General features: G+C 42.1%; 2 protein-coding genes across 4 annotated transcripts; both read right to left on the bottom strand.

The window, feature by feature from the left end:
• Window positions 1-49,952: 49,952 nt before the first annotated feature.
• On the bottom strand, window positions 49,953-52,893 carry NKX3-2 (NK3 homeobox 2; the record flags this gene model as incomplete). The annotated part of the gene is made up of 2 exons (XM_082653152.1): window positions 49,953-50,476; window positions 52,434-52,893. 2 exons carry the CDS (start codon window positions 52,891-52,893, stop codon window positions 49,953-49,955), a joined length of 984 nt encoding a protein of 327 aa, XP_082509278.1.
• Window positions 52,894-70,603: 17,710 nt separating this feature from the next.
• Window positions 70,604-126,188, bottom strand: BOD1L1 (biorientation of chromosomes in cell division 1 like 1; the record flags this gene model as incomplete). Of its 3 annotated transcripts, none has more annotated exons than XM_082652888.1 (26): window positions 70,604-71,932; window positions 77,196-77,349; window positions 77,732-77,816; window positions 77,914-77,963; window positions 79,894-79,939; window positions 81,263-81,297; window positions 81,376-81,451; window positions 83,314-83,387; window positions 83,756-83,840; window positions 85,467-85,546; window positions 86,286-86,358; window positions 86,971-87,041; window positions 88,278-88,335; window positions 89,764-89,807; window positions 91,938-92,022; window positions 92,912-92,976; window positions 94,860-100,830; window positions 102,904-102,976; window positions 104,334-104,472; window positions 105,131-105,242; window positions 106,390-106,556; window positions 114,299-114,448; window positions 115,030-115,644; window positions 116,133-116,323; window positions 120,741-120,865; window positions 125,952-126,188. In XM_082652888.1, the coding sequence occupies 26 exons, from the start codon at window positions 126,186-126,188 to the stop codon at window positions 71,815-71,817; spliced, it is 8,979 nt and encodes a 2,992-aa protein (XP_082509014.1). In that variant the 3' UTR covers window positions 70,604-71,814. The 3 variants fall into 3 exon arrangements, with proteins under 3 accessions (XP_082509014.1, XP_082509015.1, XP_082509016.1); XM_082652889.1 differs by having other exon boundaries at window positions 86,322-86,358; XM_082652890.1 differs by lacking the exons at window positions 70,604-71,932; window positions 77,196-77,349; window positions 77,732-77,816; ... (8 more) ...; window positions 86,971-87,041; window positions 88,278-88,335 and adding an exon at window positions 88,814-89,085.
• Between the last annotated feature and the right edge of the window lie 17,991 nt (window positions 126,189-144,179).

Below are 144,179 nucleotides of genomic sequence, written 5' to 3'. Positions count from 1 at the left end.
AGTTTGTACTTTTTCATTGCTGTACATTATTCCATCATATGAATTAACCACAACTTAGTTATCTACTCTGCTGCTGATGGACATTGAGATTGTTTCAGGTTTGGGGATGTTATGAATAATGCTCTTTAGCCCCCTCCTCCAAAGGAAATCCCAGTTCACAAATAGCACTCTCCTCACACACACAAATTCTTCTATCTACATTTTATAGTCTTGAGATGATTGGAGCATTTAATAATCATGAAGCTGACTTTTGGATATACCTTTTTAACATCTACATTTGTTGATTTGCTCATGGAGTGTTTCACCTATTGTAACTAGTGGTCTCTACTGAAACTTCAGTTTACACGTAGTGTTCTGTTCAGCATTATAAAGATGTCAGTTCCACACAAACAGATTAAACTCACTTTCAATCAAAACCTCCCTAACTTTTTTTCATTGACAGACAATGCTAAATTTTATCTGAAAGAATAAACACGTGAGGAAAATTAAGGGAAGGGGCAAGAAATGAAAAGATCATCAACAGACAATATAATTTTTCTAAAAGATACTAATTACAATTGCAGTACTTAGGAATTCATCTTAAAATATTGTATGGAAAGAAATTACAAAACATTGAAAGAAATTAAATAAATACTAAATAAATGAAGAGCTATCCCATGTCTATGCATAGAAATACAATATTGTAAATATATCAGTTCTACCAAGTGATGTACAGAGACAATGCAATTCCAATAAAATTTTTCATGGAATTTGAAATGATGCATCTGGAAGGCAAAGATCCAAGATTTCAAAGATATTCTAGAAAAAGAACAAAAATACTTGCTTTACCAGATATTAAGATATCACATAAAGTTATAATAATTAAGATGTAGTGTATTTATTGTTTCAGGAATAGACAAACTGACCATTATAACAAAATGGAGAGCCATGAAATAGGCTCTCACATGCTTGGAACTTTGATATATGACAGATTACATATGACAGTAGATAAAAAGGGGAGATAGTTGGAAAGCATATATGAAAAGAATTGAAATTGGAACTCCTACATTTCATCACACACACACACACACACACACACACACACACACACAATTCCAGTGGAATTAAGAATCTAAATGTGAAAAACAGAAGTTAAATAATTTGAGGTGATTATCTTTCTTATCTTGGGATAGAGGATTTCTTGAACAAGACCAAAATAATTAACAATCAAGAATAATATAAAGAAATTCACATTAAAATAAAAAACTCCCTGATCAAAAGATACCATAAAGAAAGTGAAAGTGTAAGTCACAAATTAGGAGAAGATTTTTTCAATACATAAAATGTACAACCAATTGATATTCTGAACATACAGAGAAGTACAAATCAATAAGAAAAAAATCCAATAGAAAAATGAACAAACAACATGAAAGGCATTTCACAGAAAAGGAAACATGTATGTTCAATAAACTTATCCAAAAAAAGTTCAGCCTTCTTAATGTAACCGAGAAACACACACAAAACAGAGCTTAATGAGATACCATTTTATATCCAGTACATTAGCAAAAATTAAGAAGTCCAATAATATCTTTATCAGCCAAGAAAATAGAAACCACATAGTTATGTCATCAGAGAGAATTTAATATAGGGAATTGGTTCTATGGTATTAAAAGACTGAAAAAAAAATAAAAATAAAAAACAGAAAGGGAACACTGCAGTAACACAAAGTTAGTTACTATAGGAAGCAGTTACTACCCTTAACACTGAAGAACCAAGGGAAGAGGTCAGGGGCTACCCTAACATTAAAGCTTGAAGGAGAAGGCCTGAGGAGGTGGGATTCAGACTTTTGCCTCACTGCTGCTGTTCTTCAGGAATGTAGAGGAAGGACTCAAGGAACTAAGAGTCAAAATTCTGAGGAAGGACCTCCACTAGCTGCTACTGGCTGTGCTTCTGAAGATCAGTAGAGGGACTACACAGAGCTGGAACTCACTTCTGAGGAGAGAAAACTGTTCCACTGCTTTTGGTGCCTCTAAGTGAGTACAATGAGGCTGATTCTAGGAGTGTAGAAAAAGCTGGAAACTGGAAATAACCACCCTTATAACCAGCTTCTGCTACTGAGGTGAAATGCCATTGTTGGAAGAACATCGATTGGAAAATATCACACAAACAGAAAAGAAAGCCCCTTCTGTCTCTTCCTACTTTCCAAACTCCCTCTAGTGCCCCTTGCCATTGGCAAAAACTAAAAGGAAGCAAGCTAGAAAAAGAGCAATGTCGTTTTCAGAGTACTAGGTAAGTCAGTACAGAAGGTGGGTTTGGAGCTTAAAGACAAAACCTTTACAACCAACACAACACCAATTGTTGAGGAGGATGTGGACCAACAGGAACTCATACATTTCTTGTGGAGAGTGCATGGAACCATTTTAGAAAACAATTTTTCATTATTTTGTAAAGTTAAAGATCTCCCTAACCTGGGGTCTAACAATTCTACTCCTAGATATATTCCCTGAAAAATCCCATACATAAATGCACCAGAAGAAATGTACAAGAATTTTCATAAGCTCATTTCATTTGAGAAATCATCCAAAGGTCCTTCAACAGCAAAATGAATAGATTTTGGCATATTCACATATGGAGATATTATGCAGCAGGGAAAAATGAATTACAGCTACCTGGATTAAATTTAGAAATATAACATGGAGTAAAAAAATGCTAATCATAAAAGATTACATAGAGCATGATACCATATTTATAAAGCTCTAAAACAAGAGCTCAAAACTAAATGTATATACATCCATGTATGAACATATATGGCAAAAATTATCCAAAAGTATAATAGTAAACTAAAATTCTAGTTAATGGTAACCTCAAGATGGGAATAAGAATGTGGATGGAATAGGAGAAGAACGTCACATTGCGAATTAAGTCTTCAACATACGAATTGTATATCCCGCCCCCAAATTCATATGTTGAAGACTTTACCCCCAATGTGACTGTATCTGGAGACAGGGCTTTCAGGAGATAATTAAGGTTAAATGAGATCATAAGGGTGAGTCCTAATCCCACAGAACTGGTGGCCTTACAAGAAGAGAGAGAGAGAAAGCGATCTCTCTTTACACCCACACATACTGTGGAAAGGCCATGTGAGAACATAGCAAGAAGGCAGTCATCTGCAAGGCAGGAAGAGAGCCCTCACTGGAAACTGACCCTGCTAAATCTTGATCTAGGACTTCTAGACTCCAAAAATAAATTTCTGTTATTTAAGCCGTGCAGTCCACAGTATTTTATTATGGCAGTACAAGCTGACTAAAACAGATTTTGGACACAATTCAGTCCAAAGCTAAATCTAGAAGAAAAATAAGTGGTAACTGCCTAATTTTTAAGTATTGGAAAGAGGTTAGAACTTCCAGATTTTTTAAATATTATTAAACTATCATAATTAAAATTATGTAGAGTAAGTACTGGAATAAATAGCTGTATTCCTTCAACAGAAAAGTTTAGAAATATTCCAATATATCAAGAAATTAAGCGGATAGTAAGGGGGGAAGTTTATTTCTAATCAGTGGGGAAAACATGGTGTTGCTCATGGTGTTATTTTTTAAAACTAAAGTCTACCTCATCCCTTACTCCAAAGTGAATTCCTCATGAAATTAAAACATTTTTGAAGCCATAACAAACTAGGAAAAAAATAGGTAAATATTTATAGCCTGGAGTAGAAGTAACTCATGTAAGCATGGCATGAAGCTCAGTCAAAATATTAAATACTTATAATATGTGTACATAAAATTTTAAACATTCATGTGCCAAAGGTACCATTAGGATCATATAAGCTTCCACAAAAAGATTAGATGAGGAAAACTAGAAAAGCTACACATAGTATTTTTTAATCTATGTGAAATTATCAGAGAATTACCAAATTATGACATGAGTAAGTATAGGGCTAAGAGGAAGGAAGCCCAAAGATCAGAAGACAGCATTGAGGACCACTCTCCCCAGGAGGTATCTGCTGGTTCAAAAACAGAGATGAGAGACAGGATAAGTAGCACTTTTCACAGTCTCATAGAGCTGGGAGAAGAAAGGGTAAACAATGAAGGTCAAGGCACATCACAAAGCAGGAACCTTTATAAACCAACCCCCATTCTTTGGGTTAAGAAGTTCCTGAAAATCTACATCTTAGGAGTTAGGGCGGGTGAACTGGAAATACATCACCTCCACAGAAATTGAAGCCAATTTTTGTGCTACCTCAATTCCTCATTGAACTAAGATGATCTGGGTTGCTAGTGCTCCTGGGTGAACTACTGGAAACAAATCTCTTTTCTCTCTGCAGGAGTATCAAATTATCTCTACAGTTTTTCATCATCAATATCTAAAAATCAGAAACTTGGTATATGAGCAGTGAGACTTGGTGACTGAAAATCAAGAGAAATTGTGAACAATAGAAGTAACCCACAGAGATCCAGATAATGGAGATATAAAACATGGTCATTAAATAGCTGGTATGTGTAAGGGTTTATACGACAAGACTGAGAATTTGGTCAAGAAGTTGAAAATGTAAAAGAGAACCAAGTGGAAATTAGCAACATAATAACAGAAATTATCCCAATCAGTAAGTTTAGTAGCAGGTCAGACAGAGTTGAAGAGAGAAATAATAAGGCAGAAAATGAATCAGAAGATAATATCTGGAAGGAAGGGCACAAAGACAGTGGGAAAGAAATAATAATCAGGTAAATGCCAAGGAAAACTACAATGAGCTACCACTACACCCTCACCAGAATGGCTATAAAATTACAGACTGATGTTGCCCAGGTTTTGAAGATGTGGAGCCATTAACATTCCATGCACTGCTGGTCGGAGTATAAATTTCTGTAACCCCTTCAGCAACCTGTTTGGCATCATCTAATAAAGATGGATATATATATATATATATATATATATATATATATATATATGTCCTATAGTCCAATAATTTCATTTCTTAGTATCTATCCAAGCAAGAGGCATACAAAGACATGCACAAGAATGTTCATAGCATCATTATTTATAATACTCTAAAACTGGAAAATATCCAAATATTCATCAACAATTGAATTGTAGTATATTCACACAATGGGTTATCATGCAGCAATGAAAATTGCTACATGTTACAATATGGAAGAAGTCTAATCGATACAACATAGAATGAAAGAATCCAGACATGAATGAGTACATCCTCCATGATTCCATTTATATAAAGTTGAAAAAAAAAAAAAAACCCTATGGTATTAGAAGTCAAAACAATGCTTACCTCTGGGGAGGAAGAAGTGGGTAATGATGAAGACCAGGGCACAAGGGAAGCTTTCAGAGTACTGGAATCACTCTATTTTGTTTTTTACTTGGCTGGTGGAAATATGACTTTGTCCACTTTCTTATCTGGTGGAGATATGAGTTTGTCCACTTTCTTATACTTCACTAAGGTATAATCTTAAAATTAGTGCAATTTTCTATATGTTATTCTTAAATTAAAATTATAAATGTACACATATGTGGTTGATGGTAAATGCATAGTAAAATTAAATCTAGAAGAATATAAGACAAGTTATTTATAGCCGTTAATAGTAGCAAGATTATAGAGAACTATCACTTTTCATGTTATGTATTTCTGTATTTTATGAATTTTTAAAATAAATTTATTTATTCATTCATTTATTTATTTTTGGCTGCGTTGGGTCTTCATTGCTGTGTGCGGTCTTTCTCTAGTTGCGGTGAGCGGCGGCTACTCTTTGCTGCGGTGCACGGGCTCTAGGCGTGTGGGCTTCAGTAGTTGTAACAGGCAGGTTCAGTAGTTGTGGCTTGCAGACTCTAAAGCGCAGGCTCAGTAGTTGTGGCACACGGGCTTTAGGTGCTCTGTGGCATGTGGGATCTTCTCGGACCAGGGCTTGAACCCGTCCCCTGCATTGGCAGGCAGATTTTTAACTACTGCTCCACCAGCGTAATCCCTGTATTTTAAGAATTTTTTACAGTGTACATGAATGTGTGTTGTAATCAGAAAAAGGAAACATGAAAAAATACATGAATAACAACAAAAGACTAAATAGTTACCTACAGTCCTTTTCACAGTGAGCAGATGAGAACTTTGTGTGATAAGAAGATCCCACTAATTTAGAAAACCTGTTAGTTTCATAATCATCTAAGACCCTTTGTTTGAAAAGAAAAAAAAAAATCTTGTTTGAAAAAGAACCCCAGGCTGGTGTGTGAGCTTCAATTTCCCAGCTGTCCACAGTTCTGCCTCATTGCTTGGGGATGTGCTTCATTGATTCCTAAAGCATAGCTCCAGACAAAACCCAAAATTTGTAAAGCAGGAGAGTTCTCAAATCACCTCCACAGCTGTGAAAACCAGACCTGTCACAACTTACCAGTGAGTCTGGCATGGTTAAATAAGGTAATACGTGTGGAAATGTTTTGAAAAATTAGAAGTTATGGTATAAATGCAAAATGTTATTTGAAACTTGATTGTGGAAGCTTTGGGGATGTGAATTTCCCTGACCATCAAGAACTAGCATAGAGAACTCAGTAAGTTTTAAGGAAACTCTGCATTTCCAGATTCCATGGACTGGCAGTGGTACAAATGTTCTCCAAGACATATTATCCTTTACTGTGACCCCTTCAGAAACCTTGTTTTACACAGCTTTCCTCTATAGCATAACTGCTTTACCTGTGATGGCCCCTTAGCTGGATCATCTGGGTTTCCAGTTTATCTATGTTTTGAAAATTAGATTTCAGACATTCAGACAAGTAAGATGATATTATAAAATATTATCGTAACTTTGGGATAGCATTCCCCAAAAGCAAGTTCTTTGGGACACTAGTCCCATGAATTGCTGTTCAAATAAAGTTTGGAAACAGCTATAGCTACCCCACTTTTGGAAAGTGACAATGCACTTGAGCATAACATACTCTGAGAAATATTGCAATAATCACTCTCTTTGGACTTTTTTAACTCAAAATTTCCCAAACTTATTTGACCAAAGTAATATTTTACTGATATCATATAGAACTAATGTTGTATAAAACATTATTTCAGAAATTCTACTTTAAAAAATTCCAGGAGAGAACGAAATCTCAAAAGCAGTTAAGAAGCTGATTTTCAACACTTAAATCTTCATTATACAAAGTTCATATGAAAAAGACTTAAATTTCTACTTACGTATATGGAGAGTCCAATCTATTGGTACACAAGTGTTTTGATTCAGAATGTATTTAAAGTTTTCTCAGTGCTTCTGTCATTATAACTAAAATAAATTAGTATAATAAGAACGTTAAGAGCTATGCAAGCAGAGTGGTTAAAGCACTGGCCTAGATTCAGAGATCTGATTTTTATTTGAAGTCATGTTTATGACCTTGAAAAAGTAATTTAAATTCTATGAGTTTCAGTTTCCTCATCTATAAAATAGAGATTATAGTAATATACTTTCTTCATAGGGTTGTTATAAAGCTTATCAATAATATATGTATGCATACAATGCTTAGTACAACAACAAATCTATGTTAGAGCCTATTATTAAAGTGTCTCATTTTGATATCAAATAAGCACATTAGAATATAAACATGTAAATGAGTTTTGCCTATAAAACAAAGTCACCATGGCAAGCTATACGGTTAAACCAGTGATGCTAACATTTTTAAAATATCTTTTTTGGAAGGTGAGTAAACAGAGAGTAAGCTTTCTGACTAAATATGGATAAATTAAACTTTGGTGTGATATGTGAGAAACATTTTTCTAAAAATATAACTGAATTCAATAAAAACATTTGATATAGTCCCTGAATGTGAAGAGCCATGGATTAATACTACACGCTGTATGATGGTTAATTTTGAAACACTGAGGTTTCCTGGTGCAGAGACTCTACCTCAAGACTGCAACATAGAAATCCTGCCTGAGTTTCCAGCCTGCTGGCCAACCTTAAAAATTTCAGATGTGCCAGTCTTCCACAATCACGTGGACCAATTCTATAAAGTCAATCTCTCTGTGTCTCTCTATGCACACACATGTGCACATGCGCACGTGCACACACACACACACACGCTAATGGTTCTTTTTCTCTGCAGAACCCTGACTGATACACGTTGTGAGGGATACAAAGTGGAATTATGATTTCATGGGATTAGTATTTATGCTATCTTTGCATTTAAAAGAATTCCTCTTTTTTTGAGTGCCCATTAGGAACCAGACACTTTATGAGGAACGTGAATATACATGATCTAATTTCATCCTCATAGTGATCCAACAAACTAAAAAGTAGTAGATCTTAAATTATTATAAACTACAATTTATTAATTGCTTTACAGAACATAAGACCCTAAAAACAGGGGTAGAAATATAGAAAGAAATAGTAAGGAAACATGGAAATGAAGAAAATAAGGCAGGTCTGAAAAGCCGTTGTCTTCTACTCAGGAAACATTTTGAGTTATCTTGGGCTGAACCTAAGTAGCTTTTTTCAAAGAAAAGTTAATTATGATATACTGGAACAAAGTACACCTTTCCCTAATTACCCAACACTCTATTACCCCATGGCATAAACATAAAAATTATTTAATATATACTGAAAAAGTATGGAATAAAATGAGTCATAAAACATGAGTTTAATTTCAGCTCTACTTATTACTAGCTTGGAGGCCTTGGGTAAGTCTCTTAGCTTCAGCAATGGAAATAAGAGTAAGCACCTCACAAGAGTACTATGAAGATCAAATTAAAGACCAGTATTTTAAAGAACTCTAGACTATACAAGGAGCTACAAGTACTTGTTTTTGTTGATTTGAGCTTCCTAGCTATTATATCTTCATTTATCCTACAGTTTACTTAATACAGCAGAGACAGACTTGAAAAGAGGCTAAATTTCTGCTTCTAGCAGTTTTGCAAACTATATAAAGTCCTCCCAACACAAAACTAAAGACTTTCAAGAAATTACACTGTTTTTTTTTTTAAATGGAACCTTAAGAAGTGAAAGTTACAATCACTGAAATGAAAATCTTAGTGAGTGGATTAAGTAGTACATTTGAAATAGCTCAGTAACTGGAAGATAGAAATAATGACATTACCCAGAATGTAACACAAATATATCAGGAGATTTTTTTTAAAATGAAAGAGGGTTTAAGAAACATGGAAAATAAGATAAGAAGGTGTAACACAATTAGAGCTGGAGAAAGAGGAGCAAATAATGTGGAAGAAACAATATTCTACAAGGTTAAGCCTGAGGATTTTCCAAAACTAATGAGACATTAAAATGCAGATAGAGAAAACACAATCTACTAAATGGAATAATAGAAAGTGATACCCAGACTCATTGTGGTAACACTTCATAATCTGACAAAGACCAAAAACATTTTTTTCATATTATATTTTATATACTAGTCACAGACTCACATTGGTTTATTTTCTTGTAATCAGGAAAGTACAAAATAATAATATGTTATAATGATACATTTAATTGTTATTTTTAAAGTCTTTGGAGTTTCTCTTGTGTTTTGTTTCCTCTCTCTCTCCCAGTCTGTATCAGGCCAATTCATGACTTGCCGGAACTCATACCACAGAGCATTTTTGCCAACTATTTATGTTCTTTCCTTACTTAGGTAAAGTAAATCCCATACTTTCTCAGTGGGGTTAAGGTCAAGACTCGGAGGGGAGCCACTCCTTCCTAATTAGTTCCCCAGACTCCTCTTTTTTTTTTTTCCTTTTTAAATGGCCACAACAGTTTAGAAAAATGTTTGGAGTCATAATCCTCCTGATAAATGAATCCCTGATCAAGCAGCTGGTTTCCAGAAGGGACTCCTTGCTGTGCTGCAATTATGTTGAAGCTGAACTCCAGTAGTTCAGGTCAAGCTGAAGTACTTGAGGGGACCATACCTGTCTCTGAACTGTACTGCATAATACGCTAAGCTAAGAGACTCCAGCTTCTCCTCTCCAAAGCTCCCACCCAAAATATCAATTTTTTTTAGTCAATGAGAAAAATACTTATTGATGGGAATCCATGTGAAGGTCTTCTACTGGTGACCCAAGGTGGGGGAAGAACCATGCTTTCAGAGAGTAATGACAATGTAGGACCATCCTAGAAATCTTGAAAATAATTTTCTATTTATATATAATGCACTTAATTTCTGAGCTACTGAATAGTCATGTATTAATAGTGGCACCATATTATCTGTCTGATATATTTAAGTCATTCTAAAGGGAAATATTTATTTAAAAAAAGTTATATCTCAGACTAAGAAAACTAAACAGGAAATTACAAAAGTCTACATCTTGAATACTGTAAATAATGGCACTTTACAACACACACACATGAATGCACACAGAATTTTTCACCTGAGCACATGCTAAATTTGTAGACTTCAGCTACTTTCAACTCTTACAGATTTATTTTCCCTCTCTGATCCTTCTAGGATAATAAAAACATTGTCCATGGGCTTCCTTGGTGGCATAGTGGTTAAGAATCCGCCTGCCAATGTAAGGAACACGGGTTCAAGTCCTGGTCCGGGAAGATCCCACATGCCGCAGAGCAACTAAGCCCGTGCTTAGTTGCTACAACTACTGAGCCCGAGTGCCACAACTACTGAAGCCCGCATGCCTAGAGCCCATGCTCTGCAACAAGAGAAGCCACCACCACGAGAAGCCTGTGCACCACAACGAAGAGTAACTCCCGCTCACCACAACTAGAGAAAGCCCATGCACAGCAACGAAGACCCAACGGAGCCAAAAAGAAATAAATAAAATAAATTTATTTAAAAAAAAAAGTTGTCCATGTATGCCATGTGAAAGTACAGTCTTTCATCACTTCCATCACTTTTAACACTTGTCAATAATGTTATATCAGCTACGAAGCTGATTTGTGTTTTTGCCAAGAGACAATGTTAACTTCCCTGCTGTCAGTGCCTTTAATAAGAAACATACCTTTCCACACCGCTACTATGACTCCACTTTTACCTTAATTTCAGAAAAAAAACTCTTCAAATTTTTCTGGAAAACACTCAGAGACATTTTGGAAGACAATGAGACTGAATGTGTGAAAAAAGATGATGATCACCCATATTCCAATAAAAGACAAGAGACAGGCTCATAGAAGACGTTTGAAACATATAAAATAGAAAAAGATTTAATAACCAGAATGGTATTAGTTTTCTAGGGATATCATAAAAAATTGCCCCAACAGAAATGTATTGTTTCACCGTTCTGGAGGTCAGAAGTCCAAAATCAAGTTGTCCATAGAACCACACTCTTTCTGAAGACTCTAGTGAAGAATCCTTCCCTGCCTCTTCTAGCTTCTGGTAGCTCTGTGCATTTCTTGGAGGAGAAGAAGAAGACCTCCGTATGTCTCTTAGAAGGACTATTGTCATTGGATTGAGAGCTCACCTAGATAATCTAGGATGATCTTGTCTTGCGATCCTTAACATAATTACATCTGTAAAGACACCTTTTCAAATAACGTTACATTTGCAGGTTTCAGAGGTTAGGACGTGGACATATCTTTTTAGAGGCCACCATTCAACTCACTACACCTAGCAATCAGACTCCTAGTTAAAACACTTCTAAAAGCTTTTGGGGACTTCCCTGGTGGTGCAGTGGTTGAGAATCCGACTGCCAGTGCAGGGGACACAAGTTTGAGCCCTGGTCCGGGAAGATCCCACATGCCACGGAGCAAATAAGCCTGTGTGACACAACTACTGAGCCCATGTGCTGCAACTACTGAAGCCTACATGCCTAGAGCCCATGCTCCCCCACAAGAGAAGCCACTGCAATGAGAAGCCCGTGCACCGCAATGAAGAGTAGCCCCCGCTCGCCCAACTAGAGAAAGCCCGCGCACAGCAACGAAAACCCAACGCAGCCAAAAAATTAAAAATAAATTCATTGAAACTTGATTTGAGGTAATTTCCTCTACTATGTACATATAAGATTGAATAAAGTATAAAATAGAATTCAAGATACAAATCATGTCGAATCAGAAAGTTAAAGCAGTAGATAGAAATGAAACTATAGGCATAAATGACTTCAGGTCTTGAAAAGACAAAATAATTTAACTTTTTTCAAAATTACAGAGAACAAAAGCACATTCAACGAGTCCATATTCATTTATGATTTAGAAAAAGAAAACAATCCCTCTTAGAAAATGAGGAATAGAAGGGAACTTCCTTAATCTGATACAAAATTACTCTCAAACCTTTCAATAAACATTACACTAAATATTAAAGCATTTTCATTGAAGTATAGTTGATTTATAATATTATATTAGTTTCAGGTATACAGCATTGTGGTTCAGTATTTTAACAGATTGTACTCCATTAAAAGTTATTACAAGATAATGGCTATAATTCCCTGTGCTGTACAATATATCCTAGCTGCTAATCTATTTTATACATAGTAGTTTGCATCTCTTAATCCCATAACCCCTATTTGTTCCTGCCCCTTTCTCTCTCCCCTTTGGTAACCACTAGTTTGTTTCCTATATCTATGAGTCTGTTTCTGTTTTGCATATATTTCATTTGTATTATTTTTCAGATTCCATATATAATGATATCATATAGTATTTGTCTTTCTCTGTCTGACTGATTTCACTAAGCATAATATTCTCTAGGTCCATCCATGCTGCCACCAATGGCAGGACTTTATTCTTTGTAGGGCTGAGTAATATTACATTGTATATATATATATACCACAACTTCTTTATCCATTTGTCTGTTGATGGGCACTTGGGTTGCTTCCATATCTTGTGTATTATAAATCTTTTTCAAATTAGTGTTTTCATTTTTTTCTGGATATATACTCAGGAGTGGCATTACTGGATCATATGGTAGCTCTATTTTCAGTTTTTTGAGGAAGCTCCATAATGTTTTCCATGGTGGCTGCACCAATTTACATTCCCATCAACAGTGCACAAGGGTTCCCTTTTCTCCACATCATCTCCAACATTTATCTGTAGACTTTTTTTTTTTTTTTTTTTTTTTTTTGTGGTATGGAGGCCTCTCACTGTTGTGGCCTCTCCCGTTGCGGAGCACAGGCTCCGGACGCGCAGGCTCAGCGGCCATGGCTCACGGGCCCAGCCACTCCGCGGCATGTGGGATCTTCCCAGACCGGGGCACGAACCCGCGTCCCCTGCATCGGCAGGCGGACTCCCAACCACTTGCGCCACCAGGGAAGCCCTATCTGTAGACTTTTTGATGATAGCCATTCTGACAGATGTGCGGTGATATTTTACTGTTGTTTTGATTTGTATTTCTCTGATAATTGCATTGTTGAGCATCTTTTCATGTGCTTGTTAGCCATCCATATGTCTTCTTTGGAAAAATGTCTATACAGATCTTATACCCATTTTTGATTGGTTGGGTTTTTTTTTGGATATTGAGTTGTATGAGCTGTTTATATATTTTGGAATATTAACCCCAGTAGGTTATATCCTTTGCAAATACTTTCTCCCATTCTAAAGGCTGTCTTTTCACTTTGTCATTGGTTTCCTTTGCTGTTCAAGAGATTTCAATTAGGTCTCATCTTTTGCCTTAGGGGACAGATCCAGAAAAATATTGCTATGATTTATGTCAAAGAATGTTTTGCCTATGCTCCCTTATAGGAGTTTTGTGGTTTCAGGTCTTACATTTAAGTCTTTAATCCAGTTTGAGTTTATTTTGTGTATGGTGTGAGGAAATGTTCTAATCTCATTGTTTTACATGTAGCTGTCTGGTTTTCCCAGTACTATTTGTTGAAGAGACTGTCTTTTCTCCACTGTATATTCTTGCCTCATTTGTCTTAGATTAATTGACTATAGGTGTGTGGGTTTATTTCTGGGCTCTCTGTTCTGTTCCACTGGGCTATATGTCTATTTTTATGCCAGTACCATGCTGTTTTGATTACTGTAACTTTGTAGTATAGTCTGAAGTTTGGGAGCATGATACCACCAGCTTTGTTCTTTTTTCTCAAGATTGCTTTGGCAGTTCGAGGTATTTTGTGGTTCCATATGAACTTTAGGATTATTTGTTCTAGTTCTCTGAAAAATGTTATGAGTACTTTGATAAGGATTGCATTAAGTCTATAGATTGCTTTGGGCAGTATAGCCATTTTAACAATATTAATTCTTCCAATCCAAGAGCATGAGATATCTTTCCATTTCTTTGTATCATCTTCAATTTCCTTCATCAGTGTTTCATAGTTTTCAGAGTATAGGTCTTTCACATCCTTGGTTAAGTTTATTCTTAGGTATTTCATTCTTTTAGATGTAATTTTAAATGGAATTTTTTTTTTTACTTTCTCTTTCTGATAGTGTATAGAAAAGCACCAGATTTCTGTATATTAATCCTGTATCCTGCAACTTTGCTGGATTCATTTACTAGTTCTAATAAGTTTTGGGTGGAGACTTTAGGGTTTTTGATTTAAAGTATCATGTCATCTGCAGATAGTGACAGTTTTACTTCTTCTTTTCCAATTTGGATGCCTTTTATTTCTTTTTCTTTCCTGATTGCTGTGGCTAGGACTTCCAATATAATGTTAAATAGAAGTGGTGAGAGTGGGCATCCTCATCTTTTTCCTGAATTTAGAGGAAAGGCTTTCAGCTTTTCACCATTGAGTATGATGTTAGTTATGGGTTTGTCACAAAGCCTTTATTATGTTGAGATATGTTCCCTCGGTACCCACTTTGATGAGAGTTTTTATCACTTTCTATCTTAATAAATATTAAAAAGTAAATACAAAACTGTCTTTGTAGATGACATGATCTACTGCATAGAAAAGCCAAGTAAATCTTCTAATAAACTCATAGTACTAAAAAGGGTTCATTAAGATTGCTGGTTACAAAGTTAACACACACAAAAATAATGATATTTCTAAACCAGCTAAATCAACTGCAAATTATAAAGAAAAAAAAAAGACACCATTCACAAACACACAAAAAATTGATAAGGTAATGAGACATAGAAGATGTTTAAAAATTTTGTTGAGAAAATTATAACACATCTCAAAGAAATAAATGAAGATATATAGGCTATGTTCATAGATGAAAGACAATATTTTTTAAAGTTATTACTGTAAAACAGCTCCAAGTCTACATAAATACTACCCAATTTCAATTAATTTTCAAACAGGTTTTAATGTGGTACTTGACAAGGTAATCCTAAATGTCCAAGTAATTTTGAAAAGGAACAATGAGGCATGCAGACATTGTAGAGGTAAAGGCACTACTGGAATAGAATGCAGAGCCCAGAAACAGACTCATACATACATGGAAACATAATATTTCAAATCAGAGAGGAGAGGATGAACTATTTAGTAAATCATGCTTGGACTACTGGATATTCATTAAAAAATAATAAATTTTCTATATTATACTATAAATAAAATAATTTACAATTATGAAAATCAAAACTTTTTAATATTTTAGTTGAAAATATAGAACATATGACTTGGAGTAGGAAAGAGGCTCTTAAGGAATAAAAACAAAATTACAAAAAAATGTAATGCTCCCCTTAAGATTAAAAAAAACCCCAAACTATAGTTCAATAAAAAACACTGTAGAGCTTCCCTGGTGGCGCAGTGGTTGAGAGTCCACTTGCCGATGCAGGGGACACGGGTTCATACCCTGGTCTGGGAAGATCCCACATGCTGCGGAGCGGCTAGGCCCGTGAGCCATGGCCACTGAGCCTGCGCGTCCGGAGCCTGTGCTCCGCAACGGGAGAGGCCACAACAGTGAGAGGCCCGCGTACTGCAAAAACAAAACAAACAAACAAAAAAACACTGTAAACAAAGTTAAAGGGCAAGCTATGAGGGAAAACATACACAACTTATATAACTGATAAAATTCAAATTATTAATTTAGCTTAAAATGAGTCTGCAATCTTAGTGCTCCTAGGCACATGGAAGAAACAAAAACAAATCATCCCTGGAGGACGGCACCCTTATCCTATGCTACAAAGCATCCCCACAACTAACTTTCTATGAAAAAATGAGCAGTTCACAAAGGTAACTCAGAACACAAGGAAATAAGGTACTGTAAATGACAATCAGCTGAAATAACAGCATAAACAGACCTAAAATAATTAATATAATGAAATTATTAACACAAATTATGAAAAAATATGCTTACTATGTTTAAAGAAATAAAAGGCAAGTCTGAAAACGTGAATATTTTTGCATGGAAGAGGAATTTATTAAAAATAACATAGCAGACACTAAGAAATCAAGTAATATTTCTTAACATGAAAATTAAAATAATTGACATTAAAAACACAACACACGTATTTCACACAATTGAAAAAATAATTTGTGAATAAGATAGTCCAGATGACAGCATCCAGAATGCAGCACAGAAAGAAAAAAGGTGAAAAATATAAAATAAACATTGAAAAACATTGGATAAAGTGAAATGGTTATCAAATATCTAATCTGAGCTCTAGAACACAATGAAAGAGAAAACAGGGCAGGTGCAATATTTTTACTGATAAGGGGTGAGAGTTTTCCAAGAACTTTTGAAAGACATTCATCCACTGCTTCAAGAATTGCAACAAATCTCAAACAAGTTAAATAAAAATAAATCCACATCCAGATACACCCTGTGGAAATGCAGAAGTTCGAAGGCAAAGAGAGTGTCTTAAAATTAGGTTATCATTAAAGGAGTGTCATATTGACCCTTGACTTCTCAACAGCCATAGTGGAAGTCCAAAGACTAGCAATTGGGTTCTTCAATGTCCTACAAGAAAATAATTGTCAGGCTAGATTTCTATACACAGAAATAATATTGTACAAAGAAGGAGATAAATTAAGCTAACAACAATTATTTACCACTATTAGAGTCACTCTAAAGAAAATTTTAAAGGATGCACTTTAGGCAGGAAAATGATTCCATATGGACTAATATGTAAGAAGAACAAAGAAAGTGATCAATATGTGGGTAAACAAAGGAACACTGAGTTTATAAACTAATAACAATAATAATAATATCCTATAGTGTTTAAAAGGGTAGAACTAAAAAACACGATAATAACAACAAATAGGTCTGGGAGAGGAAGGCATAAATGGAGTAAAATGGTCTAAAGTCATGATAAAGTAGAGCTTATTCGAGGAATTCAAGGCTGGTTTGACACTATAAAATTAAATAATGTAATACGCTACATTTGAGGATTAAAGGATAAAAATTATGACCATCTCAGTAGATAAAGGAAGAGATTATAATTCAATAGAATCCAACATCCTTTCATGATTTAAAAAAATCATTTTAACAAACTGGAAATAGAAAAGAACTCCCTTATTTTGATAAAGAAATTTACAGAAAGCCTATAGCAAATATTACACTTTGTATTAAATAGTTCAAAGTTTCCATTTGAGCTTGGAAAGAAGATTTCTACTATCATTGATATTATTTATTGATGTACTGGCAAACCTAGCTAGCACCATAACTCAAGAAAAAGAAGTAATTATAACGATCAGAAATGAAGAAACAACTCTGTCATTATCTGGCATTGATATAATCACAGATAAGTTGTTAGTTCCCAGAGCCCATCTGCATTCCTTCTTGTTTGGTTCCCTCCACTCCAAAGCCAGCAACCAAGAACCTTCCCCGCATCAAATCCATCTTGCTTCAAATTTCTTGCTTTAGGAAGAGCCCTTCTCAGGGTTCATCTGATTAGGTCAGACCTACCCAGGATAATCCCCTATTCTTTAAGTCATCTGTGCCACATAATCTAACCTAGTCATGGGAGTGACTTTCCCATCATAGTCACATACAGGTTGTATCCATCGGGGGTAGGGTTCTTGAGGACCATCTTAGAATTCTGCCCACCATACCAACTAACTTTGCTCAGTTATTTAGAACCAAGCTAATGTATTGAGTTTTCTACTTCTTACTTATCTACTTGAGCTCATTATATGGACTAGACCCTTTGCTAGTCAATGCACATTAACTTATGTAATTTCTTAACAACTCTGTGAAGTCGGTACTATCATAATTGCCATTTTACAGGCGAAAGTACTGAATTTTAGATTCATGATATAATTTTTCTAGGGTTACCCAGATGCAAATAGTGGAGAAGAGATTAAAATGAAGCCCAGTCTACTATCAGAGTTCTTTTTAACACCTGTGTTAAACTGTTGCTTTTTGCCAGTATTCATATTCGTAGCCTATCAAGAAAGCATTCCTCTTACTCACAGACACAGAAAACAAATTTATGGTTACCAAAGGGGAAAGGGGTGGGGGAAGGGATAAATTAGGAGGCTGGGATTACGTATACACACTACTATGTAAAAAATAGATAACCAACAAGGACCTACTGTATAGCACAGGGAACTATACTCAGTATTATGTAATAACCTATAAAGGAAAAGAATCTGAAACGTGTGTGTGTGTGTGTGTGTGTGTGTGTGTGTGTATAACTGAATCACTGTGCTGTACACTTAAACTTATACAATATTGTAAATCAACTATACTTCAACAAAAATTTTGAAAAGAAAAAAGAAATCATTCCTCTTATCCTCTAGCTGTCCATGCAAACTGGTGTAATGGGTTTGTTCCCATAACAAACATTTACTTTTCTTTCTCTTTTTCCACTGTCAAAAGTTCTCTTTCACACATTTATCCTTAAGTTTGTGGATTTCTCTGCACATCTTTCTGCTGTCTACTACATTTGAATAACTATATCTTTCGAACACAGTCTTCCAAATCACAGCGACAAAATGATCACTTTTAATAGCAAATTTATGTTGTTTACATTTTTAAATAAAAATGTCAAAATATAGAATACAAAAATTTTAGTTTAATTTTAGTGCCCCACTAAGTTCATCTTACAAACCATTAGTGAGTTATGACCCACTATTCCAATTATTGTCACAGCATAACAAATCACCACAAACTAAGTGTGTAAAACAACCACCGTTTTATTATGTTCAGGGATTCTGTTTATCAGGATTTGGGGCAGAGCACAGCAGGGGTGGCTTGTCTGTGTTTTGCGTTGTCTGGGGCTACAGCTGGGAAGACTCAGATGACTGGGAATGGCACAAATGCCTTGGATCTGGAGTAATCTGGAGCACTCTTTGATCAATGTCTGGATCCTGTGCTAGAATGGCTTGAAGACTTGGCTCAGCTCAGACTGTCAACTGGAGTATCTACATGTGGCTTCTCAATGTGTCTTGGGCTTCCCACAGGATAGTGGCTGTGTTCCCAGAGGGGGCATCCTAAGAAGGTGTGACCAGCAAGCATGCATTCTCAAGACCTAGGTAGAAATTGCAAATTTTTTTCTGACAGAGCCTCAGAAGATGTATGATGACACTTCTGCTGCATTCTTTTGACTACAGCAAGTCACCAAGGCTAGCTGGAATCCAGGGGAGGGGAATTACCAATGGGAGAGTGGTAAAGAACACTACAGAAGGGTACCTAGGATGGGAGACATTGTTGCAGCCCTCTTTTTGAAGATATGATCTACAATAACCCCAGTCTGAAAAACATTTGTCTACTGAATAAGTAAATATATATTTATACAGAGTCTGTTTTGTGTTGAATTGTCCCCCTCCAGAAAGATATGTTGAAGTCCTAACCCCCAGCACCTGTGGATGTGATCTTACTTGGAAATGGGGTCTTTGCAGATGTAATCGAGTTAAGGTGAGGTCATTGTCATGAGCCTTTAATCCAGTAAAACTGATATCCTTATAAGAAGAGGAAAGAAACAGAGAGAGCAATACCACGTGAAGACACAGAGACACAGAGAGAGAAGAAGGCCATGTGAAGATGCAGGCAGAGATTGGAGTGATGCTGCCACAAGCCAAGGAATGCCTAAAGCCACCCAAAGCTGGAAGAGGCAAGGATAGATTCACCTTTACAGCCTGTAGAGGGAGCATGGCCCTGGGGACACCCTGATTTTGGACTTTTAACCTTCAGAACCATAAAAGAATAAATTTCTGTTATCTTAAGCCACTCAGTCTGTGGTATTTTGTTATGCAGCCCTGGGAAATGAATACACAATCCCTCCTTTTTTTTTTTTTTACACAAATACTATATACACCATGCTACATTTTACTTTTTCATTTATAAGTGCTTGTATTTAATCATATTTAAATGGAAAATTTGCTTTACTTCTTCCTAATATTTTCTTCATCTGAAGACATAAAGATTGTTGTCAATTCATTTCCTGAACGCTTTTACCTAATAAACACTGGATTTTTCTTTCCATGTCCAGTTCTTTTCTCTATTGATCTCTATGGGATTTTGTTAAATGGTTTTCCCTTGGCATTTTAATTCTCCCCTCTCTAAACATGATTAATCATATTTGTAGCACCGCAAATAACAAAATCAAGCTACATTCCTGTCCCACTCTGGAGAAATCTTTATTATTCACCCCCTTTTATATCACTTCAACTGAGCCAATTCTGCAATTCTCTTCTCCAAAGGGCTATTGTTCGCAGTCCAACTTCTGATACGAATATTCTTAGTTAAAACTCTTTTACTTGAGATATAATTGACATAAAACATCATATTAGTTTCAGGTGTATAACATAGTGATTCTATATTGTATATATTATGAAATGATCACCATGGTAAGTCTAGTTACTTCCATCACAATAGTTACAATTTTTTTTCTTGTGATGAGAAATTTTAAGATCTACTCTCTTAGCAAATTTCAAATATACAACACCGTATTATTAACTATGGTCACCATGCTGTGTATTACATCTCTAGGATTATTTATTTTATAACTGGAAGTATGTACCTTTGGACACCCTTCACCCATCCACCTGCCAACTTTGGCAACCACCAATCTGTATCTATGAGCTCTGTTCTTTTATATTTATTTATTTTTAAAGATTCCACATATAAGTGAGATCATACAGTACTATTTGTCTCACTCTGTCTGACTTATTTCAGTTAGTATGCCTTCCATGTCCATCCATGTTGTCACAAGTGGCAAGCTTTCCTTCTTTTTTATGGCTGAATAATATTCCTATATATATATATATATATATATATATATATAATATATGTACATGTCACATCTTTTTTATCCATTCATCCTGTGATAGACTCTTAGGTTGTTTCCATGTCTTGCTATGATAAGTAATGCTTCAATGAACACGGGGGTGCATATATCTTTTCAAGTTAGTGTTTTTGTTTCCTTTGGTTAAGTCCCCAGAAATGGAAAACTCTTTTGATTAAAGTAGTAGACAGTAACTTGAATTAGACTTAGTAATTTGTTACTGGGATACAGGAGTGTTCTATAGAACCAAAGGACGAGAACGGAACTAAGTTTCAAAGGAGGACTTTAAGCAAGACCTAGAAATCCTTAAGGAAGAGAGAAACTCTATCTCTCGTATTTATTTATTTCTCTCTTTGCATATTATCTATCCCACTCTATTTAGCCTGGTATTCTTTTTTTTTTTTTTTTTTTTTTTTTTTTTTTGCGGTACGTGGGCCTCTCACCACCGTGGCCTCTCCCGTTGCGGAGCACAGGCTCCGGACGCACAGGCTCAGCGGCCATGGCTCACGGGTCCAACCGCTCCGCGGCATGCGGGATCTTCCCAGACCGGGGCACGAACCCGCGCTCCCTGCATCGGCAGGCGGACTCCCAACCACTGTGCCACCAGGGAAGCCCTAGCCTGGTACTCTTTGCTTTCTTGCCCCATCTTGGAAGACAGCCATGCCTCAGCCCTCAGGCTTACATGACTGTAATTCTAATCGCATACAAAAGTGAATTCTTTGTCTCTGAATCCCTATTCCAAATTACTGGAGAGAATCTGACTGGTTTGGTTCAGTTCGGGGGTCCATTCCAGGTCTAACCAACTGGAACTGGGGGGCAGGGTCACAGACAGGGTCCTTGATAAGGGAGGATGCTCATTTGAGAAAGGGTGAGGGGAAGATGGCTTAAATTTCATAGTTCATAGGGAACAAGTTGATAGATCTCCCTTTAGACATTCTTGTTCTTCAAAACTTATGTTTCAGCCTTCTTTCTACCTGGGTCTCTCCTTTTGTCTCTTTCTTCTAGACAACACCCAGCTTTTTTTTTCCTTCTTCCTAATTTCCCTTAGAACTTTAGATTTTTCCTCCTTTATCCTCTGTGCTCTTGGTGCCAGCCTATATCTGCATATTGGGGTTGAGTGTAGGGTGGGGTGGAGGGGGGAATTGGGAAATAAGAGCATCACAGTAATCACTGTATTATCCCTAAAAGATAGTCCTATGCCTAAAAGGAACTGGTGAAAATTTCTCCATCCTTATTAATCTATTTATCAATGTTTATCCTCTCTCTTCTCAAAAAGTATTCGAAGCAGCTTTTCTCATCTCTACATCTTCCCCTTCATTCCTTCTTCCCTTTCTATACCTTTTCTTCTAGTGCTGATTATGTGCAATGCTTAGCCTTAAATGTTTAGACTTAGTCCTAGAGCCTATAGGAATTAGTGATTCCGTTGACACTCCCCAGTTCTGAACTGAATCATCTCAGAATTGAATCTCTAGTTTTGAATCATTTCTTGTTCTGCCTCTGAACTTCCAAATTCACATTTGGGGAAGATATATATGAAGCCATATGGTGTCTTGGATTGAGTTCCCTGGAAATAGATTTTGAAACAGAGAACTGCATGCAGAAGGTTTATTGGTGAGTTCTCTAAGCCCACTTCTGTAATAAAGTCTGGATTGGGTGGAGTGAGAAGCTGACCCTAAATGCAACTGACCCTGAATGCAGCTGAGGCCTCAGCCCACCCTACAAAGTGCTCTGGAGCTGGGATAGCTCTTCAGAGTTGTCTCAAACTGAAACAAGGGAGCCAAGTCTTAGTATTTCTGAATCAGTCAATCAAAAACCATGAGACACTCTCTGGGAGGGGGGCATAACCTTGGCCAAAGCAGTTTCCTGCAGCTAAGGACAATTCTTTGTGCTGGATGCAGCTGTGAGCTGTCAGAGCTGATGCCCCAGCCTCTGAGGAAGAGAGCATTTACCATGAAGAAAGGATCTGGGCAGAGCACCAGAATAGCCACCATATATGGTATCACAGAAAGGTCAGTAGACTAAAAATGAGGAGACCTGGGCTTTGGTCCTGGCTTTGTCAAAACTGTGTGTCCTTAGATGAATCACTTGATCTCCAAGGACCCTGGGTACCTCAATTATAAAATAAGAGAATTGCAGCACCGTCCATAGGTACTTACTCTAGAGCAATAATCCCCCATGTATATAAAGAGGGGCAAGGGACCTGGTTATAATAATGAAATAATCAACAGTTGGGAGGTGCTTCATAGTATGGATTTACAAGCCCCAGCGAAAAGAATTAGGTATATCTATATGTACAAATATAGAAAGCTCTTTAGATAATATTACGAAGTGAAAAAAACATATTGCGGTATGGTGTGATTCCATTTGTTTGAAATAAATCATACAAAACAAAATTATGTACAAAGATGCATTTGTGTTTGGAAGGACCAACACCAAAGTAATATCAGTAATTACCACTGGGAAGGTTCTAGGATTGAGGGGGAGCAAGATAGGGGAGGAGAGAGTAAATTCTTTTACTGTATATAATTTATGTATTTTTAACAGTCACATGCCACATATGTAATTTAAAAGAAAAAGAAAAAAAAACATGAAGTAGATTAAAATAAAGTGACTAAATGTGAGCTCCAAAATTCCAACTCTGAAATTCCATGATTTTAAGGCCATTCTATTTTTATTCCACCTCCCTCCCTTGGATAGCTATCTATGCACCAAAATGTTGGTAATTCTAACAAGAGAAGGAGTTGACCTTGGCAGCAGATCTAACCAGAAGTGATAGGGGAAGATGAGAAACCAGAAATAGAAATATTCTCAAAAGTGACTGCCTCTCAAATTTAAACGTATTAGCTAAGGAAATCTTAAGAACCGGTCGACTGATATGTCGTGTATACGAACTCTAGTTTTGATTCAGTAGATACAGCAACAGCAAGAGGTATTAAAATTAAAACAGCTTCAAGTACATGTTAGCTGATCCACACACGTCTTTGAGAAAGGACTTTGACTTTTAATATAGAAAGGAAAATTAGCCCCCCAAAATGTGATTACTATCTTGGTAATCATAATTTTTAAATACATATGAATTATGATAAAACATTCTTGATTTCCACCATTTAAAAAATAAGCTGTTGAAACTCTGAAGTTAACTGCTTTACATCATCCGCTAAAGTACCCTAAAAGTAAAATCTTTTGAAGAAAGATTCTATGCATGCAGCAAATAATATTTTTACTTTATAAATGCTAAAGCCCTCTAGTACTTATATATACACAGTGTTGAAATTCACCCTCAACTACTTTGATAATGTACAGAACATTGTAATACTCTCCAGAAATTTAGCCAAAGAAGGACGACTCTCTCCTCTCTTTCTGCCAGAATGGGAATTTTTTTTTGGGGGGGGGGGTGCTCCTTAAAGTGAAGAAAAGGGTCAGACCCAATTAAAACTGCAAAGGAAACTTGGAAAGGACGAATGCCATTAGCCCAAACTGGAATGTGGCCAAAACACAGGGTAAAACTTCAACTCTTACAAAAAGTGCCAGGGGGATATTTAACAACCACAGGTGGCCAAATGCTTTCTCCTAAGTCTCATCAGAAAAGTCATTTATAGCAACAATATTCACCAAGGTAAAGTAATATTACTTGACAAACTGCATATTCAATTATTGTTTAAACTCTGATATTTGTCAGGTATCAATTGAGACTGCTTCTCTGTAGGACAATAAATAGAGAAATGAAATGCTTCTGTTATTAAGTAAGGTTAGAACATAGAAAACAATTGTCATTTAAATCTAGATTTGGGCTTTCCTTAAATGAAGCACAAATTATCATTTTGCCCAATAAAATGAGCCTTGAAATATGCATGTTTTTAATTTTCCTTCTAGGTTTTAGAAATCGTCAGGAAATCTTCACCAAGATTTTATTTCCCATAATTTTTTCTCATTATATCCTTATTTTACATGACAGTTTATATTTTCCATTATCTCCATGAGAATGAGCTTGACCAATTTAAAAACAAAAGCATCAATACATATTATTTGATACACTTTCTTATTTTTCTTAATTTATTTTTCTTTTTATCTCTGTAATTTATTTCTTTTAAAATCTCTCTCTCCCACTCTCTCTCTCTGCCCTCTCTGAATGTAAGAGAAACATTTTGTGAACTGTGATATGAAGGCGATGGAAAATGCAGGCCTGTTAAGTGACATAACACATCCATTCTTGAATCCTGCAAAGGATATTATGTGAGAAAATGCACACAGTAAAACCTAAAAAAGCTTCCAGTTTAAAATGCTGAATGCTTGAGAGCTCTGCTTTTACCTGCTGTGATTTAAAAGGCTAGAGGCCTCATTTTGAGCCACTGAAATTCAAAGTGACAGAAACCTACAAATTTTTATTGCTGTGCATTTAATAAAATTTACATTTACAAGCTGTCAGTTTGAAATGTTGAATAACTGGTACTTTAGCATTGAGACAAGCAGATTTGGTTGTATTGGGGGTTCATTACTACCTACTTACTCGTTCCTTAAATACTCAGAATAATCCTTCAATCTATGACTTTTGATATCTCTTAATTTAACACTGCACAAAAACATCATTGAGTGTGCAGTAAGGTCAACAAAAAGAATTTATTGTGCTCCCATAAAGCAAGCGTAATTAAGAGCCCCCTTTCTGCTGGTTTTAATGTGCTAATACGAGAACATTAGAACCACGGAACAGCCAATTGCTAGGTGTCTGCAGCAGCTGCCTGGGTTTTTGGTAATTTACTTACTCAATTATGTCGACTCTCTTAAATCCACAACGCTGGTGGGTGGTAAGGTAGAGGGATAATAAAAAAACATAGAGTAGGAAATGCCTCTAATGCATGTTTTATGTGCATCTTGGGTAACATTTTTGTTTGTTTGTTTGCCTTTAAGAACAAGAATTAAAGATTGTAACTTTAGGAACCAGCATAGGAGTAAACGTGCATGGGTTTAAGACACCTCTAAAAATTATGAGATGTCTAATAATCTTATGATTATGTGTAGTCTGTTCTGAAAAAAAATATGAAACCAAATGTTTGACTCAGTATTACAAAAACAGATTATCTAATGGCTTCCAAGAGGGAAATATGAGAAAGGCCATTCATAAAGTTCCTTAATAGTAATAAATTATACACACTTCCTTATTCTCCGCGTAAATGGAAAGACAAAGGGCAACTCTGAGAGAGAGGACAACACTTTAACAAAATCTCTTCAAAGTGTTTGCTATCAATATGAATCAATATTCTTTTCAAATGAGCATCAGAAAAATGTTCATTACACTTGTAAAAATATCTCACTTAACATTCAAAGAAGGTTTGAATGCCAACCTCAACGTCTTAATTTTTAGAATGCATTTGTTTTATAGGCAAGTCAAAATACCAAACTGGGAAAATAAGGCCCAATGTGGAAACTTCATCATTATTCAAATATAAAAATTAAATTATTGAACAAAATGAAAATTACTGACTTAAACTTGAATATTAAATTACCTCATTTTAAATTTCATTTATCTCTATAATTGTGACAGTCATATAAAAGGGCACATTGTAACATATTGATATAAATGGAGACTTGCAGAAGAAAGAGGTTAATTTTCTTCAAATGCCAAAATTTATGTAGCATTCATCATTCATTTTCTTTTCAATTTAAGTCCCACAAAATGTCTTTGATAAATCAAATGATCTCCATTTTACAGCTCAAAAATTGCAAAAGAATTTACAAATATCAACCTACTAGTTCTGACTGCAAATTAGATATCCTGAAATTTTCCTCCTTGGAAATTTTTATCCTGTCTTAGACAAGGTGACATAATTCAAAAATAAGAGACAACAAAAATACCTTATTTATATAATTACCTTTTAGTCATTGTATTTGAAATCATCTTTATCTTTTGCCCCTAGAGAAAATTTTTCATTTTGGTCTCAAGGGAATTGAAGGTATAAAATATTTTATTATACCCAATTAAGTCCTACGCGATATTATGTTCAATAATGTAGGTACCTTTCTAAGTTTTCAAAAGCAATTTGTGCCTCATTTTCTTTTTAGTTGCCAGAAGTGAATTAAATAGTTTGGAAGGGAGCCTATGAAATTTTGTTTTTAAAATGAAAAGTGAAACCTGAAAATGGCTGAGAGGCTACAAAATTGAGAGAAGACTGTAGAAAAGTCATCTTTTCTCTTTTTTATTTTCCTTATAATGAAGTCACTGAGCCAGAGGGGACCCTACTGAGTTTTCGCTGTGCAAAGATCACTGAACTAGCCTCATTCTGAATTCTGTGCGTTCACGACATTCAGCTCAAGCTGATCCCATGTTAATAAGTCCATTCTGAAAGAGTACACCCTGCTCAGGAAAGACGGACAAAAATAATATCTATAACAGAGTAAAATAATTTCACTGACAATAGAATAATTTTGTGGTAAGCATAGCAGTGACATATCTAAGATAACACATGCCAATGACTCACCTACTGCAGTTTAGAGTTTTAAAAGAGGATCTTTTGCCTTCATTCATCAGCTCAGAGCAAGCTCAGCTGAACGTACTTACACACCCTTTCTCAAACACTGCGCTTCAACGTCTGCTTAAATGACAGACTTATTAGTGTAATGAATACATTGACAATATCAACTGTGTATTAATTGACTGGTTGCCTTCAAGATAACCAAGCTCTAAGTAACTAAAATAACACCAGTATTAATATAATTGTATTTACTAACCTCTCGCTACACCCTCCTGCCTGGCATAAGTTTTGGAATTGTAAGTCAGACGGGGCTGAACAGCAATCTTCAAGAAAATTGCTTTAAATTGGCCTTCATTAGCACTCACAGCACTGAAAAACAACACCAAGTGCATGCCTTATGGAAGGGAAGCCAGTAGCAATAGCTCCCTATTAAAAAGGCAGCATATTAACCTGCTCAACCAGCGTTCACCACATTCTATAAATACTATTAAATAAAGAATCTTCAACCGCAAAATAATTCTACTATTTATAAGTATTGGGACTATTAAGACCAAATTTAAAATTCCAACCTTCAATGGCATGTATGTTAATTCCAGTTTACTTTTTTTTCAATTTTAGAGAATTAGAGATTGTAATGGAAATTTTCATTTTTCTTTGTATAATGTTGCTCCTGGGTTATAAAAAATCGGTACCACACAGTAACAAAAGAATAAAGAAACTAAAACTCTCATAGGAAACTCAAACTAATGTAGATACCAACACCAAGAAGAAAATACGTTTCAAAGTGAAGAACAAATTCTTGTGTTTCATAACTTTTCTTTGAAGACCATGCTCGTTCTTGACATCTGCATAGTAAAAGGGAGTTTAATTTCCTTGGTCAACTATCCTTTCTGAAAATCCTGCATTGGCAGACTTGGAAATGGAAGGAATTTTTCCCGGGGATTAATTCGCAGCTCTTCTTAACACTCAAAACGCTGAATATCTTCAGTACACAAGCCAGGGAATTTGGCCCTTGGAGTTACACTTTTTAGCAAACAAATGTTAAAAAAAAAAATGTTTTCAACAGAAAGAGGCCACATGAAATCTATCACACATATGAAATTGTCTGATATGAAAATTGATATACATATTAACTCCCCCAATTCAGCTCCCTCCAGTTTACAGCTTGAAAAATTTCCAGTATTTCATCCTTTATATTGGCATCTCCATTTCTGAACCTTACCACTGGTTTTGTTCCAAAACATAACATTTCAAAACAGAACAGTAAAGTAAAACATTTTAGGCCTAGCAAATAAGACCACCTTCTTGAAAGCCAGGTAATTTTTCTCAAAGTCTAAGTTCATAGCCAATTCTACCATTTCAACTTGAACCATTTAATTTAGTAAACATTTTTTTTTTAAATACAAGGTTCCGTGAATTCAAGACTGTTCAGTGAAACATGGTTATTCATGTCAATGGAGGGATGCAGCTTAAAGTAGTGACTAAAATTTGGATCTTACAGTCAATTGATCCCAGTTCCACCATTTACTATCTATAAGACTGTAAAGAAGTTCCTTATACTTGCAAAGGCTCAATCTTCTCATCTGTTAAGTGGGGATAATATCATAGACTTTCATAAGGAGGAAATGAAATAATATTTATAGGACACCAAGCATGGTGCCTAGCACAAGAAGCTTTCAAGTAGTAGCTGTTATCACCATGTTTGATTTGACCTTTTTTTAAAAATTATATGGAGTCGTTTTAGACCAAAATGACCAGTCCTGTGTTTAAAAATTTTATCAGTTCAGACTTCAATCATCCATTATAAGCTGCCCGCACTCAGCAGACAAAATGTGAAAACCTTGACCATTCATAAAACACTTTCTCACACACACCCAAATGCCATATTTTCCCCTTCAAAATATCTGGTTATCTGTTCCTGTAAATAGGACATAAAAAGGACAAATGACATTTTTCACTTTTCTTCAAAGATTTTGCCATCTTAAAAACAATTGCGGTATTTTCCTTCTTGTGACTTTTGCATGTAAACCAAATCGTATTTTAAATATTTATTTCAAGAGTTATCTTGAAGCTGACTTTAAATTTTCTTTACATAAGACCACTGTAAAATAGAACTTGGTCTTGTTCTTTATTCTAATTCCAGATTCAAACAAGCTACATTTTTGCTAGATTTTTATTTTTTAAAAAACCAAGAAAAAAAAATATATGGAAGGTAGGGGTATGTACAGTTGTTTTTGTTTTTTTTTCCCAGTCCTCTTCAATACATAAGCAGTGCTTTTCAATAGAGATAATGTAAACTAATTTCATTCATTGCAACACCCATCAGGACCCAAGATTATTTATTTCTACACCAATCTACCTGTTCTTTACTGAGTAACCCATTTCTAGGTATCTAATTATCCTATTAACGTTATTTTCAATTTTATGATTGAGAATAAAGGAGTATAGAAACTCAGAGGTGAGCACCACAGGTGGCTCATTTTGTGTGGGGAAGAGGTGAGAATTATTTCAAACTCATTTGCACTAAGGAAGAGAACTGGGCAATCTGCTTAGGGAGCAGGGCAGCTTAATTTTAGGTTTCATATTTGTCAGGTAAAGTTGGGAGGACAGCCGAGGCAAACCAATGGCAAAAAAAAAAAAAAATACCTCCAATGTAATGATGGACTTACCATGTGGTCTCTGAAAAGACAACTGGTTGAAGAAAAGCACCCAGACTCAGTTTCATGAGTCAAGGGCTTCCTTCTGTCCTGGGGTCAGGGCCACTGTGGGATGCAGTTAATGTTAGGCATATACAACACAGATTTCGCCAGCTTACACTCAACCATACAGTTTATGTCATTTTCTACTTGTTTCCCTCCAACCATGAAGGGGGGACTCTAGAAGTCAATGTGAGCTCAGGGCATGTGAGCATGTGCAAAGCAAGCCCATACAGCCCAACCAGGCCCATAAAAACCAGGAAATGAACAAGTTCAAGTTCTCATAGTGTGTTAATGTGCCCACAAATGTACCTACTTTATACATTTAACAGCTCATGTAGTAATGAAAAACGCCATGTAGAACATGTAGCTTCATGGGCGAGGTGGGGTAATTAATATGTCTATATGTGCTCCTTAATTGTTCCATTCTCTGTATTTTTGGTTAATGTAACACTCTGCAAACTTTTATATAAATAGTTTATATGTTATATGGAATTCCACGTAAAAGAACTAAGGGAGAATGATGAATAAGGGAAAAGTCTAATAGTATTCTTGCTAAATTTCATTAGCTTGATACTCTACCTTTTTTATTTTCTATAAACTGCCAATATATTGACACAAAACTTTCAGTTCTAGTATGGTCACTCAGCAAGCCAATAGTGATATTAGCAAAACATAAAAGAAAGCTCCAAAACTGTCGGAAGTAGCATTTTACCTTTTCAGTCATTTCTCAGCCAAGCCATCTTTGTAAAAGAGCCAGATATCAAGTTTGACATTTTGAAGTCCAAACATGTTTGAGTTGTCAGTTTGAAAACTGGGGAAGCCTGGGATAACAAGCTGAATTTTAAAGTTTTCATCATTACAAGTGAGGTCTGGGTTTGGGTTGTTTTTCTAGGAGAACCCAAAGGCCACTGAAGATGTTTTTCCATCAATTTTTCATAAGCATTTAAGCTTAAAGGGAAAAAAAAAGTGGAAAGGTGGGAAGACATGGTTTTCTTTGGGGGAAGGAAATTAGAAGTCACCGCAAATAATTCACCTGGATAGGTAAAGGCGAGCAAACACTGTTTGCTTGTGAATCCCGGACAACTTCATTAACTTCTACCCAAGGGAGGGGCACAGCCTCTCGCTTCATTTCAGACGGGCAAGGAAAGGGCTTTGAGAAGGGAACTGGGGAAGGGTACGTTCCAGGTGTGGATTCAGCTCAACTCTCGCCCATGGTCTCCACAGGTGGCTCTCCTGGCAGCAAGGCCGGGCGCAAACCCGCCTGCTTGGGAAGCCTGACGTGACCCTCCCCGAGGCTGGCAGGAAGCGGTGCCCCTGTTCTCCGCGAGTCGGCTGCAGCGGGGTCCAGTTTGCTCCTGTTCCTCGGGGCAAACCTCCGCAAGACCCGAGTTAGGGAAAACTCGACGCTCCCAAGCTCCCCAGCGGCTCGACCGCCTCCCTCCCACCCTCCAAGCTGGAAAAGGCCTCGTCGCCGGACTGGGTCTGCAAAGGTGCTCGCCAAAGCCCTCAGAGCCCCCCGCAAAGCCTCAGTACTGTCTCCAGCCCCGCACGGCGTCCGCCCGGAGACTCGACAGCTCCAAGGCGACTTGGCGGCAGAGAAGGATCCGGGGAACAGACGCGCGTGGCGGGGCAACGGTGCTGCAGACACCGCGGCGTGGCGGCCCCGCTGGAGTAAGTGGCTTAAACGCAGAGTTCTGGTCCCAGGTCTGATTCTCCACTGCTAAACTGCCACTTTCTCGAGGGCAGGCCTTTGACCGTTCCTGTGTCCCCAGTGCCCCTGGCACAGTGGGTCTCAGGGCAAGCTGATCGAGCCGAGGCCAGACTCCACTCCCCTTGCCTCTCCGCCCCGCAGCCTCCGCCTTGGCGTCTCCCTGTGATGTCCCTGAGCTGCGTGCACCAGGCCCCCCGGAGGGGTACAAATGCAGATCCTGGGCCTCACCCTCACCCACTGAAACCAAGTACACTCCCCACTGAATTTTTACGCGTGCTGAAGTTGGAGGCTGGCTGGGCCCTAACGCCAACCACAGCTTTTTTGCGCCTTTGTACCGTTTCAGCTTCTGAAAGAGGGAGACATCATAAGCCTTGTCTTACAGGAGGACCTGCAGCACAAAGCGGGTTGCTGGTACCCAAGGCCCCACGCGGAAGCGGCCCTGCGCGGCTGGCTCTCCGCACCAGCGCAGCGTCAGGCAGGGATCTGCACTGCTAGGATTTGGGAGATCGACCGCTGCGGCTCCCGAGTGCTTGAACCGACTTCCCCTCCACCTGCCCCCTTCCCCGGCCTTTACTGCCGGCGATCCTGGAAACGCGGCTGCTGTTGCAGGGGCCGAGAAGGAGCGCCCAGCGTAGAGGGCAGAGGCTGATTGCAGCCAGGTTCACCTGCGGCGACCCCTGCCAAAAGGGAAGTAACAGGGGGAGAGGGGGCACTGGCCTGGCTGGTGCCTGCGCATCCGGGCCAGGTGACCTCCGCGAGGGCTCCGGCTGCACCCCTCAACCCAATCCCTACCAAACCACGCCGCGCCCGCGGCCCCTACCCCCATTCCATCCCACCCGGGCGGGGCCTCCGCCCCCGGCCCGGTTCCACTCCACCCACGCCCTCCCTGCGTCACTCACCCACCCACCCTACCCGTGCCGTTTGCTCCAGCCACAAGCCCGGGACCGATTCAAGGCCTAATCCTTTCTGTCTGCGGTGCCAAGGGAACCCTGGGATCATCCCGTTCCCCCCGCCCACCCCGCCACTCGTCCCACCCACACTCTCCCAGCTTAAGCGCGCCTCGGCCTCCAGCACCCTGGACTGGCTCAGTGTTTGGGGGCCACGGGGTGGGGAACCACTGAGTCGGTGGTGAGTACTGGGGTAGCCTTCCTATTGGAGCGCTCAAGAAATAAAACTAAATCAGCGTCCTCTGCCCGCCAGGCGGAGAGACCTAACTCACAAACCCTCATGCTCCTCTTGGGAAGGAAGGACCCGGGTACTGAAGTCAGGATGTATCAGGCTAGTGGCCTTTTACCATCCCCGAGTCCACCTGGGATGCAGGGGAGAAGACCACGCCAAAGCGGCCTTGACCCCCTTCCTGGCCAGGGTTGGCCCAGAAATTATGTCCGCTTGCATCATCGATAACATGAAGATAACAATGCCTCCTCTTTCCACAAATATTCAAAGAAGCCTACCAAATGTCAGGCACTGTTCTGGCCCCCAGAAACTCAGCAAAAAGCATAGGGGCGTGGTTACGGACATGAGCTGCCAAGGTTTGAATCCGGGTTCCATCACGTGGTTAACTGTAAGCCCACAAAGAAATTCAGTTATTTGTACCTCAGTTCTCTTAACTGTAAAATAGGGATGATAACGATGCATCCCTCATAGAATAGGTGTTACAAATGTTTTAATGGGCAGAGATAGCTTGTCATGGTGGCTGGCTCCTACCGAAAGCTCAACAAATCGTGAGCTGTCACTCTCATTATCCTGTTTCAAAGTGCAGCGTGATGTCCACGCGACTTGCCAACAACCTTTCTGTAAGGATCAGAGCAAAGAGATGCAGACGTGAAGAACGCATGGAGGAGCCCGCAAGCTAGGCGCTCGGACGGTTGCCAACCCTTGGCCCCTGCCTACAGGACCAGAAAGACGAAACCACAGAGATCCTGCTGGCTCTCCCAGGCCTCGGAGTCCTGGCTATGAGCCAAGGCGATCCAGCCGTGCGCCGGGCACCCGCCGTGTACGAGATGCCCCAGAACTAACCGCCGGCGCAGAGGCAGAGCGCCCGAATGAAGCCGCTGGTGGGGCTACCGCACAGCTCTCCCCAGCCTTCTTGAGCATTGGCGCTGGGCACCGGGGAGCCAAGGAGCAAGCGCCAAGAGACTCGGGCCGAGCCGAGCTTCTTCCGAAGTGAACCCCTAGGATAGCCTCCTATCTGAGGGAGATTCCAGTAGGAAAGGTCTGTAAGCCTCAGGATGTCCTTAGCGAAATGGACAGAAGTTGCACCACAGGCCTTGCAAAGCTTCTTCCTGGAACACTTAAAAAGGCACCGTGAGCCTTCTTGTGAATATATCCCAGAAGGTCCTGCTTAAGCCGTTTCAGGCATTTATGATCTGACTTGATAAAGAGGGTTCCCATTTTTCCAGTACTGCATGCTAGGCACATTGCCAAGCATTTTACGTGCTCTAATTCTAAATCTACAAAATAGCTGCTGAAGCCTGTGGGCCTTTTAGTACCTTGCAGGCAAATCAAAAGTGGGTCATAAGATCTAGTAATCCTAGATCAGGATTTCTGACCAAGATTGTCCTCTAGAAGAAGAATTTGTGAACCCCAGATGAATTCTGCCCTTCTGCTGGCATTTTATGAAGGACTAAGCAGCAAGTTCCCCACTCAATCAGACTTTAATCCACCCTGTCTGCCCCACCCACAGACCTGAGATGGGAACATTAGCATAGCTCTTTGAATGAACTGAGCAGAAAAGGGCAGAGTAAGCCTGCAATCTCTCTTCCACTGGATCACAAGTATACATCCAATCTAAGTCAAGAGCCTGCTTGTTCTGCCAGAACAGCTTTAAGGCAATCTTCCAAAGCCCCCAGACCCCAGAGCCCTTCCTATTAGGAAATTTTGGAGCCTCTGCTGCTAAGTGAAAATCATTATCCTCCTTGTAGAGGTGACAGCCGGCTCAAAAGAGGCTGTGACTGGGGCAAGGCCACCCAGTGGTCATGTCAGTGTTGAGTTCAGATCATCCCTAAACTCTTTGGCCCTGAGCAATCGCACCCAGTCACCAGAACATTAACCAATTACATCATCTCCCTCTACACTAGCAGTGTCGGTAGGTAAGGGCAGTTTATATACCAACAAGGAATAAGAGATAACAGTATTGAACACTTACTGAGGGTCAGGCAGTGAGATAAATGTTTTACATCTATCTTTTAAAATTTATTTTACAAAGAAGAGACTGAGGCACAAATAGACTAAGTATCTATTAGTTTAAAGTCACCTGGCTATTAAGTGGCAGAGCTGAAATTGACAACCAGGCCCCTGACTGGAGAGACCACCATCCAAATTGCCATTCTAGGCAACACTTGAAGCATCTCTTTGCAGATGTCTTTAGGTTCCATTGGTCTGTGATGGCTTCTATATTTGTTTGTTTAAATCCAGGCAAAGGCCTGAGATTCCTTACCACGTGAGCCCTGGTGTCTTTGAAAACAGCTAACATGTATTGATTGGTTACTATATGCCAGACACCAGTAATTGAGCACTTATATATACCAGGCACTATTCTAAGCCATTTTCAAGTTTTAACTCATTTAACGCTCAGCGAAACCCTACGAGGTAGGTTCTATTGCTACCCTCAATTACAGTTGACCATACCGAAGTCAGTGTCATACAGCCAGTAAAACGAAGAGCTGAGTTTGACTCCCAGGTACTCTGGCCTGTAAATGATTCTGTACTGGATTCGAAAATGGAAGATCCCTTTGCTCAGAGGTCTTTGCACCACTATCTGCCATCTTTTTTCTTCCCAATTAGAGTGATGGCCTCTCTGATGGAGTTTCTCTGCTGAGCTAAAGCTTCAAGCAGCCTAAAGAAAAGAGGAGAGACACTCCCTTCAGGCTTGGCCTCAGTCTCCAAGTTGGTAAAATTAACAGGCTATGCAACTCTTGTAGGTTTGAGCCATGCAGATTGTGCCTGGAGCCTGAATGACAGGAAGGCCAAGAGGGCTCTCCACAGCCTCTGGGCAGCCCCTGTAGATAACTACATCCACAGGCTCTTTGCATACCCTCTGGTTACAAAATCCTTTCATGAACATCCTTTCCTTTGCGCTCTCTGTTGTGGAAAGTGTGTGTGGCGGGGGGGGGGGGGGATCTGTTATTCTTTCACTTTTAGTAAGGAACTGAAACCCAGAATCTCCCTGGACGTGACCATTTTGGCTTCAAGCCGGCCAAGGACATGAGCAAGGCTCCTAGTTTATCCTGATAGCTAATTATCTTCAACCTCCTTCCGTGGAAGCCTCCAACTTATTTCTATCTAAAAAATGCATTCCCAAGACATTTCTTTTTAACCAACGAAGGCGGACTTTGGGGGTAGTGTGGGGTAGGTGTTACAGAGAAGCCAGCTACTTTAGCATTTATACCCCACCGCCTCTCAGGGCACTCCGAAGACGTTGAGCTGGAAACAACACTCGAGGCTGCGGTAGTGACAGAACGTGGTCCCAGCACACCTTGGGTGCAGGAAAAGGCGCCCTGCATGGTGCCATCCGCGTGGAACCGTGGGGCAGACGCCAGGGGGAGGCACCGCGCCAGGGCCAGCTGGCGCATGGATAGCGGGAATGGGGGACTTGGAGGCGGAGCCCCGCGCCCAGCTTTCAGACCTTGGCGTGTCATTTCTCTTCTCCAGCTCTCCGTTTCCGGGATGGGCTCCTGTTCTGGTTGACTCTGCTGGGTCATCGCTGCTTCTGCGCGAGGAGGAGCGCGCTTAGAACCGCAGACTCACGCGGTTACTCGCAGAGCGGACTTCGCCGAGAACCCAGGACTCGCCCGCGACCTCCTCTCCGCGCTCGCGTCACCCTCAGCTCAGGGCCTCCCACGGACGACAGATAACCTTCGGGGATTCAGCAAACCCTTTAAGAAAGCTTGCCACTTCCTTGCCTGATTGGGGTCTGCCCCTTAGCACTGGCAGCATTCCCCCACCCATTACCGTGGGTGTGGCACAGGGTCTTCTAGGGACTGAGTGGGATGGAGCCGCTGCGAAGGTCCCCAGTGCCTAGACAGGAGGCCTCTACCAACTTTGCAACCATTTTCGGAGGTGGGCATTTTCACCATGGTCTTACAGAGGATGATAAATCTGAGGTTCTGTGACATATTCCCAAGGCAGAATTAGTAAATTCTGAGCAGACACTCTTCGTGCCCCATGAACCTTCCTGCTTCCCTAGATCAGAGCGCATCGGTCACTATTAGGTCCCAAAGGCCTGTGTGATGAGCAGTTTTCACTCTGAACCCCTGGTGGAGGTTCTATCTCTTCCCTTTTCTATCCTCAGGGCCTCGCTCTGACTCATGCCTGAAGTGGGGGTTTGGGAGGCGTGCAGAAGTGACTCCTGAGGCAGGCTGGAGAGTGTTGGCCAATGGTGGGGTTCGCTGCATCCCTCCCGGGGGGCCTCTAAAGTGAGCAAGACCTGGGCATGGACATGGGCATCTTGGCTTCAGCTTTCTGCCTGCTGGCCTCAATGTCCTCACACCTACGGTGGGTGAGAGGTCAAGGTGAATTGTGGCACCTTAGAAAGAAGTTAAGAGCAGTGGTGCTGGGCCCAACTCCATCTCTACCAGGGCTGTGATCTGGGGAGATTTACTTAACCTCTCTGTGCCTCAACTTTTTCCTCTGCAATAGCTCTCATCAATTTTCCCTAGAAAGCTTTGCCTCTCTGATGGTTTTGAGGCTTGCAAATAAAGGAACAAGCCAGGTCTCCCTCTCGACAGCTGAGGGACATTCGCTGCTAGGGAACTCCAGGAACGGTTCTGAGAAAAGCTTAGCCTCCAATTACCAGCCATGAGATACTGGACTAGCTGCATTCCCCTCTGTGTCCCCATCTGTAAAACAGGTCCCTGAAAATCCATGAGTCTCTGAGGCCCCTTCCAAGTTCCAGTTTTTGTCATCAGTGGTTGGGCATCTCATGTTGGAGGGAGGGGTCGGAAGGCTGAGGGGCCAGAAAAGACGGGTCCATTCCAAGGGCCTCTGCCGCTCCACCCCTTTGGGCGCGGCTCAGGGGGGTGGGTGGAAGCACCACACCGCAAGATCTCTGCCACGGCAGGGAGGGAGGACCGAGGGGCCCAGAGTTCCCGCTGCCACATATGGTCTGTGGATTTAGGTGTCAAAAACCGGAGAATTAGAAATGGTAATTTTCCGTCATTATGGCTGAAACGCGATCTGTCACAACAACTGGAACATGTCTCCGTGCTAGCGAAAATAATGTTCGTGATTAGGAATCATTACGCATGTCAAGCCGAGTCCATTAAGTTGTGGGGAGAAATTAGCCTTGACGGGCGGAATCAAACTACAAATATACAGGCCTCGCCTTCAGGAGGCCGAGCAGCGGCCCCTGGGAAGAAGCAGGCCAGAGCGAGGTGTTTTCTTAATAGGAAACCGCCCAGAGAATTAATACCCCTTTCTTCGCTCCCCATGGGATTCCTCCTCCTTTGCCCAGTGCCAGACCCCACCCTAGGAGTGGGAGTGGGGCATATAGGTGTCGCAGGCAGTAGCTGGAACCTCTGAAGTCCTATAGGCCCCATGGGCGAGTTCCCTGCTCAACTCTTGCAAGCTGTGTGACCCTGCCCTAGTCACTTGACCCTCCTGAACTTTGCTCCCGTATCTGTAAAGGAGAGATAATCCCACCCACTTCCTGGGATTCTCCTGAGGATGAAACAAGATGAACTATGGTCAGAGCAGAGCAGTGGAGGTGCTTTGGACCTGTGAGATCCCTTTACCCTTCCTGCAGCTCCCTGTCTCTGCTGCTGGGGACCTTGGTGATGGGGGCTGCAGTGTTTGTTGGGAGGGGTTGGAGATTGGGGTTGAGTGAACAAAACTGAGAAGCTCTTTCCAATCAGGCCCTGAGAAAGGAAGCCAGAATCTTCAAAAAATGGGGAGGGGTGAACGCACAGCAACTGATGTGCCTTCAGTAGATCTTATACACCACTCCCTATCACAATGCGTAGGAAAAGGGGTGTGGAGTCCTCTACCCTTCCCGGGGCCTGTGCCAGCCACCAGCCCACAAGGATCGATCATGTCGCCAGGAATCACACTGTCACCAAGGAGAGGAACATAGTAAAGGGAGCCTGGATTAAGAAGCCTTCCTCTACAGTCCGTGTCTCAGATCCCCTGAAGACAAAAAGGCAATTTACTATCTCCTGATGCTTCTGTAATAATGAGTTTGGGGGAAATTCTCCCCCTTTTGCAAATGGAAAAGAAGGGAGGAAAGACCAGGGTGAGAGTCTAGGAAGGCAGGTTCCTGTTCAGACTTGTACCCTTATCACTGCTGAGAATTTGCTGTTATGCCAGAACCAACTCCAAGGGCTTTGCCTACATTATCACCTTTTATCTCCCAGCAAACCTATGTCTCCATTGTTCTGATGGGGACACTGAGGGCCAGAGGTTAGGGAACTCATCCAAAGGCCTGGAAGCTGAGAAAAAGCAGAAGCGGGAGCCAAGGCTAGCCCTGCCTCCAAAGCCTTAACACCACGCTGCCATTTCGACCTGCACAGCCAAGGCCAACCAACCATCCCTTATCGAGTTCTCTTTCTTCCTTTGCTACCGGCGCGCGAATTCCGCTTCTCAGAGAGATTGTGAAAATGAAATGAGCTAAGGAACGTCAACCATTCAGCTCGACTCCTGACTGAGCTTACTCTCTCCGGGGCTCATTTTCCTTCTCTGTAAATGGGATCCTCATCACCGCGACTCTGCGGTGGGGAACAGAACGGAAATGTGGCCAGCGCTGAGTAGTTTGGAGCCAGACAGTCTAGTTCGAACCCCAGCTCCTCCAGCGAGAGCCGCAGCGTAGGGTCGATCCCCAACGTCGGGTAACTGTAATCGAGCTGCCTGGAAGAATGCATGAAATAATTCACGTAAAGTACTTAAGGAAACGGTTTAAGGGCAAACAGATTAAGCGCTAAATAAAGCGCCGGTTACCAGGACAGTGATTGGCCCGCGCAGGCTTGGAGGGCTTCTGTCTGGGAAGAAGGAGAAGCTGCCCCCCAGCTCCTCCTGAAACTTCTCGGACTTTCCAGCGGCTCAGCGCGCTAGTGATCGGGGACCTCAGACACTGACTCCCGAGGACGCCCGGATCTCGGGGCTGCTCCTCCCAGACCCTCCCGCAGGCCTCCCGGAATGCAGCGGGTGTTTAAAAGGGCACTCGGAGCTCTCGGCCTGGTCTCCGCCCCCACGCACACGCAAAGTAGGGAAGACTCCGAAAGGACCTGAAAAGAAGGGACAGAGACTTAGCCCGGAATAGGGACCCTGTCATGGAGTCTGAAAGGCAGAGACCCAGCCCTAGCGATCGGCACGCACCGTGAGCGCTCCTGAAAATATTTGACATTTCAGTGACCTTCCTTGACTAGCCTCCCAAATAATACCCTGCATCTCCCGCTCTAACACACAGCCTGCTTAATTTTCCTTTTGGCACTTCTATCCCAGTCTCCCACTGGACGGTAAACTCCACCAGGGTGGGGCCTTTCTCCTCTGTATCCCTGGCACAAAGTAGGCACCTAACAAATAATGCTGAATATTTGAACAAATGAATGAATGAGGACAGAAAAAAGGAAAAAGAGAAAGTCAGACAGCTGTTCCACAACAAAGATTTTTCTCTTCACCGCCCCCCACCCCAAACTCTATGTTTAGGATTCCCCTGGGAGCTTTCTTTCGAAGTCCTTCCTGGCCCAGCACCTGGGAAGGATAGGACACCCGTTGGCCTCTGTATGTATCCTGTGGGGGTCTTCCCAGGCATGTTCTGGGGGTGCATTCCGCTCAGGACTGAACCACCAGGACACCAGTCTCCCACAAACATGAGTACCAGCATGGCATGGAAAACAATTATTGTTAATCAAATAAATAATGCACACCTTAGGAAAGAATTATTTTAAAGAAATTCTTCTGCAAGTTCTTGTGGACAGAAGGAATCCACTGGAAAGCAGATTAATGTATTTCTTTTCTAAACCTTAAAAGTCTATGTATTGAATTTATTTAAAAACCATAACTGCAGTTGCAAAGGATGCACGGAACCTGTTGTCTCAAAAGTTTCCATTAGGGGTTGACTGTTCTTACTCATTTGGTGATTTTTACTATCTCTCAACACTCCCTGTCCACCCCTTACCATCTCTGTAGATAATTTTTTTAAATGGTAAATGTCCTCGTTTAACTTTGCAAACCTTACTATCAGTTAGGTTATGAGCTCTTCCTGGCACCTACTGCCCAGGAAGCACGGGACTCTTAGATGATCACTGCCAGGGGTAGGGTGTATGGGGGGGGGTAATTATCCCTATTTTTGGCAGTGAAGCTTAAGCCCGATCTTCATGAAAGGTCTGGTTCCAAATCCACGCTCTGTTCCTATCGGGTTTTTCAAGAGGAAGTTCTCACTGCCTTCCCTTCTGAAGAATCAAAAAGATCTCGGCCTGGGTTTGGCCTTTCCAGCTGAGCGCTCCTGGACTCACAACCTTCTCCCACCCCTGTGCCTTCTCACGGAACCAGAACTACCTGCCTTGAGATTCAACGGAAGTGGCCCAGAGAATCTGCTCTTGAAGCATAAGGTACAATACAGTAGGAATCTAAAAAACTTTTGAGTGCTTACTATGTGCCAGGCCCTGAGCTGGGAGTCCAAAGAGCTAGGACAGTCGCTGGAAAGCTGCTATCCCAACTAGGAGCACTGTCAACCGCACCCCGGCGCCTTAGCCCGGGCTCACCCCTAAGCGTCTCGAGAAGCCTCTCTGCCGAGGGCCGCTGAGGGCTCAGTCCCGCCACCTGATCCACCGCCTGTACCTCTCCAAGGGTGTTCTCCGCATCCCCCCTCCCCGCGCCCCCGCCTGGTTCTCTGCGCTCTGCCGGCCAGCTGGCCCTCTCCAACCACAGCGTCTGTCCAATTCCGAAACTGGACCATTCCCCACCCACCCAACCATATAAACCGGAAACAGAACGTTTATTCAGGGCCCTGGTTTTGTCAACCCTTAGCTGGTCAGATTTTATGTGCATTTTAATACGATCAAATCTGAGGTTGAGATGCATTCTGGAGTTTGCTGGCAGCTAAGCGGGCTGCCCAGGCTCCGGGAAGAATCTTGAGCCTGAGGCGGCATAACTTGACCCCAAGGCACGCCGGCTCTGACGCTCGGCCTTTCCCCAGGGCGTGCACTCAGCCAGCCGGGGGAAAAGAACTTAGCAAAGCTCAGGAAAGCTCCGCTGGCCCTCCTGTCCTCCGCTAGCTTCGCGCCGGCGCCTGTGGCCAGGCGCTCAGATCCCGAGGTGCAGGTGGGGTGTGGCGGGGACAGACAAGGACAAAGCTGAGGATCTTGGTCCTTATTCAGGAGTCCGGCCAGTAAGTATGTATTGAAAGTCACAGAGCGACAGGCTCTGCACTAAGCACTTAGGTACACCGCGGGCGCAAGCCCTCCCGGCTCCACCCTCCCAAGGGTTGCTAGGCCAGGCCAGACTATGCCGGAGCACGACAACGGGCCCAATATCACTTATCACTGTAGCAAGTAATAAGGACCAGGACGGTGGGACGGACTTAGAAGGGATTTTTAATCGAAACTTGCGGGGAGGGTTGCCGGGGAAGGCCTGAGATCTGTGAGCCGAGACCTGAAAGACACAGCGCTTCACCGCCTGGCGAGGGCTTCCGTTGAGCCCGCTTTTTCCCTCACCTGCCTTGTGTCCACGCGCATCTCTTCTCTACTCTTTCTCACCACCTGTCTCTATGTGTCTCTAGTTTCGTTTCCCACGGTCCCAGGGGCCAAGGACGCGTCGCTCAACTTCTCCCGGAAAGAAGAGGGGCAGCGTCCCGGGCCTCCTTAAGGAGGAAGAATTCCTGGAAGTCAGTCACCCTGGTGACATCCCCACACCGGGTCCAGGATGTGCTGGACCAAGCCCGGACGCCGGCCCACGCCAGCAGGAATACGCTCAACACCTGTGCAGGGAGGAATATCAATTCCATCAGCACCCTTTACAAAAACAAAGCACAAATGTGATAAAGCGGGACAAACCCTCAGATCTTCCAGCTCCTTCGAAGCTGTGGGTACAATTTGGGGTCACATCTAGGGTCTCGAAAGCTCCCTTGCAACCTCTGAACCCACGCAGCCCTGTATCCTCCGAAGGCCGCAGTCTTGCTAAGGGCGCTCAGCAAGGCGTGGACAAGCCGGGGACGCCCAGGTCCAGAGTTGGCACTGTGGGCGCCGCCCGGCCACCCCCGCCCTGCCAGCCCCCGGTGCCAAGAGCGGCGGCACCGCGCGCGGGTATGCTTCTCCGTGCGTAAAAATCCCGGCCGCACAGCTCTGCCATGCCACCGAGGGGGCCTTGGAGCGCACAAGGGAAGCCATTCAAAAATGTTAATAAGCTTATTAAAATAAGCGGCTTTACTGGCTCTTGTTTTACAGCGTGCCGCTCACCCTTGCTTTCTGGTGGACCACGGGAGAGAAAACACTTGTGGCATTAATTTTTTTTTTTTTTTTCCTTAACGCGTCGTGGTTTCCATCCAAGGACAGGGGTCTCTCTGGAGCTCAGCGCGGCCGCAGAAGCAGAATAGCCTCAGGTCTCCCTCCCAAGCTTGCTGGGTGGGGAGAAGTCCTCGCATCGAAAAAGTTGGACTTTTCAAAACAGCTGACCACCCAGGCCGGGGAAGCAGATAAAGGAGGCCCAAAGATAAGGAACTTGGGGAGGCCTGTAGACAGCATCTTGGGGAACCCAAATTCTTTGTAAAAATAAAACAACTCCACCCACCCCCCGCCAAAAAAAAAAAAAAAAAACTGCTTATAAAGGGGATGGCATTATTTAAAGTAAAATATAGCAAGGCTTTGTCCTTACTTCCACTTCAAGCCGGGGGTGAGTGTACACCCCAAACACTACCCAGAAAACCGAAGGAGCATCTCACAGCTCTCTTTTCTTTCCTTCTTCTTCTTCTTTATTTAATTTTTAAAACAGAGATTCTGAGAAAAGAAATTAATTTCCTAAGATTGAAGTGAGTGGCAGAGCTGCTTCTCACCTGTGGACTCCAGGTCCGAAGCAGAATCACTTTGTAGATCTATGGGGCCATTGAGCCCGATTTGACCTTCTCACCCTCGAATATGCAGGCTGGAGAGAGAAGCTCTCACCTTGTGCATCCCAGATTTCCAGGGCCGGGATTTCCCTAAGTGCCGGGGCGCACGTCCAAGTCATAGGGAGCGCTGCTCAGCCAGGAGGCCTGAATGTGGCGATGGGAGGGGGCCGAGCCGGAAAGGACTCACCAAGAAGCCCCGAGGCCTTGAGCAACCCCTACGCTGATCCTCACGCCAAAAACTAAAGTTGCAATTGCAAAAACAGCAGGGAGGGATGCAAACGCTCTCTGGAGACCGTGAGGCCTGTGCAGAGACCACGGGCTCTTGGCTTCGCCGGCGCACTAACCGCCCGGCTGCGGGCCGCACCCGGGATTGTGGGCGGGGGCGCGGAGGGAGAAAATCCGGCTGCTTGTAGGTGGAAGAGTGTGAGAGAGCGCGGGCCTTGCGCGGGTGAGTGTGTCACGCACACTCACGCAAGCGTGGGGGGACCTTGGAGCCCAGCACCGAGCTTACCTCGCTGGAGGCTCCGGGGTGACGCCCCCGCGGCTACCGAATATCCCCTTTGAACTTGACATTCCAATAGGAATAGAGAGGGGCTGTTCGCCCAGGCCGCGGGTTCCAGGTCAGCTCCGGGTGGGTCAGAAGCCACGCTCCTGCCTTTCCCTGCCCGATTCAAAGCCAAAAACTTCAACAGTAACGACAGCGCTTCGGGATGGGTGCGGGGCTGCAGGGCCGTTTGCCACATTTCTCACATTCGTGAATTGCCCTAAATTTGGACTTTCGACCCTTCCTTCATACACCCAACAGGTTTGAAATAAGTTCATTGTTCAACTTAACCTGGATCCCGCACTGGACCACCCCGCTTGTAATCTTTTTTTTAATAAATGCTTTAATGATTTTTAACGACCCAGTTTATGTTGAATAATTTCTATGTATGACTACAGGGGGACAATTTATTACATGATGTAACCATTTACAATATAATACACTTTTTGCAACCCTGTTTTGGCGTGTCTTCATTTCAAAAACATATTTATCAGGAAACTCGAAAACTGGAGGAGGCCCAGGTTATCTATCCCTCTGAGGGCCCCTTCGTGGAGCACACCACAGAGCACTTAGAAACCTCTGAAGGATGCAGGAGTTCAAGGAAGATTGCTTAAGATCAGCCAATTCAGCATTGCCCAGAAGTTCATAATAATAATAATCATGGCAACAATAATAATAAGTCCACACCAGCTGCACAGTGCTTAATGGTTTTCAAAGCACACCCACCCTCTTGTGATCCAACCACCCTGAAACCAAACGTGGGGAATGCTAGCTCTGAAGCTAAAGGACAATTCACCCTGCTGCCTCAAATCCTAAAATATGCTTCTAATCTTTGAATGACTCTGACTTGGCCTCTTAATGGCCTGTGACTTTGGGCAAGTCACAATGCGTCTTTGAGTCTCAGTTTCCCCACCTGCAAAATGGAGGTCATGTCCACCCAGCTAAAAGGCGGCCTCAAGGAACTATGGAGGGACAGGATGCAGGAAGCACTTTTTCACTTGTAATGTCCCAGACAAAGGAATAGAGTTATAGTTATTGTTATCATTGTTGGTGGTGGTGGTATGTATTGCTTGGCTGATCCTTCCGGCCTCTGCTCCTGTTTCCCTGGCCGCTGGCGGTGCGACCTTCACACTTTTACTGGTGGCCTGACTTCTGCAGTAGCACGGCTACACCTGCGATGCATCAATCTGCCCCGCCTGCCCTCAGCTCTTTCAAGCATATGCTGGGTCCAGCAGGTCCCATGGAGCTCGATGTGATTCCCAACGAAGACTGTTAGCAGGGGGAGGTTGGTGGCCTGCGAGACTGAAGCCCTGCAGCTCCTCGGCATAGGCCTGAGCCCCAGCACAGGTCTGCCTCGCTCCCCTCCACTCCTTCGGACCCAGAAGCTGCTCCACCAGTGTTCTGGTTCCCGGGAATGTGTGATTCTCCCCACTGCTCAGCTTTCCCCGAGGCAGGAGCCCTTCTATAAGGCGAGGTGAATTCCGTGGACTTGAGAGAGGTTGGTTTCTACCTTTCTCCTGGTGATGAAACGCGGGTGGAGTATCGGCCTGGCCGGACCGAGCTCTGGTAGCCAGTTGGGGTCCCCACCCCGCGGACGTCTGCAGGCCTTGGATGAGGTCCTGCCTCTGTGGGATGCTCGGTGTGGCTCTGACACACTCTGCCAGTTTCCCGGTCCCCTAGATGCCGCTCTTCCTCGGGCCCAGCCTCTCGGGGTTCGGGGTACCGCTACCACTAAGCTGCCTCTCAGAGGCGCGGGGACATGTGTATTGAGCTCTCCTCCGACTTTCTCTAATGAAGTCAGATTCGCCGTCACCCTCTTTCCCTTGCTAGAGTGGAGGAGCGGGATTCGCTGTGGCCCGGAAGCCCTTTATTTTCTTAAATGGAATCTATCCCCAAACTCTCCCTGCTTCACCCAGCTCTTTAGAGATACTCTCCGGGGGTCCATGAACCCCTCAAATCAAGTCACTTTGAGTGAGATGCGCCTTGGGATCGCCATGGTGAACAGGTCGGGAGTTTGAGTTACACACACACACACACACACACACACACACACACACACACACACACCAGTGACATTTGGTAGCCTATCATCCCAAATTTGCTGCCCAGAGCAAGATTTTTAGTCTAAGCCTGATTTCTTGGAACTGATTTCTGCACGAGTCACAGCGTGTTCTGTCCCCTTTCCCAGCCATTGCTCCCAATCTAAGTGTGTGGGTCGAACCCAGTGATCTTTAAGGCCAGGTCTGAGATTCACTAAGGGCTGAAAGGGATTGAGAAGGATGAAACCAAAAGTCTACCTGACTCAGGTGACAACTGTTCCTGGCAACCAGGTCCTGAGAAGGCCCAGAGGGCAGCGTGTCGCAGGGAGTGGATGAAGGAATATCTCCTTGGACAGGAAGCAGGGCGGGCAGAAAGCAGAACTTTCTCATCTTCAAAGAAAGGGCGCGGGTGGGAGTAGAGAAGGAAAAGGAAACGAAGAAAGTAATACTGAAACTTTCCAACAGGAGCCGCATTTGCGGCCTGGGGTCCAGGTAAAGACATACATCTTGGGTCACGAAATGCGGTGGGAAATCCTTGGAGGGTGGGCTGGACCCGGAGGCTGCCTCCAGCTCCTGGAATCAGATCTCAACGGCGTTCGCGCCAACGCCAGCCGCGGAGCAGCTCAGAGTGAAACTGCAACAATCCGGGTCAAACTGAATTCGTTTGAGTCATTTTTCCCGAGCGACTCGAGCCAGCCCAGTAGAACTGACCCAAGCAGGGAGCCGGAGAGGGAACGAGGAAGGGAAGGGGCGACGCCTGGCCTACGGAAGAAACTCCCCAGTCCTCTGGATTCCAAATCCGCAAAGATGGAGAGCAAACTACAGTCTTAGGACGCAGCCACAAACAATTGACGTTTTCAGAAGGGGAAGAAAACCCTGCCCCCCTCAAAAAAAAACAAAAAACAAAACCCAGCAGTAATGGCGATCTCTGGAGAGAAGAGGAGGGATTCTAGCATTACTGGAAAACTTCTAACTTTCTTTAAGGAAAATGCATTCATGAGTAATGATGAAATTAAAGTGGAATTTTAAAAACATGTCAGAAAGAAACAAAATGATTGCAGGAATCCTTTGGAAGGTAGTTGGACTTGGGGGCTAGGGTGTGCATCTCCTGAGGGCGTTTGCTTTTCCCTTGCCGTCTCACTGTTTCCAGAAGCGGGAATCGTTTCGTAAAGCCTTTGTCGCGACTCTCGGCCCCCTCCGGGCTGAGGGGTAGCAGAAGCCCGGCCAAGGCCTTTGGGGTGCCAAGGCCGGAGTGTCCAAGGCTGGGAAAGATCGCAGGCGGAGGAGGAGGGCGAGGCGGCCTATCTGCTGCGGTGAAATTGAAAGTAGCCCGGGTCTGGGTTTCAGTGTTTTCCCGACTGAGGCCACGGACCGGGGGCCTTGGCGCCTGCCGTGTGGCATTAACTCTTGCTTGCTCTCCCCGGACCCGACGTGAGGGGCGTGTAGCGGTGAGCGCTTTGCTCCGGTGAATCCTTGGCATCTGGGGAATCATTCTGGGGAACGCCGGCGAGGCGCGTTCATCTTTAAAATGGAGTAATAAATAACCATCTCCCTGCCCATCCTCTGCTCCCACGGTGGGCTTCTGTGCGGATCAAGTGACAACGTGTCACTGAGGGAGTGAGTGGAAGTGCTTTGGAACAAGGTGCAGCGTCATTTGCACCCGGCAGGGGTCAAAGCACAGGTGACCCTCCCCGGGAGACACCTTATTAGCTCCTCAGTCTCCCCTAACCGCTTCAGAATTCCAGTGAGTTTTTGCCTATTCTGGAAATGAAATAATGGCAGGAACACTTAGAGAAAACTCTCAGAAAATCGAAAGCAAAGAGGATGCTGGCAGGTGGAGGAGTGAAAAGGTTAGGGTGGGGGATGGAAGTTGGGAGCGGGTTCAGCTATGGCTGCTTCCTAGACTCTGATACTAGTGCCCACGAGTAAAAACGTGAATCCTAGGTATTTGCTCCGGATTCAGTGGGATTCCTCTGTGACTCCTGCAAAGTCCCAGAAATGACGATTCCCTGAGCTGCGCGGATTTAAATGCTTCCTGAGGGTGAGCAGCGAGGAGACTTCCGGGGGGAGCGAGGTGTCCTGTCCTGGACTGAAAACAAGTTGGGAAAATGAGCCCACGTTACCGGTTCCCCCAAAGCCGGACAGAGAGAGGCTCAGAGAAAACACGGCGTCCAGGAGGGCATGTTAAACTAAAAGTTTATAAATTAAAGGAAAAAAAATACAACGAATAGAACTTCCAAATTTCACAAATCTTTTTAAAGTTAATACTCTAGTTGAGTGCACAGTGCCCTTAAGGAGGCGACAAGCGGCGAGGTTGACACGAGGTTGACAGGATCACCTGTCTTAGGTTGCAGGGACAGGGATGGGAGAATCCTGGGTCAGGACGTAGGAGTCGCCGAGGCTAAACGGTAGAGACTGGGCCCAGCGGCCGAACTGCAGAGGACGCCGAGGAAAGGCCGGTCAAGGATATTCACATTGAATACAAAAATAACCATCATTTGAATACAAGCAACTGAAAAGTGCTATAAGTTTTAACCTCTGAAAGAAAGAAGGAAAGAAAGAAAGAAAGGGAGGAAGGGAGGAAGAAAGAAAGGAAGGAAGGAAGGAAGAAAAAGAAAGAAAGAAAGAGAAAGAAAGAAAGAAAGAAAGAAAGAAAGAAAGAAAGAAAGAAAGAAAGAAAGAAAGAAAGAAAGAAAGAAAGAAAGAAAGAAAAAGAAAAAGAAAGGAAGAAAGAAAGGTTCTGCGAAGGACTCCTGGGTTTCCTCTCTCCTGGTTCGGGGGCTCCCAGGAGCTCCCCCAGTTGGTCGCAGCCTGGACCTCCGAGAGGGAAGATGCGGGGCCCTTGCCCTGCCCTGTGCTCAGAGGCTCCCTTCCATACATTCAGCAACCAATCAGGCGCCCCCACCTGAGCTCTGACACCGGGGAGGGGTGGGGAGGAGGGCCCGCAAACCAAACATTTCATGGTTCAATGAACCCCTAGCCTGGGGCTCCTTGGGGCTGCCAGGGCTCTAAACCCCTTTGTAACAATTGCAATTTCCAAAAATAATAGATATGTAGATACACATAGATTGGTAGCATGGATACCATGAACTAGTGTGGCCTAGCGCACGAAGCTCCCGGCAGGCCTGAAATTCTGGGATTCAGGCTTGTGTGGTCTCCAGGAGTTCTCTCCTCTCTGGGAAACGCCATCCCCAGGCAGACACAATCCAAACCCAACATTATGGTGGTAATAAATAATGTCCAAGGGCTTCCAAGCAAGTGGGGCGGGGGGTAGGAACAGGGTCCCTAGGCCATAGGATGCCTCTGTTCAAACTAGAAAAAGGCGCCCCCCTCTGGGTAGACCCAGTCCCGCTGCCAGGGCGCACGTCCTGGAGAGCAGAGCCAGGGCTGGATTTCATCCTCCACCTGCCCCCTCCACGGGGCTCCCCAGTACAGGGCACAACTTGTACAGCCATGAGCGCCCGTCTGGAGCTGGGGCGCGGGGATCATTCGCTGCCTCATCCCAGGCCGGCTCACTGGGTGCCCGCGGCGGCCGCACACGTGGAGAGTGCCCAGCCGGGGAGGCAGTAATAAGGGTAATAGTAGGAGGGCTGCAGTGGCAGCAGCGAGGGAGGCCGCAGCACCTCTCCGGGCAGGTACTGTCTCTGGTCGTCGCGCACCAGCACCTTCACTGCCACCTTCTTGGCGGCGGGCGCCGAGGCCAGTAGGTCGGCGGCCATCTGTCGGCGCTTGGTCTTGTAGCGACGGTTCTGGAACCAGATCTTCACCTGCGTCTCGGTAAGCTTCAGCGACGCGGCCAGGTCTGCGCGCTCGGGCCCGGACAGGTAGCGCTGGTGGTTGAAGCGGCGCTCCAGCTCGAAGACCTGTGCGTGGGAGAAGGCGGCGCGCGAGCGCTTCTTGCGCGGCTTGGGTGCCACGGGCTCCTCCTCCTCCTCTGCGCCGCCCGCGGGCCCACCGCCGCTGCCGCTGCACAACGTGGGCACGCGTGCGCCTCCTGTGCCAACGCCGTCGTCCTCGACCCTCGGGCTGCGGTCGCCTGTGGACACAGTGAGAACAGAAACGAGACACTGTCAGTGCCGCAGAGGAGTGAGGTCCGGCCTCAACCGCTGTGGTCGGGGTGGGGGGCGGAAATACCCTTTCATGCCGCCGGAGTGGTGGGGTGGGCCTGGAAGCCGCGGGTCCGGGAGGCAAGTCTTAGAACCCTGTCCCACTCGCTTCCTGCAGCTAAGCTTGTTGTGAGCCGGCAACGAACTCAGCCGCTGTATCAACGCTGTGCAGCCAAGAGCCAGCTCCTTGCCTTCTCTGGGCTCCAGGCTCCTCGCAGCAATGTGGGCATTGGGCCTGAGCATCCTCGCACACCTTCTCCGCCCTCAGCCCTCAGCCCTCAGCCCTGGGGTTCTAGATGGCGTTTCGGATACCCTCCCTGGGTTCACCCGCCTCCCCACACTCACACTCACACACGCATCGTCACAGCACACACTTGTTGGCTGCGCGGAAAGAGAAAGTGGGGAGATGGATCCTGGAGACAGAAGTATTCGGAGTCTTACGCCCCCATCCACCCGGAATTTTGGGAGGGCTATGGCAATAGGCTGAGTCAAGGCCATGGGTAGGCTTCTCCCTCTCTCTTACAAAGGCAATGAAAGGAGGGCTGGGGTTGAGGGTAGAAGGGTGTCCCTGCTTCGAATCCTTGGACCCTAATCTGACGACAGCTCCTCTGCCTCTTCCCCGCTCTCCCCGCAGAACCCTAGCAGGGAGGTCCAGCACTCTGGCCTGCAGCAGATAATATTTGCTTGGGGCCAGCGTGAGGCCTACAGCACCATCCAGCCGACGGGGCAGGCACGGGGGTCTTTCTGACCAAATGACATGCCAGCTCGTGGTTGAGGAGGTTCCTCCCCCTGCTGAGTCTGGGATGACCTAAATCAAGCCCCTCTGCCTTCAGCTGGCTGCAGGGTTTGCCTCCAGCTCTTGGGTCCTCAGACCGGCACTGGTCTCCTGGGCCTGGGGTCTGGGAAAGCTAAAGAAACCCTCCTCCCGAAGCTCGGGCTCGGTTGGCCTTTGGCCCACTTGAAATTATCCCCCGTTACCTAGAGTCTGTCATACAGACTGAAGTAAGTCAGAAAGAGAAAGACAAATACCGTATGCTAACACATATATATGGAATTTAAGAAAAAAAAATGTCATGAAGAACCTAGGGGTAAGACACAGACCTACTAGAGAATGGACTTGAGGATATGGGGAGGGGGAAGGGTAAGCTGTGACAAAGCGAGAGAGAGGCATGGACATATATACACTACCAAACGTAAGGTAGATAGCTAGTGAGAAGCAGCCGCATAGCACAGGGAGATCAGCTCGGTGCTTTGTGACCACCTAGAGGGGTGGGATAGGGAGGATGGGAGGGAGGGAGACGCAAGAGGGAAGAGATATGGGGACATATGTATATGTATAACTGATTCACTTTGTTATAAGGCAGAAACTAACACACCATTGTAAAGCAATTATACCCCAATAAAGATGTAAAAAGAAAAATAAAAGAAATTATCCCTCGTTACCTATCTTTGAGCTGCGGGGCGGGCTCTGAGACCTCGAGCTGGGAGCATCTCTGATCTCTGGGCCAGGGCCCGGATACTGGCTACCCGAGGTTTCTGGGACCCTCGCTCTTCCCTTTCCTCGATTTTGGGGATTTGGAGACAGACTCTGGACTCAAAGCCAGGGTGCAGTGGTTCTCTCCCAGTCTGGTCTAAAGCACACTGCCCCACGACGTCGTCTGAGGCTATACCCCAGGACGCAACGTTCTGAGGAGTTTCTCGGTCCTCTCTCGGGCTCAGTTGCCAGAGGCTTAGAGCAGCCCGCGCCGATGCGCAGAGCTTAGGGTCTTGGCTAACCAGGGGGCCCAGGGAACAAGGTGCTAACAGCAGGCCCACCCCACTCGGCGTGGTTGCTCTCCTTGCCCAGCCCCTCAGCCCGGCCCCCTTCCCCGCGAAGCCTTAGCCGACCTGAGACGCTGGCCGACATCTCACTGTCGCTCCGGCCCGCGGCTTCCTCCTCCAGGTCCTTGGCTGCAGGAAGCTCACAGACCGGCTGGCCGAGGCCCAGGGTCGCCCCTGTACGGCAGGCCCCGCTGGCCCCCGGCGGGTCCGCGCAGCGCCGCCCGCCCTCGTTCTCCTCGCTCAGCGCCGAGTCCGAATCCCAGCCTCCCGGGCTCTCCGTGGTCCGCCCCGCAGCCGTTCTGGTCCCAGGAGGCGACGCCAGTAGAGAGTCCTCGGCGCCCGCCAGCGCGCCCGCGTCTGTCTCCCCAAAGAGCCGCCAGCAACAGACAGCGGGCGCCGCTGCCACCGCTGTACCGCCGGGTACGGGGCGCCCCTCCGTCGCGGGCAGCCCGCCGCGCTCCTCTTTCTTGTTGAGGATCGCCTGGATGGAGAAGGGCGTCAAGGTGTTGGCGCCGCGCACAGCCATCTGCGCCGCGGGCCGGAGCGGCCGGCCGGGCGGGCGGCTGGGGCGCGGGGCAGCTCCGAGCTGAATGGAGCGCGCGGGCCGCCGCAGCGCGAGTGAGCCCCGCGAGCGAGGCCCCTGCAGCCCACTCCTGGGCTGCCCAGCAGCCTCCGCCCCCCTCTGGCCCCGGATCAGCGCCGACCCTCACTCCCACTTCCGAGGCCCACCCCGCCCAGAGACCCCCTCCCCCCCAATCCAGCGCCAGAAGTTCTCCTTTCGCAGCTCAGCTGGATTATCTCATCGCCTCGCGCCTTTAGGGGCGGGCCGGGGTCTGGCCCTCGGAGGACTTGGGGGGAGGATCAGTGAGGCCCCTCTGCGGGTGCAGTCCCCTCCTGAGCGCCTCCGGGGTGCACGGCCCGAGTCACTTTTTCTTTGCGCCTCTGTCTCTTCCCCGCCTGCAGGATTTCGCTTCAGGATCGTCGTCTCCTTTCCCTGCTGGGCCGGCTCTTCCGGAGCCCACCCCCAGCGGCGGCGGCGACGACGGCCGCTGGATTCCGAGAGGCTCGGGGCACCCTTTTACCCCTTGTCTTGGTTTTATCTGTTTCTTCTCTCTTTCCTTCCTCAGAGTTCCACCGTAGCCCACCCCCCCACACACCCCCGCCCGGGTGTCATTCCTCACTGCTGAGGGACAGCCTCAGGCCACGCCCCTTCACTGGGCTGTCCCGGGAGCTCCCGGCCGCCCATTGGTTGGCTCTTGCTGGACGACGTCGACTTGAACAGACAAAACGCGGCACGCTGCGCGGAGAAAGTCAGGGTCTGACTTAACCCCTTTCCTCCCAAGCCTGGTCCTCGAAGCATCCTCCAGCAACAGAGAGGCTCACCCACCTAGACACGCTAAAAAACCACGATTCTTACCTCTACAGATGTAGCCACCTATTCTAGCACTTTTATGGAACACGATATTTGGTTGACTCAGATCTGGGAGGGAAACCCAAAGTTAACGCAGTTCCGTAAAACGCGCGTAGTTTCTGTTCTCTAGGGAGGTTTATCGATTCGAAGAATGAAATGCTTCTTCTTCTCCCCTTATACTTTCGCGGATTCCTCACTGGAATATTAATTATTTTCTCTGAAATAATAAGTGAATTAAAATCACTGTAGAAATAGTTTTCTTTCCTCACCGGATTTTATTTGTTTCAATTTCTATAGAAGAATTAAAAAGGAAAAGATGGTAGAGATAGAGCTAAAGTCAGGAGAGAAATTAGAGGGCATCTTTGGGAGAGTTTCTGGAAATTGCGCGGTCATTTCCCTGGGCTGTCAAAATTGAATGCACTTGGAGTTTGCTAAATTTTACACGAGGAAGAAAATTGAAACTTTGTTCTTTAAATATTCTGTTACTTGTGAGTTGAAAAAATATGTTTTTGTTTAAAAGAATATCTGGAAACTACCATAGTAAAGATTCTGAACTGATGACATTAATTCGCTTTAAAAAAAATGAGTAGTGCATTATTTTATGTAATAGAAGAAGCCAGGCTAAGAAACACAAATATTGTGGATATCTCAAAACATTTGTTGCCTATTTATATTATTTATTTTTAAATGAAGAAGTTGTTTAAGGAACATACTTCACTGTCTTCCGTAAATTTTACCAGAGATTTAAATTAAAACCAAATACACAATTTGAACCATTAAATACGTTTAAAGAACTGTGATTTTAATTTAGTAAATTGCTGAGATTGGTGTTTTTGGTGCCACTAAAACAAATAATATTCGCCCTTGTAGCTTTCTTTTTGGTAGTTGTTTTTCTACACCTCAGGATGAAATACATTAGTAGTTTTCAGGGTCAGTGGCGGGGGGGGGGGGCTTCACAGCATCTATACTTTCCAGCATTTCAGCCACGTGATGCTCTTTTGCATCCCAAATACACTACAGTGCACATCCTGTAGTGTATTTGGGGGGGGGAGCCTCATCCTTGAAGAGTTCATTGCCCATTTATAGCTCTTTACTGCTACTTCAGTTTTGAGGGAAAGGTGTTTAAATTTGGTGTCAGTAGGTGGCAAGTGTAAGGAACGGGATGCTCTTCAGGCCCAGAGGGGGAACAGAACAGATGCTTAAGAGGTTTCAAAAGAAATGTCCTTTCTTTCCTCCCGCAGACCTTCATTTATTAAGTTACACCCCTCTCCCACCACCCTAGACAATTTGTAATTACTCTCTGGGGGCGAGTTGAGGAGGAGATTGACTGACACAGGTCACCCAGAAGAAGAGAAACGGGCAGGTGTGAACTGCCTGTCGCAAACAGCCATCCCTTTGTGGGGTTAGGACTTGATGTGGACAAATATAGAATGACTCCGGACACACAGGCAGGCAGAGATGTTTGCGGGTTGAGTGACTGAGTAGTAGAGTGAATTTGGGGGCTATACAAAGACTTACTTGAATATATAACCACCACTTAGTTGCCCCTGCCCGCCAATTTTTTTTAAAGAACCCCAAATCAAAGTAGAATATACCCCTCGCCACAGGCTTGGATAGAGGTTTTCAAAGCTTAGAAAGATGCAATTCGGTGATTTTGAATTGTCCGTTTTTTGGTGTGTGCCCGGGGTATAAGAAAGTGGCCGCATTCCGAGTCTTCAGGAGGCTCACAGAGAGGGAGGCTCGTGTCATCTCGGGCAACTGCGGCGGTTAGTCAATCTTTAGGTCTGGGGAATGGCTGCAGGCAGGGCCGGGAGTTGGGTGTTGGCGGAGAGTAAACACACGGGTCTGGAACTACCACTAGAAGCTGTTGGTGGGGTTGGGTGGGAATGAAAAGGCTTTGGGGGCCGGTGAGAGGAGGTGGACGGATGCACAGAGGCTTCCCCGGGTACGTGCAGAGTCAAGGCCGGCGAGTGGGGGTGTGGGGCGAGGGCTCAGCAGGTCAGCGCATGTCGCAGGGCTGAATATCGCGGCGATAGGGGCGCGCCGGGGCCCCGCTTCCAGTTCATAAAGGGCGATTTGCTCCGCGCTTGACCGAGAGCTCCGGGGACCCACGGCTGCCTGACGGCGCCTGAGGTTCTGTGGGCGCCGCGCTCCGGCCTGGGCCGGCCCCGGGAATTTGCGGAGCTCCGGACGCCCCTCGGCCGGCCAGTCTTCGAGGGGGGCGCCAGGCTTGCTCTGAGCCGGTGCCTTCCTCCACGGCCCCTCGCTCAGCTCTGTCCTTCTCCTTTCCGACTTCCACCCTCGACCTCCCCTTCCTGCTCGTCAGTTTGGTTCCTGCGCGCCCCTACATGCCGTACCCTCCAGCCCCGGGAGCAGCCTCGAGCCGAAGCGCTGCCGGATGGTAGGGCTTCCGCGGGCCGCGGCGCAGCGCAGGATGAGGGTGGAAGAGCCGAGGGCCCCGGGAGGAGGCAAACCCCATTACTCGGGCGCACGCCGCAAGCTGCTACGCACGCTCCCGCGCTCCCGGGACCCGAGTCCGCAGGGATTTTCCTGTGGGGCCACCGCGCGCAGCGTCCCTGCCGCCCTCCACCTGCGCCCGGGGCAGGATGGAGGGAGATCCGGAGAGGAGACCGTCTGCTGTGCCCAGAGCGGCCCGAGGGCGAGCGCCAGAGGCTGTTTTGCAGTGGGAGGCCAAGCGCGTCTCTCAGCCGCCAACGGTGGTGACCGAAGTCACCTGCCGTCTCTTGGCCACGGTTTCCAGTCCCTTAAAACGAGGGTTTTTACCCGGTGCTCTCCGATGCCGTTGCTAAGTTGCCCGAGTTGACGGGCAGGGAGAGGATGCCGGTGCTGGCTCGCCTGGTAGGAGCCAGATCCAGGCAGGCCGCGCTCGGCACTTACCCTCTGTCCCTATCCACAGGCTCCCGAGGGCACTCCAAGCATCCGAAGAATCCCAAGCATCAAGCAACACGCCACTTTCCCGCCAGCAGACACTGCCTCCTGGGTTCCTAGGTCATCCATTTTCAGACCCCACCAGGATTTTTCTCGTACGTGGTCCAGGTATATCAGACCATTACTATAGGCCGAGGTAGTTTTATATTTAAACAAATGTTGCTCACCAACAATGTGCCGGCACCGTAGCTTATTGTTTTCTTTAGTCTACATAACCCTGAGGGTGGAGTGAATAGAAGACATTATTATCCCTATTTTACAGATGAGGAAACTGAGACTCATGGAGTTTAAATGATTTCACCATCAGTAAGCAGCTAAATCAGGATTCAAATCTGACTTTGTGTAATGCCAACCCAGCTGGGTTTTCTACTCTAACCGCTTTTTCTCATAAACCTTCATGTTTATTCTCATTAAATGTTTCCCATCGTCTTCCTTACTTATTTCTATGCTACGCATTCATCAGAAAAGGAACTTCGAACTTAAGGAAATCAAAGAAAGAATTAGGCAGGAAAATCTAACGATTTTTTCAGTTTCGTACTTTTGAAAATAAAGAACGCTAAGACCTGTGGATCTGAACCTAAACCTTGTTATGTAGAAGGAAAGAAATACGCCATTGTTATTCTAATTAATAAACTAAACCATGTGTAGAGGGAGACAGCAGGTGATGGAAGTTCCGTTGAGTTCAGAAATATGGGGACCTGGGTTTTGCTCGAGGCTCCTGAGATGCTGCGATACGTCCTCACGGAAGACATTGTTCCTTTGGAGTTAGTTTTCTTACCTGTAAAAAGCCAGATTTGGAAATCACCTCTCAGGCTTAAAAAGAAAAGTACCCTTTTCGCCTGGGTACAGTGGAGGACGAGCGCCACCTAGCGGGCACCTCTGAGGGATGTGAGGATATACCAAGGTAGAGAAGTAGTGTGATAAGTAGAGTCAAAAAGAGAATGTTGGTTTCATAAAACGGAATGTTTTTGCTCCTAGTTTTATGTTTCCACAGTCTCGTGTTGTCAGGGATATAATAACCTAGGTGTTCCATTGAAGAGGCTCAGCCAGACACAGTCCGGATCCCCACTGAAGACTCACCTCCCTCAAGGGGAGGGGGAAACGATGGGGGCGGTTGCAGTGGGAGCTCAGAGATCTCCTGGTCTAACATCTCCTTGATTCCTCTCTGCTAGCTCCGCTGACTGCCTTTCATGCAAACTGGACCCGCTGGATGGCGATATAAGGTACATGCAGTCTGTGAGATTTACTGGAGCCATAGGCAAGTTTTTCATTTTTTTCAGAAGCTAACTTTTCATGAGACTAATTGGGGTATTTCACCCTAAACATCAATAAGTTCTGGCATTGCAAACAAGTCTGTCTTGTCTCTCAGATTTTGTTTCTTCATTTGGGTTGTCAGTTAAGACAGTGGGTGGATGATGATGCTATTTGAGGGGGCAGTTAAGGAGAAGAAGAAGATCTGAGTGGATAAAGGGGAAGATGCTATGTGCTGTTACTTGTACTGAGTTTGAGATGCTTGTAAAATAACAAGCAAGTCTTCTGAATTTACTGTATTTCTGTCTCTAAGTAACTATCCTGAGGGCCTTCGTGGTGTTATGCAGGTTCCCTTATAAATTTTCCAGCCAATTTCCTTTTCTGTAGTCTCTTCCTATCATTTATTTAAAAATGTTCAACAAATATTTGAGTGCTTACTGTGTCTCAGCTACTGTTCTAGGCTCTGGGGCTCATGGCCCTGTAAGACACTACTCTCAATAGGCTAACATTCAAGTGGAGAAATATCAAGAAGCAAATGCCTGCATAAAGCAATGGAGGAAACATCAGATGGTGTAAGTGCTCTGAAGAAAATTAGAATGATCTGACAGAGGGTGATTTGGGGCTATTTAAAAAAAGAAAAGAAAAATTTTTTAATTTATGTTTTTGTTTTGTTTTTTCCAACTCCACGCCTCTAAATTTATGTTTTTATTTCAGTATAGTTACATTACTTTCAGGTGTACAACATAGTGATTTGATATTTGTAGAGATTATACTCCATTTAAAGTTATTATAAAATATTGGTTCTGTTCCCTGTGCTGTATATTACATCCTTGTGTCTTATTTATTTTACACTTAATAGTTTGTACCTCTTAACCTCCTTCCCCTATCTTGCCCCTCCCCCATCCCCCCACCCACTCCTCTCTGCACTGGTAAGCACTACTTTGTTGTATGTATCTGTGAGTCTGTTTCTGTTCTGTTATATTCATTTGCCTGTTTTATTTTCTAGATTCCACATATAAGTGAAAACATACAATATTTGTCTTTATCTGACTTACTTCACTAAGCAGGATACCCTCCAGATCCATCTATGTTGATGCAAATGGCAAAATTTCATTCTTTTTGTGGCTGAGTAATATCCCTCTGTGTGTGTGTGTGTGTGTGTGTGTGTGTGTGTGTGTGTGTACACCACATCTTCTTCATCCATTCTTCTGTTAATGGACACTTAGATTGCTTCCTTATCTTACCTATTATAAAAATGCTGCTATGAACATTGGGGTGCATGTATCTTTTCGCATTAGTGTTTTCATTTTCTTCACTTATATACCCATATGAACGATATGGTAGTTCTGTTTTTTTAAAAAAAACTTTTATATTTTATTTTTATTTATTTATTTATTGGCTGCACCATGGGCCTTATGGGATCTCAGTTTCCCAACCAGGGATTGAACTTGGGCCACGGCAGTGAAAGCCCTGAATCCTAACCACTAAGCCACCAGGGAACTCTCTCTATTTTAATTATTTGAGGAACCTCCATACTGTTTTCCATAATGGTTGTACCAATTTACATTCTACCAACAGCATACAAGAGTTCCCTTTTCTCCACATCCTTGCCAACGTTTGTTCTTTTTGTTCTTTTTGATGATAGCCATTCTGACAGGTGTGAGGTGATATCTCATTATAGTTTTGATTTGCATTTCTCTGATGATTAGTGATGTTTAGCATCTTTCCATGTGCCTATTGGCCATCTGTATGTCTTTGGAAAATGTCTATTCAGGTCTTTTGTCCATTTTTTAATCAAGTTGTTTGTTTTTTTGATATTGAGTTTTATGGGCTATTTATATATTTTGAATATTAACCCCTTATCGGTCATATCATTTGCAAATATTTTATCCCATTTAGTAGAGTGCTGAAACTTAATTTTATTTTTATTTATTTTATTTTTTTTGCAGTACCCGGGCCTCTCACTGTTGTGGCCTTTCCCGTTGCGGAGCACAGCTCCGAATGCACAGGCTCAGCGGCCATGGCCCACGGGCCCAGCCGCTCCGCGGCATGTGGGATCTTCCCGGACCGGGGCATGAACCCGTGTCCCCTGCATCGGCAGGTGGACTCTCAACCACTGCGCCACCAAGGAAGCCCTACTTTTATTTTTAATTAATTATTTTTATTGAGATATGTTTGACATATAACTTTGTATAAATTAAAAAAAAATAAATTTAACTATAGTTGATTTACAATATTGTGTTAGTTTCAGATGTACAGCTTCAGATTCTTTTCATTATAGGTTATTACAAGATACTGAATATAGTTCCCTGTGCTATACAGTAAATAACATTGTATAAATTTAAGGTATACTGCATGTTGAATTGATACATTTATATGTTGTAAGAGGATTGCCCTTGTAGGGATAATTAGCATCTACACATATTTATTACTTCTTTTTAGTGGTTGGAATAACTAAGATCTAATCTAGAAAGTTTGGTGATTATAATGCAATATCATCATCTATGTTCCCTATACTGTGCATTAGATCTCTTTTACTACTCATTGCATCCCCCTTAAGCATCTGTCCTATTGCCCTTCACATTCCCTGATAACTACATTTAATACCAGAGATTTATCTTTAGATAGGAGATACTAGAATATGGTTTTATGTCGGTGTAAATAACCCAATAGAGAAAGATTTTTTTTTATTATTCCAGTAACCCAATTTAAAAAAAAATATGTATTTAATTTTTGGCCACACCACGCAGCATGCAGGATCTTAGCTCCCTGACCAGGGATCGAACCCATGCCCCCTGACCCTTAGGAGCACGGAGTCTTAACCACTGGACCCCCAGGGAAGTCCCAAGAAGGATAACTGATAATGCAGAAGAGAAGAGAAAACTGCAAAGTCCTTGAGAAAGTGAGAGCAGTTGGTCTCTGGTAAAAGAGAATGATATAGATGCTTTTAGGCTGGTTACTGCGGTGACTGACAATGACGTAATAATAACCATGGTTGACATTTACTGAGCACATACTATGAGCCAGGTACTGTTCAAATGCTTAATGCTTATTACTTTATTTAGTTCTGTCAAAAAGTATGAGGCAAGCTGAGCACAGAGAGTGGGGCAGGGAGGATTAGGGGGATAGGGAGAAGGTGCAAAAAGCCGTTTGGGACAATGGGAAGGGACGAAATCAGGGTAGTTAGGTGGAACAGCTGAGCAGGAGTGAGGGTATATTTGAGATTCATGTCCATGACCTTAAAGTGTGACCCAAAAAAAAAAAAAAAAAAAGTGTGACCAGTTAGCACAGGTGTGTGCTTTTCTCCAGCAATATTCCCTTGCTCGGGGAAACAGAGAGACACACAGATACACACACACACACACACACACACACACTCACATAGCATAGGTTGGATAGATAGTTGGGCTACTCAAGGTGGGGCCATTGCTGGATCATTAACAAGAGCAGCCAGGAATTTAAGGCTGTTTGTGAGGGAGGGCTTAGAATCATGGAACCTAAGCTGGATCAGGGCAAAAATAGTGACTCAAGGAAAGTGATTGATCGATTTAGGATCAATGGATTCTTTTTTTTTTTTTGTGGTACGCGGGCCTCTCACTGTTGTGGCCTCTCCCGTTGCGGAGCATAGGCTCCGGACACGCAGGCTTAGCGGCCATGGCTCACGCGCCCAGCCGCTCTGCGGCATATGGGATCTTCCCGGACCGGGGCATGAACCCGTGTTGCCTGCATCGGCAGGCGGACTCTCAACCACTGCGCCACCAGGGAAGTCCGGATCAACGGATTCGAAGTCCTGAAAGAGTAAAACACTTGCTGGAGTCTGAGTGTGAGTATTAGGGTTGTGAGTTGGAAAGAGGAGTAGTCATAGATTTGGGTACTTAGTTGAGTTCCAGAGGTCCGCAGGTTATCAGTGACACAGAGGTGAAGGTTGATGCTGGTGGGTGGAGCATTGACTCCTGGGGGCACTGCCTGACTTCCCCTAGCTCCTGACACAGCCGAGTGACTCCTGATGTTCCTCTGAAACCCCTCAAAACCTTCACTCCTGTTCCTACCGCCTACAGGCCATCTGTCCTGTTCCTCATTGTGGAGACCCCACTGACCCACCAGGTCTGGCAAAGAACACAGAAACAGAAAAATGCACTATTTTAAAAAGATACTGTTCTCCACCTGTCTGGCTCGGCTCACATATTATTTCAGTCCTAAGTCCTTCTGGGAGTCTCCCATCCCTACCTGTTGTGACCTTTTCCTTCTGGAAACAAGGAAACCCTCTACTTTAGAATGATTTGCCCATGCCCCCAACCTGAGCACTTGTCTTTCATTAAACTGACTCATCTGGGCAAGTTGCCACTCAGTGATGATAAAGAAAGATGTGTGATTCAAAAGAGTGGCTTTTTTAGAGTAGCATTTCTTAAATTACAACCCTTTGCAACCTCTTTTCACATTTTTGCCCTCTGTGTGTATCCATCTATAATCTCTATTTACTTAATACCTTTATTTAAATGACTACTTTCCTTCCTTCCTTCTTTCCTTTCTTTCTCATTGAAGTATAGTTGATTTACAAAGTTGTGTTAATTTCTTCTGTACAGAAAAATGATTCAGTTATACATATGTATACATTCTCTTTATTATATTCTTTTCCATTATGGTTTATCACAGGATATTGAACATAGTTCCCTGTGCTATACAGTAGGACCTTGTTGTTTATCCATCCTATAAATAGTTTGCATCTGCTAATCCCAAACTCCCACTCCATCCCTCCCCCACCCCCCTCCCCCTTGGCAACCACTAGTCTGTTCTCTATGTCTGTGAGTCTGTCTCTGTTTTGTAGATAGGTTCATTTGTGTCTAAATGACTACTTTTTAAACTTGAAAAAATCTCATTTTTAAAAGAACATTTGTATAAATAACATAAATAACGTGAATATGTTCGTATACAAATATACACATATATGAAGCATCATTAACCTATTACCAAATATAATATTTTAAAAATATATGTATATAATGCTGATAGAACTGTGTTGATACACTAGCTCGATATAATAGGATGCTGAAGGCTCTGGGCCTGAGGTTGGCTCTCTGTCATAAGGACAGATTGACAAGAGCTAGAGAGACATTACAGCACACCAGCACCAACCTGAGACTTTCTCTCTGACATAAATAGAAAAACTAAAATGGAATTGATCCAACAGAAATGTGTAGGAAAGTTCCCCGAAAGATGTATGCTAGAATGCTCAAAGCCTCTTTTCCCAGTTTCCAAAAACCCTGAAACTACTCAAATGTTCATCAAGAGGAGGATAAGTCAAATGTTGTACATTCACAGCATAGGATACTACTCAGCCATGAGGATGAGCCACTCCAAGGCTGAAGGCAGCTGTATGGACGAACCTCACGAACATTCACCTGGGGGTCCCCAGTGCCTAGAATGGGCCTGGCACGTGGTGGGCTCTTAGCAGATATTTATTAAATGAATGGTCTCTTTATTCTCACACAACCTGAGATCAGAGGGACAGGTATCAGGATTTCTATTTACAGATGAGGACTCTGAGACGTAGAGAGGCCAAGTGATTTATTCAAGATCACACAGAGCACAGCTGCTGCATCAGGATTCCCTGCTAAGGCAGCCTGCTTGGTAAAATGTGTTAGCTCTCTAAACTTCCTCACTTACACAGCTGTTCCCTTAGTCTTTTAGCACAAATAACATATTTCAACTTCTTTTGCTGTTGTTAAATCATCTTCTGAGGCCTAATTTGGAGATGTTTATTTCCATTATGGGATATTTTGGACTGGGTTTTGAAAGGGAAAGGGACAGAAGACTGTGCTTTCAGAGAAAGGGGTTTAGGATAGGGGGGAAGCTTACTGGAGAGATTTATGTCGAGGAATTACAGCAAACTCTGTCATTCTGTCTGATAAGTGTGGCTAGAAACAGGAAAGGGAGAACAGGATATGGTGGTAGCACACGGGCTTAATGGAACATCAAGTGAACAGATGGGACTGAGCTGTCCTGGCAACTGTCAAAGGAAGAAGCTTGAGGAGCGATCCCTGCACAAAAGCAGGTGAACCAGGGCTGGAGACACGTGCTTCCTGTACGTTCAAAAAGGGCTCTTAGTGCAGTATCAAAAGCCCTCTCTTTAGAATCAATCCATATTTAGCTCAGAAGGAAGTAGGGGTCTGGGGGGCCGAGGGTGGATTAATTTATTGAGACTTGAATTTCACTTAAAGGTTGTTTTTTTTTTTTTAATTTTAAATGAGCTTATTTATAAAACAGAAACGGACTCACAGACTTAGAAAACAAACTTATGGTTACCAAAGAGGAAAGGTGGAGGCAGGGGAGGGATAAATTAGGAGTTTGGGATTAATATACACACACAATATATAATAGATCAACAAGGACCTACTGTATAGCACAGGGAACTTTACTCAGTATTCTGTAATAACCTATATGGGAAGAGAAGCTGAAAAAGAATAGAAATATGTATATGTATAACTAAATCACTTTGTTGTCTACTTGAAACTAACACAACGTTATAGATCCACTATACTCCAATATAAAATAAAAAAGAAAAAAAAGTCTGAAGTGACCAATTATATGTCCTTTTAAACTCCAAGAATGCTTACTGGGGAAAGAATCTTTTTGAAGGATCAGAGGACCCCCAAGTGACAGGGATGAAATAAAAAACAATGTTTGAGGGTAAACAGAGACACATGAGCCCAAAATAGGAAAAGGCAAATTCTTGATGAATACTTCTTTAGGGATGAAAAAAATGTTATTTGACTCTTTCAAGTAAGACTTGTTGAAGAGTGACAAATTGTTTTCTGCAAATAAAAACAACTTTGAGCTTTGATGATATACTTATTTTGAAAGAATGACATTTGCAAAAAAAGCATGGGACAGATTCTGCCAGTGATCAGAAGGGGCACATTTATTAAAAGCTAATGGAGAAGCTGATCCTTCCGGAGATAAAAACTGAGTGAATGAGAACACAGATGATTTCTGCAGAGAATGTGAAAAATGTATTTGGAGTTTCCACTTTAGAAAGCATGGCATATTAGGTATTTGTCAAGGCTCCACTGTAGCAAAACAACCAGATGCTAGACTAATTACAAACTTGAATTGCATCCTTAAAGTGCAGTGTTGAGCTTGCTACATTATAAGGGAAATCCACAAGCCAGTTGTTCTTATATTGAAGTTTAAGTATGTGTAGTAGGGTGGAATAGAGTTGAGTAGTCAGAGGTGTGGCTTTGCCAATTATTAAGCTATCGTCTCTTAGCTTCACATCTACCTTCTATATTCCATGTTGTGTTGGCTGGGCTGGGACTCGGCAAACCCCGCTTCTTCTTAGCCAGATGGCTCTCCAGGTTCTTTCTGCCGATTTGGGGCACTAAGCACAGACTAGGAGGCTGAAGTTGGAGAAGGGACTTGCTTCTCCTTGTTTGGTCACTCTTGTTAGCCTCCCCCCAGCAACGGTTCTTCGCTCCAGCAGTGGCAGCTGATTGCAGACACAGTTGGCTCCAATTTCCCATTTTTCCCCCACTCTAGGACAAGCCACCCTGTCTCGCCAACCCGGCCACACGCCTCAGGGGTCTGCTCATCACCACTGCTTGGTTTCTTCTTCAGTTTCCTACCAAACTCCATCTTCTCTTTCTGTTCCCCAAGCCAAGCAGTGATGGTGGTTGCTTTCTGAAGTTACTCTGTATCATGTCAGGATTACTCTTTTGGTCTTTAGTCCTCTAATAGCTACTGAAACCAATTGCCAATATTAAATTATTTATTAAAATAACTGATATAGTTTCTAATAGCTGACTGGACCATGATTGAAACGGGTCTGAAATGATTTCCTATAACGTAGTAGGAAGAATATGGCTCTCAACAGGCCTTCAATCCAGCACTGAGAGCTGCTCCTGAGAAAGAAATAAGGTGACCTGGAGTTAAAAATTCTTGTAAATTTGCTAATGATTGGACCCTAGGCAAACAACGAATGGTGTTTGCTAGTGGGAGAGTTGATACTTAGGAAGTGCTTTCAACAGGACGTACCTGGTCTGTCCAGGATTGCTTACAGCAACAATACAACAAAGAAAAAAACCCTTTGGAATCTATTGATGTATGGGGCTTGGCTCCTGGGAAAACATCATGCAGGCTGTGTAACCTTCTGAGTAGAGATGTTCAATGACTGAAAAGACTTTTTCCTATGTAAGAAGAGTAGCTGCAGGTATTTTTTTAGAGACTTCTTATATTAATCTGGGCACATGTGCATCCTGATGAGAAAGGACCAGGGAAGTAAATTGGCTACCCTGGATCTCCATGCTTCATGGCACCAAGCAACTACTTATATCCTTGAAATTATGAGTAAAGATTTGTGCTGGCTATGGTCTCTGATGAGTCTGATTTGACAGTTGGTCCTTTATGGTATTACAGAGGCCACTTCTCATAATGCTACTGGGGCTTCATCAAAATACAGCAGTAAACAAGCAAGAGGAAGATGGGGGATGCAGATCTGAGAGGTTCCCAAAGATGAGAGTGGTGAAGGGCATCCCCAGGATGGTGCGAGGAGAGTCAGGATGAGATGGCGGCCAGCCCAGACTGGAGGTGTGTGACTCAAACGACTAATAGGCTGAAACCTGCTTTCAGCCAGATCCTTCGGCCATGGAGCATCTTTTAAAATCTAGTGGTAACTTCGGGTTTGGCCTGAATTCTTTTTTTTTTTTTTTGGCCTGAATTCTTTAGTAGACTTGGCTTGCCTGGGTCATGCACTGATACACCTCTTGCTTTCTTCTCTATGCTCTAAATGTGAGAGGCAACACATCAAAACTTAGATGTGTTTGATCTTGAGTCTTAAGACACAACAAGATCTAATTCCAAAGTGAAATTTATATTCAATTACATTAAAATTAACGACAAAGTACCATAAAGAAAGTGGAAAGATAAACCATCAATTGTGTGTGTGTGTGTGTGTGTGTTGTGTGTTTGTTTGGAGGAGTGGTATTTGCAACACATTTACATGAAGGTTTATTATCCAATATATAAAGATATATATATTTATATCTTTATATTAAATATATAAAGAATTCCTACTAGTCAATAAGAAAAACACAAAGAACCAAATGGTAAAATGACATGAACAGGCATATCACAAAAGAAGAAATAAGGATGGAAAATAAACACATGAAAACATATTCAACCTCCTTATAACCAATGCAAATAAAGATCACAATGAGATATTTTACATCCACTAGATAGGCAAAATCAAGAAGTCCTATATTACCAAATGTCCAGTGAGGTAAACACACTGCTGGTAGGAGTACAACATGGTGAAAGCATTTGGGAAGAAATTTGGTTATCTTATGAACCTGAAAATATGCTTACTCTAGGAATTAGCAGTTGTACACTGAAGCAGAAAGCTGAGTGTGTCTTGGCATGGGAAATGGGGATATATATTAATCCCTCAGCCTTTGAAGTGGTTGAGTGGTCCTCTGGTTCACAGGCTAATGGTCGGTCGCCTCAGGCAGCAACCAGCCTGCTCCTTCGGCTTCCCTTAATGTGCCTATAAATGTCATCTTCTATATGTATGATGATAAGTTTGGGAGGCTCTGCCCATAAAATATCCATAGAATATTCATAGAAGCATTGTTTCACCTGGAAACAACCTAAAGACCAGTAACAGGCAAATGAACAGCTTAGTATATTGTGATGTATTCTTTTAACGGAACACTATACAGCAGCAAAAGTGTACTAACTGGAGGTATGCATGTTACCATAGAAGGTGTGCACATTACCATAGACGAATTTCAAAGCACAGTGTAGAAGAAAAAAGCAAGTCTCAAATGATCCTTAAAATATGATTCTATTTATGTAAAGTTCAAAAGTATTCAAAACTTAAAATATCGTTTAGGGATGTATATACATATACAGTAAAATGATAAACTTGTATTTAGAATGGTGGTAAACCTGGGGGCACGCAGGAAGCTTCCAAGGTGTGAGTATCGTTCTATGTTTCAATGTGTTGGGGGGCCCATAGCTGGTGTATTAAATAAAGAATGTACAGATTATAACCTGCTGAACAAGGAGGCACAAACCACCCTCAAGGGGTTGGCAGGTAGCTCTTCCGGTATCCGATCTCCCACTCTGGGGAAGTGAAAACCCCGGGGTCACTTTGATCAAATGTGCAGTTTCAGTACATTCATACAAAGGAAGTAAAGTTCCAAGATTTGTTGCTTACAGATCACAGATATGGAGGCGGGGTTGAGGGAAGTGCAGTGAGCTGGGGGAAGGGCAGTCCTCTGTCCCAGATCACAAAAGAGCAGGAGATGGAGAGTGGGGTACCAAGCACCTGTTCCTTATAAGGTGTTTGGGGCAGAGGTCACTTATTTTTTGAGTACTCAACTCTAAGTGGTTATTTTAAAAGGTTCCCCAGGAAAAGCAAAGCGGGAACTTAGGGCAGGAATCCTCAACTCAGGTTCTTATGTAAATGTCCAGAATCTGGGTGGGAGCAGGGTTGTCAAATAGATGTTAAATTGTTGAGTTTGTGTGTGTGTATGTGGTGTGTGTTACGGGGAGGTAGTAGGGGTTCTAAGGTTTTGACAACCTTGGAAAATTCTGGGTTAAACAAAGTTAGCCAGATTTCTTAGAAATCCATGTGTGCTCATGTGACTAATGAATTTCCAAGAAGGTCTGCAGTGTGAGGAAGCAGCCTTTGGAGCTATGTATGTGTTTTGTGTGGTTAGAGCTATGTAGATATTATCTGTGTGCTTCTCCTCCTGGAAGTTTCTGGAAGGTTGACTTGGCAGTGAGAATGGGGCCTGTCATTGCCAGCCTGCTCCTCAGCTTTCAAAATGCTCTATTCTTTAGGTCCTAACCTTGCTTCAAGCTCCATTTTATACTTAAACAAAGACTCTCTTGTCCACCAGGAGTTCGTCCTTTGGCCGGCTTCTCTCAGGAAGGTAACTTTCTTCCCCGCTGCTGTGTCCTATGGTGCAGTCCCAGGGCAGCACAGCTGTCTGCTGCACGTGTTGTCACCCCTGGGACTGGGGCTCACACTTGTGTCCCTGGTGTTGGGCTAGGAGCTCAACAAATGTGCATCCCAGCGCAGCAGTTTCAGCGGAAGACACTGGCTATACAACAATTTCCTTCCCCTGAGAAAAGTGTCTCACTCAGTGTATCAGGAAACACTTCCTGTGCTTGATTTAATTACACAAGGATAGCTAAGCAGTAATTTTAGGAAATGTAAGGTGCTCTCGCACTCAGGATGAACAATAAATAAAAAACAGATGAAAATTAAATCATTGAGCTCGAATCATCCACCCACCTCATCTCAAGTCAGTTAGGTTTTCAGTTGTGGAGATGTTTGGGGATTCCTCCACTATATCATGGTCCTGCCGTGAGTGAGCCTGCTGTTGAGGTAGGAAGATCCATCCTCCCTCTGTTGGGGCTTTGCAGAAAGAACCTGGACCTGGGGTTAGAAGACAGGAGTTCAGTCCCAACTTGGCTCACTGTGAGATCACCAGACGGCCATTCCTAATGGCTGGCCTTGGCAAGCTGGAGTTAGTAGGTTCTAATCTTGAAGAAGTCTAGGTGATGAGGGGGGGAGTCCAGCAGCATCGCCCTGAAGAAAGAGGACTGAAGTAGGCAGGGAAGGACCAGCTTCAGCTGCAGAGGAACTGGCTGCATTACTTTCAGTCAGGGGACAGGCTGCCCCTTTGGGACGTCCCGCTGCATTGGCCCAGCCTTATGTCAGCTCCACAGATGTGTGACTGTTCAGGTTGCCTACGGAGGAGCAACGAGGCATGGCAGTGGTCACTAAGCTGAGATGAGGGAAATGGAGAGTTTGAGGTGGTGTGAAAGTGTTTCCCAGTGGGATCTCGGGGGGAAGCTCCTGGCATTTTGGGCTGTGGAGTTAGGGGCTGTTCTGTGCATTGTAGGACACTCAGCATTCCCAACCTCCTCCCTTCTACTAAATATGGACCAGTGATGCCAAATCCTTGTGATGACCAAGAACTGCTCCTGTGTAGTTCCAGTGCCCCATGGGGTGGCAGCTCCTCCCTACACGGGTTTCAGAACCGCTGGAGGTTAAGTGACCCAGCTGAGTTCCCCACCAGACGATTCCTTATGCAGCTGCAATGTTTACTTCCAACTTTGTTAAGAGGCTGCATTTCCTCACCACCCAGCTACTCAGTCCCGTAAGGTCGTGCCTAGGGAGGGCGTTACTAAACGGAATAAGACTGGTTTCACGTGGAGAATACATTCTCGGGTGAGCACTTCTGGTGAACCAATCTAGAACCATCTAGTGCGAAGATGGTTTGCCAAGGAGTTTGGAGCCTTGGAACCCAGTCTGGCTTCTTACCCTTAACTAACTTTGAGCTTTGGTTAAACTCAACCATATAAATGGAAATAAGGAGTTCTCACATTCCTTGTCTCCCAAACCCCTTCCAGATCTAACATTCAATTCTACCGAGAGAGAGGCCATCACCGACTCAAATTTGAATGTGAAAATGGAACAATATATCTAAGACCAATTATTTAGAGAGATGAAACAGTTTTCACAGGGAGAAATTTTAAAATAGGGGGAAAAAAATTCTTACCACTCAAGTTTTGGGAAACATTTTATAATTTATATATAAAATCTCAGTAAGAAACAATGTAAAATGACAGAAATATCCAACTTACATTAAGAGTTCAAAAAAAAAATCACACACACTGAATGTAAATTTTAATTATAAAACAAGAATATGAACAAAACATTTTAAAACAATCTCAATTATTTGGCAACTCATCACATCATTGCTAGAGGCAAATTTGATCTTAAGAAAAGCTTAATCTTATGAAAAACTTAAGTTGGACAGTTTGCTCATATGAGAGTTAAAACATGTTTAAAAAAGAATCTGGCAATAAAGCCAGTTTCTATCTTGAAATAACTGTGTATAAAATAACATATAATCCTGAAGCTCGATAAACAGGAGTGACTTTAATCTTCAATGCATTTCTCTTCACTGAAAAAGACATTATGGAAAGAACATGGGGCAGCACAGAGAGGAATGGACACCGACACAGGGGTTTATGCTGCAGGTAACAGATGTAATTTTACGTGAACCGGAACCTCCTACGTCAGTGGGGCTGGTAGTAAAGTCAGAGATGCGAGTATAATCTAGAAACAAGTTACATTCTTAAAAAACAGAATCACAACTGTGAACAGAAAAGCAATGGAGACCCCTTCTTGAGCTAAACTACTTTACTCATACATGCGAGAAGAGTCTGTATTTCCTGCCAGATGAAATTCAGATAGTTACAGGGCAGGCAGAGTCCTAAAACATCTCTACTAATGACTGCATAGCATTTAAAACCCTTTTTTTTTATTAAAAAAAATAAAATAAAATAAACAGATATATAGTAAAGTTCACAGATAAGTTTTCTCTGTAAAATAAATAAAGTGTTCATTGATTAGCATCATACATACAGTAAAATACAACCTGTTTTTACATGTTTATATACTGTACACAGATTACCAATTGGCAGCCTGGCGTCTGATGGGCTGGAAGGGTTTGCGTGAGTGATGTGTCACATCGGGAAATCCCAATTTCAAATGTTAAAATATACAACTACTTTGTTTTGAGTTCAGGTACAAAGTAAACTTATTTTCCTTTATCTGAAATAAATGTACATAATACTTCTATGAACAATAGTTTATAAAGCTGTTTAAAACATAACAAGAAAAAGCTTGCACCTAGGAACTTGGAGCACATGCACGGCCTTCCCCTGGTGAAAAACGACAGCCTGTGGCCCTGAGGCTTGTCCCTCTTCTCTCTACCGTGTCCCCTTGTGGACCAGCCAGGGGTGGCCGCAGTCAGATTACCGCTTTGCCTTCTTCACCGGGGTCTCCTCCACCCTCTGCTGGCCTCTGGTGCGTGCCCCGGGAGGGCTGGCTTCTCTCTTGCGTTTGGTAGGAGGGGAGAGCTGTGCCTTTGATCTGCAGTAAACAAAAGTCAAGGCCGTGGTAAGACTTAGAAAGAGCTGCTTCAAATAATTTGGGAGTTCTTCAAAAATTGGAAGATTTTTGACATTGAGACCCAAGAAGAGAAAACCTGGATAAGGTCCACACAGGACAAGGAGACTCTAGAAGAGCCTATGCTGACTGGTTACTTGCTGACAGCCTCACATCCTAACAGGGCACGGGTGGGGGAGTTTGGAAGCCTGTACTCTGCTTCCGGTTCTGTCCTACTCTGGGTGTGGACCTTGGTCAAGACCACTTTCTTCTCTAGGCCCTAGTTCTTCTATCTATACAATAAAGAAATCAACGGCCAGTCCCATGTTGAAACAACTGGTGAGAACACAGCGGGATGGCAGCCTCCATCTGAGCACGCACACAACCGTGTCTCACAGGACGTTACCACAGAGGACAGCTGGCAGTGTTAGAAAAGGCATGGGAACCTGAGAAGAGTTTCCTACCCAGTCTCCCTGCCAGCAGCCTAGCCCTGCTCTCCATTCTGCCATTAGACTGATTTGTCGGAAACTTCAGTTAATCATGTCAATATCACCGTCTTATCTCTTCTCTAGGACCTCTGATACTTTCAGCACAAAGTCATCCAGAACGCAATACACAAAGTCCTTTACCATTTGCCCTCAACTGCTGCACCATTCTGGACTATAGTCCTGCCAAAGTAGCCCCATTCCCAAACACAAAGTGTTCTCTGACATGTTCATATTTTGGCATGTGATTTTTTTTGGAACAACGCCACACCTCCTATCTGGCAAACCTCATTTTGAAGCCCCAGTTCAAAAGCAACTCCTTCTGGGAAGCCTTCCTCATCACAGAGCAAGCTGCCCTTCGGAAACCCCACAGCACTTTCCGTTGTTAATTTATCCACTGGAGTTTTTCAAATTGCAGGCTAGAGCCATTATTTTAAAACAACGTATTAATAGAACACAATAGACCATTGATATCACTTCTATTCAGTTTGGCTCATGAAAATTTTGTTTCAGTGACAGCGACAATATTGCAGAATACATTCTTAACATGAGCTGCTTACTGTCAAAAAAGTTTGAAAGTCAGGTACACATACGTCCCTCCATTAGACAGGATGTTTCTCCAGGGCAGCTGCTGAGGTTATTCCTTTTCCTCTCTCCAGTGCCTAGTACAAAGCCCGACATGTGTGAGCGAGCAGTAAGTAAATGTTATATCAGTGAAGACACTTGGAAAATAAAACTGCAGGAGATGGGACTCTACTGATGTGAAGACATGTTTTACTTATCGTTCCTTTGACAGCACAAGTAAATAAGCTCAAATCGAGTCAAATATTGTTGTATATGATGTAGTTTCAGCATGTTATCTATGCATGTGTTGAGAACAGCTAAAAACCAGTGGTTGTCAATATCCCATTTCAAACCATGACCAGGGAAAGCCATCAGCCACTAAGTGCGCAGCTATTTACCTAGGAGTGGGCGTGTGCCAGCACTGTGCTGGATGCCATACCGCAGAGAACAGAAGCTTTGCGCAGGGGCTTCCGTCTAGCTGTGTGAGCTTGGCTAGGTCACCTGACAGACCCTTTCTTTCCACTCAGAGGGTGGCCTATGACCAGCAGCACTGGCAGCACCTGGGAGCTTGTGAGAAATGCAGACCATCAGGTCCTGCCCCAGACCTACAGAATCAGAGTCTGCATCTCAGCAAGAGCCTCTGTGATTGGCCTGCACATTCATGTTTGAGAAATAATGAACCAGACCTTTCTAAGATTCTTCTCATATATAAAATAAGGATAAATACCACATTTTACTTAATGAGGATTAATGGGAGAATATATGTGAAAGGTGCCCGGCACTTCAGTTTGCTTCGCTTTCTATAACACGGGGATAACAATGCATACATACAAGTATGCTAGGAAGATCAAGTGTGATAAGAGACATCAAAACAGCTTTCATACAATGTGAAGTCTTTTATTTTTTGATGCTATAATGTACAGAAGGTAAGGCAAGTCCCTGACCTCAAGGAAGAAGCTTATGGACCAGATAGGAAAACAAAACTAACACACTTAAAGCAATGGTATATGCCACTGTCAACTGCACAGCCCCAATTAGAAGGGCAACAGGAAGGAGGCGAGGATGAGCTGAACAGGCAGGGCGGTATCCTGAAGGGGGTGGGTGTACAGGATGGAAGGACCTGGCTGACTGGGGGCTGGTGGTGAGGGCGCTCCTCAAGAAAGAGCCAGCACAAGCAGAGGCAGGGAGCAGGGGTCGGCACAACCTGTGGGAAGCGGGAAGATGAACCAGGCCAGGCTGAAGGTGTAAGCCAGCTCGTGGCTATGCCTCAAGGGCTCTCCTGTCACCTCATCGCCTCTCCAGTGCTCTGAGCAAAACAGAAATGACCCCGGGCTGTTACCTCCTGGACCCTGCTGCAATGCTTTTAACCAAGCATTCAGGTCTGTGACCACTTGGGGAGAAACAAGCCTTGTCTTTGGTTCTGGGGGGTAGGAGTTGGCAGGTAAGGCTCACACGTGTCAAGGATAAAGCCTGTGCAGGAGGGCCGTGAGGTGGGGCAGACTGGTGAGGCCACCGAGACTCCTTTTGGCAGCCCTTCCTACTCTGTTTGGAGTAGATTTCATTTGGAAAACAAATGATTCCCAAAGACAGTTATTTGGCAAGACAAGAATCTTAAACTTAGGGAGAAAGCATCACTGCACCCACCAAAACCAATCTCAGGGGTTTAAAAGTGACTTGAACGTCAGCAGGGACTTACCTTCCTAGTTGGGGAGATTTACTAACTTTTTCACTGGTAGATAATTCCTCTTTTGCTAATTTTTGTTGATTTCTAAGGGAAATTCTCTGGGCTGCCAAGTTTGGATGTTGCATGTGTAGATGGCTCGCTATGATGTTTTCTGAAACAGATTATAGAAACACTGGGCAAATGGCAGCACTGAACACTCCAGTCCCTGGGACTCCAGAAAGGACGAGGCTCCTCATGGGCAAGTCAGAGAATGGGGACTAAAAGTAGGAAAATGGCTGTTTTTCTGGACCACTGTTGGTAAGCAGGTCTTCATGTCACCTGAGACTAACTCTGCTTATATGACTCTAGCTTTGCTTTCACTGTGTGGGACAGTATATCGTGATTTAGAGAAAGATAAATCTGTGATAAACAGAAAATATATTGGCTGATGATATAAGATCCCAAAGTGCTCACCAGAGTAGAATAAGGGGCCAAGATCGATGAAAGTACAGTTCACAAAGCTGAATGTTAAGGCCCTGAAACCAGGTCCAAGCAGTCACCTGCACAAGCATCAGGTGAGAGAAGAAATGTCCCATGAGGAAAAAGAACGTGCTGAGTTGGTGTGCAGCCCAGGCAGAGGGAGCCCAGTGAGTTGGATGAATGTTGAAGCACAGTCTAGAAAATAAGGTGGACAGGCCTCTTCTAGATTCATCAGCGCACACTTGGTGTAAACATTTGCTTCTTAAAAGAGAATACAGATAAACTGAGGAGAACAAACAGGATGATGAGGGGGCTCAAAACAAGAGAAGACCTAGAAGCCACCCTCCAGTGTTTAAGGGAAAGTTGTACAGGCTCCAAAGGTAGAAGCTATGGGGAGGCCAGCATCCATTGAACACAAGAGAATGCCATGAGGAGGTGGCTTTCCTGTCCTGAGGTAACACGCAGAAGCAGAAATACCTTTTCAGAGGAGCTGTGGGCAGCATGATCGAGGTACTGATGGGTTTGCAGTATGGACCCACTGAGACCCCATGTGACCCTGAGAATCTGTGGGATTACAAAGATGCCAGAGCCCTGGAACCAATCAACCAATGCCAAGGAATCTAAAGTCACAAGCTCCTAAAGTGCCTTAAGGAGAAGCATTGATAATCTGGGTGATTATAGAACTGTAAGTCAAATACGATTTATTTTTGAAGAATAAATTTTAAAGGGAAAATCTGTTTGCTACTTTTAGACACTCACTTGAAGATGCCTAGAAGGCCTGTGGAACTTTCCGAGTTGGGCTCGACTATACTGGATGATTTTTCCACGAGTGTAAAAGAGGGAGGGGTGTCTGTACCCAAACGCACCCTCTCAATCAGCAGATCTCTTAATTCTGTGATTCCTATTTATCTGAGCTGCCCCACCTAAGAAACAACCATGAGACACCTCACCTTCAGCCCTGTGAGCTCGTAAAGTCTTCTGGCTCTAAAATCTCATTCTTTGAGAAACTAAACCACATCATGAATGCCTAATAATGTACAGGTTTAGAGGAATTAGAAATAGGCTCATTTTAAGTCTTTATGTAAACATAACACATTATTACTATTATACTACAGTGGCAGATGTTAATAAGTGATCCTCTTGAAATAAATATTCCTGAAATCTTGGATAATGAAATTATAGATGATGATACCAAGATTAACAGCTTGTGAATCACATTAAAAATGGAAAATATTCGCGCTTCAGAAAAAGTTATAAAACTGTAAGGTGATGCAACACTTCTCAAAATGGGCTGTGGGGAAAGGAATACTGATTGATGTTAAAAGGTATAATAACAGGGGCTGGGGGGCAAAGTATAACTGACAAAGTTAAACAGGTTTCTTTCCTTTAGGACCATGACAAGCCCTTAATATGCTAATGTACACTACAGCTTAAAAAGGAGAGAAAATTCAGAGGCATTCCCCAAACTCACTTGACCATGGTCCTCTTTTCTCCAAAGGCTCTGGCTATACTAGGGTTTGGGAGAATGTACTATGGGAAACATATGAAATTGCCAGTTATGTAAGTGGAAAATGGTGGCCATCCTGGCGATTTCACGTGATGGACCTGTTACACAGCACTGTGAGGTGCATCTTGCAACGGGTATGGGCTCATGATTTCTCTTTCTCACTGCAGCTAAGCACGCTGCACACAGAGACTGTGTTGTATGTATCTGTGTTTCCATCCACGGTGCTTAGCACTGCATCTGAGACATCTACTCATCCTTGATAAATATTTATGAAGGAACTAAATAGGTTGCACCAAACAGGTATCTAAAGCCTGGAAAAGATTCCAAAGTGATCCTCAAAAATGGTTAAGAGGGAAAATAGCCTCTCCCAGAGGAACTGAAATGTCAGAGGGCTGGGAGCATGTGCTCTCTGCTGAGGATAAAACGAAAGGAAAGAGCTCACACTGTGGCACAAGTGAGTCAAAGACAAGAGAATCCCATGAAACCCAAGCTATTTCCTGATGGAGAAGCTGGTGAAGGTTCTGGAAGCTCTCCTTTGTCCCCTGTTACCTCTGAGCCTCTGATCTGGTGCTGGACCTTGTGGTGGCTCCTGTGGGCTCATCCTCTTCCTCTTCTTCCTCTTCCTCATCAGACTCCTGGTCTTTCTTGTCCTCAGTTGCTTCAGAAGCTGATTTCTGGCGTTTTCTTTCTGGCTCTGAGGATTCTGTTCAGACAGAAGGGTAACACCTGGATTGTACAATTCCCAAAGACACTTCCAAAGGACAGATATTAGGGCCTTGGAGGCAGAAGAAGTGGTTTTCCACTTCCTTTTTGTTTCAGCACTTGCAATTTACAACTGTTTAACTTAATCTCTGGGATAGTTTACTTAGGCAGTTCACAGCCAGCATTTGCAAAAAATTCACATCTACTCAGAAAAGCACCTGGGATGTACCATTTCTGACACAGGATTAGAGCCATTTCACACATATTTATGTAGTATTAATACTAGTTGCACCCCCTGGATTTTTCCTCATCCAAAGAAAAACTCTTAAAAGGTGATTCTGAAATGATAAGACTCTGTAATTAAGACTCTGCCAGGAACATACCAGCATCATCTGATAGAGTGAGTGAACGCTTGGGCTTTCTTCCTCTCCGACGCACATTTGCTACAGATTTTTCTTCACTGTCATCCTAGAAGCAATAAAATTAAAGTTGAAATGGTGGTCGCTTGAGCATTTACTAAGTTTATTTCTAAAGGACATGTCTTGATAAGAAAATTAACACTTACATTGCTTCCACTTCGTTCTTGTAGGTTAGGTGTTTCTTTATTGGACTCATCTTTAAGAAAAGGAAGATCTCTGCATTAGTATTTTAATTAGTGTCAAATTAAATTTCAACAGTTTGGCTTGCTGTCTGTGAATGTACCAGTGCTAATTAAGGTATTCTTATGCGATTTATCATTGTTTTTGTATCAGCCAAGCAAACATTGAGGTGGAATACCTAAGCAAAAAAGCATGTCAGAATGAAAGTCAGGATACCAAAGTTTGCATTTCAGATCTGTCATGAATAAGCTATGTGATCTAGGCAAATTACTTAAATTCCCTCAGCCTCAGTTTTCTCATCTGTGAGATGAGGATTTGGGTTAGATTGCCTTCATGGTTTCTCTCTTTCAGCTCAAATGCTCTGAACCTGGAAAGGGAGGAGGAAGGGGACATCTAGGGAGCCCCCAAGAAACAGCAGGAACTGCAGGTCAGGATTCCAGACTTTACTCAAATTGTAATGGAGCTCTATAAATAGTACAGCCCTCATTTGATAGGTAGGAAAATGAGGCTTGAGTAACTTAATTATTTGTTCAGAGTCACATAACTAGCAGGTGGGGGGGGGCAGTTGGAATTCTTATGACTCCATATACTTATACCATGGTACCTAGAAAAGTACATTTTATAAGCCTATTTTAGGTTGTGAATACTTATTCTTTATGTATTTGCTTTCTGTAGATGTTATCATTTTCTGAGAATGTATCTTGGTAAGAAAAATGAAGTTTAGTTCAATGCACTGTTTGAAGCTAAGATTATGAGGATGCTGATTAGACACTCAACAACCCAAAAGTGGACTTATTAGTGATGAAGACTGCGTAGCTGCCTTTTCTGCAAGTTCACTAAACTAACGTAGGTAGAAGAGTTAAAAGCCAAGAAAAAGGCTCACAAAGAAGAATCCAGTCTTTAACTGGTCATCATTACCCTGATTCAGAAAACTACTGCCCAACGACAATACTAAAACATAATTGCATAGCTTACAATAGAGTCTTTAAAGGGCATTTGAGTTCTAAAGATTTCTTGTTGTATGGATATAAAATATTATAAAATTATGAATAAAAGATGGTTAAAAACAAAACATAAGCAAAACCTCCTTTTGTTAAAAAAAATAAACAAAACTTAATTTTCAAAGAGGCAAGAAAAAGATGATCATAAGATCCCACACATAGTTAAATGTGGAAAAAAATTTTAAATTACACATTTGCTTTTACCTTGCTAATCAAAATATGTACATTCCTGATATGACCATGCTATTTATTTGGTCCAAAATACTTGTCATATTCTTTTTTTTTTTTTGCCTGTGTCAGCACTTTCAAACCCATCAACGGCTATTTTTTGCTTTTAAGTATCAAAAAATTTAAACCATGAAATTAATACATACACATAGTAAAGATTCTGGAAAATGCAGGCAACAGTAAAAACACGAAATGTTCCTACTATCTCACCAGCCAGAGCTAATCATTATCAACATTTTGGAATATTTTTTCTCCTTGGAATGAGGACAAAAACACTTCATTGAAACAATTTTATCTCTTGCATCCTAGTTCTGGAAGCTGCACAGGCTCCTTTCAAAATTCTTCTTCTGAAAACAATAGGCTCTTGGGCTGAATTCCTGTCTTCCTGATAAGAGTTCCCAGTCCCAGGTTGATCTATTTCTCCCTAAAACATGTCCATGAAAGTATGGTTTGGACACAGCAGTGCCTTCCCTCTTTTGCTCCGTGTTGCCCTCCCCCTTCTCTCTGAAGACTTCCCAGACTAACAAAATTGAGAATGACTCAGATCACAGGAAAAGCCACTAGCTAGAGTCTCTCATGGCTACAAGGACAGCCGCTTTTACCAAGGAAGCCACCCACTTCATTGGAAAACAATGAAATTCTAAAACCTTCCCCGACAGCCAGGCTTCCCCACCCCTTCCTTAAATCATACAGAGAGCAATGCTTTTAGGTACATACCTGTTTCCATTACTTTCTGTTTGCTGCCAGGTGGAGATTGTTCTACCTAAATTTAAACAAAGAAAAAAACTGAAGTCAGCAGTTTGTTATCATCCCATAGAAAGTCAATCAACAATGTAAAGAAGGTACAGGAGGACCTCTGTTTATTATGTAGGCAGAATATCTGGAACCTACTTCCTGCAGTTGATTAAACATACCAAGCAAATATGGATGCCTATGATTCTGAACACACAGGTCTTTCCACAAGGAGGATTAGGGCTGCCACAAGCCTCTTTCCCAGCCACTTTGCTGCTACCCTGGGGGGGCAAGCAATGGAGGGACACACATGGCCCGCTGTTAATATTCCCCAACCCGGCCCGGCAAACCATCTTATGTGTTGGTAAATGCATTCACACTCTTACATGTGGCTCTTTGGTTCTGTTGTCTTATAAGAATTCTAGTGAGATAATTAATGCAGATATTGTTACACTACTTTATATCCAAGGAAATGGGAGTCTCGAGAGGGTCACATGACTGGTCCAGTATCACAGATCTGGGAGTAAGTGGCAGAGCTGAGGCTTGAATCCCATTTGCTTTTTTTTTTTTTTTTTTTTTTTTTTTTGCGGTACGCGGGCCTCTCACTGTTGTGGCCTCTCCCGTTGCAGAGCACAGGCTCCGGATGCACAGGCTCAGTGGCCATGGCTCACGGGCCCAGCCGCTCCGCGGCATGTGGGATCCTCCCAGACCGGGGCACAAACCCGTGTCCGCTGCATCGGCAGGCGGACTCTCAACCACTGCGCCACCAGGGAAGCCCCCCTGCATTTGCTTTTGTTAGGTCAGTGGACATGTCTGTCCTCTTAATAATGTTATCATTGAAACTCATGCAATGACGTCTTGGTACAATGAGTTTGTTGGGTATACACTTCAGGGTCAAAGATAAAGAATATTAAAAAACAAAGTATTACTGCCAATTTTCCTGCATCAAAATTGGTGTACATTCTACTATAAAAGGGCCTCCATAAAAAGTAGTAAGATAGACACTTTGGAGGTTTCCATAAAGAAGCCGTTATCTAAAAATCATATAAAACAGCTATTTTCTGTATTTTAATCAAGGATGACAAGATGATAAGTCCCTATATAATTTATATAACTGAACTGACAGGTGAGGATAGAGTCAGAGTGAATTACAATTAATATAATTATATTTATATGATGCTATTAGTAATCATAATATTATCTGAATGGTTATTTGATGTTTTATTTAAGAGAATCTCTTAAAGCTTTTCAAATACTTTTTAGAAAAGATAGTTGAAAATGCTAATATTGCAGTATACTCTTTCCAGGTCAAGAGCAGATATTTGAAGAATTCTCATCTTTTGCAATTACTTACAGTGACAATGCCAGCATCTGTTTTGCAGTCATCTTCTAAAAAATAAAAATCTCACTTAGAAAATCAGTTTGAAAATTTCTTTTGTGTGAACTGAAAACACACCAAATACCTACTTGTTTTTAATGATGTTTCTACAGGGTGTTTACGAGGTCTTCCTCTTTTCCTTTTAATAATTACTGGCTGATCTTCCTAAGGGGAAAAGGAAAAAAAAGCAATACAAAGTTTTATCCTCTATTATACAAATAGTTTGCTTTCTCAAAATGGGATTTAGAGTTCCCTTCTAAGAGGTCTCAAATCCCAGCTTTGTCTCTTAAAAAATATGTGACCTTAGGCTTAGTGCTTCATTTCTCTCAGTACAGTCCCCTCACTTGACAAACAATGCTGACTGAGTATGAATTCACAGAGTCCTGAGGATTATGAGATAATGAGATAATGGAAGTAAGCGCTCAGTGTCAGCTTTTACTTCTGTAATAAATATGTATGTCCACTTAAATGTGGATTTGGTCCTAGTCACTTGTGACCAAATGGGATCCCTTATAAAAAATAAAGGAGGCCACTGAAAACAAACAGAACTATTAAAAAGCTGTATCAACAAACAATAAATGCTGGAGAGGGTGTGGAGAAAAGGGAACCCTCCTGCACTGCTGGTGGGAATGTAAATTCATACAGCCACTATGGAGAACAGTATGGAGGTTCCTTAAGAAACTAAAAATAGAACTAGCATACGACCCAGCAATCCCACTACTGGGCATATACCCTGAGAAAACCATAATTCAAAGAGAGTCATGTACCACAATGTTCACTGCAGCACTATTTACAATAGCCAGAACATGGAAGCAACCTAAGTGTCCATCGACAGATGAATGGATAAAGAAGATGTGGCACATATATACAATGGAATACTACTCGGCCATGAAAAGAAATGAAATTGAGTTATTTGTGGTGAGGTGGATGGACCTAGAGTCTGTCATACAGAGTGAAGTAAGTCAGAAAGAGAAAAACAAATACCGTATGCTAAAACATATATATGGAATCTAAAAAAAAAAAACAAAACGTTCTGATGACCCTAGGGGCAGGACACGAATAAAGACGCAGAGGTAGAGAATGGACTTGAGGACATGGGGAGGGGGAAGGGTAAGCTGGGACGAAGTGAGAGAGTGGCATGGACATATACACTACCAAATGTAAAATAGATAGCTAGTGGGAAGCAGCTGCATAGCACAGGGAGATCAGCTCAGTGCTTTGTGACCACCTAGAGGGATGGGATAGGGAGGGTGGGAGGGAGATGCAAGAGGGAGGGGATATGGGGATATATGTAAACATACAGCTGATTCACTTTATTATACAGCAGAAACTAACACACTATTGTAAAGCAATTATACTCCAATAAAAATGTTAAAAAAAAGCTGTATCAAGACTGGCAAACTTGGCAATGGTTATGTAGAAGATCTGGCTGGTGTACAAGTTGTTTCCCTTGATTTATGGACCTCCGTCTCAGGTCACTGTGATTCTGTGTCCCCCTGGGCTCTCTGCAAATCCGAAGGGGCCTGGAGTGAGCAGGGATGGAGGTCTGCCTCTCCTGCAGCCTCCCAGGAATCCCTGACCTCACCTTGTCAAACTGGGTCCCATCTGGCACTTGCTGCAGGCCTTCCGCACATCCTGATGCTGCTGCTCCCATTTCGTTCTGCTGGACTCCAGGGCTCAGCAGCTCCCTGTTCTCTGACCTGAGCTGGTGCCTGGCTTGGCCGTGCTAAGCCTCTGGGTCAGGAAGTGACATGGACACTGAGGTACAGATCTGGGCTGATCCCATGTGGCTGACAGAAGTAGGTCTCATACAAATGTTTGGATAAAATTAAGATATAGGGAACAAAATGAATCAAAATGACACTGATGAAGTGCACTGCATGAAATGCTGTCCTAGTGCACTAAAAAAAAAAAGAACTACTTCAAAAGCATTTAAGAAGAACTTTGGGTAAGAGCATTGAATGTATTTTATTTGTTTGTAGTACTTAAATAAATCTGAACAAATAAATATAAAAAATATTTCTCACCTCCTGAGATTTTATGTTGTCATCATCATTCTGCTCTGTCTTTTCGCCAGCGGCTTCACTGCTGCTGTATTCATCTGAAGAAAGAGCAGAGCTCGTTCACTGCTGGGGACTACACTCAGCCTCAGCGCCAGGACACCTACCAAGGTGACCTATGTCGTCCCCGTCACACATGCACACAGACTCCATTCTCAGGTGGACACACCAAAGTTAATAAGCTAGAGTCTGGTTAACCGATAAGAAGCACACTTTGGGTAAAACAGGAGCCAGATTAAAAATGATCCCCAAGCGCTCCTGATACTCAGCGCGACGTACTGTGTTATAACGAGAAGGCAGATCAGCAAACTGCAGTTTCAGTTGGTGAAGCCTGGTGAGAGATATGCTGACTGCTTTGAAGGATTAGTCTCCTCTTAAAACAATTTATCTAAGTAGATGTATTACTCACCTTTTTCTTCCATGGCCCTTGAAGCAGTGTTGTTTGTCTTAGAACTTGTTTTAGGTAACTCTTCCAAATCTCCAGAGTTCTCTTCCTACGGAGAAGTTGAACAAGACAAGAAGCTTCTTTTTCTTACTTATTTCAACAATAATTTCCTAGCAGTCTTTTAGATATTTGTGGGAATTTTTCTTAAAAAGTAACAATCTTGCTGCTTGGGAGACTACACAAAAAGATACAAAATCTGAAGGCAGAAAAGCAAGAGATAAGGCTATAAAGCAACAAGGCCATTTTTTTTCCCCCTGCAAAATGGAAATTGCTCTCCTCCCTCACCCTGGACTTTTCAAGAGAAACTCCAAAGAAAGAACTGAAAGGAATTTACAACAGATTTTTTTTTTTTCTTTGCTGGTGGAGGCGAGGGGCTGGGGGAAAGGACTAAAGCAGAAGATGCCAAAGAGAACTTCTGGGTATCCAGCTGGGCTGATTTAGAGCAATGATTTCTCAATGGTTAAATTATTTGCAAAGAAGTTTTGAGCATGAAATACCAAATTGTTTATACTATGATACTAATATAATGTGTAAATAAAAATATACAAGTTAAATTTAAAATCAGAATACTGTTTTATATTGAGAATATTACCTGTATATGTGATTTTTAAATGAAAATAATTAAGTCAGAGTATATTTAAATTTAACATTAAAAACCTTACACAAAGTTGAAGGGAAAATAAAAGAATACCCTTTAATCTGTTTCTTTCCAAATTCAGGAGTACTGTCTCAAGATTTTTGTTCTGGATAGGGCAGGGGGAGTGATGGGCTTTTTAAAACCCAGTATCTTTCCTTGGCCACAACCAACTGAAATTCATGACAATATGTGACTTTACCTCTTCGGCTGTTAAAATTCTTTTACTACTTTTTATTTAGTTTATCAGTTATTGGGAGGAAAAGAGACTATAAACTGGTTTTAGTGAGCTGGAAGTCAGCTGCATATACTTATAAGGTGACTTAAATACTTTTGGAACAAGTTGGAAAAACAATAGATTAGGGAAAGAGAGAGAACAAGAAGATGGAGGTGGACTGGAATAGACACTGAGAAGTACTGAGTCTCGGAAATGGGAGAAAACCCAAGAAGAGGTTATCTACCAGGAAATGGAGAAATCTGGGCCTAGAACAAAAGACAGGGTAAGAGCAGAAATGAAAATTTGTGAGCCGCTTCCCTGAGTCACAAGGTGAAAATAAGATCATAGGAAAAAAGAGGCAATGAGGGAGGGCCCATCCTTGGACTACCTATATTTTAGGGGCTGGAGTTATGGTAAAGAGAAAGCCAAATATTAAAATTTTTAAACAGTATGTATCACCGTATTTCACTGTTCTCATGTAAGTATATCTGCAATAAAGCATATTACACTTGGGAAGAAAGGACCTGGAAACCTAAGGAAGTCAATAATATGAACAAAAACCTAAGCAATGATTATATCTAAACTGTGATATTAATACAATCTTGCAGTTTAAGATTATAAAGTGCAACATTTGTTTTTTTCCTTTGAGAGAGCCTAAAAAATATACACCTTTTATTTTTAGAGATACATAAAGTAAAAGAGATATTAGAACTATATATATAATATACACACACACACACACATATATATAATACAAAATAAGTATACACAGTGATGTAATTAGGTTACCCCTAAAACTTAAAATTAATATGTGGAAAAAGTACCTTTGTATCTTGTGGCTCAGTTTCAGAGCATTGCCTCTGTCCTGTTTCTATTATGGAATCCAGGACATCTGGATTATCATCTGTAAATCAGTTTGCACAGAATCACAAAGGAATAAAAGCCAAATGAAAAAATGAAATGCATAGTTCTATTTAAAAAAATGACAGTTTGAGACCTCTTTCTTAGGCATTTATGATGTCATGTGACTTGAGCACTGAACAATGGCCTTGGCCCTAGCAAAACCAAAAAAATAAAAAAAAAAAATCTACAAATGCTCAAATGGCACCAACAAGGCAGGAGGTTCTGTGGAGAAGGCTTAGGACATAGCGTTTCCACAGATTCTTTTATTCTTGGCTGAGCTGTGTGGCTGTGGTTCCCCAACCAGGGATTGAACCCAGGCCACGGCAGTGAAAGTGCCAAGTCCTAACCACTGGACCTCCAGGGAATCTCTGTCCACAGACACTTTTAACTTCCTGAACAGGTTAGCACCTAAGAGGTATGGCTTAGCAATTAAGACCATGCTCTTGGGAGTCAGATTTACTTGATGGCACCTGGCTGGGGCCCAGGCCCAGGTTACAGAGGAAGCCTGGGTTTTTGTGATTTCCAGGGGTTGGGTCTTCTGCAGGGAATAATCTAGTTTCTAGATCAAGTCCAGAAAAGACCCTGGAGGTGTCAAGCTGGTCTGGAAACACACTAGAGTTAAGAATTGTAAATAATTACTACCCTCAAGAATTTTCTATGTTACCGGCCCATTATTTTGGATGTGAAAATAATATGATTTTCAAAGATGTCTAAAACAGGAACACATATATTCTAGATACCCAGTTCATCTTCTGAAGAGAGATACTGCTTCTTACTTTTTCTTTTAGGCATGTGCCTTTCTTCCTCTTCAACCTAGAATTAAGAGTGACTATATTAAGGACAGTAGAATTTGGATTCAAATCTACTTAAAGAGGGGCACATTGTATTAGTTTCTAGCTCTTGGAATAAATTTTTTAAAAATCTAGAATATTGCTTCTGGCATCTAGATTTGGATTAGACTCATTTTGTAAGCTTGAGGTTTTTTTTTTTTAAGATTTTAATATAAGTCCAAACAAAATATCCATATCTATTTTTGGTTACATACTGTATTTCAACAATTCTAAAATACGTTAAAAAAAATTCTCATTTTACCATCTCTGAAGTCAAACTATGTCTTACAATTGATGGCATGTCATAAATTAATTGGCAACATTTTTCTCCCGTCTTGGTGGCCTATTAAAGGGCTGATGAATGGCAGTATATGAAAAAACATCCTTGACTGTACCGTAGGGACATGTCCAAATAATCCTGGGACCTGCCAAATTACCTAAACCTTACAAGAACATAAAGAAGTAACAGTGATATGGAGAACTCTTAATACATACATTTAATTTCTTATATACACAAAGAGGTAAAAGCCTTTATGCACAGGAGAAAGCACTATGCATAAAACATGAAATACTTGAGTTTCTTATGAAAACCCACCTCTTTAGGATTTGTTTCAACACTATGGCTTCTTATGGCTTCTGTGTTGTCTTTTCCACTATTGGATGTCTCTGAGTAATAAATACAAAAGAAAAAACAAAACCCCACCTTAAGTATTCACTCTAATACTTATTTTAGGGGTGTGTGTGGAAGGGGGAAGGAAAAGAAGAAAGAATACTTTACAAATGACTGTGGTGGGATCCTCACAAAAACTATGTCAGTTAAGTTCAATGATTTCCATTTCTAGACTTGAGTAAATGGAGTTGAAGGAGGGAAGAGAATCACTGGAATTTACATGGTAAATTTCAAAGCCATTTCTCCCCCCAGCTCCTGTTTCAGCACAGTATGAACAAGTGTCCAAGGGAAACAATAGATCATGCATGGTAGCTCTCTTTGTAATTGGGACAAGTTGCAAAAAACCTCAATGTCCACTAACAAAAGAAGCAAAATAGTAACTGTGGTATATTCACACCATGGAATACTAAAGAGCAACTGAAGTAAAGTAACTAGAGTTATACATGTCAACATGACAAAAAAGAGATTGGGATTGGGGAGGGGGGTGTAATAATATGGATTCAAATATATCTGTAACATTTTTTTAAAAGTTATGAAGCAAATATACTGCATTTTAAGATATGACAAAACTAGGTAATGGATACATGGGTGTTTATAATTATTGCCACTTTACTTTGGTTTGAAATATGGTATAACTTGTTATAAAAATAACTGTATAGGGGATTAAGACCTCTTTCCCCATTCTTGGAATAGGGAATCAACAAAATCAGTAGGTATCAACAAAATTCTACATTTTGTTTTGAGAAGAGAATTATTCCTCTGGGGTTGACAGTCTCTGCAGGTTGCGTGCAATGAGGTCTGACCCCTGGGCGATGAGCCTCATAAATGTGATGTCCCTGATCTGCTACTAAACTGAGACTGCTTGTCAGAAATCAACAGTTAAGTACTTAGCACAGAGCCTCTCCTATGATACAAACCACTGGGGTCTATACATTTTGTATCCACGTTGGATAAATCTACTGTGAGGTTTCTGGCAAAGTTCTAGTAGCTATTTAAGGCAAGGCACCACTTACAAGCTATGTGGCCTTGAATGAGACACTGGACCACTCCATGCCTCAGTTTCCTCAACTACAGATGTGATGCTGTTAACGCTCATTGTAATGGATCATATAAACTAGATGAGTGAAAATTTGCAAACTAATTATAATTAGCACAGGGCATGTCACACAGAAGGCACTCAACAAATGATAATTATAATATTAAAATTACTACTATGAAATACACTAACTTACCTTCTTTGCTTTGAGATTTGCTATGAATTTCATTTGTTTTTGAGCCTGAATTTTCGACCTAAACACGCAACAGAAAAAGTTACTTATGGATAATCTCACACAAATCTTGAATATCTAGAAAATAATCTGGCCATTTGTGGGAACGCTTAAAGGAACTGGAGTCCATGTTTTTTTTTTAATAAATTTCGCCCACAAGCTCAAGAGCATAGGGCATTTTCCTTTTGAAGAAGTTTCAGTTTAAGAAATTAGCATCCCACTCTGTTTACTCTCCTTGTCTTTAAAATGGTATGGCAAAAGAGTAAGAAATAAGAGAGAAAAAATTTCCGAATTCTATGAATTCTCTTCCCATCCAACAATCCCTGAAGATTTTCTTTACTAAAAAATGTTAAGGGATTCTGTCATTCTGTCATAAGGTTTCCCTCTGGGAAATCTTGTCAACTGTACTTTTTTTTTTTTTTAACACAGAGAGGAAGTCTTAGAATATCCTACAACATTCTAAATCCTAGCTACAGAATTTCATATTTGGAAAGGGCAGTTGTGCTTAGATGGGAAAAAGCCAGCTGGGGGATTCGGGGAAACAAGGTAGGATGCTGGGGAGCTCTGGAGGTTTCAGCCACATTTAGAATCCTTTTAACTCCTGGAGGGTAAACCTGAACAAAACCAAGTGGGGCTTTTCTCTTCCTTTTACTCAGTAGACCGTGTGTGAGCTTCTAGATACAGACTGGGATGTCTCAACAGGGTGAGGTAAGCCCTCTGATGCCATAGTTGTCTGGTAGGAAGCAAAGCTCTTCTGAGTCCTCTAGGGGCACTGGAAAAAATGTAGCTGTCTGTGATTTGCAAGCATTTTACAAAATGTTCACTTCCCTATGCACTAAGAAAGAAAAAAAAAAAAGCAAACAAAAACCCAACTCTTTCAAGCACAGAAGGGATTATGAGAGCCACAGCTGGGAAAAAATATGTATATATAGCAATTATAGTTTAGTATCTTCACAAAAGGTTTCTAAAGACATAAAGTGAACTTTAGTTTTTAAAATAAAGTCGGTTTGGTCTACAGCACCAGGATAATTTAAGACGTCACAGTCCAATTTGCATCCCATTATAGTAATAAAACAAACAGAAAGCTCCTAGCTCTTTGAAGGATTTCATTAGGATTACCAGGGGAGTTCCCTAGTCTGAGGGATCTGGGCCACCTTCTATTTCCTTAGTGCTGTTTCATGACATTGGCCTAAACAGCCACTAGAACACAGTGCAGCTGAATTGAGTGACTCCTTTTTTCTGAGAAAAACAACTAAATTTCCTGACATCAGTGGATATAATTGAACATGGAACTGAAGGTGTCAGTAAGTTGAACTTGAATGGAGAGCACGTCCTGTCTCCTAAAGAAATGCACAGCCAGCACCTCCCCTAAATGTAATCGCTCTCAAAACCCCAAATCAAAGCAACCCCAACTGATAACAACAAAACTCTAACCATTACAGTGACTTACATTTAGTGATTCAATCACCAACAAAGGCTCCCTCTGTAGTTCAGCTGTTCAAAAATAAAAATGAGAAATAAGGAAACTGAGTGTTGTTTCTGAACCACAGAGAAACAAATTTAAAGCTTTTTTAGTTAAGTCTAAATATGTCGCTAAGTGGCCTAGCTGCTTTTGTGAAATATACAATCCGTGTTCTGTCAGTACTATCAGAAAAACAATGTTGCCTGCATTTTTACAGTAATGGCAGTGATCCATTAAATCACTATAGTGATGTAGCCATGTCAGTGATCTGAAGCTTAGAAGGACGGTGGAAGGAAGGCCTTTGCTGTAACCGTTAAGCGACAGTGTAACACTGGTTCATTTAAAAATAATGCCATCAAATGAAAAGTTAGATCCTATCCCTTCAAATGGCAATGGTCTATTTACATTCTTTGGAAACTTGAAGTACAAGGTCTACTGTTTCTACTCAACAGTGACAGAACACACATTTTTCTTTTAAAAACAACTTCCTTTTACATAAGTAGATCTCTTATTGAACCATACCTAAACACAGTAAAGTAACCTGAAATATAACTGTGGGAACAAAGGACTTCAGAATCCAAAAATGTTACCTTCTTGACAATTAACAAATGGGATATTAATTATTTGTATTATAACACATACATACAAATTTAATTAATGCATCTGTCCAAGTTTTGGATAGATTAGTCATCGTTAGGGTTTTAACATGTGAGCATGAATGGCTTACCAGGTCTTGGGGTGGTCTTCCAGGACTGCCTGGTACTTTTGCTTATAAGGCTTCTGAGGTCACATACTTTGAAGGCTGCCCTTTCAGATGGTTGTGCCTTGGAAGGTCCCCACCCTGACTGCCCCAGATAGTTCCCGGTGAGGATTTATACACACTGCCTTTCTCTTTGCCTTGTCCACTGAATATACACCTACTCATCCTTCAATATTTGCCTCCAAAGTAGGGGGAGTATCAAGTGCTTGAAATGAAAATGCAAAACTTACATATTCTTTGACCTCTCAACTCACTCTTATGAAAACACTTAGGGAAATGCATGGTTACATGCATATGGAAGCTCACTGCAGCTAGTAAAAACTACAAAATCTGGAGACCACTAAAATATCTAATAACAAATGGGAAAATGCATTACAGACCACTATTAAAACAAATGAAGTTGATCTGTATACAATGACAATGAAGGCTGCCCACAATATATGGCTGAGTTAAAAAAAAAAGATAGAACAATATAATTCAGGTACCTAAACTGAATCAGAGTAAGTCTCAGGATTTCAGCCATGAATGACAGCACAAAGATATCTTCCTAAAGACCAAGAATGAGAAAGTGATTACTTCTGCTGGGGGCTAAAGGAGAAGATAAGAAATTGGGCCTTTGCAAGCTGTGTCTTTGCTCCTGGATCATGCTTTACCTGAACTTTGCAGTTTTTTGAATGCTACGGACTGGATGTTTCTGTCCCGCTCACATGGAATATATTGCCACCCACCCCATATACTGAAATCCTAACCCCCAATGTGACGGTATTGGAGTTAGGGTCTTTGGGAGGTAATCAGATTTAGATGAAGTCATTTGTAAAGTGGTCCTGACACCAAGGTGTTTGAGAGCCGCTGTCCTAATCCTGTCTGACACTGAGGCTCTCCCCTAAAAAATACTTAGTGGACACCAAATACTACTGCACAGAGAGACTGAGAAGAGGCTATGCAAGCGGGAAGTAGCTTCAGTAACTGGGCAACTGCCAGAGCCCAGGAGCCATGAGCGTGAGGTTAAAAGAAGTGGGAACAGGGGCCGGAGACTAGACTTTTGGAAGTGAACTGTGATAGCACCTTAAAGGACAGGGAGGGCCACACTGACACATTTGTGAGCTTGAGCAAGGGTTTGCTCCAAAGCAACTTGTTTGGCCACAATTATTTGGAGACATTGGATTTAAATAATTACCTTACATAATATTGATTGACATAATACTGATACTTCATGAGAAAAAGTATAAGTCAAAAATGAAATAGTAAAGAGTTCCCTCTAACCTATGTTAAAAAGTGAGAGGTAAATCCATATAGCCTGTCGATGTTTTATTACAAGTTAGCTACTAATTTTATGTGGCAATAAAAGATAAAACCACATGCAAGGAAAAAGTAATGTGAACAACCACTAAAAGGAGTTTACCGACTCCACTCAGCTTTCTCCCACTTGGACTTTCTGGTGGTGCTGGAATTTCATGATTTTTCTCTTCCTCTGATGGCACAAATACCTAAAAAGTCCAAAGCACCATAACAAATAAGTTAAATGAGGTTTTTGAAATAAGAAGGTAAGTTTAATTCACCTCAAGTGAATTAAACAAAACACCCAACATCCTGTGACAATATAAAAGTCTACTTTCAAGTTTGTGAAATTTAAAAATGAATACTGTCAACCTTCAGAAACAAAAAAATAAAATAAAATAAAATATGATAAAACTAATTTCATCCATCAATGGCTCTCCTATTGCTTTAAAGTAAAAGAGTACAACACACAAGGCCTTTCCTGATCTGCCCCACTTCCTCAAGAGGCTCAAGTCTCACCACAGCTCACCCTGAACCACTGCAGTGCCTGCTGTGATAAAAAAACAAAAACAAAAAAACACCCCCCAAACAGAGATTTTATTCTAAGTATGATGGGAAGCCACTGGAAATTTCAAGCAGAGCAATGACACGACCTAATTTATGTTTTTCAAGATAGCTCTCAGGGCTGTGTGAAGACTAGAGGAGGGACCGGAGAGGAAGAAAGTCCAATGGGGACACTACTGAAGTAGTGGCTTAGATTACGTGGCAGCTATAGAAATAGAAATAGATGGATTCAAGTTATATTTTGGAAATGGACTGAATGTGGGGTGACTGAGGGTGACTCTTGGGTTTCTGGTTTGAGTGGATGGAACTGATGATGGCACTATTAACTGAGGTACTGAGGTTCTTAGCTTTTCCCCTATAGGATGTGACAATAACAAAACTTAAATGTCTTAAGTACAATGAGAAGCTATACTCTGCTTGTATAGCTATACAGAATACAGGCACTATATTCTGCTCAAGTGTACATATGTCTATATATGGTGAAAAGGTACTTACACCACTGACAGTTCAGCATAACTGAATTACCAGCCATACCTCAGTTTTCAAGTTGGCTTTCAGTCCCAATCCTCCCAAATCATTCAATGGAGACTCTTCAGTGCCTAATGAAATTCAAAGCACTAAATCAACTTAAGAATTTGCTTGCAAAATACATCCTGAATCAAAAGGTAACAGAATGTTGTTATCTAGTATGCCATGCCCTCTTCCTCTGCTGTCAATAGAAAACAGTAAAAAGGAATATATACGAAAATTCTCAGATGAAAGGCAAGGGGTCATTTACTCATTTTTGGTGGAGGGGGTGTGTGAAAATGTTTTTTTGCTGTTAAGATGGCTGCCCACAAAGAATGATACAATATTATTTGTGAGGACATCTTATTTCCAAGAATTTTTCTATAGTGATCTACATCAAGTTTGTCCCTAAAAGAAAATATTCTAGGCCACTGTGGTATATTCCCAATAAAGAAGGTGATTTGTGAATAGACTCACTGTACTTGCTTCATGCTGACACAGCAAAGTTGAACATAAAGTTAAAAACTGTGAAGTGGATAAAAAGAGAACAGAATTTTCTCTGCTAGAGACTCAAACCTATCCCTGTCTTGGTCGTTTCTTTCCTTCTCTCTTCTGTCCTGTGACTTCCAGTTTCTCTCACCTGCCCACATGTAAGTCTCCAAAGAAAACCCTTCCTTTCTCCAAGAGGCTGCAAGCTTGCCTTTGCTAAAAGCCCTCCTATTTCTGTTCCTTCAGGGAGAAGAAAAGGGGGGAGGCAGGAGGAATAATAGACTGTAGCAATGGTTGAGTCATAAAAAAACTTCCAGAGTGTTCAATTTACCCTAAGCTAAAATCAATGGAAAATTTTAAAGTCACTTATTTCAACCCTTGGGACATTTCTTAATGTCTCCTATCTAAGTCCCTATAATGAACAGGACTAAACCTACTGGCCTCAGCCTCTGGAGGCTGCATTTATATGGTATCTAAGGTCTATTCCAGTTGAAAAGTCCAGGATGCTACAATTTATACAATCAGAGTAGAAAGGAAGACAACATCCCTGATCCCTTCAAGTCCAGCCCATGTGCCCCTCTGAGTTCTCACAGCATTCTGTGGTTAACCCTATTCTAAGCACCTGTCACACTGCAGTGTCATGGCCTATGTACAATACATGGCTAGATTCACAGCTATTTTCCCATCTTGACTATTTATCTTTGAATCCACAGTGGTACCTGGTGTAATGTGTCTGAAGTGGGAGTGTATGAATGACCATGCTTAAAGCTTACACCTTTGAAAGTTACCAACTGTTTCTAACAAGACCAGCACTCTGAAATCTACCAGGAAGGAATGCTTTTCCTTTTCAAACAATTCTAAACCAGAAACTAACTCATTTATATGAACAATAAACTCCATTAAAAATAATAATGTGCTCCCTCGATTAGCAGTAGCCAGCTAGACTGAACTGACACATAGTTCAAGTCTGTAAGTCAGATAAGGGTTAGAATGATGCTTGTTTTTGTACTATTATCTCCTTTTTATACAACAGAAAACTGAGGCTTGAAGTAATTTTTTTTTTCTAAGAGGCACCTGAGTACTATGCAAGTTATTTAAACTCTCTGAATCTTTTTCCTCATTTGTAAAATAAGGGTGATAAAAAATACACTAATTTCATACGTTGTTGTAAGGGATCTTCATTTTGATTGATAAGAAACCTGAAGGTCCAAGAGGTTTAGTAACTTGCAACAGTCCTGCAGACAACACTTGGCCAGCTGATGACCTGGCTCTCAGGCTCTGGCCTCTGGCCTCATCGCACATGAGAAGCAGGTCTAAGGCTTTAAGCTTTTAAACACAATTTTAGAGAAGCCTGACCTTCAAGTTGGATGAGAGCTATTTTGTAACGTTCTAGAATCCAAACCATCTTTTGGAAGATTGTCTTAAATGTCCTCTACACACAATTATCTTTGTAAAATGCAACAATGTGCACTTAGGAGATTCTCACCTATGTTACGCAAATTCTCTTCAGAAGAAACAGTGACTTCAAGGCCTCCTTCTTCCTGGAAGGACACGGTCATGCTGCTACCATCTCCTGTTTTCTCAGCAGGCGCTGGAGCGCTCCACTTGCCACTGCGATCACTCCTGATAGCCAAGTCCTGCTTGCACTTAGGAGCCGAGAGAGCTACAGCATAGGCAGCAGGAAGAACTGTCATGTGAGAAGGAGCAACTTCTGATTCTTCGCCATTAATACACTCAGTGGTGGTTTTCAAGTTGCCCTCAGGCCCCTGCTGATCATCAGATTTTTTAGCACCAGTATTTACAGCTGTCAAACAGAGCACCCTGACGGAGGAGTCGTTGGCTGCCTGCTCTGCTCCTCGAGGGTCGAGAGGCAAGTCCACACTAACCCCTGCCGGACACCTGCCTGGAGTGCTGTCCCCCGACGTCCCTGCCTCAGGGCTTTCATCTTCTCTCTGATCTTTGCCTGCACAGTCCTTGCCAGACTTCAGTGTCTCTGGTGCACACCCAGCACCTGCAGAGAGCACGCTGACCGACACCCTGTTGTGCCCTTCCCTGGTGCCCACTGCCACCATGGGGCCCACTTCTTTTTCTCCTGTGGATGGCCCAGGATACTGACAGTTGTCCTCAGCAATTAGGCTGGGCAGAGGGGCCTCAGCCTTGCTCATCTTCGAGGCTGACAGGTCATCTTTTCCTTCAGGGTTGCCTGCAGTCAGCTGATTCTCTTCGTGCCTGTCTAGGCCAGTGGCGGCCAGCACACATTCGGCTGTGCTGGTGGAGATGATGGCAGCATCGCTCAAGTCCTCTGTTCCCACAATGGCGAGCTGATCTTCATCCTGTGGGACGGCACCCACCATGACTGCTTCACGTCCTTCTGAGGTGCTGGTGGAAATCATGGCGGTGTCACTCGTCTCCTCCGCTGGTGTGACCAAGGGATGGACTTCCTCCTGAGGGGCAGCACTGGACACTGGGCCCTCGCAGTCTTCTACCGAGCTTGTTGATATGATGGCACTCCCATCTTTCTCCTCCATGCCCAGGATGGATCGCTCATGTTCCCTTCCCACAGCCACACCACAAATGGAGGCCTCGCACTCTTCTGCGATGCTGGTGGAAATGAGGGCACACTCATCTTTCTCCTCCTTGCTGGTTGAAGCGAGGGGGCTCTCGACTTCCGCAGGTGCGCTGGGCATGGGCACATCGAAGTCATCAGCGCTCACCAAGACTGGCCCTTTAGCTCGTTCTTCAACTGCTACAACTGGCTGCTGACTCTCGGCACCTTGGATGGTTGTTGCACTGGAAATGGGCACTTCAAACTCCTCCCCTATGCTTGTGGAAATCATGGCACACTCGTCTTTCTCCTCGTTTCTAGCAGCCGGGAGTTGGCTCTCATCGCTTGACACCGCGCTGGGCATGGGGACCTCAAATTCTTCCACGTTCACTCTGGGGCCCTCCACACTTTCTTCAGTTCTCAGGGCACTTGAACGACCTTCTTCCATACCTACCATCGTGTTTAGCTGCAGGGTGAAATCATTTGTTGTACTGGTAGAAATCATCAAGCCTTTGCCTTGACTTTTACCGCTGGCTAAACAAGCTGGGTTCATAATACTGACACTGGCTTTAGCAGCCACAAGGCCATCACAGTCTTCATTTTCCACAGAAGTGATGATACCTTCATCTGCTTTTTCATCTGGTGACGTGTGATGAGCCTTGTATTCTGGGACTGCACCGGATACAAGAGCCTCATAACTGCCCCCCACCAGGCCAGTGGAAATAGTGGTATCGTTGACGTTTTCTTTTCTGGTGAGCTGACTGTCACTGTGATCTGAAGCTGCATTAGTCATGGGACCCTCGCAACCTTCACGAACCGGAGCCGCTTCGCCCTTTCCTGCAGCTGCGCTGGTCACGCTGCTTTCCACAATCCCTTTGGCACTGGAGCAGATCTCTGCATCTTTAATGTCCTTCTCGGCACCACTCATGCTATCAACATTACTCTCATTTGCATTCGGGATGGCAGCCCCGGCCTCGGCTTCCACATGCCCCACTGCAGTGCCAATCCGACCATCCCCTTCTTCTGCACTTTCACAAATGGACACCCCTTCACCTTCTTCTTCAATCCCTGTGCATGTTGATGCGTGCCCGATCTCATTTCCTCTTCCAGTACTGGTCACGACACCCTCCCCTTCGTCATCTTCCTCCTTCGCGCCTGTGCTGGTCACGATGTCTTCGTCATCGCATGGACCAGCAGCGACTAATGGTATGTTGGTGACGTCTTTGGCAACTGTGCTGTCCATTGCACTCTCTCCATTTTCTTCTGATTCGGAACTTAGAGCAAAGCCTTCGCTGCTCTCTTCTGAACCTGTGCAACTTGCCGGCCCCTCCCCATCTTCCTCTGTTATCCCCGTGCTGGTGACCGCGCTTTCACCTTCTGGGCCTTCATTCACAGACCCGCCTCCCTCCTGGGTGGGACTGGTTCCCGCTGGCGTGTCATTATCTACTGGGACCTCAGGGGCCCCTGTAACCCTCCGCTCCTCCTGTGGCCCTGCACCAGCTACTGAGCACATGACGAAGCTATCACTTCTCTGTTCTGCTCCTGTACACGTCACAGTCCCCTCAGTTTCCTTCTTGGGGTCCATTCTCATCATATTTCTCTGGAATCCATCCACCTCTTCACTGCTTAGGGACCCCTCTCTGATTTCTGTGCCAGCACTTGTTACCGCTCCATCACTTTCAACCTCGCTAATAAAAGTAACAGCTCCCTCCACGAGTCCTGAGTCCCCACTTGAAGAACCATCACACTTCCCCTCGGAGCCTGCACTGGTCACAGCGTCATCCTTCTCTTCGGGTGCTGCGCTATTGATGTCGCCTTTGGTGGTCCCCATGGGAGCCGTCACTGGGTCAGCCACTCTTTCTTCTGGCTCGGCCACAGCGCACTCCCCACTTTCTCCTTCCTTGGTGCTTGTGAGGAAAGTTTCACTTTCAGCAAATCCTTCTGTGACAATGCCCCCACCCTCCTCTGCTGCAGCAAAGATGGTGCCTTCCCTGGCTTCCAGCCCAACGCGAAGACAGTGCTTTCTGGAGTGCACACCCATTGTGAGGCCTTCATCTGCCTCGATGCTTGTGCAAGGCAGGGCCACCCTGCCCTCTGCTGTCTCTGCAGACGTGGTTGTGGCATCCCCCGCCTTCACTGGGTTTAGGGGAACACCTCTGTCCTTCCCTTCACTACTGGTGGCAATGGAAGTCTTTTCTGCTCTACCAGACCTGGCTGTTGCAGTCTCAGCTTTCCGGCTCCTCTGGTATAAAACAGAGGATGCAGTGTTGCTTTCAGCACTGGTGTCCACCTCACTGTTTTCATTCCTTCTGTCAGCATCAGTTGGCAAGTTTTCTATTTCACCTGGGCCTCTACTATGCTTAAGTCCAACAGTTTCAGCACCTTTTTCTGTACTCACACCTACCACCTGATTAACAGCAATGCCATCCTTTTGGCCATTTTCTACAGAAGCCTTAATTGTCTGCTTTGAACTCAAGTTACTTCCTTTCCCAGCCACGTCCATTGAACCACCTTCTTTGATAACATTCTCATTTTCCATAGTCATGTCTGTTAACTCACTACCAAGAGGCATGTTTACTTTTCCTTGCTTGCTGTGGAGTACAGTGGCCTGGGAACCTTCTGGAATGTGTCTTTTGTTATCCATGCTTGCTTTTGCTGGTTTATCTACTGTGGAAACTGCATCACCTTCTTTGCTGTCACTTGTCCTAGGGACTTCTGATTCCCTAACGGTCAAGCTTTGGTTAGGGATTTCAGAGTGGTCCACAAGCAAGGTGCTGGCTGTGCCACCTTCTGAAACAGTTCTTTTGTCAACTGAAGGAGTTACACCTGAATCATGAGATTGTTTCTGAGGCACAGCAGTCACAGGACTTAATGACAGGGAGGAGTCTACATTTGTGGAATGTTCAAGAGCAGTATCTCCTTGAGCAACACGTTCCTCAGTGGGCCTGGTGGTGTTTTTCAAATTCTTTTGCGCCCTGTCGCTTTCTGACAGAGCACGAGGTAACAATCGATGACTTGTTTCAGAGTCTACATTCATTTCATGAGTTCCTTGTTGAGTAGGCTCTTTCTCCCCAGGATTCGGTTTGGACACAGCACCTTGGAGATGCACTTTCTTGGTCAGGGTGCTTTTATGGTCAGCGTGCTTTTCAGAATTACCAACAGTTCCTGTTCCACGTCCTGATTTACAGGCTGGAGCTGCTGTTTTTGAATCTACTATGGAAGTTCGTAACTCATCCTTTAGAACTGTAGTGGTTTTTTGTTTTGTAATATTTTCTGAGTCAATGTCTTGCTGAGAACTACTGCTTCTGATGTTTTGGGTTTTTGGTACTTCCAATGCATTTTCCATGGCTGGCTCCAGATCAATTTCCATTGGCTCTTGTTCAGGCATCAAGGCAGGATCACTGCTTTTTTTGGGTCTCTGAAGGGAGGAACTACTGGGAGTGCCCAAAGGGTTTGCTGCTGGTTTTTCTTCTCCTTTGGTCATTTCTTGGGATAAGCTTCCTCTTCGATTTTCACACAACCGTCTGCTTAATTTCTTTTCCACGACTGAACTGTTTCCTCTGGGCTTTTCATGACTGCTGTCAACTTCCTTACCATCCTTATCCTCTGACTTATTTTCTTCCTTCTTTTTCACGTCCTTACTACTATGCTTTAAGCTCCTGCTTTTGTGCCCATCTGATAACTTTCTCTCAAGTCTGGCAGAGCTTGACTCTTTATCACCCTTGTGCTTCTCCTTTGCTAGTGGTAACTTCGCTCTGTGACTGGACTCTCTCTGTGCACCGTGTGTTGAAGAGGCAGTGCTCTCTGATGCAGGTTCCATACCACTTTCCTCAGAAGGTCTGTCTTCAACTCTAGACTTCCGCAGCCTATCTGGGTCACTTTCTTCTGTGTTCTTCTCCTTATCTGGTTTTGAAGTGGTCACCTGTTTCGTGACATTTTCTTGTGATTCTGTTTCAACTGCTTTTAACTGTTTGCCTTGGCTTTTGGATTTAGACTTTAACACAAGTTTCTCTTCTAACAAGCTCTTGGTTCTTCGCTTCTCCTTGTGAACAACGTCTTCTGCTTTTGAATTACTATCTACATTAGTCGAGTCCGTATCACATTTATCCTCTGAGTAACTTTCACTTCTTCTCTGTAATGTGCTTCCATGTTGCTTGGAACTGAGAGAATCTTTCTGAATTTTAGAATCACTTGATCTTCTTGATTTGTGCTCTGCCTTAGTTTTGTCGGCTGAACCGTGTCTCTCTTTTCTGTTGTTTTCTTTACGAACATTCTCATCAGTTTTTATAATATATTCAGAAACTGGTTTACCATCTTTGCCCAAAATTGATAATTTCCTTTCATTCCTATGTTTACTTTTTCGTTCAGCTTTATCATCTGAAGAAAGCCTTGTTTGTTGACTTGGCTTCTGAATGTTTTCATCAACTTTCAAGCCTTTCTCAGAAGAGTGAAGCTCAGTCTCATCACCTGTTTTATGTGTACTGTCACCTTTATACTTGTGTTTTGTAGACAGTTTGTCTTCTGACAAAGTTTTCTCTTTTTCAGGCTTGTCCTTGGAGGATTTTGTCTCTTTCTTAGGCAGGCTTCTCAAGTATGGTGTTTCAGACTCATCCCTCTTTAGATGCTTTTCATTTTTAAGTGTGCATTTCTGTTTCTGGGGTTCTTCTGTGCCACTTTCTGACCGTTCCACTGGCCTCTTCCCATCTCTCATGTCAGTCTCTTCCTGCACTCCTTCCACCACAACAGGGGTTGAGGTCCGTCTTTTATGTTCCCTTTCTATTTTGGATTCATTTTTGTTTTCATCAGCTGAATGCAAAGACTCTGAAAGTCTCCGAGCAGGTTTACTTGGTTCACTCTTTGCATGAATGTGCTTCAAATCCTTTGAAGAAGATACTTTTTCCTTTTCACAATGCTGTAAGAAAATAAAAGTTAAAATGTAAGAAATACTAACATTAACTTTTATATTCACATCTAACATTTGGGTGCATATAGTACGTTGAGTGCTGTCACATGTTACACCTTACTCATTTAACCTTTGCCAGCAGCCAGTAGATATTGTTAACTTCATTCTATGCATCAGGAACCTGAAACTCAGCATGATTCAATAACTTGACACCTAGCAATGAGTTCAGATGATTTCATTCTGAGTCTAGTACCCTTCCCACTACATTGCAGCATCTTTTTAGAGAGTAGTTCTTTCTCCTGAGATAGGTCCATGCATTTAGGAGGCCTTCTTAAACTCTAAGTTGCCAAAGCCCACTAATGCCCAGTGGTCATTAATAAATATAAGCTGAAAGAATGACAAAGCAATGTTCTTTTTAGTCCAAAAGCTGAAAACCTAATGAAGCCAATTTAAAAATTTTGCAATGAAATAAAAGTTTCTTATATTTTAATTTAGAAACCCAAATTATTTATAGGAACTCCATGAATTTAGGTTACCTGTAAGACAAGCTACTTAGGAAGCTTCAAATGCACACAATAACTCATGGTAATAATAATGTTATATATAATGTATGTATACATTGATGTATCCAAGGGAAGATACTAATAGACCAAAACATCCAAACTTTCCTCCCTATCCCACAGTACAGCTCTGAGGGGATTAATGTTAATGACTAAGCACACTCTAATAAAGACTCATGGACTAGCTATAATTATTCTTATTCAAATAATGGGCTGAAGTACTCAGAAAGCCCTCTGTGTCTCTGGGTCAATTTATCACTGCATCTTTTTACATTTTAGCAACTACTAATATTGGGATCAACATCTTAAAAAAATACTTTAAAATTAAACTCCTCAAAGAAAGAACAGGGATTTCATCAACCTAATTTTACAGTAAGTTCTAACCAATTAATGTGAATAAAATTTTATGAGATTTTTCACAGAAATTTCTCATAAAATAAAGTTAAATATTTTAAAGATATGCCATTAGAATATCAGGATATACTTACAAATATGCCTCTAATTTCTGGATAAAGACATCAAGAACATTTACTGGCTATGAATAAATAATTACTAAACCATTGTTTCCCTTACAAGTGTTAAGATAGTTCAGCTACAGAGTTATAAATATGGCAGTATACATAAACATTTAAACCCAGTGAAAACAAAAGTTTATCTCAAGAAAATAAGGCAAAAAGGAGAAGAAATGTACTTATTGAACATTTTGGGGGTAGTTTTATGTACATATTTTTACTATTTAAAATGATCACATCTTAGAAACAATCTAAGTGCTCAACTAAGAGGAAATGCTTAAATTATGGTATTCAATATAATATTATACAATCAAATATTATAATTAGGAAGTCACAGCATACAATGAGCAAAGAGGGAACATTAAAAACACTTTGCAGGGCTTCCCTGGTGGCGCAGTGGTTGAGAGTCCGCCTGCCGATGCAGGGGACATGGGTTCATGTCCCAGTCCAGGAGGATCCCACATGCCACGGAGCGGCTGGGCCCATGAGCCATGGCCGCTAGGCCTGCGCGTCCAGAGCCTGTGCTCCGCAGTGGGAGAGGCTGCAACAGTGACAGACCCACGTACCACAAAAAAAAACCCCAAAAAACAAAAACACTTTGCAAGATTACATCTATCTACAAAATTATGAACATATGTTGATGAGAATGGAAGAGAATAGAACAGACAATCTATTTGTAGAGGGATTTTAGCTTTTTTCCCTTTTCTTTTTCATTATTATTCCTGGCAATTTTATTATTGCCAATATAGGAAATAAGAAGTGGGGAAGTTGGGGGAAGGGAAGGGAGTAGAAAAGTAGCTATTATCCAGATAAAAGATCATAAGAATCAACTTGCCAAAATGAGGACTTCACGCCATAATACGATGGGGGTGTTAGAATGCTGAATGTGATGGATTTTTTATTCAACTTGGAAAAAATCAGATTGTATTCTAAGTTTTACTACAAAGGGCTGAATGGCGTATATCTAACAAAAGAACAGTTAAAATGGGGTTTTATTAATTAAGACACACCTCACTTGTTTTGAGGGTTTCTTTGGAATCTTCTTCAGATTGCTGTTTCTTTTTAGAATTCTCGTCAACATTCCTAGGTGGGGGAAAAAATGAAATATGAAAGACGGAAGAGATATGGGAACATATGTATATGTGTAACTGATTGACTTTGTTATAAAGCAGAAACTAACACACCATTGCAAAGCAATTATACTCCAATAAAGATGTAAAAAAAAAAAAAAAGTGAAATATGAACTCTGAATCAAATATCAGAATTTCTCAGCAAGATTAAAAAAAAAACCTTAGCTTTTCTTTACTATAAACATTTAATTTGTACATAGAGACTTGTGAATTTCAATTTAAATCCTATTCTTGGTCAACAGTGAAGAACTCAATCCCAAATGTGACATGGAACACTCTTGGCCCTATAGGAAAGTATTCTTGAAACAAAATTTCCTGAATGTTGCTTGAAGATGAATATGATATGGGCTACAATTTCATTTTGAAAGTCTTATCTTTTGAATAAACAGGGTAGTTTTATTTATTCAGATCGACAGGAATGAGGTCTATAAGAAAAATGAGAGGTAACTCCTCCCACTGAGTTCTGCAAATGATTGATTCAGCTATCTTCAAGTTTAAGATAAATTTATATAACTGCATCACAATGGAACAGCAAAGTTATAGCCCATGGCTAGACAGCCACTCTCAATCTCTTCAGCTTTGTAATTCTTATAGAATTAACCATGATAATGCAGTGCTAAAAAAAATTTTGGCTTGGACCTCTGGTTTATGGGGAGAAGCATGAGATTCTGGTGAAGTGAACTGCCTGGAAAGTCTGGAGAATGGAAGCAGTCACTGTCAGTAAGAGGTAACTGAAGGCTTCCCTGGTGGCACAGTGGTTGAGAGTCCGCCTGCCAATGCAGGGGACACGGGTTCGTGCCCCGGTCCAGAAAGATCCCACATGCTGCGGAGCGGCTGGGCCCATGAGCCATGGCCGCTGAGCCTGCACGTCCGGAGCCTGTGCTCCGCAACGGGAGAGGCCACAACAGTGAGAGGCCCGTGTACCACAAAAAAAAAAAAAAAAAGAGGTAACTGAATGTCCAGAACAGGGATACTTCCTGAGTACTTCTAGAGCGTCTATAAAACTCTCTGAAATTCTAGAGCAACTGTGTGCTTATGCATTTGCATTTTTCTGGGCAAAGAGCCCATAGCTTCCGTCAGATTATCTAAAAAGTCTGCCCCCTCAAAAGATTAGTATACACTACTTTGAAACATTATAGATATTAATACAATGAATTATGATACTGAAAAGGAAACCCTAAGGTCTTTCATAAACATGAAATAACATACACATTAAAGGTCTCACTCTTTACTGTCATTTTCAAAGCCTCTCTTCTGAAAGCATGACGAGAGAATGTTACAGTGGGAATGTGGCCAGATAAAATATGTACCTGGAATCCTTTTTTCTCTTTTTGCTTAAGGCTACCTTTTTCTCTAAAACTTTCCGTTCTTTAAGGACTTCTTTACTTCGGGGGGCTTTGGGTTCCAAACTCTTTGTTGATGATTCTTCTAAGTCCACACTACTTTTGCCTGGGAAAGAAGCAATCAATAAACTGTATCTCACAACAGAGTTTTAAAAACAGTGTAATATTTATTTTTCATTAAGGTTTTCTAATCACTGTAAAAATGCAAAATGGCTTTAATATCTCTAAGCTGTGTTAGAATAAAAATAATTTTTTAGATGGAGAAGTCGTATTTTTTATTTCAAATGTTCATATATGTATATCTGTGTATTTTATATCACACAAGATCAGTGTCCAGAGGAAGTTCAATTTTATTCAATGAAATATTCCAGATAAATGTTTGACATTTTGGTTAACATAAAGTGTAGATGAATTCCATTATTATCACTGCAAGGCTTGAGGACTCACAGGTTAACAATAAATTTTCCAGTGATAATTCATTCCACCATCACTGGAGAATAAATTGCTAACATGTGAGGTGTATTATCTGGTATGTGATAGAATGTTTACTTTAGATACAGAAATATAATTTAAAAAGTGATGAAACACATTAGATTAAAAAGGAAATCTTCCATACTTTAAAATACATAATTTAAAAAAGTGAAGTTTTTTTGAGATATGATTATAAAATGATCAAAATTATATCTCATAAGTTATATTAATAGCTACAAAATAATGGAGTATATAAGGTAGTTTAAAATATTAAAAGTTAACATCTCCCATACCTTGATTCTTAGCTTTTGAAGACTTTGTCTTTTCTGCTTTCTGTTTTCGTTTTTCCTCAAGTTTCTCTCTATTAATTTGCCTTCTTAAAAGCCTCTCTTCTTTTTCTTTAGCCTAAAACCACAAAATATTCATAATTATCCTGACAGATTATCAGGCAAAAGCAAAAACACTTTGGGGAAAAAAGCACACTTGCCCTTCAGATGTTCTTACAAATTAATGGGCTCTGCAAAAGTGCATATTTACTACTATATACATATGTGTGTATGTGCATGTGCATGTGTTTCAATCTGGACGTTACCAGAGGAATAAATGAAAGAAAAGTTAAACTTTTCCATTACTCTTAAAGAATACCGTCAATTTAAAGGTATCATTTTGGGAAGTGGTGGCTTAATAAACTGCTATTTCAGTTAAAAGGATAGCTGTAAAAATATCTATGAGCATCAAGTGTAGAGGTAGGTCTCCATAATTTTTTGATTTTCTCAAAAAAGAAAGTTGAAATACAGATTCAAGTGACAGGCTAGTCCTACAACAAATGTGACCTTCTGGTCATAATCTCAGGACCCAGGTTTTAGACATGGGACTTTCTGCAGTCATATTTTAAAGCCAGGGAAAATCCAGTCATTGTGTGTTACTCCACCATCTCTTTCCCACCCAGAACTCAAAGTCTCAAAGCACCAAACATCCTAAGCATAAGCGTAACTCCTTATCAACTAATCTCAAGAGATAAGCCACTATTAACATTTTGGTGCACTTCCTTCAAGTAATTTTTCATGTAGTAATATTTCCTCAATCTATGATGCACAATTTTTCATATTTTAATGTTTCTGATATCATAAGCCATCTTAAAATTGATGTACATATACAAGGTAGCAATTTTTTTCTCTAAAAACCTGTTAATAATAGCACATCTTAGAAGTTTTTTCAAATGCAGGAAATATGTGGATGGACTGCGCTTCCTTCTTAATATTATGTTAATGGCTGATGTCATCTCTCTTTATGGCTGGATCCATATTTGAGTCAAACATTTCGACACTGTGAAACACCTAGGTTGTTACCAGTTTTTCACTACCACGAATCATGATATGAACACCTCCATCATATGTTTATGTCTATTCTGCCTAGTTAAATGACAAGGTTCCTGAAAGTAGAACCTATATGTCACTGTTTCAAATGCTCACCAGTACCTTGTAAACAGACTAGTCAAGTTTGCCAACCTGACTTAACATGTTAAAATAATAAGAGATCAAATCTGACTTACTATAGATTGCCGCCGTTGTTCTACAGTAAGCTCGTCATCAGAATCACTATAATACTTTGAATAAAGATATGGTTTGTGAACATAAGCATGCCGTATGCTTTTTGCTTTTCCGTCACTGGGATCATTGGTTTGAGTTTTTGTTTTGTTCTGCTTGTTCTTTTCTTCGTCTGGAAGAAAATCAATAGAAAGATCAGTGCTTCTGTCAATCAGCAATAAGATCAACATTATGCTTGATCAGCAGTAAGAGGCAAAAGTAGTATCAATGTAGTTTGAGTGTATTTGTAGGTCTGACAGGAGAAATATCAGTATCTGAACATCCAGATATTGACATTTTTAAAGGCTATAATCCATTTATTTATTTATTTATTTATTTAGGCTGCACCACATGTCATGTGGAACTTCCCCAACCAGTGATTGAATCTGTGCCCCCTGCACTGGAAATGCGGAATCTTAACCACTGGACCACCAGATAAGTCCTCTTGACTTATTAATTTTTTCCTTTCTTTCAGCTTCTCCCATATCAAAAAGGCAAAGAAAAATTAGGCCTTATAGTTATTTATGTTTCTTTGACAAATAGTTAATCCTCATTTGTATGAAAATAGACTTGGTATGAATGCTTTACCAGTATTTAATTGAAAAAATTCACCTGAAGCAACACTTTAAAGTAAACTTGAGATGTTAATGATAACCTGTGATCTTTCTTTTATGGAAGAGGGAAGAATCAATAATTGGCCCTACACCAAGTATATACTAAAACCCCTCTACCTGAGGAAGGAGGATAAGTTCCCCATGGCACAGCAAGAAGTAAAGAAGTGGTACTAAGTACTCCTTAGTACTCTCAAAAGAGCCATTTTCTTACTTTTTGGATCTCATATATAGAAAATCTAGTTCTGTCCAGGAAAAACCTTGAAAAGACCCAATAAAGGATCTAGAATTAAAATTTCCATTTGGCTAGAGAAAGTGGAGTTTTAACAGGAAGACAGCATTCTTCCTACATTGGTACTCAAATGACCTCATGACGATAATTATGAAGAGTGGAGATTGCTGCTAATTCAGTTTTTTAATGGATACTAAGAAAAGAATGAAAAATGGGAGATACAGAAAAATACATCTGTGGCATTAAAACCTTCTACTTTTTCTCCCCTATGGTTTTCTCTCTAGGTATTCTATCCAAGAGCCAGCAACAAAGTTACAAGATGCTACCTACAGGCAATTGCAAATCATATTCAATATTTTTGACTTTTCAAAAGGCCATAAATAATATTTAATCATGTGGTAAAGAGCAGCATAAGGTATTGATTATAAGCCCAGACACAGGTTTGAAATGGCGCTGTGCTCACTAGTTATAACACCCTGGACGAGACACCCTGTCTTGGTAACTCTGTTTCCTCACCTGCACCTATACAATAGTGTAATAACTGAGCACAGTGCCTGGAACACACTAAGTACTTAATAAGGGTTGGCTGAAAAACAAACTATATAATAAAAGAGAGGTCTGGTCTTTCTTCTCCATTCTGGGAGGTAATCTCTAAGCCTTTGGAATGCCATGCCTGATAGGAGTGTTTTTATTTACCTAGGGTCATGGGTCAAGCCAAATTGCCCTAATAGTGTGATTTAGGGTGGAAGCATTGGGTCATGGGGTACCAGTTTGACCTCCAGAGGGGCTGGAGGCTGAGGCCAGACACATGGGCAGTCAACTAGGTGTATATGATGAAGCCCCAATAAAAACTTCAGATGTAAAGACTCCAGTGAGTTTCCCCGCTTGGCAATAATCTGTATACTGTCAGATATCAATGCCAGGAAGGGCACCGTGTCCACAACACCACAAGGAAAGGACAATTGGGAGACAGCAGAAGCAAGAAGAAGTACAATCCTGCAGCCTGCAGAACAAAATCCACAATCACAGAAAATTATATGAAATGAAATGGTACAGGTATACATGTCCCAGGTAAAGGAAGAAGATAAAACCCCAGGAAAACAACTAAGTAAAGTGGAGATAGGCAACCTTCCGGAAAAATAATTCAGGATAATGATAGTGAAGATGATCCAGGATCTTGGAAAAAGAGTGGAGGCAAGGATTGAGAAGATGCAAGAAATGTTTAATAAAGACCTAGAAGAACTAAAGAAAAAACAAACAGATGAACAATACAATAACTGAAATGAAAAAGACCCCAGAAGGAATTAATCACAGAATAAGTGAGGCAGAAGAACGGATAAGTGATCTCGAAGACAGAATGGTGGAAATCACTGCTGCAGAACAAAATAAAGAAAAAAGAATGAAAAGAAATGAAGACAGTCTAAGAGACCTCTGGGATAACATTAAATGCACCAACATTCGCATTATAGGGGTCCCAGAGGAAGAAGAGAGAGAGAAAGGACCTGAGAAAATATTTGAAGAGATAAATCCTAAAAAATTCCCTAACATGGGAAAGGAAACAGTCACCCAAGTTCAGGAAGCACAGAGTCCCAGTTAGGATAAACCCAAGGAGGAACATGCTGAGACACACAGTAATCAAACTGACAAAATTAAAGACAAAGAAAAAATATTAAAAGCAACAAGGGAAAAATGACAAACAACATACAAGGGAATCCCCATGAAGTTATCAGTTGATTTTTTAGCAGAAACTCTGCAGGCCAGAAGGGAGTGGCATGATACATTTAAAGCAATGAAAGGGAAGAACCTACAACTAAGAATACCCTACCCAGCAAGGTTCTCACTCAGATTTGACAGAGAAATCAAAAGCTTCACAGACAAGCAAAAGCTAAGAGAGTTCAGCACCACCAGACCAGCTTTCCAACAAATGCTAAAGGAACTTCTCTAGGCAGGGAAGACATCAGCAGCTTAAAACAATCTTGTACATACATAGACTGCTATATCAAAACTGCATGGGAACAGCAAACCCAAAAACTACTACACACACACACACACACTCTCTCTCTCTCTCTCTCTCTCTCACACACACACACACACACACACACACAGAAAAAGCAACCTGAACACAACACTAAGGATGGTCATCAAACCACAGAAGAGAACCAGAGAGGAAGGGAAGAAAAAAGACCTACAAAAACAAACCCCAAACAATTAAGAAAACAGCAATAGGAACTTATACATTGATAATTACCTTAAATGTAAATGGATTAAATGCTCCAACCGAAAAACACAGACTGGCTGAATAAATACAAAAAGAAGACCCATATATATGCTGTCTATAACAGACCCACTTCAGACCTAGGGACACATACAGACTGAAAGTGAGGGGATGGAGAAAGGTATTCCACACAAAGAGAGATCAAAAGAATGCTGAAGTAGCAATACTCATATCAGACAAAATGGACTTTAAAATAAAGACTGTTATAAGAGACAAAGAAGGACACTACATAATGATCAAGGGATCAATCCAATTATAAATATATATGCACTCAACATAGGAGCACATCAATATATAAGGCAAATACTAACAGCCATAAAGGGAGAAATCAACAGTAACACAATAAGAGTTGGGGACTTTTAACACTCCATTCTCAGCAATGCACAGATCACCCAGACAGAAAATTAATAAGGAAACACAGGCCTTAAATGATACATTAGACCAGATGGACTTAATTGATATTTATAGAGCATTCCATCTAAAATCAGCAGAATTCACATTCTTCTCATGCACACATGGAACATTCTCCAGGATTGACCACATGCTGGGCCTTAAAGCGAATCTTGGTAAATTTAAGAAAACTGAAATCATATCAAGCATCTTTTCCAACCACAATGTTATGAGATTAGAAATAAACTAAAAGAAAAAAAAATTGTAAAAAAGCACAAACATATGGAGGCCACAAAACATGCGACTAAACAACCAATGGATCACTGAAGAAATCAAAGAGGAAATCAAAAAATACCTAGAGAAAATGAAAATGAAAGCAAAGATCCAAAACCTATGGGATGCAGCAAAGGTAGTTCTAAGAGGGAAGTTTATAGCAATACAGTATTACCTCAGGAAAAAAGAAAAATCTCAAATAAACAACCTAACCTTACATCTAAAGCAACTAGAGAAAGAAGAACAAGCAAAACCTAAAGTCAGTAGAAGGAAAGAAAATATAAAGACCAGAGCAGAAATAAATGAAATAGAGATGAAGAAAACAATAGCAAAGATCAATGAAACTGAAAGCCAGCTCTTTGAGAAGATAAACAAAATTGATAAACCATTAGCCAGACTCATCAAGAAAAAGAGGAAGAGGACTCAAATCAATAAAATTAGAAATGAAAAAGAAGTTACAACAGACACTGCAGAAATACAAAGCATCCTAAGAGACTACTACAAGCAACTGTATGCCAATAAAATGGACAATCTGGAAGAAATGGACAAATTCCTAGAAAGGTACAATCTTCCGAGACTGACCAGGAAGAAATAGGAAACATGAACAGACTGACCACAAGTACTCAAATTGAAACTGTGATAAAAAAAACTCCCAACAAACAAAAGTCCAAGACCAGATAACTTCACAGGTGAATTCTTTGAAACATTTAGAAAAGAGCTAACACCTATCTTTCTGAAATTGTTCCAAAAAATTGCAGATGGAGGAAATGCCCAAACTCATTGTATGAGGCCACCATCACCCTGATACCAAAACCAGACAAAGATATCACAAAAAAAGAAAATTACAGGCCAATATCACTGATGAACATAATAAAAATCCTCAAAATACTAGCAATCTGAATCTAACAGTACATTAAAAGGATCATACACCATGATCAAGTAGGATTCCTTCCAGGGATACAAGGAGTTTTTAATATCCGTAAATCAATCAATGTGATACAAGAACAAATTGAAGAGTAAAAACCATATGATCATCTTAATAGATGCAGAAAAAGCTTTTGACAAAATTCAACACCCATTTATGATAAAAAACTCTCCAGAAAGTGGGCACAGACGGAACATACTTCAACATAATAAAAGCCATATACATAAACCTAACATCATACTCAGCGGTAAAAAGTGGGATTGCAGGATCCCACTTTAGCTTTTAGCGGTAAAAAGCTAAAAGCATTTCCTCTAAGATCAGGAACAAGACAAGGATGTCCGCTTTCGCCACTTTTATTCAACAGTTTCGGAAATCCTAGCTATGGCAATCAGAAAATAAATAAATAAATAAAAGGAACCCAAATTGGAAAAGAAGAAGTTAAACTGTCACTGTCTGCAGATGATATGATACTATATGTATAAAATCCTAAAGACGCTACCAGAAATCTACTAGAGCTCATCAATGAATTTGGTAAAGTCGCAGGCTACAAAATTAATACACAGAAATCTCTTGCATTTCTATACACTAACAACAAAAGGTCAGAAAGAGAAATTCAAGAAACAATCCCACTTAACATCACATCAAAAAGAATAATATATGTAGAAATAAACCTACTTAAGGAGACAAAAGACCTGTACTCCGAAAACTGTAAGATGCTGATGAAAGAAATCAAAGATGACACAAACAGACGGAAAGATATACCACATTCTTGGATCGGGAGAATCATTATTGTCAAAATGACTATACTACCCAAGGCAATCTACAGATTCAATGCAATCCCTATCAAATTACCAATAGCATTTTTCACAGAACTAAAACAAACAATCTTAAAATATGTATGGAGACACAAGAGACCCCGAACAGCCAAAGCAATCTTGAGAAAGAAAATCGGAACTGGAAGAATCAGGCACCCTGACTTCAGACTATACTACAAAGCTCTAGTCATCGGAACAGTATGGTACTGACACAAAAATAGAACTATAGATCAATGGAACAGGATAGAAAGCCCAGAGATAAACCCATGCACCTATGGTCAATTAATCTATAATAAAAGAGGTAAGACTATACAATGGAGGAAAGATAGTCTCTTCAATAAGTGGTGCTGGGAAAACTGGACAGCTACATGTAAAAAAAATGAAATTATAACAGTCTTTTAACACCATACACAAAAATAAACTCAGAATGGATTAAAGACCTAAATGTGAGACTGGACACTGCAAAACTCTTAGAGGAAAACACAGGCAGAACACTCTCTGACATAAATCACAGCAATATCTTTTTCAATCCATCTCCCAGAGTAATGGAAATAAAAACAAAAATAAATAAATGAGACCTAATTAAACTTAAGAGCTTTTGCACAGCAAAGGAAACCACAAACAAAATGAAAAGACAATCAGAGATTTCAAGAAAATATTTGCAAATAATGTGACTGACAAGGGATCTGCCTCCAAAATTTACAATCAGCTCATGCAGCTTAATATCATCAAAACAAACAACCCAATCGACAAATGGGCAGAAGACCTAAATAGATATTTCTCCAAAGAAGACATACAGATGGCCAAGAGGCACATGAAAAGATATTCAACAGCACTAATTATTAGAGAAATGCAAATCAAAACTACAATGAGATATTACCTCACATAACCAGGCCATCATCAAAAAATCCACAAACAATAAATGTTGAAGAGGGTGTGGAGAGAAGGAAACCCTCCCACACTGTTGGTGGGAATATAAACTGATGCAGCCACTCTGGAGAACAGTATGGAGGTTCCCTAAGAAACTAAAAACAGAGCTAGCATATGATCCTGCAATCCCACTCCTGGGCATATACCTGTACAAAAACATGGTCTGGAAGGATACATGCACCCCCAACGTTCATTGCAGCGCTGTTTACAATAGCCGAGACATGGAAGCAAACTAAATGTCCATTAACAGAAGAATGGATAAAGAAGATGTGGTACATATATACAATGGATTATTACTCAGCCATTAAATAGAATGAAATAATGCCATTTGCAGCAACATGGATGGACCTAGAGATTGTCATACTGAGCGAAGTAAGTCAGACAGAGAAAGAGAAATATAGTATGATATTGCTTATATGCAGAATCTAAAAAAAAAAAAATGATACAAATGAACTTATTTACAAAACAGAAACAGACTTGTAGACTTAGAGAAGGAACTTATGCTTACCAAGGGGGGAAGAATGGGGAAGGAGGAATACTTAGGGAGTTTGGGATTTCCATGTACACACTGCTGTATTTAAAATGGATAACCAACAAGGACCTACTGTATAGCACAGGGAACTCTGTTCAATATTCTGTAACAACCTAATTGGGAAAAGAATTCAAAACAGAATAGATACATGTATAACTGAATCACTTTGTTGTATACCTGAAACTAACACAGCATTGTTAATCAACTATACTCCAATATAAAATAAAATGTTAAAAAAATATATCCTGTGATAAACCATAATGGAAAGGAATATGAAAAAGAATGTATATGTATGTATAACTGAATCACTTTGCTGTGTAGTAGAAATTAACACAACATTGTAAATCAACTATACTTCAATAAAATAAAATAAAAAAATAAAGGACAAGTGGAAGCTCTGTGTTTGAACTTTGCCAGACTCTATAGGCTATGTGCCTCTTCCCTTGGCTGATTTTAATGTGTCCCTTAGCTGTAATAAACCATAACTATGAATTTAACAACTTTCAATGAGTTCTGTGAGTCCTTCTAGTGAATTACCAAAACTAAAGGTGGTCTTGGGGACTCCGAATTTGCAATTGGTGTCAAACATGAGGGCAGTCTTGTGGACTGTGCCACTGACACATGGCAAATTCATACAAGATCACATCTTTTATAATAATCCTAGGGAATGGAGTTAAGAGATAGAAAACCTAGGCTTGTTGAGGTTTAATAACTTACCAAGCTTGCTCAGACAGACAACCTCGGAGCTGGGACTCAGGAACAAATCTTCCACCTATAAAGTCCCGTGCTCTTGCCGCTGTACCACACTGCCTTTCATGATACAGCCATCTGAATATACAAATACTGCTCAATGCGAAGCTTCACAAAGGCATTATTAAGTAAAATGCTTTACCATCTGATGTAATCTCTCCTTCTTCCATGCTATCAGACATTACAACTTCCTCCTCAGTGTCTTCTTCAAAAGATGAAAGGTCACTGGTGTGGACAGAGCTAACTGTGATGTCTGTAAGTCCATCCACATCAGAATCTATCAAAGAGAAATCTTCAAGAAGGAAATATAACAGAAAATAAATCATCTTGTTATATAAGAATACACACAGCACCCAATTCCTAAATTACATTTAAATTTTTCTGGTTTAAATACTGTCAAAGAACTTCAACTTCAGAAATAATCCCTCACCATTAGTAACCAATATCAAATAAGGTACAGTTGTTTGCAGAAAATACAAAGGCAAATTATCCTGTAAAATTAATGAAACTCGTAATTCATGGTCTGAATGATATAAACAAAGGAAATTTTAAGTAAGGAACTGAAATATTTACTATGTAATATTTTAAAGACTATGAATTAAGTTGCTTGGAATAATGTATATGAATAAATTACGAGTTACAAAATAAGGTTTAGAACTTCTCTGTTCATTTACTTTGTGAATTGGTAAATTAGTATAGGAAAGAAATATACAAATGTTTATTGCTCATCTTTTAGCAAAGAGGGTATGAGTTTTCAGGCTTTTAAAACACACACATCAAATACATTTTATTAAAATTTGAAAGCAAATCTGATGTGCCCCCAATGGACACTCATTGTTCCTTAAACTGTTGTTGATTTTTCCAAATTTTTACCTTCTTTGGTCCCTTCGCTGGTTTTAGCTTTATTATTGTTTTTTTCTGAGGGAAGTTTTGAACACTCTACTTCTTTATCCTTTGCTTGTTTTTCATCTTTTACTTTTTGGACATCTTCACTCCTCTTTGAGTGATCAAATTTCTTTTCAGTCTTTTCCTTCTTTTCTTTCTTTCTTTCTCCCTTTTCATTGCTATCTGGCTTCTTTTCACCTTTGTCTGTTGATTTACTTTTTTGGTCACTGCTTTCTTGTTGAACATCCTTATTTAGCAGAACTGAACTATTACTTTCTTTTATGTGATTTTTAATTTCTTCAACTGGACAAGGGAGATCACTAAATTCTTCAGACTTAGGGACTGTTTCCGGTCCTTCCCCTGCAGAGTCAGGTGTAGATTTTTCTTTATCAGCCGTGTCCTCTGAAGTTCTCTCTTTCTCAACAGTAGTCTCAGTGCTTGGTTGAGATGGGAGTTTTTTGGATATTCTCTCACTGGTCTTTGCATTTGACATTTCTGTCGAAGCCCTGGCAGCACTAGCTTCTTGGTTAAGAGAAGTGATGGTTTCCAAGATTGACATGGCATCACTGGCCACATTCGCACTGGCCCCAGGGGCAGGGACACCTTCGAGGTAAAGACATGTTTTAGAATAAATTTATGCAGAAGGTAAACCCCTCTGCTGAATCAAGGCCACTTGCCACTGTCATCTTCACATGACACATCACCTTTAGACTTTCAGGTACTGGTGCTAGTACTTAACACATTCTAAATTCTCTACCTCTGTAATACAGTATATTAGGAAAGGCACCAGCAAATGTGATACTAGTCTAGTTCTCAGAAAAAGGATGTGTTTTCTAATTATTTTAATTATTCCCTCTATTGAAACACACACACACACACACACACACACACACACACAGTACATTACTAAAATGCTCATCATTAAAAAAAAAATGTTATGCCAGTTGAAGAATCTGGGTAATAATTAAAATAAATATAATTTCACTAGAGTAGCCAAATAGATAAATGTTTTAAAGAACTAAATACCCCTAACTTGATACTCAGTTCAAGAATGAAAGCAATGGAACTGACCAAGAGTAAAAGCAAAGCACCTTGTGTAACGATGGAAGAGTCTGGTTTCTCATCATCGGGGGCTGTGCTGCCACCTGTTTCCTCTTTGTGATTTAGCGTGGCCAAAAACTCATGCACAGCTTTCTCCACTTGAGGTCTGAATGTGTGGTTAATCTTTGGATCCACAACCTGAGAAATAATTCTGTCAATACCAGACTCCAACATTCCTGATCTGAAACACAGGGTAATTTACAGAAAGGTGAAAAAGATAATACTACATTATTTGCATTAATTACTTTTAAGTAAAGCCATATCTATTACATATATGTTCAACCTTAAATTGCCTCCAATCCATTCACTTGGAATATACAGAAAGAATACACAAAAGAAAATACGTTTCACAATACAGTGGCATTTAATACATCATACTGCAAAAAAATATGTAAACTCCCCACCACTGTGTCACCAGTGGCAATACTAAGGCAGACAGAACAAAAACAAAACAAAATACCCTTAGAACTAGACACAGCACATTACCTAAAGACCAGGCTTGTAGGTGATGCTTATCTTACCTCAAACATGCCCATGGCTTATCTCACTAAATGACCTTAGTGATCATTTAGTGATAGGAATAAATGGTCATTAAAGCTGAGCTCTGGGTATAAAATAAATCTATGCATTCTGCAACCTCTTTTTTTTTTTTTTTAACCAGAAAAATGTATGCCTCTTGTAAGTATTAGAGCCTCCAGGAAAACTGAAGAATATAAACAAAGTATAATTTTACCAAACTTACAAAAAAGGAAAAGAAAAAGAAAAAAAACTTTAAAAGAACAAAAGTAAAACTTAAGATTTCTGGCCTTCTTTTTATTATCTTCTTGCTATAAAAACTAAATGATGTATTCATTCAACAATTATGTTACGAGTGGCATCTACACAACAGGCACCATGCTAGCCACTGGGCCACTACAAATCAGATCTGGTCCCTGTTCTGGTGGGAGAGAGAGACACAAACAAAATACAACATGATAGGCACTAGAACACACCATACACTGTAGGAAAAAAGTAGGATATTATTATTATTAGCTATGTCTGAGATTATTTGCGAAAGCTTTCCTAAGGAAAGCTTGATTTCCAGAGAAGAGAAGGGGAAGAAAGTGCACAAAGAAATATCATACATAAGAGACAGAGGAGCAAAAGGCACAGTAAAGTCTGAAACGTGCAGAAAATCACAAAGGTGTCTGAGCAAAATAAGATGACATGAATTTATCTGAAGAAACACACTTCCACCTTGTCCCTTTCTAACAAAGAACTTGAGGAGTCACAGTTCCCTGGATAGAGTTGGGAGAGTGGGGTGCTGGTCTTCTGCAGCTCCGAGGCCTCAGGCTCTCCCTGCATAGTGGGTGAGGTGTCTCTCCTTATACTTTGCAATGCTATTTCTGAGTGCAGCGCTGTCTGGAGTGCAGGATGGCTGTGATTTTCATTTCCTGAGGCACCTCGCAGGCCTGGGATACTATAATTCCACTTATGTGGGCCATAGAGAAAAATGAGTCAACACTGCCCAAAGTAGGTAACCTGCTTACTAAAGTTCTAAGATATAATACAAAAAACAAAAAAAAAGCAAATCCTGAAAACATTGTTGTTACATCTTAGAGGTGTCTTTAAAATGTAGCAGGTGGAAAAGAAGCAATGACAAGCAATCTGAAAAATGTTTTGATTTAAGGCACAAGCACAAAGGCACAAAATAAAAAATAAAACCCACCCACCTCCAAATTACTGCTTCAGTCTCTTTCCCTGATGCCTATGTTCTGGTCCCTGGTGTACTTTAGTCTACTCTCACTCAGAGGTCAGCTCTGATCTTAAAAATGTGTATGTATAGCTGATTCACTTTGTTATACAGCAGAAACTAACACAGCATTGTAAAGCAATTATACTCCAATGAAGATGTTAAAGGAAAAACAAAAACGGAAGCCAGTGCTAGCGACCACATTGCTCTTCGTGGGCTCACTTCATTGAGGTGTGGCCAGAGCTGCCTCACCAGAGGAAGAAGAAGCCACACTTCTAGGTTCAAGGGCAAAGCCAAAATGCCAGCAGCTGGCACTGTCTTGGTTAAAGCTACTTCCTTGTCTTCCTTTTAAACACTGTACAGTTAAGGTCATTATTTCTGAGCTCCCTAGTATTTTTAGGTTTTGTTGTATAAACGAATGCATAAACAGAATAAAATAAAACTTTTTTCCGCCTATTGAGTTGGCAGACTGGCTATTAAACTGAACCATCCAAAATTGCTGATATTAGACTATTTTGTCCTACAAAAATGGCAATTGTAGACGGTTCAATCTAAGAGTCAACTGAGTATTTCTCAAAGTATATGTAAGAAAAACTGTCTGACATTGTATTTATAGGTGATAGTCCATCCCTTATACCATTAGTTAGATACAACTAGTCTTTTAAGAAACTTTAACATGTTATTTAAGAGACATAAATTTACTAATGGAATTTAAATAAGAGAACAGTTCTATTAAAAATAAATAACAGAGCTAGAAGAAAATATACAGATATCCCAGTAAGAGCAATGCCTATATTACCCAAGAGACAGCTATTTCCCCTGTTCTAAAACGTCTCTAGAGGAGAGTCCTCATCACCCATAGGTGGACTGCTCTAGTGTTAATTGCTGACAGTCACAAGAACCCTCTACTGATGTGTCCAGCAATCCCTCACCAAACAAGATTCTGTGAAAACAATGCCTTATATTGGTACAACAACAATTTTAAGTGCTTGATTTTACATGGGCACGATTGAGTTTAGTTCCCTTTGAAGAACAAAATAAATGACTGCTTCTCTACTTTATAGGTTCTGTATGCTAAGGAGTAAATTCCAGGAAATTTGCCTTCCATTTAGTCTCTCAATATATGGAAAAAAATAAAAAAGGATCCAAGACTCTACCCTTGCGCTTTTAAAGCAATGTTTTCCTTTGAGAGAGGGAAGCAGATATGCAAATTGTTGCCTGACAGTGCTCGGCAAGTGTGGACAGTGTCAGTAAGCTTCCCTCCCCCATCCCACCCTTAGCCTCCCATCCCCCTACTATTTTGGTTATTGTTCTCCTGAAGGTCTGGAAGTGAGTAGCCACCCCCACCCCAGGCCTGCCACCCAACAGGAAAGGCTTTGACTTTTTCCCAAAAGGTATTATTATGCAGCCCTCTAATGGCATCTTTCATCTTACCTGGATTCTTTTATAGGTTCCTGAACATCCTTTAAAATGCAGACAACAAAGCTATTGTCAAATTTCCCTCTTCTCTTATTTACTAGGACACAGAGTCTGAGCCCCCAGGCTCCTAGTATCTAGTATTACCTGTGGCTAAATGGGTCTTTGAGTCAGAGTGTAAAGTTTTATTTGTGGGGCTTCCTGTGGGTGGAACTATCAATGGAGTAGCACACTAGGTAGGTGTGCAAGGTTCCTGAGGGACAAGAGGGAATTAAGAGGTAACAGCTATAGGGACTTCCCTGGTGGAGCAGTGGTTAAGAGTCCACCTGCCAATGCAGGGGACATGGATTTGATCCCTGGTCTGGGAGGATCTCACAAGCTGTGGAGCAGCTGAGCACGTGTGCCACAACTACTGAAGTCCGTGCACCTAAAGCCCGTGCTCTGAAACAAGAGAAGCCATCACAATGAGAAGCCCGCACGTCGCAAGGAAGAGTAACCCCCGCTCGCCGCAACTAGATAAAGTCCACGCGCAGCAACGAAGACCCAACACAGCCAAAAATAAATTAAATAAATAAATAAATAAATAAATAAAAGATGTAACAGCTGTAAAAACATTTGTCTAACTGTTTAAAAGCCACATTTCGTAAATATTTGTCAAGGCAGGGAGACTAAGGCAGTTTTTAAACAATGTAGTCACGTTTTTGGGGTGTGAAGCAGGGAGAGAGGGTCCAAGTCTTCTTGTCTTGGCAAATACTTATATTCAAGAACAAGATAATATTGTTAATCTGCTTTTGGGGGTATAAATATGATTTTTTTAGGTCCCTCTAACCATTCCAGCTTTTCACTCTCTTTATGTTTACCAAAAAATGACTCCGACATGTCTAAATGCACTTCTCCCACCTTTTTTGGATATGTCATCATTAAAAAGCACAGGTAAAATCACAGTAAAATGCAAGTAAAAAGACAAAAGAAAAGGAGAGGGGCAATATTAGAACACAGAGGACACAGCCTCAAATCAGGGGAAAATGTTTTAATCTCAGTGACCTTTAACGTCTTTATTTGTAAATCAGGCATAATAAACCCTGCTCTTTTAGGGCCAAGAGAATAACTGTGAATGTAACTGTATAGGATATATTTACCTATCTGGCATTAACCATCTATTCATATCATATCTAGAGGGTTTTTTTTTTTTGAAGTCACGCTGTCATTCCCTTCCCTCAATATTTCCAAAGGTCTACAGGAGAAATCAGACTGTTAAATTTATGGGGGAAATGTGAAGTGATTAGCACCTACTCTAAAATCACACTGTATCATAATATAAAGTAGCCACACCAAACTTGACAAAATTATCACCAGGTGAACAAACTTCTGCACAATGTCTCTGCTTTCAGGCAAAGTATATGGTGACATTCTCAAGCCCTTGTAGAAACTCTGCAATTCTGAGGCTTACTTGAGCACTTGCTGTCGAATATTGTTTCTTAGCTGGTTCTTATTGAGGTGCGGACTCCACGTATGAGTTGCTAAGTGGTTTGCAACAAAGTTGTCAACACGTTGTCTCAGATTCTGATAGGCAGGCTAGAAAGAAAGAAGAAAAAAGACATAAATGTTAAAAATCTCCATTGTTATACAATATCGATAGTCTCAGGAATTTGAGTATCTTTAACAGTGTTAAACATTTCTTAGATTACAGTGTCAATGTGGCAACAAAGTTTCACAGCTTATGACAATCCTGCTTTAGGATAATTTCAGAGTCATTCAAATACCATTTATTTTGTCTAAGACAATATGTTTGGAGATGAGGAATACAAAGAAGACAGACATACCTTCTATTTACAGACAAGGGACTAGAAAATAAGATACCAGTAAGTGTTACTGTTAGATGATTTGGAGCAAAGAAAGGGAGAAGAGCAGAGAAAGTAAGCCTTCATTGAGAATGTGGCACCTGAGTTTCACAACGCAGCTGGGACCAGGAAAGGCAGGCCTTGCAGGTACACCCAACAATATAAGAGCAAGTAGGTGAGAAAATGTGGGGTCAGGAGCATTAGGGAGCCCCCCACATTGTTAAATCCAATTTGGATGGAGAAGAGACTATAAGAAAAAAAAAAAAAGCAGAGAAATGTAGTTGGAGACAGAGCTTGGGGCCAGGGCCTAGAAGGATCTGGGGACCTGTATACGAAGTCTGGAATTATGGGATAGAGAACGGGAACCCACAACACATATAAGCAGAGTGATATGTGATAGCTGAGCTTTCTGATGAAAACTTTCTGATAAATTAAAAGCTTTCTGATAAAGCTTTTAATCTTCCTACGGTGAAAGAGTAAACAGACACAAAATATACTCAGGAAAGGATGCAATGACTACAATAATAAAGGTCTGAACTGGGGTGGCAAAAACAGGCTGAAAGACATGGATTCAAGAGAAATTATGAAGTGGCAACCACTGGAGCTAGGCATTAAGTTTGATGTAGGTCACCAGTTCGTAACTGGAAGCAATTGTTGCCCCCCTCCCTCCCGGGGTGGGGGGGGACATCAGGCAACGTCTGGAGACATTTTTGATTCTCACAACTAAGGGGAGCTGCTTCTGGCATCCAGAGTGTCGAGGGCAGGGATGCTGCTGAATATCCTACAGTGCACAGGACAGACCCCCACACAAAGAACTATCCAGCCCAAAATGTCAGCTGTGCTAGAGCTGAGCACTCCTGACATAAGGGAAGCAGGAGAGAGGACACATACTATGTCATCTCATCCTAAAAGGATGCTGCCTAGAAGGAATATTTGACCACTCAGTCAGGACTGCATGCTTCGTTCCTCCAAGCTGTCCCCCACATGTCATGCTGTTTATATCTTTCTTTTATGTGGCTCTTAACGTAGATGAGTTTGAGTGTTCCGAATGATTTTAAGCAAAACTGTACAGCCTCGTCTTCTGCTATTTGCTCCCTTACCCTTCAAAGCTAATTCTCTAGTGATAAGTTCTCATGCCTTCAATCTTGTACACCTACCATTCTTTCTCCCTGTCCATTTGGCAAATTTCTCACTTTTGGAGTTCACCCAAGTCTGTGAAGTCATCCTGACACCCAAGGTAGGCTTCCGTGGCCCTTCTCCCACGTACCAACTATCTCCTATACATACTGTCGTTCAAGTAATTCTTGTGTTGTACTATATTTTGAGGAGAGGGGGAATATTTATCTCCCTACTGAAATGTAAGCCTGTTCCTTCCACTCTTTCAATCTTTGTTTCCACACACCTTTCCAACTGCTAGGCAGATAAGCAACTGAAAAGTCATTGTCAGGTGAGATGACTGGGTAACTATCTAGGTAGCACAGATGATAAAGATTTTATCCCTCTGTGACACCCCTTCATCTCTTCCAATTTCCAGACTTTTGCTAATACCTATGTTCAATCCTACCAAAAATGGTCTCACGAATATTTTTCATGTTATTCTCCATTTATCCAAAACCAATGTGAATGAAAATTAATTTTCTCCCCAATGATTCTAAAACATAATTCTTCTTTGCAGTATTCCCAAATCTCAGAAAGTTAGGATCAAATATCACAACAAATTTAGCACTCTAGTTGCCCCACAAAACAAGCTTCAATCTGAACTATAACAGGTAATTCTCCTGGTTGCTAAGTTCTACTTTAGGTTAAAAGCCTAGTGACTAGAGAAATATTTTAGATTCCATTACTCTTCTGGGAATAGCTATCTATCTCTTCTTCCTTCTCCAGTGCTCCGGGTCAAAAGCCTTGATGTCCTCCTTGCTTCCTTCCTCCCTTTCTCTTCCACCCCTCTTCCAAAACCATCAGCAAATCCTGTCAGCATTAGCATCAAAAAACAGCCAGAACCTGACCACTTCCCTCCTGCTTCACTGCTACCACTCTGGTCCAGAGCATTCTCATCTCCTTTCTAGATTATTGTTGCTGACCTCCCTGAGCTACCTTGTTTATCTGAAGTCTGTTTTCCACAGTGCAGCTAGTGCCAATCTTCTAAAATTAGGGTAACCATATTAATTTATTGTCCAAACCAGATCATGACTGGGTGCAAAGGGGACACTGTTAATAATTATACGAGGTCAAGCTATCTAAAATGAAAGTCAGATCATGTCCTTCTTCTGCTCAACTCCTGCCAGTGGCTTCTCAGCTCCAGTAAGCGCCAAACTCTTACAAAGGCTTCCAAGGCCAGACAGATCTGTGAAGGGAGGGAGGGAGGGAGGGGCAATTCTACCTCTCCTCCTGTCACTTTCTCCCTCAGTAGGTTCTGCTTTAGGCCTTCCACACTTGCTGTGGTCTCCACCTGGAACCCTCAGCCCTGATAGCTGGACAGCTCCTTCAGTTATGGCTCAAATGTCATCTCATTGAAATCTTCCCTGAACAACTTACTCAAAACACATCAGCAATCCTTTCCACCCTCATCCTGCTTTCTTTCTTCCAAAGAATCTCTCACATATTATTTATTGTCTGTTTCTCTCTGCTGGGATTCAAGCTCCATATAAGCAGACACTTTGTGTTCACTGCTATATCCCTGGCACCTAAAACAATGCCTGGTACATAATAAGTATTTGTTGGGTGAATAAACTTATATACTTCTGTCTTCTATTTTCCTTTTGAATCTAAAAAGAAATAGACAATAATCATAAGTGACCAGGAGCCATTTATAACTGAGAAAGTATCCAAAAATTGGCCTTTACCACCTGGGGTGAAAGGTGCCATATTTACTTGGTCAGTGAGCTCCCTGCCTGGGACAGAAAGATGGGCCTCTCTTGATTTTCCCTCCTCATACTCTACTCAGTGCAAAGGGGTCAGAACGGCTTTGTAACCTCTCAGCTTGCTCCAGGGGTCTGGGAACTGGTAGTCTACAGCAGAGGAGCCTCACCATTAGCTGGATCTTATGGCTGCATGTTAATGTAAACATATGCATTTTCCCTAGTTTTCATTAGACTGTCAAAGCCCTGAGCTTCCCTCCTTCCCGCCCAAGAACTGTTTTAAGACTCCACTTTGAGAGGATCTGGCAGGGATATTACAGATACAGCAATAACACTCAGTGGGGATGGGGATGAAGAAAAAGTTGAGCCTTAGACATTGCAGCCCCCTCGCCCCCACCACCAGCATATTAAATTTTCAATCTGCATACACAATAACACACAGATTTGTAGGTTTCTGAGAACAGCAAAGTGAAATTTCTACTTGCTGGATACAAATAACCAGCTTTATTTAGTTGGGTAACATTTACTTGGCCATGTCCTTTGAAAGGAAGGAAGGGAAGAAGGGAGGGAGGAAGGAAGGAAGGGGCAATAGGCATTATTTTCAAAAAGGTGGTTGTGCATATTCTCTAAAAGTGAGAAAACTACATATCGATACTTCCTACATAGATAAATATCCCCAAGTAAACTGAATTTTCTGTGGTGCTGAAACTCTGACAACTCAAAAAAGGCACATTCCATTTCTGGTCTACAAGGTGGGCCAGAGTTTTTAAAAGGGAAGATGTTCCCACATGTCAGGAAGGTTTTCCCAGAGAAGATAAAGGAATTGTGCGCAGTTCACCACAAAGCATTTTTCTCAAAGAAACGAGGTTCTTTAGAACAGCTGAACACACTATGAGAAAACCCTCACCCCATCAAAACTCTAAAAGCAGTGAACCAAACCAGACCTAAGGAAAAAAAAAAAAGAAAACAATTGTTTCCAACAGAAGCTTCCTCCTTCACTTGCTTCCAGACCCTACTGGGTTTCCATTCACCTCACTGAGTGCTCCTTCCTGGTGTCCTCTACTCATCCCTTGCAGAACCAGCTAAGTTCACCTGTTCCTGCTAATGCTCCTTTCACTTTGACATTTGGTATAAAATCCCTTCCCCTTCCTAGCCCCTAACTCTTTTTGTACAGGGAACCACCGTGCTGACCTTTCCCTTCTACCACTTACTCTTCGGAACTCACTATTTTGTCCAGTCCTTCTTCCACTTCACTATCTGCTGCCCCCTCTCCTCCATCCTTTCCTCAGTTTTCTCTGCTCCTCACCCCTCACCCTACCTCCCTTCTCACTTTAGAGAAGTGACTTGGCCTAAGCTACCTAAATCAGTCATCGGTAGAAACAAAAGTCCTGATCTCCCCAGCTCTGCCTCTTCACCCCTGCACCCCTCACAAAGTCCAGCAATGCACACTGCAAATAACTTGATTCATTACCACTTAGTAATTTCTGCAAAGGACAAAGATATGATCCTTGCCAGAAATCTTCGAGAGAAGGCAAAAATAACTTGGATACAAAGTAAACGTGGCGGGGGGGGGGGGGGGAATCAGAGATGAAAGCACAGTTAACGTTAATGTTTCCAAAAGAGTCTCCAAAAGAACAGTGACTCCGTCTTGCTCACCTCTACATTCCCAGCACCTAAGCAGTGCCTGGCACGTTGGAGGTGCTTAACGCTAGTCTGTTAAACGAATGAAAGGCTAAGCGAATGAATGAACACAGCGTGCCCTGCACAGTGCCGGGCACAAAGCAGCAGCTCAGAGAGGAAGCGGCTGCACAGGGAGCTCGGCGGGAGATGCGCCTCAGAGGGGCCTCGGCAGGGGAAGCCAAGGCGCCGCCGGCCCATCGACGGATGTGGAAGACTGCCCATCAAGACGGCCCGCGGGTCCTCCCCTGTCCCCGCACGCCCGCAGCACCTCGCGCCCCGAACCTTGGTGTCCACGTCGGCCAGGCAGTCCCTGCGGAACTGATCGAAGAGCCCTTGACTTTTGAGGTGGTTCACGATCATGGCAACGAGCTGCGGGTCCCCGACGCCGGCCCCCGCGCCGCCCGCCCCGCCCGTGCCCGGGCCAGCCCCGGGGCCGGGCGGCGGCGGCGGCGGCTGCGGCTGCGGCGGGGGAGGCGGCGGCGCGGGAGGAGGCGGCTGAGGCTGCGGGTTGGTGGCCATGGCGGTCTGGACCGGGGAGGGCGCGGGCCCGGGCGGCCGGCGCTCCTGGCAGGCGGCGGCTGCACAGGTCCCGCCGCCTGAGGTAAGCCAACGGGATGTTGTTACGGAACCAGCGGATCCAGGGCAACCCCGGAAGTGAAAGGGAACCGGGGGAAGGGAGGAAAAGGCGGTGACAATAGCAACGAAGGTCCGGCTACGGGGGCCGCGAGGGGCCAGTTACAGCAGCCTCCGACTGCGGGCGCCCTCGCAAGGCTGGGCTGTGTGGCAAGCGGCGGCGGGCGGCGGGCGGCGGGCGGCGGTCTCTGCGCGCGGGTCTTAGGTCTGGAATCCAGGGCAGTCGGGCGTTTGACTCACGCGCCCCCCAGGACCTGAGGGCCGACTGGGCGCCGGCTAGCACCTGGCCGGGGCGGGGGAGCGAAACGTTGACCGTTGGTTGGTTACAACCGCGGTGGCGTTTAGGCCTGACGCTGTTGCTCCTGATTCACGGAGCAGTCGAGATCCATAGACGTTCGCATCCGTAGACATGCGACCCGTTGGTAGAACTGCTTAGTCCAAACTCTCCCAGCCCTCTTCTTTCTCAGTCTGTGATCCTGCCCATTTTTCTTCCAGGCAGGTAGCTCCAGGGGCCTCCTGTCTCTCCTCCCCGTCCCATCCCGTTTTCTCTTGAGCGTCCCGTTGCTCTCCGAGTGTGCCTGTGATCTAGAACCCGATCCCTCCAGCACCTCCTTCCTATCCGTGAAGACAAACCGCCAGGCTTTTAGTTTTTAGGGTGTTGCTGTTGATTAGTTTGATCGATAAGTAATGCTTGCTTATATAGCACGCACTAGGAGCCAGGCGTGGCGTTTAGAGCTTTCTATGTGCATTAATTCACCCAGTCTTTGGAACAGCGCTAAACTGGGTCTTATTATCACTAATTTGCAAATCAGGAAACTGAGATGCGAGGAGATTAATTGTGCAAGGTTACACAGAGAGCAAACCGCCTGATTCTTGACTGAGTTATCTTTAAAATTATTCTTAGTACACGATCAAAGCAAAATAAATATTACAAATTTTCATAATTATTCAATAGAATGTAAAAGTTATGGGAAAATACATATCAGTGAAATGGATTTTGTTGCTTTTTAAAATTCATAGATCTGTGGATGAATATGTCTTATTGCTAGAACGGAAAAGATTGAGCAACAATTCTATTCGTATTTCTAGTTTTTATAGCTGTATGACCTGAGAAATTGTGTTCATATAAACAAGTACTCTACCTGGGAACGGAGTTTTATTGTAGCAATATTCAATTCTTGATCTCAAAAAATTAGATTTGATGATCTTTGAGCTGGCTGTTCAATTAGTCCTCCTTCAATTTTCTTGAAAGCAAAGAATTGAAAACCACCCGACTTGCCAAAGGATTTGTTTACCTAGTCCTTATTCTTCCACTTTTTCGGTTACTAGAAAATATACCAGATAGGATTTATCAAGACATCAAATGATAAGAGTAGGGTGTTAAAAAAGAAAAAAAAAAAGACATCAAGTGACTATGAATTAGACTTTTTTAAAAATGAGATGTACCTTGTTTAACCCAATATACTCAAAGTTTGGGAAAAAACATTGTTCATTTGCATAAATAGTTTTGGATAAAATGCATTTTTTTTTTTTTTTTGGTTACAGGTGGTTCAGTTTTGTTTTGTCAAAACTTTGCAGCTAATGAAATAGCTGATTAAAGTTAAAACTGTCAAATATAGGAAATATTTGTCATATAACCTAATTAACAGCCATTTTCATTGTCAGACTAGCCAGATCAGCCTGATTGGGTTTACTTTCTATCAGAAACAGTTTGACTTCATTGTTTCAATTCAAATAAAGTGTCCTGCATTTTTTTTTTTTTTTTTTTTTTTGCGTTATGCGGGCCTCTCACTGTTGTGGCCTCTCCCGTTGCGGAGCACAGGCTCCGGACGCGCAGGCTTAGCGGCCATGGCTCACGGACCCAGCCGCTCCACAGCATGTGGGATCTTCCCGGACCGGGGCACGGACCCGTGTCCCTTGCATAAGCAGGCGGACTCTCAACCACTGCGCCACCAGGAAAGCCCAAGTGTCCTGCATTTTGAGGAGTATAATGAAGACTGCAGAGAGCAGAAGTCGTGCAATAAAAGCTTTATCACTAAAAGCAAATCAAGATCAAAATGGTATAAGATATAATTGTTTTATCTATTTTCAAAATTAGTTATGAAAACAAGATGAGAATATGACGTTGCCCTTTAGTTAATTACCAACAATGCAATACAATATATTGTTAAATGTATATAGTACTTATTGTGTGTAGTAGGGTAAAAGGCATGGTATTTCTTTGGTGTATATAGATGTGTGTATCAAATTTACTCAACTATTTGGGAATAACTAAAGAGTCATCCATAAGAATTCAGCAAAATTCCATAAATTTAATTAGGCAAATGATCAAACTTAAGAAAATAATGAAACAATAAGATATTTGCTGCTAAAAATGAATTGGTTCAGTGGCTAGTAAATAATTTTATGTTTTGTAAACAACATATAGAAAATCCTAAATATTTTTAAAACATCATAGGGTGAGAATTAACTATATTCTGTTTTTACTTTTTTATTGATATTATTAATTTTATTTATTTTGATTCATTGGTTACTCAGTATTCCAATTTTTTTTTTTTTTTTTTTTTTTTTGGCTGCGTTGGGTGTTCGTTGCAGGCTCTAGAGCAGAGGCTCAGTAGTTATGGTGCACAGGCTTAGTTGCTCTGGGCATGTGGGATCTTCCCGGACCAGGGCTTGAACCCGTCCCCTGCATTGGCAGGTAGATTCTTAACCACTGCGCCACCAGGGAAGTCCCCAGTACTCCATATTTTTAGAGACATTTAAAAGTACATATTTTTGTGATTGTAAGGTTAATACTTGTAGAAAATTTGAGAACTATAAAATACAAAAGAGAAAAGAAAAACAGTCTCTTTTTCAGATAACCACTATTAACGTGTTAGTATGAATCCTTTTGGATATTATATTGATATATATGTATATACAATTATTCAATTTTTTTAAAAAACTAGGTAATACATTCAAATGGAACACAGTGGAATATTAAGTCTCTCCCCTGTGCCCCAGTTTCCCTACCCAGAAGCAACCTCTATTACCAGTGTCTGGTATAATCTTCCAGAGATGTTACACACACACACACACACACACACACACACACTCACACACACGTGTTTTAAATTCCTCTTTATAGTATTAATTGGTGAAAATTATAAATCATGGTTGGTTTAAGATGATGGGTCCCTTTTCTGGTCCAATATGGTTTCTTTTTCTTTTAGTTTGTCCCACTTCTATTAATCCTATTCTTTGCCTATTATTTTGCAGAATTATCAGTCTCTGTGTATGTTCCAAATTCACTTGAAGTATTGAGTTTTTATAAACGGTATTCCTAAGAAAATGTACTTCTACAATATGCTCTATAAAATGTCTCTAGTAGTTACACAAAGAAAAGTTTTAACTTTCATGGTTCCCTTAAACTTGCTCTGAGTGCTCTAATTTAGACCTGTATAGGGATTGGACAAGGCAATTTAAATTCTGTTCCTTTTGGCAAAAAAAGTAGAAAATTATAATTTAAATAGATAATTCACAATTGATTTTATAAAATGTATGTTAACTGTCTTATTGAATAACACAGTTAATCTAAAAGAAATGAGAATATTTGTATCCATGGGTTTGTTACACTGGTTACACACAGACTGGGTACAGTGTAACTTTGAACAATTTTTTAGCCTTGGAAAGCATTCTAGTTACATTGAAAAGAATCAGGGTCACTGATCTGTACTGCTTTGTCTGTTCCAAGGTGCTTTTCTTTCCACTTGAAGGCAGGTCCTAGGGATGAGTATCGTGAATACCTAGGGGGAAAATGGTGTACATTTAAATCTAAAAAAAGAGGGGAAAAAAGCTGTTTTAAGCAGTCATCATTTCTTACCAATGGCCTTGTTGCTTTGTTCTCTTCTCTTACAGTTTCTTTAGAATCAGTAATATAATTTTTGATAATAGTGAGGGCCCTCTTGGTGAGGTGTTCAAAAAAACTTGCCATTGCTCCCCGACCCCACTGTATGTATGTCTGAATTCAGAGCATCTCAGCAAGAATCAAATACTTTCTCCTTTTTTTTTTTTTGCCGTACGCGGGCCTCTCACTGTTGTGGCCTCTCGCGTTGCGGAGCACAGGCTCTGGACGCGCAGGCTCAGCGGCCATGGCTCACGGGCCCAGCCACTCCACGGCATGTGGGATCTTCCCGGACCGGGGCACGCACCCGTGTCCCCTGCATCGGCAGGCGGACTTTCAACCACTGCACCACCAGGGAAGCCCACTTTCTCCTTGAATATGATCGAGCTTTCATTTGGTTTCCCAAGTTTGATGCTCCGGTGACTTTAAACAAACTTTACAAATACTTTGGGAAGGAGGGGAACAATGGTGGGTTATTATGGCAGCCATTACTGGTAGCCATTTGTGTCCTTGGGCACCAGATACCTGCCAAATATCTGACCCCTGTGATTTCCTCTCTTTTCTACAGCCCAGCCTGCCCCATCGCCACCCCTACCCAATCCTCCAAACCCTGTTTCCGGGGGCTAGTCCTGTGAAAGTCAAACATCAGTTTACAGTGATCTCCTAACCCCAGGGAGCCCATATGCTTATTAGGCAGAGTCATTTGTTCCCATTCCAAACCAGGCCCCAGGCCTTGCCTTTCATAATCAAAAGGCTGATGAATATTATTTCCTAAATGACTCTCCATCAACTCAAAGTTCAGTTGAAATCTTGAAAGTTCACTTTTTCAGTGATAACAGAACACATTTTAAGGTGGGGTTCAAAACACCCTCATTAACAGTTTTTGTAAGAGGCGGGGAAGAGGATAAGATGTATTATTTGTCTTTCCAAAGCAAACTCTGTGGTCACAGCTAATTTCTATATTTCTGCTGCGGTATACAATAGTCAATGAAGGTGGAGATGGTAGTTGGGCAGAACATTTTATAAAGTGTTAATGTGAGAAGGGGAATTGCTTTTTCTCCTGAAACAAGTTGAAGGGCTTGTCAGGACTTGGAGGTGAGGGTGGCACAAGGGGATGGTCAGGTGGAGAGAAGGAGGGTCAGTTGTGGCAGAGATGGGAAACCTCCTCATTCCCTGCCAGTCTAGGAGTGCCCAAGAGTAGGGGTGTTTTGGGAATTGTGGCTGTGTGAGCATATGCTCCCTGGACAAGCTGCAGAATTGAAGGCAGCTGAGTTCTAGCAGGTGAGAGGTGGAAGATGGGTCTGGGACAGCAAGATGGCAATAATGGCTTCAGAATACTAGGATTGGATTGCATAAGCCCCTGGGATATTGGGGCAGGAACTCCAGAGGAGGAGAAAAATCATGATTTGGAGCAGAAGATGTGAGTGGAAGGAGGTGGAGAGAGGCTTTCTGGTGAAGTGGGGCATAGCCATCACCTTAGTTATTCCTACTTTATGTGGGAGGGTCCTGTGTGGGTAATAAGGAAGATTAGCAGTGGCTCTCAAACTTTAGTGTGCAGTAGAATCTCCTGTAAGACTTGTTAAAACAGTGCTGGCCCCATCCTCAGAATCTCACTTTTGGTAGACCTGGGGCAGGGCCTGAGAATTGAAATTTTTAACAAATGCTGATGGTTCACCATTTGAAAAACATTGGACTAGACTGTGTCCCACAGGCCTAATCTGGTTGATGTATATTTGTAAATAAAGTTTTATTGAAAGATAGCCAGATCCATTGGGTTTGCTTTGTTTGCATTGTCTAAGGCTGCTTTTGCTGCAAGGCCAGAGTTGTGACAGAGACTGCATGGCTTACAGAACTGAGAAGCTTGGGCCTTTATAAAGCCTGGACTAAAAGGAGGCAGCAAAGATGTGGTTGTGAGACTTTGGAGGTGAGAAGCCTGTATTCAAGAATGTATGCATTTCACTAGATAAGAAGTTGCTTCTCTGAACAGTGAAGATAATGCCTAATTCACAGGGTTGTTGTAATGACCAAGCCAGCTCACGTAAATGACAATGTGACATATATCATTTTGTCACATGACAATTTGTTATATGAAATGAATTATTAAGAATGGGTGGAATTTGGACAACGAGAGGGGGAAACTCTCCATGCTGAGGAAAGAGCAGATTACTGGAAAAGGGTCCAAGTTTTCCTTCATTATAGTTTCTAATGGTACTGTGAATGAGAATAGAATCAAGGCAGGACGCTGGGTCTCTGGTGTGGGTACTGGATGCACACGACGTGTCCAATAAATGCTCATTTAGTATGATACATTTATTTCATTTCTGTTAAAATGTTCTGTGACATAGCCCATCAGTTAATTAATACACATGCAGATGTGCTACTTTGAGAAGAAATTGCTTTTGGCATTGGGGGAGGTACAGTAGGTAGGCTGAGACAGAATTCTAAAATATGAATTTTCTCATCAATGTTTGGGGAACTCTGATGGCCATTCGTGGTTCCCTTAAGTGATTGGTTGCCTTTTAGTCAGGTTTTTATTCCACACTTCCTAGTTTCAACATGTTTTTATTTTCAGAAGAGGATACTCCTTTTAAGTAGGTGACATTACTTTTTTTCACATTTCTTTGCCTTTAAGATTTAAACTTCTGGTAGTGATAACAATAAGATTTAAAGAAGTAAGATTTATTATGAAGTTAAGCAGCCAGTGTCAATTAATGTTAGGGAGTTGCTGGCTGTTTTGACAATTGGGATGGCAGTATATCAGATAGCTTGAAATAAAAGATATTCCTTAATATGCTTATAAAAATCGAAAGGAATTTTGCATTTAGAAGAGTTAGTCTTTAAGAAGATTGTTTTTATTTTAAAAATAACATGTGTGTGTGTGTGTGTGTGTGTTTCCTGAATATTCTAGATGATAGATCGTTCCCTGCAAACTGAAAGCCACATCTCCAGGAATGAAATTAGGAAAAGTAGAAATGAAAGCAAGATTTGTAGAAATGATGTAATATTATCTGAAACATCCAAATCTAATCCAGGTCATCTGTGTAGAAATTCTGAAAGGGATGAGAAGGTAGATTATAACCAATAAATCTTATACCTAAGTAATGAAAGTATTCTACCTCTGAATGAAGAATCTTTTCAGAGGGGAAATGGCTGGCATAGCATCTATGGAAGGCAGGGATCCAAAGTGTCTAGAACTGGCATCGTTTCTACAGAAAGCATGCATTTGCTAATAGGTGCCAGCCATTAAGATCATCTAATTCATTCCTCTTCTGACTCTGTGATCATTGGACAACTTTTGGTTCATATTTGGCTTCACATTTGGCTTTGCATCTAGGAAGAAAAAGTGCTGTTCAGCAAATATAGGAAGCTCTCCACTTGGTGGTTATATCTTTCCCCATGGATGATTTTTATGCATAAGGCTGTAAGAACTTGGTTAATGGTGAAACCATGTGGGATTCAGATCCATTCTTTGTGTACTGATATTCACCCTCTGACCTTGCAAAACGGAAAGCTGGGCCCCACACTGTGGTGAACAAATTGAGATATTGCTGTGGGACCATTTCGGATGGTCTATCTCAGGTAACATCAAATTTTCTTGGCCATGTTTTAAATTTAAATTTAAATTCCACAAGTTCCTTGTGGAAAATGAGGAAAACACAGAAGTTTATTGAGAACAGCTAATCATTTAGAGATAAGCCCCCATACAAGCTGTACCAATTAGAACTATCCTTGGGGTTTTTGAAGATAATTGATATCCCTCTCTGGTGGCCACACTGTAAGCAGATGTCTAGTAGTCAACCACCAGGTCCTCTGCCATATGGATAGAGCCAGTCTGCAGAAGAAAAAACATCTGACAACCGGCAGAGTGAAGCACAGATAAGGGATGGACAGTGAAGGCCCTGCCTGTCCTCCACTTGTTTCTGAGGCCTAGTTATATTTGTTCTTACCCATCGTTTGATTAGGTAAAACAAATACTGAAAAACATTCAAACTAATAAAGATTCTATTGTTTAATATGGAGGATGCCTTGTTAGGGTGGTGGGGAGGGACCCGAAAGGGAAGGGATTGTGAAAAATGGTGCCATGTGCACAGGAACCTAGTGAATATCAGCATTTGTCACCATTTGCCCCCTTTGTAAACTAAGCCTTGGCTTGACACTTCCTACTAATCCATGCTGGCATACTTCAAAACATCAATACAAATCTGATATTCTTTAAACCACATGGCTTGCTTTTTAATACTAGAGCCTCTGTTACTCCTGTGAGGCCATGGATTGGGTGGGGACAAATGCAAGTTCATGTGTCCCATGCACAGTGAGGCCAAACAAACTGAAACATTGGAGTTTGGAGCTGAGAAAGGTTTATTGCAAGGGCCAAGCAAGGAGAATGAGTGGCTTGTGCTCAAAAAAACCCAAACTCCTTGATGGTTTTGAGAGAAGAGTTTTTATAGGCAAAATTTAGGGTGAGGGCTGCAGAGTGTGTGACTTTCTTCTGACTGGTTGGTGGTGAGGTAACAGGGTGGTGTTCTGGGAATCTTGTGCTCAGCCTAAAGTCACCATCCTCCACCTGGGTGGGTGGGGCCTTAGTTCCTGCAAAAGAAGTCAAAGATAATATTGTTTTGTATATTCCTTGGGAGGAACCAGGACACTGCTTTATTGCTTCACCATTGTTTCTTGACTGCTCCTCATTTGTTTCTGAGTTCCCTCCCTTCTCTAATTAGTAACTGTTTGAATCTGCCCTTTGGAATTCAGGGAATGTCTAGGAGGCTGACACCTTTTCCCTACAAACAAGAAACAGGGGTCATGGAAAGACGTTTGTAACTGGGAGAGCCTCGCAGGGTCTTCCTTCATTTCAAAAGCAAGAACTTTCTTGCTAGAGAGATTTGACTCAAGAATGATTTTCATAGAGTTGAATCATGTGTCTCAAGAGATATGAGTTACTTGGAAAAAGAGAAGTTATGCTTACTCTTGAAAGAAAATTGAATAAAAATACTCATCAAGTAATTCTTATAGACAATGAATACTAAACTGACAATTGTACTCTTCTGGATATAAGTAAGGAGTTTATGTTGAAATGTCTTGCACCACTCTTTTTCTGTGATAAGAAGAGACCATAATTAACAGGTGAGATTCAGGTAACCATTAAGAACATAATAAAAGGCTGAGTAACGGCTAAGATTCTTTTAGATTAAACATAAATTTGAATTTTTACTATTTTAGGTTATTAGAAACACGTACTTTGGTGTGGTAGATACATTGAGCAAGTTACAATGGTGGTTAAACAGTGAGTTTTGCGATAAAGAAAGCATTTGTGTTGTTCCCAAAATTCAGAACTTTCAGAACAAGGAAGGAAGAGGGAAGAAAGTGTACTTTCATTTATATGCACATGTTTTCTGTTATTAGGCAACTGTATAGGAATTCTATACCATCTTGTTGGTTCTAAGTAGAGTTCCCTAAAATAGGAAGCCCAGTGGGCATGGCCCACAGTCTCAGGGAGCTAACACGCTGATTATAAAGACAAAACATGCTTGTTATGCACACACAATACATGTGTGAAATAAAATAAGAGGAGTTGGGTAATGTAGAAGTTGAAACTAAGCAGGACCCCATAGGGCCCTCCCAGGTACAAAAGCCTTCTCAGGTCCCCAGTTTCTTATTTGCAGGACAAAGGCTTCAGCCTCCTAGGCTTTCCTGAATACCAAAGAGCAGATTCAAAGAGTTGTTAATCAGGGAAGTAAGGGAAAGAAGAAACAAAGGAGGAGCAATCGAAAAAGGATAGTGCGGCTATTGAAGCAAGATCCTGGTTCCTCCTCAACGGAGATACATAACAATATCTTTGAGTTCTTCTACAGAAACTAAGGCCCCCATGCAGGTAGAAGTGAAACCGTGCAAGTAAGACTGGGACTTGAAACCACGGTCTTTTAACTGAGATCACACACCTGGTCTCAGGACTTAATGAAACTCAGGTTCTTGATGTCTCATCGCAGAAAAAATTCAGTGAGAGACAAAGTGATAGGTAAGAAGTAGATTTATTTAGAGAGAAACACACTCCACAGACAGAGTGTGGGCCACCTGGGAAGGCTAGAGGCCCCAAAATATGGCATGGTTAGTTTTTACGGGCTGGGTAATTTCATAGACTAATGAGTGGGAGGATTATTCCAACTACTTCAGGGGAAAGAGTGGGGATTTCCAGGAATTGGGCCACCACCCACTTTTTGGCCTTTTATGATTAGCTCTGAACTGTCCTGCTGCTGATGGTTGTGTCATTTAGCTAATGTATTACAATGAGCATATAATGAGGCTTAAGGTCTACTGGAAGTCAAATCTTCCACCATCTTGGATCTAGTTAGTTCTAACTAGTTTTTGTCATGTCCTATGGCTATGTCATTCTTTTAAAAGTTGTGCCCTGCCCCCTCCCCTCCTGTTTCAGAAGATGGTAACTACATGCTGAAACCCCAGACTGGTTGAAATCAGGAGGCTGATGGTTCACAATCCTGGAATCCCCCACTTACCTCACCATCAACCAATCAGAAGAAAGTCACACACCCTGCAGCCCTCACCCCAACTTTTGCCTATAAAAACTTCCCCTGAAAACTATTGGGGAGTTCAGGTTTTTGAGCACAGTCCACCCATTTTCCTTGCTTGGCCCTGGAATAAACCTTTCTCTGCTCCAAACTCCGACGTTTCGGTTTGTTCAGCCTCACTGTGCGTCCAGTACACGAACTTGCATTTGGTAACAAAATGAGGGCAAAGTGGAAGAAAATGAATGTGTACATTTGTAGGAGGGTGGCTGGAATGGACTGAATTAATCAATGAAGCCATCTACAGGAAGGCAGCCTGGAACTTGGTTTCGAAAGAAATGATGGATGCTGGATGGACAGAGGGGATGGAAGGCCTGAACAAGTTAAGTACCTTAATCTTCAAGGGCAGTACTAGAAAATATATATTCATACAATTAAAGGCATATTCACTCCTGAAGTGGGCATTTTCCTTAATTTAGATTTACATAAAACAGTAGATAGCATTTTGACTAATGAATGGCAGAGAAGCTAATTTAAGTCTAAAGCAAAGGCAGATTTACTTCCATTTCTTAGACTAAATGTGTAATATATAAAACAGGAACAGTGAGTGAGGAAGCTTATTTTTACAGGCATGATGATGAAGAGGTGGAGCCTGAGGCCTTTGGAGCCACAACTGGGTTTGCTTTGCTGTTTTCTAGCTTTACGACTGTGGGCAAATCACTCAACCTCTCCGTGTCTTGTTTTCTTATTTGTGAAATACACAAATGGACCTACCATAGGGTTTGGGGAAGACTGACTGAGATCATTCATTCATTCTGCAAATATGTTTGGGGTCCTTCTATGTGCCAGGAAATATTTTAGTCATGGGAGAGAAAGCAGGTAAGCTAGGCAGACAAACGCTTGCCCTACCTGTGCTTCCATTCTAGTGGAATTAGCTGGTCAGCAAACAAATGAATGAATAAAATATCAAGAAGAGATAAGTACTCTGCCTAAGATGAAGTAGACAGATACAGCAGAGGTTGACTGGACAGCAACTCACAGGTTAGGGAAGGTCATTCTCAGATCTGAATGTTGCAGTGAAGTCAACCATGAGGAAATGAGGAGTAGCTGGTGCAGGAAGAACTGCTAATGCTAAGGTCCTGGGGCAGGAATCAGCTTGATGTGTTTGAGGAGCAGAAATATGGTCATTGCAGCCAGAGGATATTGGGGTAGAGTAGTAGCAGGTGGAATCAGATCACAAAGGGCTTTGACCACAAGGATAGGAAACATGTTTTGTCTTAAGTGCAATGAAAAGCCCCTAGAGAATTGTGAACTGGCAAATGACGTGATTTCATAATGGATGGAACGTGTTCACCACTGGTTCTGGCACAGGAAAAACACTCTGTTTGTGTTAGCTGCTGTTACCATTTCATATAATCCTCACACCAGCCCTTTGTGATGGTTACTGTGAAAGAAAATCATTCCAAACCTGATCTGGGGCACAACTTTGTGAGTTGACGTGATTTTCAGCCTCTTTGGGAAGGATCTAGCATTCCTAATAAAGCTCCGGAGTATTTTTCTGATGGACTTTAAAGCAATTTAGATTCCTTCTGGGAAGTTAGATTGACTCCACTCTGCTCTTGTTTAGATGTGCCCAGTAACCCTTAACCAGATATTCAAAGATACAACACTCTTTAAGCCATGTGCTTTCCTAATAACCTTCAAACCAGACATTTCTGTTTTAAAACTTTAGTGGAGTGGTGTTTAAGTCACTTTTGGTGTCTTCCCCAAAGAAAATATTTGAGCTAGCTTTTTTTTTTTAAGTCTTTCGCTTTGCCAACAAGCTTGAAATGAAATGTGGATAAATGTTTATAAATCATTAATATCACCGTTCTACAGACAAGGAGACTGAGCCTTAGAAATGTTAAGTAACTTGGTCAATGCCACAGATTTCCGCCCAAAGCCTATGCATTTAAGCACTCCACTGGGCTCCCCACCCCCACCCCCGGGAAGACCAAACTCAACTTAAGCTAGTTTTCCAAGAAGAAGCAAAGCAATTCTGAACCTGAGAGATGACACAGTTCCCAGTAATCATACTTTCTTTTATTGCAATTCCATTGTTATCTTTTTTTTTTTTGCGGTACGCGGGCCTCTCACTGTTGTGGCCTCTCCCTTTGCATAGCACAGGCTCTGGACGCGCAGGCTCAGCAGCCATGGCTCACAGGCCTAGCCGCTCCGCGGCATGTGGGATCTTCCCAGACCGGGTCACGAACCTGTGTCTCCTGCATTGGCAGGCGGACTCTCAACCACTGTGCCACCAGGGAAGCCCTATGTATTTTATTTTATATTGATTTTTAAAGGCTGGTATTATATAATTCATTGTAACCTTGCTTTATTCCACCCAAGATGTATGTGTAGTTCACATCCACTTTACTCTGCTTTCTGATTTTTAAGGGTTTTAATTTGTTCTTTCACTAAGTGAACCCAATCCTAACTAAAATGGACCTTCTCTCCTATTTGTCAAGATTCACAAAATCTTTTCTTCTGGTCTAGGACATCACTTACTTGAATCTTCTGTGCATCCAAGCCCAGAGATTTAAATCATTAGTGTCTATGATTAATGCCAAACATACAACCAGATTGTATGAGTCTACCAAGCTGAAGTAAACAATGTATTAGCCCTTGTGGGAAAAATCCTGAATGAGATCATTGAAGGATGCTAAAACACTCTGGATTGGGACTTCCCTGGTGGCGCAGTGGTTAAGAATCCGCCTGCCAGTGCAGGGGACACAGGTTCGATCCTTGGTCCAGGAAGATCCCACATGCCCCGGAGAAACTAAGCCTGCGCCTAGAGCCCGTGCTCCACAACAGGAGAAGCCACTGCAGTGAGAAGCCCGCACACTGCAACGAAGAGTAGCCCCCGCTCACCGCAACTAGAGAAAGCCAGTGCACAGCAATGAAGACCCAACACAGCCAAAAACAACAACAACAACTACAAAATTCTCTGGGTTATTTTGGACTGGAGGATGGGGGAAGTCCCTACTTCTAGCTAACAAGCCTCATTCTCTTAGAATGGAATTGATTCCATAGATTTACTGGAGCCAGTTTAAATAAGCTCATGTTAAAATTTCAGGAAATTTGTGAAGTAGTTGATGCCAAGTTGGTAGCTCGAAACTGGCCACCGTGGGAATATTTATACCACAGAAATTGGCAAATGCCACAAATCAGGGCTTTCATACCCCATAGAGCCAGTTTTTAAACACTCAGCAGTACACAATTGCAAGTACCCTTCTGGCTCATGTTTTTCTGCCTAGTTATAGAACAAGAGGACATAAAAAAGCAGTGGGATGGTTTCCAGGACAGGTTTTTGCTGGCATTTGGTTTCCTGCCTGCATTTTTCCCGTGTCACATACACTGACAAGAGTTCTGTAGTCAAACAGACCCCACATTCCTAGCAGAAATGAAGTTCACTATTATTTTTTCCCTCAGTTGAATCCCAAATCCATTACTAGCTCTGTGACTTGTGCTGGTCAGTTATCCACATCTCTAGACCCATATCACTCCAGTGAGGATAGTATTGCCAACATCGGAGTTTGCAAGTGTGTATGGGATGCGGAGGGTACTCAGGAAAGGCTTTGCTTAGAACTTGGTGCATTGTAAGCTTTCAATAAGCGATGGCTCTAATTAAAACGATATTATTATTTACTGGGTGTTCACAGACCCTCAGAGGACTCCTGCCCTTGAGGCACTTGTAATGTGCTAGTGTCTAGAGGCCTCACATTTCTGGTCCAAAGCCCTGAACCAGCATGGCTTGCACCATTTCCCCACAAGATGGCGCTCTGTTTCTGCCTGTGCTCAGTGAGGCTGGGAGCCCTGGCCCAGGTGGGATTCCTTTGTAATCCAAGCCACACCAACCACACTTTCTCCCTTTCATTCAATGCCTGCCTCGCAGTGATATAACAAGTGCATGAAGCTTGACAAGCTTTTTGGCTAGAAAGAAGTGGGAGAAAGAAACCTTTCTTGAAGTATGTTGATTTGGCCTGGATGGCTTTTCACTGACATGACATGAAGAAGGAAGATTTTTGTGTCTCTGTGTAACATCTTCCTTTTATTCGCTGCAAGGATTTTTTTTTTTTTTTTTTTTGCGGTACGCGGGCCTCTCACTGTTGTGACCTCTCCCGTTGCGGAGCACAGGCTCCAGACGCACAGGCCCAGCGGCCATGGCTCACGGGCCCAGCCGCTCCGCGGCATGTGGGATCCTCCCGGACCGGGGCACGAACCCGTGTCCCCTGCATCGGCAGGCGGACTCTCAACCACTGCACCACCAGGGAAGCCCTGCAAGGATGTTTTTAACTGGTAGGAAGCTGAAGTCTTTGGGGGGTTCTTTCTTTTCTCTTCTATCTTGGTTCCTTTTTCCTCATTCTCCAGAATCTTCAAGGCAACATGATAGAGTAAAATCAATATGGGGTCAGCAATCAGTCAGACCTAGATTTGACATATGATTCTGAAGCTTATCAGCTGAATTACTTTGGGCTACTTATTTGACTTTCTAACCTTCAGCTTCCATAAAATGGGGCTATCCCTATCTATCTATCTATCTATCTATCTATCTATCTATCTATCTATCTATCTGCCTTAGGTTAGTCCTGTTCTTCACCACCTCCTACACATTAGATTCACCTATGGAACTTTTCAAATATAGTTGATTCCTTGGCTCTAGTCCAAAAGACTGATTCAATTCAGCTGGGTTCAGCCCAAGTATCAGTCTGTTTTAGGACTTCCCCAGTAATTCTGTGTGCAATGAGAGTTAAGAATGGCTGAGATCCTATTATTAAGCCTCTCTAAGCCTCAGTTGGCTCACATGCTCAGAAACTGGAAGTCCCTAGACCTCAAGAGCTCATACAAAAGCAAAATGAATCTCTTTTGTTAACAGCCACTTTGTGACGGCAATGCTTCACCTGTTCAGATTAGCAGGCAGTGCAGTCTCTCCCACATCCACACCTTGTCTTCAGAGATCTTTCCTGGGAAGCCCAAGAACCCCTATTGTTGCTCTCCAGGTGAGAAGAACTAAACCTGGGATGCCTGGCCCTTGCTGAAGCTGGGCAGTCCCTGTGGTCAGGAGAAATGTCAGCTCTTGCCGCGGTTCCACAGAGAACAGAGGACGATGCTTCTTCTCCTGGGTTACCCTTGGTCAAGGATACTCTTCTCTCCAATTGACCTGGGTTGCCAGGGATGTGGCCCATCAGAGGTCAGCTCTTTCATTTCACACAGAAGCAACCGTATTCCCTAAGGCCCAGCCCATCATCCAGAGAGCAGTATCGTGAGCTAAAGCACTCACTGCCCAGAACCAGCTGCTTCAACAGCCTTTGCCTGGGTTGCCCAGTCCACACTCCTCCCTCTTGATGAATTTCCTCTTGGAGACCCTTCTTTTACTTCCCATCGTCTGGCCTCAAGTAGGCCCACCCTTGTCAGATGTGTTCTAAAGAATATAAGAAGTAGATAAATAACCAAACTATTTTCTCACAGAAGGCTCCTTGACCCACCATGTAGTTTCACATATGTAAACTGATGTATGAGAGAGGATTCATTCTGAATTTACATATCAGCCTCTTCTAAACCCAAGCCCTTTCCAAGCCCCATCTCCACCGAAGAAGTCCCTTTCCCAAAATCAATGGGTAGGAATGCACTTACTTTGCACACCTGTAACTCAAAGGGACTGCTGAAATGATTGTTTCCAAGATAAAAGACAACTTGCCCCAAAAGTAAGTTCAGGTTTTTACCCTGAGCACAGAAATCACATAAAATAGCCAAGATGGCAGTGTTCTTAGTTTCAATTAATTCTAAGATTTAAACTCCTCTGGGCAGCCCATTATATGTAAAGGGGGTTGATATGAATGGCAACCTCACAGGGTGGCTGAAAATAAGTGAGAAAAGATGCAGAAAGAGCAACTTGTAATGTCTTATTGTCACTGTTACTAATCATTAATGCTCATCAGCATCTAATCAGAGTTGTCCCTTTGAAAAGTGGGTACCTCAGGACCAAGTTATCTTCCCTCCTCTTCCTGCCTCTGTATGGTAGTCAGTATAGGGATCCAGACCCCTGACCAATACAACTCAGTGGTCCCAGGTTCTTACCCTATCACCAGTAAGAGTAGTCACATTAATTAGAGTAATGGAGCCTCTTCACTTAAATGCAGAGCTGTGGGCCCAAGTATTACTTGCTGTCTTTCCCTCCTGCTCTGGTTACAACAATTCAAGAAAGCAACTTTTGGTCAGATGGTTTGAGTTGGTTCTGGAACTTTGGTTCTCCTCTGAATAGACCCAAATGTCTTCAAGGGGTTAGGAGTAAAATTGGGGAAGGTCTGGTTTGAGCCATGTTCTCCAACATGGTAAACCCAAAGCCCTAAATATTGAAGCTATTGGTACTTGCTTGGCCTTTTAGGAAAGTGCAGTGCTGGATCTTGATTCTCATGTGGTTCCTTGGGTCTGCTGTCTATTTCTCAGGAATCTGGAAGGGAGGAGCTTATAATAAGCACCCCTAAACCTACAACAGTTCTCCTGGTTGAAGGGCTAAACACTTCTACCCTGGGGTTTTAGTGACCACTGACATTTTAAGAAATGCATACATGTCTCTCAAAGGAAGATCAATTTGGGGGTCTTCCTGCAGTTGTTAACTATGGAATATGTGGGTTTGATTACTTAAGGTGCCGGCTTGTCTCTCTTATGGATGACCATGAGACATATTCTGGAGGTAGTGCTGACTTGGCTCAGTGGTTGAGTGGATGAAGCAGGAAGGGAGAGGGCAGTATTCAGGTGGATAAGTTTCCCCTAGAGCAAGCATTGGCCAACTATAGCAGCAGGTCAAATCTAGCCTGCTGCCAATTTTTGTTTTTACCTTTTTATTTTGAAATAAGTTAAGACTCATTTGCCACCTATTTTGTAAATAAAGTTTTAATGGAACATTACTACACTTATTTGTTTACAGATTGCCTATGGCTGCTTTCCTGATACAATAGCAGAATTGAGTAATTGCAACGAACAACAGCGTATGACGTGCAAGGCCTAAAGTTTGTGCCATCTGGCTGTTTGCAGAAAAACTTTGACGATCTTTGTGCTAGAGTCAAAGATGCTTCTCACATATGCTTCCCCAAACTGCCTCAGATTCCCCCTTGCTGCAACCCAAAGGCCACAGACCCCCGTTGAATCAGAAAACTCTGGAGTTGGAAGGAGGTATTAGTGGATATCCAGTGAGATTTCCCATCTGAGACCAGAATCTTCCAAGGATGCCTTCTCAAGTGATCCCCTGACGGTGAAGGCACACCATTGCCTGAAGGGGCCAACTCACCTTTTTTGGGAAGTTCTGGCTGTTGAAAAGTGATTCCTTATATTGAGCTAAAATCTTGTAGAAAGAAAAATTGTTCAAGTTTTATTATTTTATGATGCCATCTCCAGCCTTTGGAGGAGGAAGACTCCATCATCAGCAAGGTGGGCTGTGCT

The sequence above is a fragment of the Grampus griseus genome (genome assembly GCF_964374135.1).
Source record: "Grampus griseus genome assembly, chromosome: 4".
Lineage (NCBI taxonomy): Eukaryota > Metazoa > Chordata > Mammalia > Artiodactyla > Delphinidae > Grampus > Grampus griseus.
Note: the sequence above shows the minus strand (reverse complement) of the source record. Positions and strands in the feature narration are given on the sequence as shown.